Source organism: Pongo abelii, chromosome 18, assembly GCF_028885655.2.
Source record: "Pongo abelii isolate AG06213 chromosome 18, NHGRI_mPonAbe1-v2.0_pri, whole genome shotgun sequence".
Lineage (NCBI taxonomy): Eukaryota > Metazoa > Chordata > Mammalia > Primates > Hominidae > Pongo > Pongo abelii.
Genome location: NC_072003.2, coordinates 31,586,631 through 31,724,649, shown reverse-complemented (window position 1 = coordinate 31,724,649; position 138,019 = coordinate 31,586,631). Strand labels below are relative to the sequence as shown.

Below are 138,019 nucleotides of genomic sequence, written 5' to 3'. Positions count from 1 at the left end.
AAATATAAAATCTAGGCTGGGCATGGTGGCTCACACCTGTAATCCCAGCACGTTGAGGGGCTGAGTCAAGTGGATCATCTGAGATCCGGAGTTTGAGACCAGCCTGACCAACATGGTGAAACCTCATGTCTACTAAAGATACAAAAAATTAGCCAGGCAAGTGACGCACGCCTGTTATCCCAGCTGAGGCAGGAGAATCACTTAAACCAGGGAGGTGGAGGTTGCAGTAAGCCGAGATTGTGCCATTGCACTTCAGCCTGGGTGACAGGGCGAGACACTGTCTCAAAAATAAATAAATAAATAAAAAATTAGCCGGGTATGATGGCATGTGCATATCCCAGCTACTCTGGAGGCTGAGGCAGGAGAGTCACTTGAACCCAGGAGGCAGAGGTTGCAGTGAGCTGAGATTGCTCCATTGCACTCCAGCCTGGGCAACAAGAGGGAAATTCCATCTCAAAAAGAAAAAGAAGAAAAGAAATATAAAATCTAAATTAATCTATTATAAGTAAAGACTTTTTTTTTTTTTTTTTTTTTTTTTGAGATAGAGTCTTGCTGTGTCACCCAGGCTGGAGTGCAGTGGCACAATCTCCGCTCATGGCAACCTCCGCCTCCCGGGTTCAAGCGATTCTCATGCCTCAGCCTCCCAAGTAGCTGGGATTACAGGTGCATGCCACCAGGCTCAGCTCTTTTTTTGTATTTTAGTAGAGATGGGGTTTCACCATGTTGGCCAGGCTGGTCTTGAACTCCTGACCTCAGGTGATCTGCCTGCCTTGGCCTCCCAACGTGCTGGGATTACAGGTGTGAACCACCACACCCAGACGATTCTTTTGCGTATGGATATCCAGTTGTCCCACTGCTGTTGTCGAAAAGATTGTTCTTTCCCCATTAAGTGGTCTTAGAACCCTTGTCAAAAATTAATTTTCCATGTAGAAGAAGGTTTATTTCTGGGCTCTCTAATCTATTCCACTGGTCTAATATATGTGTCTATTTTTTTCTCTCTTTCTTTATTTTTGAGATGGAGTCACTCTGTTGCCCAAGCTGGAGTGTACTGGCATGATCTTGGCTCACTGCAACCTCTGCCTCCTAGGCTTGAGTGATCCTCCCACCTCAGCCTCCTCAGTAGCTGGGACTATAGGCGCAGGCCACCACGCCTAGCTAATTGCTGTATTTTTTGTAAAGACTGGGTTTTGCCATGTTGCCCAGGTTGATTTTGAACTCCTGGGCTCAAGCAGTCCACTCACCTCAGTCTCCCAAATTGTTGAGATTACAGGTGGCCTTGTATGTCTGTCTTTATGCCAGTACCACACTCTTTTGATTGTGGTAGCTTAGTAGTAAGTTTTGAAATCAGGAAATGAGAGTCCTCCTGGTTTCTTCTTTTTTTGCAGACCTTTTTTTCCCTCTTTTTTTGCGTTATTTAGGATGCCTTGTGATTCCACATAAATTTTAGGATGAGCTTTTGTATATCTGTAAAATATTAAAAATACCATTTGGATTTTGATACAAATTGCATTGAATCTGTAGATTGCTCTGGGTAGTACCGTCATCTTAACAATATTAAATCTTACATTCAGGCCAGGCGCAGTGGCTCACGCCTGTAATCCCAGCACTTTGGGAGGCTGAAGCGGGCAGATCACTTGAGATCAGGAGTTCGAGACCAGCCCTACCAACATGGTAAAATCCTGTCTCTACTAAAAATGCAAAAAAAAAATTAGCTGGGTGTGGTGGCACGTGCCTGTAGTTCCTGCCACTCAGGAGGCTGAGGCAGGAGAATCACTTGAACCCAGGAGGTAGAGGCTGCAGTGAGCCAAGACTGCATCACAGCACTCCAGCCTGGGCGATAGAGCGAGACTCTGTCTCAAAAAACAAAAAACAAACAATAAATTTTACATTCTATAAACATAGGATATCTTTTTATTTATGTCTCTTTAATTTTTTGTAGTTTTCAGTTACAAATATTTTGCCTCATTGGTTACATTTATTCCTAACTATTTGATTCCTTTTCATGGCTTTTTTTTTTTTTTTTTTTTTTTTGGAGACGGAATTTCGCTGTTTTTGCCCAGGCTAGATTGCAGTGGTGCGATCTCGGCTCACTGCAACCTCTGCCTTCTAGGTTCAAGTGATTCTCCTGCCTCAGCCCTTCTGCCTCAGCCTCCCAAGTAGCTGGGATTACAGGCACCCACCTCCACGCCCAGCTAATTTTTTGTTTTTGTTTTTGAGACGTAGTTTTGCTCTTATTGCCCAGGCTGGAGTACAATGGCGCGACCTCGGCTCACCGCAACCTCCGCCTCCCGGGTTCAAGCAATTCTCCTGCCTCAGCTTTCTGAGTAGCTGGGATTACAGGCATGCACCACCACGGCCAGCTAATTTTATTTGTATTTTTAGTAGAGACGGAGTTTCTCTGTGTTGGTCAGGCTGGTCTCGAACATCCGACCTCAGGTGATCCGCCCACCTTGGCCTCCCAAAGAGCTGGGATTATAGGCGTGAGCCACCGCACCCGGCTAGTTTTTTGTATTTTTAGTAGAGACTGCATTTTACCATGTTGGCCAGACTGGCCTTGAACTCCTGACCTCAGGTGATCCACCCACCTCAGCCTCCCAAAGTGCTGGGATTACAGGTATGAGCCATCGCACCCAGTCGCATGGTATTTTAAATAGAGTTGTTTTCTTAATTTCTCTTTGGGGTTATTCATCGTTAGTGTAAAGAAATGCAACTGATTTTTGTGTGTTGACTTTGTATACTGCAACTTTGTTTAATTCATTTATTAGCTCTAATAGTTGTGTATGTATGTAAGCTTTAGGGTTTTCCATGTATAAGATCATGTCATCTACAAGTACAGATAATTTTACTTTTTCCTTTCCAATTCAGGTACCTTTTACTTATTTTTCTTGCTTAATTTCTCTGGCTAGAAATTCCAATACTCTGGTAAATAGAAGTGGCCAAAGTGGTTGTTCTTGTTTTGTTCCTGATCTTACGGGGAAATTTTTCAGTCTTTCATCATTGAATATGATGTTAACTCTGTTTTTCATGTATGGCCTTTACCATGTTGAGGAAAATTCTTCTAGTTCTAGTTTTATTTTATTTTTTCCAGACAGGGTCTGGTTCTCTCACCCAGGCTGGAGTGCAGTGGCCTGATAATGGCTCCCTGCAACCTCCACCTCCTGGGTTCAAGCCATCCTCCCACCTCAGCCTCCCAAGTAGCTGGGACTACAGGCATGCACCACCATACCCAGCCTAATTTTTGTTTTTGGTAGAGACATGGTTTTGCCATGTTGCCAAGGCTGGTCTTGAACTCCTGAGCTCCAGCGATCCACCTGCCTCAGCCTCCCAAAGTACTAGGGTTACAGGCATGAGCCACCGTGCCCAGCTGAGTGTTTTTTTTTTAAATCTTGAAAGAGTATTGGATTTTGCTGAATACTTCTTCTGCATCAACTGAGACAATTATAAGATTTTTCCCTTTATTCTATTAATGCGGCATATGACATTGATTAATTTTCATATGTTAAAACATCTTTGCATTCCAGGAATAAATCCAACTTGTTCATGGATAAAATACTTTTTTTTTTTTTTTTCCTGAGACAGAGTCTTGCTCTGTCGTCCAGGCTGCAGTGCAGTGGCGCAACCTTGGCTCATTGCAACCCCCACCCCCCAGGTTCAAGCAATTCTCCTGCCTCAGTCTCCTGAGTAGCTGGGATTTACAGGCACATGCCACCACGCCTGGCTACTTTCTGTATTCTTAATAGAGATGGAGTTTCACCATGTTGGCCAGGCTGGTCTCAAACTCTTGACCTCATGATCCACCCACCTCGGCATCCCAAAGTGCTGGGATTACAGGTGTGTGCCACCACACCCAGCCCCATAAAATCCTTTTAATATGCTGCTGAAATTGGTCCCCTATTTTACACATATATATATATATATATATATATATATATATATTTTTTTTTTTTTTTTGAGATGGAGTCTCACTCTGTCACCAGGCTGGTGTGCAGTGGCACAATCTCAACTCACTGCAACCTCCGCCTTTTGGGTTCAGGCGATTCTCCTGCCTCAGCCTCCTGAGTAGCTGAGACTACAGGCACGCACCACCACACCCAGCTAATTTTTGTACTTTTAGTAGAGATGGGGTTTCACCATGTTGGCCAGAATGGTCTCGATCTCTTGACCTTGTGATCTGCCCGCCTCAGCCTCCCAAAGTGCTGGGATTACAGGCGAGAGCCACTGTGCCCGGCCATATATATATATATATATTTTTTTTTTTTTTTTTTTTTTTTTTGAAACAGAGTCTCACTTGTTAACCCAGGCTGGAGTGCAGTGGCGCAATCTTGGCTCACTGCAACCTCCACCTCCCAGATTCAAGCAATTTTGTATTTTCAGTAGAGATGGAGTTTCACCGTGTTGCCTAGGCTGGTCTCAAACTCCTGACCTCAAGTGATCCACCCGCCTCAGCCTCCCAAAGTGCTGGGGTTACATGTGTGAGCCACTGCGGATATGTTTTGGTCCCCAGCAGGATATGTTTTGGTCCAATTTATGGAGGAGGAGGAAGGAGGAGAGTGAGGAGGAGGAGGAGAAGGAGAGAGGTCCCAAGGAGGCCTCCCATCAAGTTCTGTTCCCAAGGCAATGCTTCCCTGCTGATGCTCAGCAAGCAGTGAAAGAATGCAGCACGCCCAGCCATAAACACGAATGAAATCATGTTCTTCGCTCCGACATGGATGTAGCTGGAGGTCATTATCCTAAGCAAATTAACCCAGGAACAGAAAACCAAGGATTATGTGTTCTCACTTATAAATGAGATCTAAACATTGAGTACACATTGTCCGGGTGCGGTGGCTCACACCTGTAATCCCAGAACTTTGGGAGGCTGAGGCAGGTGGATCATCTGAGGTCAGGAGTTCAAGATCAGCCTGGCCAACATGGCGAAACCCTGTCTCTACAAAAATACAAAAATTAGCCAGGCATGATGGCAGGCGCCTGTAATCCCAGCTACTCGAGAGGCTGAGGCAGGAGAATCGTTTGAACCCGGGAGGTGGAGGTTGCAGTGAGCCGACATCGCACGATTGCACTTCAGCCTGCACGACAGAGCGCAACTCCATCTCAAAACAAAACAAAACAAAAAACATTGAGTACACGCATGGATGTAAAGATGGGAACAATAGACACCGGGACCTCTTAGAGTGGGGAGGGACAGTGGAGAGTAAGAGTTGAGAAACTATTGGGTATTATGCTCACTACCTGGATGACAGGATCATTCATAGCCCGAACCTCAGCATCATGCAGTATACCCAGGTAACGAACCCACACACGCCTCCCTGAACCTAAAATAAAAGTTGGGAGACCAGGCTCGGTGGCTCACGTCTGTAATCCCAGCACTTTGGGAGGCCAAGATGGGAGGATGGCTTGAGCCAAGGAGTTTGAGGCCAGCCTTGGCAACATAGAGAGACCCCCACCTTTACAAAAAATTAGCAGGGTGTGGTGGAACGTGCTCTAGCACCAGTTACTCAGGAGGCTGAGGTGGGAGGATTGCTTGAGTCTGCGGGGGTGAGACTGCAGTGAGCTGTGATCAAGCTACTGCACTCCAGCCTGGGCAACAAAGCAACATCCCATCTCAAAAAATAATAATAATATGGCCGGGCACGGTGGGTGCCTCACGCCTGTAATTTCAGCACTTTGGGAGGCCGAGGCAGGCGAATCACCTGAGGTCAGGAGTTCAAGACCAGCCTGGCCAACACGGCGAAACCCCGTCTCTACTAAAAATACAAAAATTAGCCAGGCATGGCAGCAGGCGCCTGTAATCTTAGCTACTTGGGAGGCTGAGGCAGGAAAATCACTTGAACCTGGGAGGCAGAGGTTGCAGTGAGCCAAGATTGCACCACTGCACTCCAGCCTGAGCGACAGAGCAAGACTCCATCTCAAGAAAATAATAAAAGGTTGAAATTATTTTTAAAAAAAATTGCAGCATGGCCTGCAAAACGCAGAGCAGCACAGTACGACCCTCTTCTGGGTCACAGGTGAGATTTCCTCATGCACCTGTCATACCTCAGGTTTCTCTCATCACTTTTCCCAAGCGCCCCCACTGCCATTTTTTTTTTTTTTTTTTTTTTTGAGACTGAGTCTGGCTCTGTCACCCAGGCTGGAGTGCAGTGGCGTGATCTTGGCTCACTGCAGCCTCCGTCTCCCAGGTTCAAATGGTTGTCCTGCCTCAGCCTCCCTAGTAGCTTGGATTACAGGCGTGCATCACCAAAACCGGCTAATTTTTTTTTTTTTTTTTGAGATGGAGTTTTGCTCTTGTTGCCCCATTGGCGCAATCTCGGCTCACCACAACCTCCGCCTCCCAGGTTCAAGCTATTCTCCTGCCTCAGCCCCCCGAGTAGCTGGGATTACAGGCATGCGCCACCACGCCCGGCTAATTTTGTATTTTTAGTAGAGATGGGGTTTCTCCATGTTGGTCAGGCTGGTCTCTAACTCCCAACCTCAGGTGATCCGCCCGCCTTGGCCTCCCAAAGTGCTGGGATTACAGGCTTGAGCCACCGCGCCTGGCTCTAATTTTTGTATTTTTAGTAGAGATGATGTTTCACCATATTGGCCAGGCTGGTCTCGAACTCCTGACCTCAGGTGATTCTCCCACCTCTGCCTCCCAAAGTGCTGGGATTACAGGCATGAGCTACTTCGCTTGGCCTCCCTGAGCCTTTTAAAATAGAATCAAAGGCTCTATTTCTTCAACCCTCCTTTGTCCACAAGATGAGAGTTCTTGGGAATAACCACTCCCAAGCTTTTAGGTTATTCTCACCATTGCCCTCAACTTCCTTGTAACCCCAGCCTCTCCTAGAATTGCCTGCATATGAGATAGAAGGTCTCAGACAAATGGATGGAAGTGTTTATTTTATTTTATTTTTATTTTATTTTTTTTGAGACAGAGTCTCACTTTGTAGCCAGGCTGGAGTGCAGTGGCTCAATCTCGGCTCACTGCAACCTCCACCTCCCAGGTTCAAGCGATTCTCCTGCCTCAGCCTCCCAAGTAGCTGGGACTACAGGCGCATGCCACCACGCCCAGCTAATTTTTAGTAGAGACTGGTTTTCACCATGTTGGCCAGGATGGTTTCCATCTCTTGACCTCATGGTCCACCCGTCTCAGCCTCCCAGAGTGCTGGGATTACAGGCGTGAGCCACGATGCCTGGCCAGGAAGTGTCTATTAATAATTAATAGTCCATCTGGCTGGGAGCAGTAGCTCACGCCTGTAATCCCAGCACTCTGGGAGGCTGAGGCAGGTGAATCACCTGAGGTTGGGAGTTTGAGACTAGCCTAACATGGAGAAACCCCGTCTCTACTAAAAATACAAAATTAGCCGGGCATTGTGGCACATGCTTGTTGTAATCCCAGCTACTCAGGAGGGTGAGACAGGAGAATCACTTGAACCCGGGAGGCGGAGGTTGCAGTGAGCCGAGATCACGCCACTGCACTCAGCCGAGATCACGCCACTGCACTCCAGCCTGGGCAACAAGAGTGAAACTCCATCTCAAAAAACAAAAAAACATAAATAAAATAAAATAAAACACATTAAACTGGCTGGGCGCAGTGGCTCACTCCTGTAATCCCAGCACTTTGGGAGGCCGAAGTGAGTGGATCACTTGAGGCCAGGAGTTCAAGACCAGCCTGGCCAACATGGTGAAACCCTGTCTCTACTAAAAATACAAAAATTAGCCAGGCGTGGTGGTGGGCGCCTGTAATCCCAGCTACTCGGGAGGCTGAAGCAGGAGAATCACTTGAACCCAGGAGGCAGAGGTTGTGGTGAGCTGAGATAGAGCCACTGCACTCCAGCCTGGGCAACAGAGCAAGACTCTGTCTCAAAAAAAAAAAAAAAGGAGGCCGGGTGCGGTGGCTCACGCCTGTAATCCCAGGACTTTGGGAGGCCGAGGTGGGTGGATCACAAGGTCAGGAGATCGAGACCATCCTGGCTAACACGGTGAAACCCCATCTCTACTAAAAATACAAAAAATTAGCCAGGCATGGTGGCAGGTGCCTGTAGTCCAAGGTACTCAGGAGACTGAGGCAGGAGAATGACGTGAACCTGAGAGGTGGAGCTTGCAGTGAGCCGAGATCATGCCACTGCACTCCAGCCTGGGTGACAGAGTGAGACTCCATCTCAAAAATAATAATAATAATAATAATAATAATAATAATAATAATAATAATAATAAAGGAGAGGATAAAATCTTTAAGTAGTAGGCAGCCGCCAGGCTAATGAAAACAGATATTTTTGGTTTTTTTTAATTCTAATTTTCACTTAAAAAGTAGAATTTCGGCCAGGCTCAGTGGCTCACGCCTGTAATCCCAGCACTTTGGGAGGCCGAGGCGGGAAGATTACTTGAGGTCAGGAGTTGGAGACCAGCCTGGCCAAAATGGTGAAACCCCATCTCTACTAAAAATACAGAAATTAGCCAAGTGTGGTGGCACTCGCCTGTAATCTCAGCTATTTGGGAGGCTGAGGCAGGAGAATCACCCGACCCTTCTGGGAGATGGAGGTTGCAATGAGCCGAGATCTTGGCAATGAACCGAGATGGTGCCACTGCACTCCAGCCTGGGTGACAGAGTGAGGCTCCGTCTCAAAAAAAAAAAAAAAAAAAAAAATAGAATTTCATCATTGGTAGCACTGTCGGTTGTTTTTCTTGATGTGAACGACTCAGTTCATTTTTGAAACAATGTCTGCCAGCTACCCAAGTCTGAATAATAATAATTTGGCTGGGCGTAGTGGCTCACGCCTATAATCCCAGCACAACATGGTGAAACCCCATCTCTGCTAAAGGCACAAAAATTAGCCCAGTGTAGTGGTGTGCGCCTGTAATCCCAGCTACTCCGGATGCTGAGGCATGAAAATTGTTTGAATCCGGGAGGCAGAGGTTGCAGTGGGCCAAGATTGCGCCACTGCACTCTATCCTGGGCGACGGAGTGAGAATCCGTCTCAAAATAATAAAAAATTGTTCTTGGTTCTTCCATGTATAAATGGTGTTCCATAACAGGTGGTGGCTGGTTCATCCCACAACTCCATCTCTGAGAGCCTTTCCAGAGGTAACCATTGGATTTATGATTAATCTAAACACTTTATCCATTCTTCTCATTTTGACACGCAGAATATTAAGAAGAAATATATTCAACGGTTGAGATTTAATAAAATTGATCATTTTTACTGCTTCAACAAGGACATTCTGAAATGAAACTGCGGCCAGGTGTGGTGGCTCACACCTATAATCTCAACACTTTGAGAGACCAAGGTGGGAGGATCGCTTGAGCCCAGGAGTTTGAGACAAGCCACAGCAACATAGTGAGGACCTCATCTTTACAAAAAATAAATAAATAAATAAACATTAGCCGGGCATGGTGGTACACACCTGTAGTCCCAGCTACTTGGGAGGCTGAGGTGGGAGGGTTACTTGAGCCCGGGAGTTCGAGGCTGCAGTGAGCCCAGATTGTCACTGCACTCCAGCCTAGGCGACAGAGCAAGAACCTCTCTCAAAATAATAATAGAAAGAAAGAGAAAGCAAGCAAGCAAGCAAGAAGGAAAGAGAAACAAAATTTGCCTTTCCTTTTTTTTTTTTTTTTTACCATGAGCACATACTGATGCCAGTTTTCTATCTGTTGCCTGCCAGTTCCAAATCTATTCATTGCACCGCTTGCTACCAGATGTGGAACTGGCAAACATTTCTTCTTTGCCAGTAGAGGGCGCCGGAGGGACGCCACAGGAGGAAGGGGCTTGTCCTGGTTCCTCCTCTCTCCCACCCCCCGTGGCAGGCAGCCCTGCACCGGACACACAGTGGCATTCAACTTCCTGCCTGCCAGCCCCAGTGTGTGGATTCCCAGCCTGACAACCTTGGCACCCCAGGACCCCAGTGGGAGGGGTTTCTGTTTGTGGTCCCCTGGCCACCAGCCTCGGCCAGCTGGTTGTGGACCAGCTGTGACCTGGGGCAACCCCGCCAACCTCACCGTCCAATGGGCTGCAGCCACCTCTCTCAGACCTCGTTAAGGTCTGAGCCCCAGCCTTAACGAGGCTACCCCCTTCCAGGTTTGTTCTTTCTCTGGGCTCTCTCCCTCGCCCTTTGGGTGTTTTTTGGTGGTGGTTGTTGTTGTTTGTGTGTGTGTGTGTGTGTGTGTGTGTTTTTGAGACAGAGTCTCCCTCTGTCACCCAGGCTGGAGTGCAGTGGCATGATCTCGGCTCACTGCAACCTCTGCCTCCTGGGTTCAAGAGATTCTCCTGCCTCAGCCTCCCAGGTAGCTGAGACTACAGTTGCGTGCCACCACACCCAGCTAATTTTTATATTTTTAGGAGAGACGGAGTTTCACTATGTTGGCCAGGCTGGTCTCGAACTCCTGACCTCGTGATCTGCCTGCCTCAGCCTCCCAAAGTGCTGGGATTACAGGCGTGAGCCACCATGCCTGGCCGTATGGGTGTTTTTTAGAGTTCTCTTTGATTCACACTTAGTTGCAATCCCCTGTAAACAGTTCATTGTTCTTCTGTTAAAACTTCCCTGTTTAAATGACTCTGTGGTTTCCACCTTGTGACTGGATCCCGATCGACGTAGCATTATTACAAGAGGGGTGCCTGGAGATAGATCCACAAGGATAGCATTTGGGGACTGGTTTGTCCATGCCCTTGGGTTTGAGCTTTGTCTGAGCTCCAAGGGAATGGGAACCAATTCCCCTCCAAGGGAATTGGTAATCTGTGATGTGCTGTGGCATCGAGTTAATCAGACTGTTGCCTACAGCTTGTCTTTATAAAGTACCAACTCCAGCGCATGCCCCGGGAGCCCAAGTGGCTGCTGTACTTGACTGTGATGTCAATAACGATGACTGTAAGGGCTGTGGCGTGGGACGGATTCTTCTCAGTGCACTGCGTCACTTCCAGAAAGAAAACCACAAGCTTGGCTAGGCATGGTGGCTCACGCCTGTAATCCCAGCACTTTGGGAGGTGAAGGTGGGTGGATCACGAGGTCAGGAGAGTGAGACCATCCTGGCCAACATGGTGAAACCCCACCTCTACTAAAAAATTAGCTGGGCATGGTGGCGCACACCTGTAGTCCCAGCTACTCAGGAGACTGAGGCAGGAGAATTGCTTGAACCTGGGAGGCAGAGGTTGCTGTGAGCTGAGATCGTGCCATTGCACTCCAGCCTGGTGACAGAGCAAGACTCCGTCTCAAAAAAAAAAAAAAAAAAAAAAAAAAACCGACAAACTTGGGTTTAAACTCTCAGCGCATGTCACAATCTGGGAACCAGGAAGATTCTCAGGTAAGCCCTGAAAGTATCGATTATTTCTTGTAGCCAAAAGACTGATTTTGCTGCAAATGGAAAACAAAAACGTAATTGTATGGAGGAGTCCTGCTTCCAAGATGGAGAAACCGGGAGACAATTTCCCCTCCCAGGGAGAAGTAAAACTGTCTTTTTTCACCAAGGACACGATCATCTATGTGTAGAATATCCGATGGAAGCTACAAAAATGTTCCAAGAACTGATAAGTGATTTTAGAAAGGGAGTAGAATACAAATCAATGTACTGTTTCTAAAATGCATGTGGGCTAGGCTGGGCGCAGTGGCTCACGCCTGTAATCCCAGCATTTTGGGAGGCCAAGGTGGGCGGATCACTTGAGGTCAGGAGTTCGAGACCAGCCTGGCCAATATGGTGAAACTCAGTCTCTACTAAAAAAACAAAAATTAGCTGGGCGTGGTGGCAGGCACCTGTAATCCCAGTTACTCAGGAGGCTGAGGTGGGAGAATCACTTGAACCATGGAGGCAGAAGTTGCAGTGAGCTGAGATCATACCACTGCACTCCAGCTGGGGCAACACAGCGAAACTTCATCTTGGGGGAAAAAAAAAGGCACTTAATAGAATGAAAAGATAAGCCATAAATTGGGAGAGAGTCTTTGCAATAATAAGAGTAACAAAAACAATAATAATATCTGGGTCGGGCGGAGTGGCTCATGCCTGTAATCCCAGCACTTTGGGAGGCTGAGGCAGGCAGGTCACTGGAGCCCAGGAGTTCAAGACCAGCCCGGCCAACATGGTGAAACTGCGCCTCTACTAAAAATACAAAAAATTAGCCAGTCGTGGTGGCAGGCGCCTGTAATTCCAGCTACTCAGGAGGCTGAAGCAGAATTGCTTGAACCAGGTGGCAGAGGTTGCAGTGAGCCAAGATCTTGTCATTGCACTCCAGCCTGGGCGACAAGAGCAAAAGTCCATCTCAAAAAAAATAAATAGGCCGGGCGCGGTGGCTCACACCTGTAATCCCAGCACTTTGGGAGGCCGAGGCAGGTGGATCACGAGGTCAGGAGATCGAGACCATCCTGGCTAACACAGTGAAACCCCGTCTCTACTAACAATACAAAAAATTAGCCGGGCGCGGTGGCGGGCGCCTGTAGTCCCAGCTACTCGGGAGGCTGAGACAGAAGAATGGCGTGAACCCAGGAGGCGGAGCTTGCAGTGAGCTGAGATAGCGCCACTGCACTCCAGCCCAGGCAACAGAGTGAGACTCCGTCTCAAAAAATAAATAAATAAATAAATATAAATAAATTAATTAATTAATTAAAATAAAAGACCAGGCACGGTGGCTCACGCTTCTAATTCCAGCACTTTGGGAGGCCGAGGCAGGATGATTGCTTCAGGCCAAGAGTTCAAGACAAACCTGGCCAACATAGCAAGACCATATCTCAAAAAATAAATACAATTTTACAAATTAAATTAAAAAAATTCTTTTGGCCGGGCGCAGTGGCTCACACCTGTAATCCCAGCACTTTGGGAGGCTGAGGTGGGCAGAACACGAGGTCATGAGCTCGAGACCATCCTGGCTAACACGGTGAAACCCTGTCTCTACTAAAAATACAAAAAAATTAGCCGGGCGTGGTGGCAGGTGCCTGTAGTCCCAGCTACTCAGGAGGCTGAGGCAGGAGAATGGCGAGAACCTGGGAGGCGGAGCTTGCAGTGAGCCGAGATCGCGCTGCTGCACTCCAGCCTGGGCAACACAGCGAGACTCCATCTCAAAAAAGAAAAATGGTTGCGGGCGCCTGTAGTCCCAGCTACTCGGGAGGCTGAGGCAGGAGAATGGCATGAACCCAGGAGACAGAGCTTGCAGTGAGCCGAGATCATGCCACTGCACTCCAGCCTGGGCAACAGAGCAAGACTCTGTCTCAAAAAAAAAAAAAATATATATATATATATATATATAGAGAGAGAGAGAGAGAGAGAGAGAGCAGAAAAAGCCTTTGTTGGACAAATTTACAAAGCTTGTGCAAATGTAAGGTGTTTAAAGCCTATGGTTGCTGGGCACGGTGGCTCACGCCTAGTAATGCCAGCACTTTGGGAGGCTGAGGCGGGTAGATTGCCTGAGGTCAAGAGTTCAAGACCAGCCTGGCCAACATGATGAAACCCCATCTCTACTAAAAATACAAAATTTAGCCGGCCATGGTGGCACATGCCTGTAATCCCAGCTACTCAGGAGGCTGAGGCAGGAGAATCGCTTGTACCCAGGAGGCGGAGGTTGCAGTGAGTGGAGATCGCACCGCTGCCCTCCAGCCTGAGCAATAAGGGAGACTCCATCTCAAAAAAAAAAAAAAAAAAGGCCTATGGTTATTAACTGTATGATTCATCAGCAGGTACTTTGCAGACATTTTTGAATCTGTCATAAGATATTGAACCAGTACTGTCAATTGTGAACTTCATTTGCCTGTGTGGATTTAACTGTCAGTTCCATAAATTTTTGTTAGAAATACAAGCTGAATATCCTGACTTGCTATGCCATACAGCAGTTTGATGTCTTGGCAGTGCTAAATTTTATGGTTTTGTTTTGTTTTTTTTTTTTGAGACAGGGTCTCACTCTGTCACCCAGGTTGGAGTGCAGTGGTGTGATCTTGGCTCACTGCAACCTCTGCCTCTCATGCTCAGGCGACCCTTCCACCTAAGGTTACTTCCCTAAGTAACTGGGACTACACACATGTGCCACCACGCCTGGCTAGTTTTTGCATTTTTTGCAGATATAGGGTTTTGCCATGTTGCCCGGGCTGGTCTTGAATTCCTGGGCTCAAGTAATCTGCCTGTGTCAGCCTCCCAAAGTGCTGGGGTTATACGTATGAGCCACCACACACAGCCATATGGTTTTTAACTCCGGGCTGAGATTGAATTTTTTTTTTCTTTTCTTTTCTTTTTTTGTTTGAGACTGAGTCTCACTCTGTCGCCCAGGCTGGAGTGCATTGGTGCTATCTCAGCTCACTGCAATCTCTGCCTCCTGAGTTCAAGGGATTTTCCTGCCTCGGCCTCCCGAGTAGCTGGGATTACAGGTGCCCGCCACCACACCTGGCTAATCTTTTTTTTTGTATTTTTAGTAAAGACGGGGTTTCACTGTGTTGGCCAGGCTGGTCTCGAACTCCTGACCTCAGGTAATCCACCTGCTTTGGCCTCCCAGATTGCTGGTATTACAGGCGTGAGCCACTGCACCCGGCCTGAAATTTTTCTAAATAAGAACCAGGCTAGGTGCAGTGGCTCACGCCTGTGTTAACAGCACTTTGGGAGGCCGAGGTGGGCAGATCACTTGAGGACCATCCTCGCTAACATAGTGAAACCCTGTCTCTACTAAAAATACAAAAAATTAGCCAGGCTTGGTGGCAGGCATCTGTAGTCCCAGCTACTCCGGAGGCTGAGGCAGGAGAATCGCTTGAACCTGGGGAGGTGGAGGTTGCGGTGAGCCTAGATCATGCCACTGCACTCTAGCCTGGGCGACAGAGCGAGACTCCATCTCAAAAACAACAACAACAACAACAAAAAAGAAGAACCACACATAACCACTGCTATCAAACACTGAGAGGCTTTGTTAGCTAGCTTTTGAAGCAGTCTTGATAATATCTCTTAATAATTCAACCTAAAATTATAAGGCAAAACAGCACGTATATGTTTAACGTATGCTGCTGTAAAGTAACTTCGTTGATGGTATATTGTTTGAATCACAAGCGATGTCAAGCTGCCTTATACACAGCCCATAATATCAAAGTTAAAACAAGGAGCAAGATGTCCATTCCCATATAAATTTTTAGGAGCTACATTTCCAATCTCAAACTACAGTTCCAGTAGCATTTTTAGGACTTCAGTGAAATTGAGACACATCTCAAGTGATTAAACCACAATGTAGTGACAGGCTAAAAGGCAGATATCAGGAGAAACATCCAATTCAAATAGATTTTTTTTTTTTTTTGAGACAAGGTCTTGCTCTGGTGCCCAGGCCGGAGTGCAGTGGCACCATCTCAGCTCACTGCAACCTCTGCCTCCCAGGTTCAAATGATACTCGTGCGTCAAGTAGCTGGAATTACAGGCACACGCCACCATGCCTGGCTGATTTTTTTGTATTTTCAGTAGAGAGGGGGGTTTTGCCGTGTTGCCTAGGCTGGTCTGGGACTCCTGGCCTCGAGTGATCCACCTACCTCGGCCTCCCAAAGTGCTGGGATTAAGTGAGCCACCGCACCTGGCCAGAATCCAAATAGAATTCTATAAATGCCTTTCAAATGATGAATGTGCTCGTGACATCATATGCTTGTGGGTTGCTATCTGTATTTGGCAATACCTATCTTCAGGAAAAACTATTTTTGCCAAATCTCATTACAGATTAGAATTAACAGATAAACATTTGTCATAGATTTTGATGATAGGGAACACTAACTTTGTTCTTTTTTTTTTTTTTTCTGAGATAGAGTCTCGCTCTGTCACCCAGGTTGGAGTGCAGTGGTGTGATCTCGGCTCACTGCCACCTCTGCCTCCTGAGTTCAGGCAATTCGCGTGCCTGAGCCTCCCCAGTAGCTGGGATTACAGGTGTGCGCCACCATGTCTGGGTAATTTTTGTATTTTTAGTAGAGACTGGGTTTTGCCATGTTGGTCAGTCTGGTCTCAAACTCCTGGCCTCAAGTGATCTGCCTGCCTCGGCCTCCCAAAGTGCTGGGATTACAGGTGTAAGCCACCATGCCTGGCCTGGGAACACTAACTTTGAACTGCAATTAAGCAAAATGTACACACACAAAAAGAATTCCATTCTTCTCTTTAATAGACCTGTATTTTAAATATTATACTCAATTATTATACTTCTAATTTCAACAATTAAAAAATGTGTTTTCTCTCGTTATGGAAATTACCTACATAATATACTAATTTTTTTTTTTTTTTTTGAGATGATATCTCGCTCTGTCACCCAGGCTGCAGTACAATGGCATGATCTCAGCTCACTGCAACCTCCGCCTCCCGGATTCAAGTGATTCTCCTGCCTCAGCCTCCCGAGTAGCTGGGACTACAGGCGTCCACGACCACGCCCAGCTAATTTTTATATTTTTAATAGAGATTGAGTTTCACCATGTTGGCCAGGATGGTCTCAATCTCTTGACTTCATGATCCGCCTGCCTCGGCCTCCCAAAGTGCTGGGATTACAGGCGTGAGCCACTGCGCCCGGCCATAATATACTACTTTTTATCTGTTGTCCTACAACACCTAAAATATTTACTATTTGGCCCTTTACAAAAAACATTTGCCAACCCCTGCTCTAGAAAATGCAAATCAGGTCGGGCATAGTGGCTCACACCTATAATCCCAGCATTTTGGGAGTCTGAGGCAGGCAGATCACCTGAGCTGAGGAGTTCGAGACCAGCCTGGCCAACGTGGTGAAACCCTGTTTCTACTAAAAATACAAAAATTACCTGGGCATGGTAGCAGGTACCTGTAATCCCAGCTACTTGGGAGGCTGAGGCAGGAGAATTGCTTGAACCTAGGAGGCGGAGGTTGCAGTGAGCTGAGACTGCGCCATTGCACTCCAGCCTGGGTGACAAGAGCAAAACTCTGTCTCGAAAAGAAAAAAAAGAAAATGCAAATCAACCTATGGTGACAGAAAGCAGATCAGTGGTTTCTTGGGTATGAGGGGTCAGAGAGATGCAGGTGGGAGAGATTACAGTCACAAGGAGACTTCTGCGTGATGCATACGTTCACTATCATGATTGTGGTAATGACTTCACCGCTATAGATATAAAATATATGTCAAAACATCAAATTCTGGCTGGACACAGTGGCTTATGCCTGTAATCCCAGCACTTTGGGAGGCTGTGGCAGGAAGATTTGCTTGAGGCCAGGTGTCTGAGACTAGCTTGGGCGATATTGTGAGACCATGTCTCTACCAAAAAAAGGTTTTTTTTTTTTTTTTTTTTTTTTAATTAGCTGGGCATGGTTGTGCACACTTGTAGTCCCAGCTACTCTGAAGGCTGAGGCGGGAGGATGGCTTGAGCCCAGGAGTCCGAGGCTGCAGTTAGCTATAATTACACCAGCGCACTCCAGCCTGAACAACAGAGCAAGACCTTGTTAAAAAAATAAATAAATAAATAAGCTGGGTGCAGTGGCTCACACCTGTAATCCCAACACTTTGGGAGGCTGAGGCAGGTAGATCACCTGAGGTCAGGAGTTTCAGACCAGCCTGGCCAACATGGTGAAACCCCATCTCTACTAAAAATACAAAAATTAGCCAGGTGTGGTGGCATGCACCTGTAATCCCAGCTACTCGGGAGGCTGAGGGAGGAGAACTGCTTGAGCCCAGGAGGCGGCAGTTGCAGTGAGCCAAGATCACACCACTGTACTCCTGCCTGGTTGATAGAACGAGACTCCATCTCAAAAAAATAAACAAAAAACTTGCTCTAGTAGCCAAAAACCTAAGTTGAGTTGCCACAGTGAAGAGTCGCAGTCTCTCATCCAGATTTTAGACCTAAGTCAGCATAGATCCAGAGTCACTTAATTGGAGAGAAGTTTGGTTCTCCCTGAGAAAGGAACTATGCCTTGTTTACTAGAGTGTGCACCAGGGAGAAGAAAATACCCGACCTTTTGAGGATTCCTAGACATTGGCCCTGAATTAATGCCAATTCCTGAGGATCCAAAATGCCTCTGTGGCTTATCACTAAAAGTAGGGGCTTAAAGATAGATGGTCAGGTGCTAGATGGAGTCTTAGCTCAGCCCCAACTCACAGAGGGCTCAGTTGATCTATGGTCCCACCCTGTGGTTATTTCCAAATTCCTGATAGTATAATAGGAATAGCCATCTATGGCAACTGATAAATCTTCACACCGGCTCTCCCACCCATGGAGTGAGAGAATCATGGTGGAAAGGGCTAAGGGAAAGTCCCTGGAACTTCCACTTCCTGTCAAGACAGTTAACCAGAGGGCTGGGCACAGTGGCTCACGCTTTTAATCCCAGCATTTTGGGAGGCCAAGGTGGGCGGATCACGAGGTCAGAAGATTGAGACCATCCTGGCTAACACGGTGAAACCCCATCTCTACTACAAATACAAAAAATTAGCCGGGCGTGGTGGCAGGCGCCTGTAGTCTCAGCTACTCGGGAGGCTGAGGCAGGAGAATGGCGTGAACCCAGGAGGCAGAGGTTGCAGTGAGCCAAGATTATCCCACTGCACTCCAGCCTGGGCAACAGAGCGAGACTCCGTCTCAAAGAAAAAGAATTAAAAAAAGACAGTTAACCAGAAGCATTATCACATCCCTGGAGAGTTGCAGAGACTAGTGCCACCCTCAAAGACTTGAAAGGGGCCAGGTGGGGTTGCTCAGGCCTGTAATCCTAGCATTTTGGGAGGCCAAGGCGGATGGATCACCTGGGGTCAGGAGTTTGAGACCAGCCTGGGCAACATGGTGAAACCCTATCTCTACTAAAAGTACAAAAATTAGCCGAGTGTGGTGGCAGGTGCCTGTAATCCCTGCTACTCAGGATGCTGAGGCAGGAGAATCGCTTGAACCTGGGAGGCGGAGGCTTCGGTGAGCTGAGATCGTACCACTGTACTCCAGCCTAGGCAAAAGAGCGAAACTGTGTCTTTAAAAAAAAAAAAAAAAAAAAGACTTGAATGGGCAGGGGTTTGGCATATGCTGGTTGGATGGATCTTAGAGAATGACTGTGGACTACGGGAAACTCATTTAGACGGTGACTTCAATTGCAGCTGCTGCCTCACATGTAGTATCTTTAGACAGCAGAAGAAATCAACATGACCCCTAGTGTGGTGCAATGATGTATTAAAGACTCAGTTAAGGCTAGATGTGGTGGCTTACGCCTGTAATCCCAGCACTTTGGGAGGCCAAATCACTTGAGGTCAGGAGTTTGAGACCAGCCCGGCCAACATGTAAAACCTCATCTCCACTAAAAATACAAAAATTAGCCGGGCGTGGTGGTGCATGCCTGTAATACCAGTTACTCTGGAGGCTGAGGCAGGAGAATCACTTGAATCTGGGAGGTGAAGCTTGCAGTGAGCTGAGATCATGCCACTGCCCTCCAGCCTGGGCAACAGAGCAAGACTCCATCTCAAAAAAAAAAAGACTCAGTGAAGGCATCACTTGAGAGACCACACCCCAGAAAGAATGGTTTGGGTTTTTTACCCCTCCCAGAGGCTGGGATTCTTTTTTATAGCATGCACACTATTATCTTTTTTTTTTTTTTTGAGACAGAGTCTCACTCCTATTGCCCAGTCTAGAGCGCAATGGCGCGATCTCGGCCCACTGCAACCTCCACTTCCTTGGTTCAAGAAATACTGCTGTCTCAGCCCCCTGAGTAGCTAGGATTACAGGCATGGGCCACCACGCCTGGCTAATTTTGTATTTTAGTAGAGACAGGGTTTCTCCATGTTGGTCAGGCTGGTCTCGAACTCCTGATCTCGGGTGATGCGCCTGCCTTGGCCTCCCAAAGTGCTGGGATTACAGGCGTGAGCCACCTTGCCCAGCCAACACTGCTGTCTTAATGAGAGACCATTATTGTAGTGCTTTTTCTCTCATAGCCAGAATACAAGTCAGAATCAAAGAGAGATATTAGATCTCGTTCTTCTCGCTGTTTTTTTCTTTTCTTTTCTTTTCTTTTCTTTTTTTTTTTTGAGACAAAGTCTTGCTCTGTCGCCCAGGCTGGAGTGCAGTGGTGCGATCTCGGCTCACTGCAAGCTCCACCTCCCAGGTTCACGCCATTCTGCCTCAGCCTCCCAAGTAGCTGGGACTCCAGGCGCCCGCCACCACACCTGGCTAATTTTTTTGTGTTTTTAGTAGAGACGGGGTTTCACCGTGTTAGCCAGGATGGTCTTGATCTCCTGACCTCATGATCCGCCTGCCTTGGCCTCCCAAAGTGCTGGGATTACGGGCGTGAGCCACTGTGCCCGACCTTTTTTTTTTTTTGAGACAGACTCTCACTCTGTCGCCCAGGCTGGAGTGCCGTAGCTCACTGCAACCTCCGCCTTCTGGGTTCAAGCGATTCTTGTGCCTCAGCCTCCCAAGTAGCTGACCGCCACATCTGGCTAATTTTTTTTTTTTTTTTTTGATGGAGTCTCGCTCTGTCGCCAGGATGGAATGCAGTGGCGCCATCTTGGCTCATTGCAGTCTCTGCCTCCCGGGTTCAAGCGATTCTTGTGCCTCAGCCTCCCGAGTAGCTGGGTTTACAGGCACGCGCCACCACACCCAGCTAATTTTTTTTTTTTGTACTTTTAGTAGAGACGGGGTTTCACCAGGTTGGCCAGGATGGTCTTGACCTCCTGACCTTGTGATCTGCCCACCTCGGCCTCCCAAAGTGCTGGGATTACAGGCGTGAGCCACTGTGCCCGGCTGACGCCCGGCTAATTTTTTTTTTTTTTTTTTTTTTTGAGATGGAGTTTCACTCTTGTCCCCAGGGCTGGAGTGCAACGGCACTATCTTGGCTCACTGCAACCTCTGCCTCCTGGGTTCAAGTGATTCTCCTGCCTCAGCCTCCTGAGTAGCTGGGATTACAGGCATGCGCCACCACGCCCGGCTAATTTTTGTATTTTTAGTAGAGAGAGGATTTCACCATGTTGGTTAGGCTGGTCTCGAACCCCTGACCTCATGATCCAACCTCCTCAGCCTCCCAAAGTGTTGGGATTACAGGCGTGAGCCACCGCGTCTGGCCACCCAGCTAATTTTTGCATTTTTAGTAGAGATGGGGTTTCGCCATGTTGGCCAGGCTGGTCTCAAACTACTGGCTTCAAGTAATCTGACTGTCTTGACCTCCCATAGTGCTGGGATTACAGGTGTGAACCACCACACCTGACCAAAAAATTTTTTTTGTTAAAGACAAAGTCTCATTCTGTCACCCAACCTGGAGTACAGTGGTGCAATTATGGCTCACTGCAGCCTTGAACTTCTGGGCTTGAGCAATCCTCCTGCCTCAGCCTCCCAAGTAGCTAGGACTACAGATGCGTGCCACCACGCCTGGCTAATTTTTGTATTTCTTTTTTTTTGGTGGGGGCGTGGACAGGTTCTGGCCATGTTGCCCAGGCTGTTCTCAAACTCCTGCCCTCAAACCATCCTCCCATCTCAGCTTCCCAAAGTGTGGGGATTACAGGTGTGAACCACCTCGCCCAGTCTCACTATTCTACCAAATAACCCACTTGCAGATTTTTTGTTTCCTGTCTTGGTAAGTTTGAGCTCTGCTGACTTGGAAGCCTTAGTCCTCAAGGGAGGAATTCTTCCATCAGGGACACAACAATGATACCATTGAATTGGAAAATGAGACTGCCACCTGGTCGTGTTGGACTTTTTAGGCCACTGAACCAACCGCAGAAAATGGGGTTACTCTACTGGCTGGAGTTATTGATCCTTATGACCAGGAGGAAACTGGGTTGCTGCCATACCATGGGGGTAAGGATGATGTGTCTGAACCCCGGGTTTCTCTGGAGTGCCTCTTACTATTTCTATGCCCAATAATGCATGTTACTGAAAAACTGTGGTAACTAAAAGAAGGTAGGACAATGCGGACCCTTCAGGAATGAAGCTTTGCCTCATCCTACCAGGTAAAAAGCCCAATTACCGGGGCCCAAGGATTTTTGGATACTTAAAGAAGGAACCATAGTTACCAATTATGGGCTCATGACCAATTACAGAAATGAGGATCTTGGAAGCTTGTCATATTTCCTTTTTGCTTTTTTTTTTTTTTTGAGACGGAGTCTCACTCTGTCGCCCAGGCTGGAGTTCAGTGGCTCCATCTCGGCTCACTACAACCTCTGCCTCCTGGGTTCAAGCAATTCTCCTGCCTCAGCCTCCTGAGTAGCTGGGATTACAGGCATGTGCCACCATGCTTGGCTAATTTCTGTATTTTTTAGTAGAGACAGAGTTTCACCATGTTGGCCAGGCTAGTCTCAAACTCCTGACCTCAAGTGATCCGCCTGCCTTGGCCTCCCAAAGTCCTGAGATTACAGGCGTGAGCCACCGCACCTGGCCCCTTTTTGCATAATATAGTCATGTCTTTATTTGTACATGCTAGCCATCTTTTTTTTTTTTATTTGGTCCATAGGCATTTTATTTGTAAGTATGTATTACATCTCTAGAAAAAGAGTCCCAGGATTTCGCTTCCTGTGTGTTTTCGTCTTGCTTCTTCATGGTCCATGATGCCAGCTGAGGTTGTCAGTACAATGAAACCAAACTGGCGGGATGGAAGCAGATCATTCTGCCATTTTTCTAGATCTTTGCACATCACATCTGGGGCTGATCCCACGTTGAGCCTGCCTGTGAGGTTTACAATAATTTTCCCAGCTGTATGATCATCAGTGATTTCAAATTCGCCCATGTAACCATGCTTCATCATCACAGTTAGAAACCGGACAATGACTTTGGAGAACGGCCTAATAAGAACCTGGCATTTTGCCTCTCTTTTTGGCATTGTTGATGTTCTTTTTTTTTTTTTTTTTTTTTGAGACGGAGTCTCACTCTTTCTCCAGGCTAGAGTGCAGTGGTGCGATCTCGGCTCACTGCAACCTTTGCCTCCCGGGTTCAAGCGATTCTCCTGCCTCTGCCTCCCACGTAGCTAGGATTACAGGCGTGCGCCACCACGCCCAGGTAATTTTTGTATTTTTAGTAGAGACAGGGTTTCACCATGTTGGCCAGGAAGGTCTTGATCTCTTGACCTCATGATCTGCCTGCCTCAGCCTCCCAAAGTGCTGGGATTACAGGCGTGAGCCACCGCGCCCAGCCTGTCGATATTCTTGAGAGCATCAGCCAGGACAGTCATATGCACCATTTTGGTGGCAGGGGAAGATGGCGGAAAGAGCTTTCTGTTTTTTCTCTCCTCGTTTTTATTTTTTATACAAGTTATTGGAGGTTAGCTCTACAATTCGGCCTTTAGGTAGCAGAATATTCAAGACTATGACTTAATTTGAGGAGTAATTAAAATAGCCAGCAACTGGTGCAATGACCATTATGACAGCGAGTCTCATTTTGGGGAAACAGTGAGAACTTTCCTTGTATGAAGGATAACTATCTCTCTTTTTAGTTTTTTGTTTTTAATTTTTGTGGGAACATAGTAGGTGTGTATATTTACGAGGTACATGAGATGTTTTGATACAGGCACACAATGCATAATAATCACATCAGGGTAAATGTGGTATCCAGCACCTCCAGCATTTATCCTTCGTGTTACAAAGAATCAAATTAAACTCTTTTAGATTTTGTTTTTTGTTTTTTGTTTTGTTTTGTTTTTTGAGACAGAGTTTCACTCTTGTCACCCAGTCTGGGGTGCAATGGCGCGATCTCGGTTCACTGCAATCTCTGCCTCCGGGTTCAAGTGATTCTCCTGCGTCAGGCTCCCAAGTAGCTGGGATTACAGGCATGCACCACCACACCCAACTAATTTTGTATTTTTAGTAGAGATTTCTCCATGTTGGTTAGGCTGGTCTCAAACTCCCAACCTCAGGTGATGCGCCCACCTCAGCCTCCCAAAGTTCTGGGGTTACAGGCGTGAGCCACCATGACCAGCCTTTTTTTTTTTTTTTTTTTTTGAGATGGAGTCTCACTCTGTCACCCAGGCTGGAGTGCAGTGGTGAGATCCTGGCTCACGGCATCCTCTGTCTTCCAGGTTTTTTGTTTGTTTGTTTGTTTGTTTTGAGATAGTCTTGCTCTGTTGCCCAGCCTGGAGGGCAATGGCGCAATCTCGGCTCACTGCAACCTCCGCCTTGCATGTTCGAGCGATTCTCCTGCCTCAGCCTCCTGAGTAGCTGGGATTACAGGCATGCGCCACCCCGCCTGGCTAATTTTTGTATTTTAAGTAGAGACGGGGTTTCACCATGTTGGTCAGGCTGGTCTCGAACTCCTGACCTCGAATTCCTGCCTTGGCCTCCCAAAGTGCTGGAATTACAGGCGTTAGCCACCACACCCAGCCTCTGCCTTCCAGGTTTAAGCAATTCTCCTGTCTCAGCCTCCCGAGTAGCCGGGGGATTACAGGCACCCACCACCACACCTGGCTGATTTTTGTATTTTTAGTAGAGACGGGGTTTCACCATGTGGGTCAGGCTGGTCTCGAACTCCTGACCTCAAGTGATCCACCCACCTCGGCCTCCCAAAGTGCTGGGATGACAGGCGTGAGCCACCACGCCCGGCCCTGTTTTAGTTATTTTTAAATGTACAATAAATTATTGTTGACTGTAGTCACCCTGTTGTGCTATCAAGTAATTTTTTTTAATCTTTTGTTTTTTTTTTTTTGACAGGGTCTCTCTGTGTTACTCAGGCTGGAGTGCAGTGGCACGATCTCTGCTCACTGCAGCCTTGACCTCCCAGCAGGCTCAAGCAATCCTCCTGCCTCGTCCTCCCGAGTAAATGGGACTACAGGCGTGCGCCACCACACCCAGCTAAGATCTTTTTTAAAATGCTTAATCCAGAAGTCATTACAAACAAATACTAGATCTTATTTGTTCTATCTAAATATATTTCTGTACCCATTAACCATTCTGCCTTCCCCACCTCCATTACCCTTCCCAATCTCTGGTAACCATCCTTCTACTTTCTGTCTCCAGGAGTTCAACTGTTTTTCATTTTTGGCTCCCACAAATAAGTGAAAACTTTTGAAGCTTGTCTCTGTGCCCACCTTATTTCACTTAGCATCATGACCTCGAGTTCCATTCATGTTGTCACATATGACAGGATCTCATTCTTTTTTATGGCTGAATAGTACTCCATTACATATATGTACATTTTCTTTATCCACTCATCTGTTTCTTGGGGTTTTTTCTGTTTTTGTTTTGAGATGGAGTCTCCACCTGTCACACAGGCTGGAGCGCAGTGGCATGGTCTTGGCTCACTGCAACCTCTGTCCACCTCCCAGGCTCAAGCGATTCTCCTGCCTCAGCCTCCCGAGTAGCTGGGACTACAGGCGCCCGCCACCAGGCCTGGCTAATTTTCGTATTTTTAATAGAGATGGAGTTTCACCATGTTGGCCAGGCTGGTCTCGAACTCCTTACCTCAAGTGATCTGCCTGCCTCAGCCTCCCAAAGTGCTGGGATTACAAGCGTGAGCCACCATGCCCGGCCAATTTTTACTATTTTTATGTTTTATTTCCAAAAGCTTTGAACGAATTTTACTATTTATGTGCAAATTCTTTTTTTTTTTTTTTTTGAGACGGAATTTCACTCTTGTTGCCCAGGCTGGAGTGCAATGGCACAATCTCGGCTCATCGCAACCTCCGTCTCCCGGGTTCAAGCGATTCTCCTGCCTCAGACTCCCAAGTAGCTGAGATTACAGGCATGCACCACCATGCCAAGCTAATTTTGTATGTTTAGTAGAGATGGGGTTTCTCCATGTTGGTCAGGCTGGTCTTGAACTCCTGACCTCGGGTGATCCGCCCACCTCGGCCTCCCAAAGTGCTGGGATTACAGGTGTGAGCCACCGTGCCCGGGGTTCAAATTCTTTATTTTGAAACAATTTCAAATGTACAGAGATGTTAAAAGGCTAGTGTTTCCAGGAAAGTCTAGAACGTCAGGATAACATTTACCCAGATTCACCAGTTGTTAATATTTTGCCACATTTGCATTCTCTCTTTCTGTGTATATGATACACATATATATATATACTTTTTTGGAAACCTTGTGTGTATGTGTGACAGAGTCTCATTCTGTTGCCAGGCTGGAGTGCAGTGAGGAGATCTCGGCTCACTGCAATCTCCGCCTCCCGGGTTCAAGCGATTCCCCTGCCTCAGCCTCCTGAGTAGCTAGAACTACAGGCGCGCACCACTACGCCTTGCTAATTTTTTGTATTTTAGTAGAGACGGGGTTTTTCACCATGTTGGCCAGGCTGGTCTCGAGCTCCTGACCTCAAGTGATCCATCCCCCTCAGCCTCCCAAAGTGCTGGGATTACAGGCATGAGCCACCACACCTGGCCTTTTGGAAACATTTGAGAGTAGGTTGCATCTATCACACTCCCTTGCCCCATCATACTTCTTTGTATATTTACTAAGAATATACCCTGGGCTGGGCTTGGTGGCTCACGCCTGTAATCCCAGCACTTTGGGAGGCCAAGGTGGGCAGATCACTTGAGGTCAGGAGTTCAAGACCAGCCTGGCTAATGTGGTGAAACCCCGTATCTACTAAAAATACAAAAATTAGGCCAGGCGCAGTGGCTCATGCCTGTAATCCCAGCACTTTGGGAGGCTGAGGCAGGTGGATCACCTGAGGTCAGGAGTTCAAGACCAGCCTGACTAACATGGAGAAACCCCTTCTCTACTAAAAAATACAAAATTAGCCAGGCGTGGTGGCACATGCCTGTAATCTCAGCTACTCAGGAGGCTGAGGCAGGAGAATCACTTGAACCCAGGAGGCGGAGGTTGCAGTGAGCCGGGATCTCACCACTGCACTGCAGCCTGGGTGACAAGAGGGAGGGAGACTCTGTCTCAAAAAACAAAAAACAAAACAAAACAAAAAAACACCCTCACCAGGCATGGTGGCTCATACCTGTGATCCCAACACTTTGGGAGGCAGAGGCAGGTGGATAGCTTGAGGCCAGCAGTTCAAGACCAGCAGGGGCAACACAGCAAAACCCCATCTTTACCAAAAGAAAAAAAAAAAAAACAAGAAACAAAAAATTAGCTGGGCGTGGTGGTGCACACCTATAGTTCCAGCCACAACTACTTGGGAGACTGAGGTGGGAGGATCTCTTGAGTCTGGGAGGTGGAGGCTGCATTGAGCCAAGACCCCATTGTTGCACTCCAGCCTGGGTGACAAGAGTGAGACCCTGTCTCAACAACCACAAAAAAGAGTACATCCTTCCATATCTCCAGTAGAGTCATGACACATTCAGGAAATTTATTATGGATGCAATACTTTGTAGTCTATATTCCAAATTTATCAATTTTCCCCATACTGTCTGTTTTGTTTTTATTTTGAGATAGGGTCTCGCTCTGTCACTCAGGCTGGAGTGCAGTGGTGAGATCACGGCTCACTGCAGCCAGGACCTCCTGAGCTCAAGCTATCCTCATTTTCCCCCATCCCCCCATCACAGGTAACCAATTTGATGAGTTTCTGGTTTATGCTTTTTCTTGGCAAAAACCTGCAGATACATTTATGTCTTCATATTTCCCCTTCTTCCTTATACAAGAGGTAGCACAGTATACAAAAGGTAGCACAGTCTTTTGAAGTTTGCTTTTTCTTTTTTCTTTTTTTTTTTGAGATGGAGTCTGGCTCTGTCGTCCAGGCGGGAGCGCAGTGGCATGATCTCGGCTCACTGCAACCTCCACCTCCCAGGTTCAAGCGATTCTTCTGCCTCAGGCTCCCGATTAGCTGGGACTACAGGTGTGAGCCACCACACCCAGCTAATTTTTGTATTATTAGTAGAGACAGGGTTTCACCATATTGGCCAGGCTGGTCTCGAACTCCTCACCTCGCGATCCAACCATCTTGGCCTCCCAAAGTGCTGGGATTACAGGCGTGAGCCACTGAGCCCGGCCATAGTGATATAATTTTTAAATTGCATACGGTAAGACAACATTTCCGTTGTTACCCAACGACTTAGTGAGGGGGTGGGTGCCAGCCACTGAGCTAGGCATGAGGGATAGAGAAATGCCCTTTATGACCTCAAATTCCAAAAGAAAGGTGAGACAAATATAAACAAAAACAATACACTGCTCTGGGAGCCCAGAGGAGGGACTCAGTAATAGAGGATGTTCCAAAGAACTGATACTTAGGCTTGAAGAACGAGAAAGTAGAGAATTGTAAGAGAATTCTATGTGAACAGTGCTTGTATGGAAGAGTTGAATAAGGGTGTTACAGTAGGTAGCTAGTGAGACATGAGCTGGGTAGGAGTGCTGCCCCAACCCCACCACCAGGAATGTCAGGCAACCATCAGGTGATGGTCAGGTGGTTGTTAAACTTGTCTCTAAAATAGTAATTGGTTGCAGCCAGCACCAGGAAAAGGCAGTCTCCAAATAGATGGAAAACACTTGAAACTGATGATCAGCAGCTTCTCGATAAGATCTCAGAAGTTGGGTAAGTGGGCTCAAGCTTGTGCACCAAGAGGCAAAATGGCGGAGTTTAATGGTACATGCCCTTCCTCCAGGAATGCTAGACCTGTAAGGGAAGAACGCCTCAAGTGAGCATGTGCACTTCAGTATACTGAACACACTGTGCTTGCGGCCCCTCCAAGTGCTGGCAGACCACTGTGCATGTGGACAGCCCGTGCCAAGGTAGGAATCAGGGGAGAAGAGATGCAAACCGTAAACCCCTGGAAGCATGCCAATGTATGAAACCCCAAGTCAAAGGTCAAACCAGGGACTTGAATCTGTCAAGTCATTCACGCCTGGCCCTCTTCCAAGTGTACTTTACTTCCTTTCATTCCTGCTCTAAAACTTTTTAATAAACGTTCACTCCTGCTCTACTTGCCTGTCTCTCCCTCTGCCTTATGCCCCTTGGTGGAATTCTTTCTTCTGAGGAGGCAAGAATTGAGGTTGCTGTAGACCCCATGCAAATTAGCTGCCACTAGCAAGGGCAAGGCAAGCTATGGAGAAAGAAGTTTCATGGGGCTAAAACTCAGAATTTGAGTGTGGAGCAGGATGGGGTAGATGGAAGGGGGTTAGAGTGCTCAGTGCTCACAATCTGTCAATGAGGGTAGAGAGGTGGCATGGCACCAGGTGGTCCAGGTAATGCCAGGAAAAAGCTGGACTGTGTTAGGGAACCCAGGAGACGTGATGGCCTTTAAAACAGCATTTGGGCCGGGCGTGGTGGCTCATGCCTGTAATCCCAGCACTTTCGGAGGCCGAGGCGGGTGGATCACCTGAGGTCGGGAGTTCAAGATCAGCCTGACCAACATGGAGAAACCCTGTCTCCACTAAAAATACAAAATTAGCTGGGTGTGGTGGCGCATGACTGTAATCCCAGCTACTCAAGAGGCTGAGGTAGGAGAAACGCTTGAACCCGGGAGGCGGAGGTTGTGGTGAGCCGAGATCGCGCCATTGCACTCCAGCCTGGGCAATAAGAACGAAACTCCATCTCAAAAACAAACAAAAAAAATCATTTGATCTACTCACCTTACAGATATTTCATTGACTGCCTGCAGTGTGCTAGGGTACTGCAGAGCAAGAAATCAGTCAAGACCCTAATCCTTAGGGAGCTGACATTAGCAGGAAGACAGAATTAAAGGAGCCGTTAGAATACAGTGGGATAAATTGCTCGGCGAGCACACAGGAGGGGAAACTAGCACATCTGAAGGCAGGAGTGAGGCAGAGTGAAGGACTATTACCCAAAGAGTAAGGCAGTGTTGTAGCTAGGTGTGCATGTGTTTGGTGCGGAGGGGCTGGGAAGAGTTCCAATGCTAATATTTAGAGCCAAGAGATTGAGACATTGAGAGTTTCGCTGGGATTAAGACCACATGGACTTAACAGCTCCACTCCATTCTCCACGTTGCAAAGAGTAAACCTTTAAAAATGCAAATCTGACCTCTTTTCACTTGTTTTTTGTTTGTTTTGTGGGGAAGGAGTCTTGCTCTGTCACCCAGGCTGGAGTGCAGTGGTGCGATCTGGGCTCACGGCAACCTCTGCCTCCTTGGTTCAAGTGATTCTCCTGCCTCAGCCTCCTGAGTAGCTGGGATTACAGGCATGCACCACCACGCCTAGCTAATTTTTGCATTTTTAGTAAAGACAGGGTTTCACCATGTTGGCCAGGCTGGTCTCAAACTCCTGACCTCAAACCTCCCAAAGTACTGGGATTACAGACCATGCCCAGCCTCTTTTCACTTTCTTAAATAAGCTCCCCACTGCTTTGAGGATAATGTCCGGGTCCCTTACAAGACTTGGGAGCCTTTAAAACCTGATCCCAGGTTAGCTACCTCTTCCCCCCTTTAATTTTATGCTTAGGACAAGCTGAGTTTTTCTTAGTTTGTCATATCCTATTCCCCTGCCTAGAAACCCATCTCCCCCTGCCCTCTTATCAGTTTTTTTAATAATTTAAAATTTATTTTTTTGTAGAGACGAAGTCTCACTTTGTTGCCTAGGCTGGTCTCAAACTCCTGGCCTTAAACGATCCTTCTGCCTCGGACTCCCAAAATGTTAGTATTACAAGTGTGAGCCACTGCGCCCGGCCCTTCTGTCCATTATCTGGGTCTCCCAAAACTGGATTAAGATTAGGTGTCACTCCCATTTGCTCTTGTAGTGCTCTGTGCTTCACCTACTAGATCTCGTCAAATTCTCTGAATCCACCACTAGCATGAACTCCTCGAGAGCAGAAAGCAGTTTAATTATCCCTGTGTCCAAAACAACTGAATACCCCAATGCCCAACTCATTTTGAATGAATGAAGCTGCCTTCATTGCAGGGTCGGGTGGAGGGTTTTGAACTCCGAACTTTGGCCTTTAGTCTTTGTTATTAAAGATTCAGTTTAAAGATTCATTCTCGGGCATGGAGGAACAATTTAGGTCACAATCACAAAAATTTAAAATAATTTAGGACGAGGCGTAAATTTATCTGCAAAGATCAACACGCTCAAACGAATCACTTTAATGTTCATCAGTCTTTTACTTAAAGCAAACAAGGTGGAGGGTAGCTCCTTGCGAAACCTACCACCTGCCTAAAAGCGGGTGGTCCAGTCCCTGAGATTTTCTTGGCACTTAAGGCCCCGCCCACGGGCCCCCAAGTGGCGGAAGAGCCTCACGCACGACGCGCCGCCTCACACTCCCGCGGAGGCATCGCGACGCAGCGAAGGCGTGGGCGGAGAGGCCGGCCCTTCCTCTGGCGCCTTCGGCTCCTCCCCCAGCGCCTCACACGCTCATTGTGAAGCGACAGCGGTCGCCGGCTTCTAAGGCGGTGTGAGACCTTGAGACCCTAAATCCTTGGCGCGCGTGAGCGCCCGCGCTGCTCCTTACCCACTCCCAGGGCTAGGGGTGCGAGGTTCACCGACTTGATTCTCTCCCTCTTTCCCGCCGGGAGCTAACCGCGCCGGTGTGCGCGGCACCTCGCGCCACTGCTCGCTCCTGCCGCCCCTCCCCCCGGGAGCTCCCACCCTCGCGCTCCTCCCTCTCCGCGCCCCGGCGACGCGCACGCGCGCCAGCCCGGCTCGCGCCCTCTCGCTTTCCACCAGCCCGCGAGACCCCCTCCCCTTCCGCCTCGCGGCGCTTCCTCGCGCCGCGGTCTTCTCTCTCCACCCCCGACACCGCGGGGCTCCCCCCGCCCGCCAACGGCGGGCCCCGGCTGCCCGATCCCTCTCGCTTCCCGCGCTCTCCAGAGGGGCCCCAGCCCCGGCCCCCTCTCTCCCTCCCTTCCCTCTAATTCCCCTTCCGGACGCTGCCATCATGTTGAAGCCTCAGCCGCCACAACAGCCCTCCCAGCCCCAGCAGCCGCCCCCCACGCAACAGGCCGTGGCCCGTCGGCCCCCCGGGGGCACCAGCCCTCCCAACGGCGGCCTCCCGGGGCCGCTGGCCACCTCTGCGGCTCCTCCCGGGCCTCCAACGGCCGCCTCCCCCTGCCTGGGGCCTGTGGCCGCTGCCGGGAGCGGGCTCCGCCGGGGAGCCGAAGGCATCTTGGCGCCGCAGCCGCCGCCGCCGCAGCACCAGGAGAGGCCGGGGGCCGCAGCCATCGGCAGCGCCAGGTGAGAAGGGTGGGCTCCGGGCGAGGGAGCCGCGGCCACCCAGAGGCTGCGGCTCGGTTCTGGCGGGGCGGACCCCGACCCGGCACCGTGAGGGGCACCGGCTGGGTGGGGAGTCCCCGTGAAGCTGGGGGAGGGCCCCCTCAGGTCCGAACAGGTCGGACGGAAAGGGTCCCCGGGCGGCCACCGGAGCACTGAGGGGCCGCGTTCGGCTCTCGGGGCCTAGTCAGGGCTCGCAGCCCCGGCCTTCGGGGAGGCGGGGCGCATCCCGCCGGCGCCGTCGGAACGGGGAGTTGGGGGGGCAAGGAGCTGATCGGGGTCCCCGGTCCCATTACCACGAAGGGTCTCGCGGTCCCCGGCTTCAGCCAATGGGGAGTCTGCCGCGGGAAGGGGTCCCCGGCCGTAGCCAATGGAGGGGGGCGCGCGGCCCACAGTTTGGCCAATGGGGAGGGAGGGACTTGGGAGCGGGTTGCTGCCTCCCCCTTCCCGGTCTGGCCAGTAGGAGGGGAGCGAGGTGGGCGGGGGGACGGAAGGAGGGAGGACTGGGAGGACTGCGGGCCGGGAGCCTCTGGCGCGCGCGCCCCCTTCCCGTACGTGCGCGTGGATGCTCGGTCTCATGACCCGGGCATTCGCGCGCCCCGGGAACACCTAGGGCAGGGGCTAGTTCGTGGAGGGGCTCGTCTGGTGGCAGTGCATGAGTAGTGGAGGCCCTGCTCAGTTTTTCCTGTGCGCGTGTGTGTGTGTGTTAATGGAATTAAGAGTGGCGGCACACGCAGGCGCAGTGGGCTCTGATCGCGGGAGGGGGGGGTTCGAAAAGGCCCGTGGGCTTTAGTGCGCAGGCGCAGACCGGGCGAGGCCTCACGGTGGATGGCTTTTGCGGCTGCGCTGTCCCCCAGCCCCGCCAGCGGCCCCCTTTTCGCCCTCAACCGCCGGTTACATCAGCCAGCGACGAGCAGGGTTACCTGGAGATTGGTGATCCCCGCAGAGTGGGTAACGGGCTGAATGAGTCATGAGGTCGAGGGGATGGGGTGTGGAGGGGATACCCCTCCTCCCACAGTTTGAGGCGTCAGGCTGCTGAAAATGATTGTCTTTTCTGTTTGGGAGGTAATGTACCTGAGCTAGGTAGTTTTAAAGCTGCACTCCTGGAGCTTTTGCCCTCACAGCTGGCGTGGGTTTTTGGTTAATACTGTAGCATTGATCTGTTGGTAGCCTGCAGCCCTAGCCCCTTTCTCGTTGGTTCTTAGAGCAATTGACAACCATTGTTGATCGAGATGTTTTTTGCTGGCATTTGGAGGAAATGTGTTTGCTGGCTTATTAACGTCTATTTCTTTCTTCCTCTACAAGGTGAGAGTTTGAAAATTTTATTTATTGGCCGGGCGCAGTGGCTCACGCCTGTAATGCCAGCACTTTAGGAGGCAAAGGTGGGAGGATCCCTTGAGCCCAGGAGATCGAGACCAGCCTGGGCAACACAGATAGGAAATCCCATCTCTACTAAAAATTAAAAAAAAAAAAAAAAGCCAGGAGTGGTGGTTCGTACCTATAGTCTCAGCCACTCGGGAGGCTGAGGCAGGAAGATCGCTTGAGCCTTGGAGGTTGAGGCTGCAGTGAGCTGAGATCGCGCCACTGCACCCCAGCCTGGGCAACAGAGGGAGACCCTGTCTCAAAAAAAAAAATAGAAAAGAAAACTCTTACTGATTAACGATTTTGTAGTCTAAATCAGCATCATCAGGTGGTATATACTTCTAGGATTTAACATTAATTTCATAGTGGTCTAAGAGGGCTTGAACAAACTTAAGTAATTTGTTGTTTTCTTTTATAGGGGACAGAGCACAGGAAAGGGACCCCCACAGTCACCTGTGAGTGTCTTCTCCTACCCTCTTTAAGATACATAGACCTAAAACATGCATAATGTGGAAATATAGGGCACATTAGGTCTAGATAGAGTCTAAGGTACTCAGGAGGGCTGTGGGCCTAACACACACAAGGCAAAATGAGTAGAGTGCAGCGGGCATTTAGAAAAGAAAATGAGGTGTTGACTGATTACTCCTTTAATTCTCCCTCCTATGTTAACTGTCAGGTGTTTGAAGGCGTCTACAACAATTCCAGAATGCTGCATTTCCTTACAGCTGTTGTGGTAAGTTGGTACTTAACCCCCGGGTTGTTTAAGGAACGTAACGCATCTACTTTCTGGAGACACTCTTCTTATTTTTCCCACACTGCCAGGGCTCCACTTGTGATGTAAAGGTGAAAAATGGTACCACTTATGAGGGTATCTTCAAGACGCTAAGCTCAAAGGTCAGTGTACTCAAATTTAATTATTTTTGGAGTTGCAGAGTAGGAGGAGAATGAAATAGGCTCATTGAAGGTGTCAATTGGGTGGTGTCAGAGTATGCCTTTAGTTGTTTCTGTAGGCCTGTGCTGAATACTGCTGCAGGGAAAAAAGACAAATTTGAGGGCTGGGTACTTTAATGTTAAAATATTTAAGTTTAAATTTTTGTGAGACTTTTGCTAAGTCCTGTGGCCGATGTTGAGGAAACGATGCACTTGGTTCCAAGCGTATTGAGGATGTAGTGTTGTGAAAAGTTTGGGAAGGGTAAAAGAAATCCAGTTCTATTTAAGAGAAATCCAGTTCTATTTTTGCCTTCACCTTTTTTTGAAACTGGCCCGTGGGTGTGGGGAATGGGGTGTTTGTAGTTTGAACTAGCCGTGGATGCTGTGCACCGGAAAGCATCTGAGCCAGCAGGTGGCCCTCGTCGGGAAGACATTGTGGACACCATGGTGTTTAAGCCAAGTGATGTCATGCTTGTTCACTTCCGAAATGTTGACTTCAATTACGCTACTAAAGGTATTGTCCTAGGCTGTTACCTCAGACCTGCTCTGTGTGCATAGAGGACAGAGGGTAGTTTGTGTGCAAGTGGAACATGGTGCTGTGTTTGGTTTGTTTTTTGTTTTTGTTTGTTTGTTTTGCCTTAATGCCTTTTTTTTCTGAGCGAGGTGGGTGGATTTTTCTTCTTAAAAATATGTCTTGATGTCTAATATATAATGGGATGAATTCCTGTCTGTGTTGTGGTTCTTCATATTTTCTTTGCTTGGTTTTTAACTTCTTTTTTCTTTGGAATCATAATCTTGATAGACTTTTTATGCTCTTCTTCTCTTGCCTCCCCACCGCCTGGCCATCCTAACACACAGGCACATGTACTCTGGGCTTCTTAAACTTTGTTCCTGAACTACTTATGGAGAGTGGGGTTGGGGGATATTGGAAAGAAGTCTGTGAAATATAGCCTGACTCCTGATCTTCACCTCTGCCCCCACAGACAAGTTCACCGATTCAGCCATTGCCATGAACTCAAAAGTGAATGGGGAACACAAAGAGAAGGTGCTTCAGCGCTGGGAGGGGGGTGACAGCAACAGCGACGACTATGACCTCGAGTCTGACATGGTATAGCCTCCTTCCCTGAGAACTTGGGAGCTGGACAGACAGAATGGGTTGTTGACAGTGAGGTTCATTTGAAGGGGGAGGGAAATATTTATTGTTGCCCATTGATGGTGGTCAGATAACAAATAGAAAAGTATAGAGAATAGCAAAGTAAAAATATCTATTCTCAGTTGGGTGCAGTGGCTCATGCTTGTAATCACAGCACTTTGGGAGGCCAAGGCTGGTGGGTCACTTGAGGCAAGGAGTTCGAGACCAGCCTGGGCAACATGGTGTCTCAACAAGATGTATAAAAGCTAGCAAGGTTTGGTGGCATGTACCTGTGGTCCCAGCTACTTGGGAGGCTGAGGTGGAAGGATCACTTGAGCCCAGGGAGGTCGAGGCTACAGTGAGCTGTGATCATACCACTCCACTCCAGCCTGGGTGGACCCTGTCACACGCAACAAAACCAAAACATCAACTTACTCTCTTACTATCTATAGTTAACCACTCCTAGCATTTGCATCACGTTATTTTTCATCATAACAAAAAGTATAGATTACAGTGTAGGCCCATTTCTCTTCCCAAAATCAGCTAGTCTGAGGCATTTAAAATCTCTCATGAGGCTGAGCTCAGTGGCTTATGCCTGTAGTCCCAGCTACTTGGGAGGCCAAGGCAAGAGGATCACTTGAGCCCAGGAGTTTGAGGCTGCTGTAAGCTGAGATTGTGCCACTGGACTCCAGTCTGAGCGACAGTGAGGCTGTCTCAAAAAAATAAATAAAAACCGCTCATGAATAGAGCTGAGCGTGGTGGTCCCACACCTGTAGTCCCAGCTACTCAGGAGGCTGAGGTAGGAGAATCATTTGAGGCTTTGGTGCACTATGACTGAATTTGTGAATGGCCACTGTGCTCCAGCCTGGGCATCATAGCAAGACTATCTGTTGAGAAACAAATGTCTTGTGAATGAATATATTATTGTTTTGTTATGTTTAGTTTGTACAAGAATTTGCTTTTCTTGCCTTTTCTAACTTCTCATGGTGATACGTAGATCTAGTTCTTTGCTTCTATTGTTGTGTGCTGTTTTCAAATATCCACACAGACGTGTACACAGCAAATTGTATTTGTCCTTTTCCTTAATCATCTGCATTTGGTTGCCATTATTTTGCTACTAAAAATAGTACCTTGCTGGACTTTTAGAACATATATTACCCATGCACATGTGCCAGAATTTTTCTGGGATGTCTTGGAAATAGAATTGTTAGGTCTTATGACTTTTCAGGTTTACTAGTTATCGCTAATTTCTGCTGCAATTGTTAGTAATTATTAACAGTTGCAGGCCGGGCGTGGTGGCTCACACCAGTAATCCCAGCACTTTGGGAGGCCAAGGCGGGTGGATCACCTGAGGTTAGGAGTTTGAGACCAGCCTGACCAACGTGGAGAAACCCCATCTGTACTAAAAATACAAAATTAGCTGGGCGCGGTGGCACATGCCCGTAATCACAGCTACTCGTGAAGTTGAGGCAGGAGAATCGCTTGAACCCAAGGAGACGGAGGTTGCGGTGAGCCAAGATTGCACCATTGCACTCCAGCCTGGGCAACAAGAGTGAAACTCTGTCTCCAAAAAAAAAAAAAAAATTGCAGTTACTAATTACAATTATTAGTTGATTACTTTTGCCAGCCACATTCCTTTTTTTTTTTTCCACTTTTGTTTTGTCATTTATTTTTGAGACAAGCACTTGCTCTGTTGCCCGGGTTTTTGTTGTAGTTGTTTGTTTGTTTGTTTGTTTGTTTTGGAGACAGGGTCTCGCTCTGTCACTCAGGCTGGAGGCTGGAGTGCAGTGGCTCGATCTCAGCTCACTGCAACCTCTGCCTCCCAGGTTCAAGCGATTCTTCTGCCTCAGCCAGGACTGCAGGCATGCGCCACCACGGATGTCTAATTTTTTATTTTTAGTAGAGACAGGGTTTCACCATATTGGTCAGGTTCATCTCAAACTCCTGACCTCAGGTGATCCACCCACCTCCCAAAGTGCTGGGATTACAGGCATGAGCCACCACGCCCAGCCAGTCACCCAGGCCTGAGCGCAGTGGTGCCATAATAGTTCACTGCAGCCTCAAACTCCTGGGCTCAAGTGATCCTCTCTCCTCAATCTCCTGAGTAGCGAGTAGCTAGGACCCCAGGCATGCACCACCACACCCAGCTGTTTCATTATTTTTTCTAGAGATGGGCTCTTGCTGTGTTGCCCAGGCTGGCCTTAAACTCTTGGCCTCAGGAGAGCCTCCTGCCTCAGCTTCCCAAAGTACTGGGATTACAGGTTGCAGCCACTGTGCCCAGCCAATTTGTTCACATCTTGGGAGTTTTTAACCTGATGGAAGGGAAGTGACTTGTCATTGTTGCTTTTCTTGCTGGGTTTTAAAACCTCCTTCCTCCCTCCCCAGTCCAATGGATGGGACCCCAATGAAATGTTCAAGTTCAATGAGGAGAACTACGGTGTGAAGACTACCTATGATAGCAGTCTTTCTTCTTATACGTGAGTGTCTTGGTGCTTTCCAGGTGATGTGTTGGTGATATGGGGTCACTAAGTGAAGACAGGTTTCCAGGTAGAACATAGTTTTTGCTCATTTTTCTCTGGGTGTCTAGGGTTGCCGTCCCCGCTCCTACTCTGCCTTGTGGAATTCTTCCCTTAAAGGTTTTAAGCGTCTTAAGTGCTCCTCACATTCCCAGATAAGCCTTGGTGCTCTACCTGGGACGTAGTCGGTGCCCGTTACCCAGATGTTGAGTTGAAAGGATTAAATACTTACGTGCCTGAACTGGTGATTGGACTTTTTGAAATGTTTTTCCTTTTTTCCTCTTTTGTCCCCTGGCACTGGGATGGTGGTGGTCTGTGGGTGCTGTCTCAGGGTGCCCTTAGAAAAGGACAACTCAGAAGAGTTTCGTCAGCGAGAGCTGCGTGCGGCCCAGTTGGCTCGAGAGATTGAATCAAGCCCCCAGTACCGCCTGCGGATCGCCATGGAGAACGACGATGGGCGCACTGAAGAGGAGAAGCACAGTGCAGTCCAGCGGCAGGGCTCAGGGCGAGAGAGCCCCAGCTTGGCATCCAGGTGACTGTTGCAAACAGCCAGGACTACTTGGGGCTTCTGGGAATATCCTGGGGCCTGGGCCCAGAGTTGTTGTGTGCTGTGATTTAAGCCTTGTGACCATGTAAAATGTCATACACAGGTTTAGGAGATTGAAGTAAAGCGAGATTATATAATTTGCCTAAAGTAACAAAGCTGAAGCTTGTAGATCTAAAAAAAAAAAAAAATTCAAAATTTTTGGTTTACTTTCCCTTTTTCTCTGTATTCATTTTTATACATGTACTATTTTTTCTTGTAAACGTGAAATATAACTACATTATTTGTGTCTTATAAAAACTGTTCCTGGAACTACAGTGTGATCTACTTTTGTCATAGGTCAGGAGTTGTAGAATTGCGGAGCACTGGCCAGGTTGGTTGGCTCAGAGTTGATGTCACATGAGGTCATAAGTCTGTAGCCACAGAATGTTAAACTAGGGCAGATCTTCAAGTGGGATGGTGCTGGAGCCAGGCAGTGTGTGTATGTTTGGGGGCAGAAGGGGAAGACTTTAGAAGAAGAAATGGCTTTATCTTTCCAAAACGTGGGTTTTGTGGCTACCTGGCCTTATTTGAACTCTTTCCTCAGGGAGGGGAAGTATATCCCTCTGCCTCAACGAGTCCGGGAAGGTCCCCGGGGAGGAGTTCGATGCAGCAGCTCTCGGGGTGGTCGGCCTGGCCTTAGCTCTTTGCCACCTCGTGGCCCTCACCATCTGGACAATAACAGCCCTGGCCCAGGTTCTGAGGCCCGTGGTATCAATGGAGGTGAGTTATGAGGTGACTTTGAGGGGCAGGGCAGGGAAGGGGATGCCAAGGAGGTGTGGGGGTAATTGGAGGGGTTTGGGTGTGTTGGAATGACGCTGCATCGGTGGGAATGTAATAGGTCGTCTGCCTCCTCTGACATTTTCTTCTCAAAAAAAAAAACCAAACAGGTCCTTCCCGCATGTCCCCAAAGGCACAGCGGCCTCTGAGAGGTGCCAAGACTCTGTCTTCGCCCAGTAATAGGCCTTCTGGAGAAACTTCTGTTCCACCTCCTCCTGCAGGTAAAGCTTTAGTAGTGTTGGATGAAGAAACGGATGGAAATTTGTAAAGAGATGTAAATATGTCCATTTGTTACAGTGCTGGAATGGGAGATAATTTTAAGATAGATGTTTTGGGCGTTTGGGGTTTAGTCATATTGGGAAATAGTTCTTCGATTTCCCTAGTGCAGAAATCTTAACCTAGCAATCCATGGGTTGTGTCTGCTCGGCAGACATCTTTTGTTTAGATTTGAATCAGATGCTAAGTTTTTTGTTTTGTTTTTTTTTTTTTTTAAATGGAGTCTCGCACTGTTGCCTGGGCCAGAATACAGTGGCGCCGTCTCAGCTCACTGCAGCCTCCACCCCCCAGATTTAAGCGATTCTCCTGTCTCAGCCTCCCAAGTAGCTGGGATTACAGGCTCCCACCACCACGGCTGGCTAAATTTTTTTGTATTTTTAGTAGAAGCGGGGTTTTACTATGTTGGCCAGGCTGATCTTGAACTCCTGACCTCGTGATCCGCCCACCTTGGCCTCCCAAAGTGCTGGGATTACAGGCGTGAGCCAGCACACCCTGCCAGTTGCTAACTTTTTAAAACAGGCCGAGGTAGGCAGATTGCTTGAGCCCAGGAGTTTAAGACCAGCCTGGGCAACATGGCAAAACCCTTCTGCAAAAAATAAGAAGATTAGCTAGGCGTGATGGCGTGCCCCTGTACTCCCAGCAACTTGAGAGGCTGAGGTGGGGGGATTCGCTTTAGCCCAGGAGGCTGAGGTTGCAGTGAGATGGCATCACACCATTGCACTCCAGTCTGGGGAACAGAGCGATACCCTGTCTCTAAATAAATAAATCAATAGAAGCCGTAGAAAATTTTTAGTTTCTTTTGAATTACAGGAAGTTCTGTCAACTGAGCTTGCCTTGCTGCATAGCTTGAGTTGACTGGAACAGAATCCCAGCCACTACTTTAAGCATTCCAGTCGCCGATGATGCCCATGAGGCTATTTACCTGCTTGTGTTACCTGCCTTGACCTTCTAGACATTTAAGTTGGTGACTCTGGTTGTATAGTGTGTAAACTTTCTTGCTGTTTTGAGTAAGGCCCTTGTACTCACTGCTGTTGACCAGCAGTAACCATCCTACAGCTCCCCCTTTTCTTCCAGTGGGCCGGATGTATCCCCCGCGTTCTCCCAAGTCTGCTGCCCCTGCCCCAATCTCAGCTTCCTGTCCTGAGCCTCCCATCGGCTCGGCAGTGCCAACCTCTTCAGCCTCCATCCCTGTGACCTCATCAGTCTCAGATCCTGGAGTGGGCTCCATTTCCCCAGCTTCTCCAAAGATCTCCCTGGCCCCCACAGATGGTAAGAGCTAGGTGTTTGAGGGCTGTGAATGCATATTTAGTGTGATTTGTGGTTCTGGACAGAAGGACCTTTAGGCATTTCTCTCTACTTGCACAGTAAAAGAACTCTCTACCAAGGAACCTGGAAGAACTCTGGAGCCCCAGGAGCTGGCTCGGATAGCTGGGAAAGGTGAGGGTGGTTTTTTTTCTGCTGAAGATTAATGTTCCTTTGTCTGGGGGAGAGTATTTCAGTTAGGAAGTTTGTTGGAATTCAGAGGCAAACAAGTCTATCAGCCCTTGGATTATAATTTCACTTCTGTGATCCTGAAGAGTTTCTCTTTTTTCTTTGCTTTCTTGTCCTCTGTTCTATTGGCATTGTATAGCCACCTTAGAGAAAGAATGCTTTGTATTTTCTTCTTTTTGACTGTTTTCTCATAGTCCCCGGTCTTCAGAATGAACAGAAACGATTCCAACTGGAAGAACTGAGAAAGTTTGGGGCCCAGTTTAAGGTGAGAGAACTGTGGAAGTGAGCTGGGATATTAGCAGGGTAAAGGGGTTGGGAGTGGTTCGTAGATGAGGCAAAGGACTAGGTAGGGGTCAAAGAGATGAGATCAAGAAAGAATGAAAGAAAGCTGGGCCTAGGGTCTGGGTCAGACTGGACTGTGTGTATTTCTCTCTTCCAGCTTCAGCCCAGTAGCTCCCCTGAGAACAGCCTGGATCCTTTTCCTCCCCGGATCTTAAAGGAGGAGCCCAAAGGAAAGGAGAAGGAGGTTGATGTTCTGTTGACTTCAGAGCCCATGGGGTCTCCTGTCTCCTCCAAGACAGAGTCCGTATCGGATAAAGAGGACAAACCACCCCTGGCATCAGCAGGAGGCACTGAGGGGCCAGAGCAGCCCCCACCACCTTGCCCAAGCCAAACTGGCAGCCCCCCAGTGGGCCTCATCAAGGGAGAAGACAAAGATGAGGGCCCTGTTGCTGAGTGAGTGGAGCGGGGTGGGGCTCTGGGAGGATGGCAGGAGGGATGGGAGCAAGCCGTGAAGATTTACTGTACTTTCTCTCACAGACAAGTAAAGAAATCAACGTTGAACCCTAATGCTAAGGAGTTCAATCCTACAAAGCCTCTGCTGTCTGTGGTGAGCTGGGACGGGAGAATGTGGACTTTGGTTTCTGTAGGGAGACTTGGGCAGTGCTTATAGATGAATAGGGGGAGGAGCACTTCACTTCCAGGACCACTTGCCTGGCAGGCAGTGTGAGGAGATGTCATAAAAATGTAAGGATGGCACCTTTGGGGCTGGCTTGGGGAAAATGGACTCAGGTCTCCAGGTTTGGGTGATGAGGGATCCCAGTGAGTCTGATGAGGGGTTAACAGGCTTTTCTTTGGTTCTTGGCATTTGGCTGAGGGAGTACTGGAGTGGGGTAGTCAGGAACAGAGGCCAGCTGACTTGGCTTGAGCCCCTGTATTTGGAAGGTTTGTGATCTTGGACATCACTTACATTCTCTGCCTCACCTGTAACTTGAGAATACTCATCTCCTCATAGGGTTTAATATGAGGCTTTATCAAGATAAGTGCAGAATATGTGTGGCACCCAGCATTTCACAAATGTTAGCTATTACTGCTCTAGGCATGGCCAGGAGTAGAGGGGAAAATACAAAATAAAATTGTCCTCCCTTGTTTTTGCAGAATAAATCCACCAGTACCCCAACTTCTCCGGGGCCCCGGACTCATTCAACTCCCTCCATCCCGGTGCTGACAGCAGGCCAGAGTGGGCTATACAGCCCCCAGTACATCTCATACATACCTCAGATCCACATGGGACCAGCTGTGCAGGTATGCAGAGAGACTGGCCGGGCCCAGGGTTAGCGGGGTGGGATTTGGTTGTGCTGGTTGAGGGACCAGGTCAGGCCTGTTCTGGGCATTCGTGAGCGAGTCATTCAGCCTCATCTGTGTCCTCATCCCCAGGCACCTCAAATGTATCCATATCCTGTATCCAATTCAGTGCCTGGGCAGCAGGGCAAGTACCGGGGAGCAAAAGGTGAGCAGGGCTGGGAGGGGCAGGCGGCGAGGCTGCCAAGGGCCTACTGGCAGGTGGAGCTTGAGCTCTGCTCTCTTCCTCCTCTTCCAGGCTCCCTGCCTCCGCAGCGCTCGGACCAACACCAGCCAGCCTCAGCCCCGCCAATGATGCAGGCCGCCGCGGCTGCTGGCCCGCCTCTGGTGGCTGCCACGCCCTATTCTTCCTACATCCCCTACAACCCTCAGCAGTTCCCAGGCCAGCCGGCCATGATGCAGCCCATGGCCCACTACCCCTCACAGGTGACTGCGGCCCAGGAGGGCAGTGAGGATCCAGGGCCCCTGCTAGGGATCCCATCTTCTCAAGAGACTTGGGAGCTGGCTAGGGGCGGCAGGTGGCGTTGTGGGTGGGATCGGCCCTGTGTGGGATTGGCGGTGTCAGACTTGGGCTTGAGCCCTGGCTCTGGTGGGACCTGTAACAAGGCATTGGACATCTGTATCTGAAGCGTAGAGGAAATAGTGTCTGCTGGGTGGGATCGTTGTGAAGTTGAATCAATGGGGTGATTGTGAGGAGGCCCAAGCAGTGCTGCGCACACAGTGACTGGCAGGAGGACACCTTCCCAGCTGGCGGCTGTGCCAACCGCTCCTCTCTCTGTCCCACCAGCCGGTGTTTGCCCCCATGCTTCAGAGCAACCCACGCATGCTGACATCGGGCAGCCATCCCCAGGCCATTGTGTCATCCTCTACCCCTCAGTACCCTTCTGCAGAGCAGCCCACCCCCCAGGCCCTTTATGGTGAGTCCTGCGCCTGGTCCCTCTGCTCTGGGCTGTGTGCCAGCCCCCCTCTGGTGTGCTCAGCACTGGTTCTCCCTCTTTCCTGCTGCAGCCACTGTTCACCAGTCCTACCCACACCATGCCACGCAGCTCCATGCCCACCAGCCGCAGCCAGCTACCACACCTACTGGAAGCCAGCCGCAGTCCCAGCATGCGGCCCCCAGTCCTGTCCAGGTGCCTGCCGTGGGGGGTGCTGAGTGGTCCTGGTGCAGGAATGGGTGGCCGGAAGAGGGGATAGAGCTAGGGGTCATTTCTGTGTGGCGAGGACCGGGGGCCAGCGAGTTTCTGGCCTGGGTGGCACTCAACCTTCCCCTTCCCAACAGCATCAGGCGGGGCAGGCCCCACACTTGGGCAGTGGACAGCCACAGCAGAATCTGTACCACCCAGGGGCCCTGACAGGCACGCCGCCCTCTCTGCCACCGGGACCTTCTGCCCAGTCCCCTCAGAGCAGCTTCCCCCAGCCAGCCGCTGTGTATGCCATCCACCACCAGCAGCTGCCCCACGGCTTCACCAATATGGCCCATGTTACCCAGGTAAGAGCCTAGCTGTCCCACTTCGGGGTCTGTTTGCCAGGGCCCATCTGCCATGGGGACCATCCCATTCCCAAGTCCCTGGTGCCACCCTTGCCATAGTGCTCCCTAACTCTGGCTGTCAGAGTCTGTTTCAGGATTCTGTGGTCTTTCTGGCTACTTCTTTGTTCTCCACAGGCCCATGTCCAAACTGGAATCACAGCAGCCCCGCCCCCTCACCCTGGGGCTCCCCACCCGCCCCAGGTGATGCTGCTGCACCCACCCCAGAGTCATGGGGGGCCCCCCCAAGGCGCGGTGCCCCAGAGTGGGGTGCCTGCACTCTCAGCTTCCACACCCTCACCCTACCCCTACATCGGACACCCCCAAGGTGAGCAGCCTGGCCAGGCGCCTGGATTTCCAGGAGGAGCCGATGACAGGATTCGTGAGTTCTCATTAGCTGGGGGAATTTGGCATGGAAGAGCTGAGGGGCTGCAGGTGGGGCAGGATGCACGGGTTCTGGGTGGGGAGTGAGGGGTCTTGGAGGCAGGGCTGTCCCACAGGGCGCCCGCCGACCTGCACCTGTCTGTGAAGTATGTAGGGTGGGCAGAAGCCACAGTCGCCGCCGCCAGGGGCTTGCTCCTGGCTCTGTCCTTTGCTTCCCTCCGTCCTCGCTCAGTTGTGATCCAGCAGCCCCCCTCCCCACTGCCTCCCCAGCTCTCAGTGACCCCGACTGTCTCCTGACTTAGCCGAGGTAAGGTCAGTGCAGCAGACAGGGCCAGACTGGGGTGTGGGGGGCTGAGCTGGGCACATGAGTGAGGGCTCTGGCTTACTGGGAAACAGCGATTGACCTGTGCTTCTGACAGCCCCCGAGACACCTTGAGGAGGCCGCTCCTTCCCAGACACACCCCCACGCCCCCACTGGACGGCATTGGAGGAAGGGACAGCTGCTTGGGTTCTAATGCTCCTGCTCTCTTCTCTTTCCCCTCCAACCAGTTCAATCTCATCCCTCCCAGCAGCTCCCCTTCCACCCCCCGGGGAACTGAAGATTGTCCTGGCCGCGACCTGAGACCTCCATGAGTGGAGGGAAGAGTGATCTATGTCTCTTCCCCCAGCAGCTCGGACCACTCCCAGCCCCCTATCCCCCCATTCCCCAGGGGAGCTGGGGAATTCCTGCCAAGCACCTTGAATGGGAGGGGCCTCACAGAGGGCAGGGCCAGGGTCCAGCAGGGGTGGGGGGTTCCTGCTCTGCCCCTGCCTGTCGCCACCCAGTCTTGCCCTCCCATCCTCTCATCTATTCCCCCGCTGGAGACGAAAGATCTTTTATTTTCTATTATTTATAACTTCAGACTTGGGCCCCCTGTTCTTTCTTTCCCATTAACTTGAGTGACCTGTGTGAGAGACAGACAGATGCCCCACGAGGATGGCTGGACAAGGACTTTTACTTTTTATTACATAAAAATATTAAAAAATAAATAAAAAAAATAAAATTTTAAACTAACTTAACCTGTCTGGAGTTTCCTCCTTGGAGACTAGAGTGGGGTGACAGCTGTCAGTCTTTTGTGGCATTGGTAGGTGCTGCATTGTCACCTGTTCCTTCACCTCCATGTAAAAATCGTGTCCAGTGGCCAGCCATGGTGGCTCACGCCTGTAATCCCAGCACTTTGGGAGGCTGAGGCGGGCAGATCACCAGGTCAAGAGATCGAGACCATCCTGGCCAACTTGGTGAAACCATGTCTCTACTAAAAATACAAAAATTAGCCAGGTGTGATGGGACATGCCTGTAATCCCAGCTACTTGGGAGGCTGAGGCAGGAGAATCACTTGAACCCGGGTGAAACCCCGTCTCTACTAAAAATACAAAAATTAGCCTGGCGTGGTGGGACATGTCTGTAATCCCAGCTACCTGGGAGGCTGAGGCAGGAGAATCACTTGAACCCAGGAAGTGGAGGTTGCAGTGAGCTGAGATCACTCCATTGCACTCCAATGGTGGCGAGTTTTTGAAATCTAGGATGATGGGGAGCCAGATCAGGATCCTATGCCATTGATTTGAAGGTGAGTTCCAGACTTCATGTTGTGAAGTTGTGTAGTTGATGACTGAGGTTCTGGATGACCGGATGGCTAAAAGCACGTGAGATGGGAGTCCCCTTCCCAGGATAGGACAGACCAGTGGCACAGTTCCTGAGGATGCTGTCCCTGACTGGCTCCGGAACTGCTACATAGATAGCTCACCCAGCTGTCTAGTGACTATTTTCTCATCTTGAACTTGGCTTCATCTCAAGGTGTGATTCAAAGTTTCATTTCTAATATGAGTATCTCATGAATTACATACACCTCTTTATGTTGAAGGGTGAATGTTTATGGTCATTGGAATTAAAGTCCTGATGGATGTGCAGCTGACTGTGGATGAGAGCTGTAAAGGTGAAGCTGTTAGTGGGAGAAGAGGGGAGAGGATTGGTTGGGAACTGGGCTTACTGGGGAGCAGGAGCGAAATTAGGCATTATGGGTGGGACAAGAAGATTGAAGCATGGGATGTGAAATGACAGCAGGCTCCAGAGGAGGTAGTTTTTCAAGGAGGTTGAGAATTCTCTCGGAGACTTGACCTTGGTTTCCTTGTCTAAATGGACGCGATTTCACCTTTCCAGGATTTTAAGGAAGTGGCTGGTTCTCAGTGGTAGACGGGTGTTTCAGCTCTCACCAAAGCCAGAGAAAGCTGGCTGAGACCAGGACAGGAAGAGTGAAGGCTACAGTATTGGGGAAGAATCCCAGCGTATGCAGATTTGGAACTTGGTAATAGGTGCACATGGTGGGGTGGAGAGAAGGGATTATTAAAGAGGTTAAAAAAAAAAAAAAAAGGACTTTATGTGGTAGCCACTTGGATGCTAAAGATGGGCAGGGTTGGAGTCCCAAGAGCACTCAGCAGGTAGATGTGGGGTGGTGCAGGAGCTGCAAGGCTTCAGCTGAGCTCAGGATGTTTGAAGTGCAGATGGAGAGACAGGTATCTACTATGAAATATGACCAGTATTACTGAGTAATCTTTCAATTTTTTTTTTTTTTTTTAAGAGACGGAGTCCCATTATGTTTGCCAGGCTGGTCTTGAACTCCTAGGCTCAAGCAGTTCTCCTGCCTTGGCCTCCCAAAGTGCTGGGGATTACAGGTGTGAGCCACCACACCCAGCTGAGTAGTCATTTTGATGCTTTCTGGAAGGACTGCAGATTGTACAGCAGTCCGTCCGTATCGGGGGGGATGTGATCTGAGATCCCCAGTGGATGCCCATAGTACCAAACCTTATGTATACTATGTTTTTTCCTATAGCTATGGTGAGGTTTAGTTTCTAAATTAGGCACAATACTCTTGTGCTTCGGGGCCATCACTGAGTAAATAAGGGTTACTTGAACACAATCATTGGAGTGCTGTAACGGTCAATCTGATAACCAGCACGGCTACTAAAGTGACTAACAGGCAAAGGGATGGTTCATGTCCTGACAGGATGGATGGAGCAGGATGGCAAAAGATTTCATCATACTACTCAGAATGGTGCTCAACTTAAAATCTGAACTGTTAAATAGAAAATTCTGGGCCGGGCACGGTGGCTCACACCTGTAATCCTAGCACTTTGGGAGGCTGAGGTGGGTGGATCATGAGGTCAAGAGATCGAGACCATCCTGGCCAACATGGTGAAACCCTGTCTACTAAAAATAGAAAAATTAGCCGGGCATAGTGGCGCATCCCTGTCGTCCCAGCTACTTGGGAGGCTGAGACAGGAGAATGGCTTGAGCCTGGGAGGTGGAGGTTGCAGTGAACAGAGATCGTGCCACTGCACTCTGGCCTGGTGACAGAGCAAGACTCTGTCTCAGGAAAAAAAAAAAAAAGAAAAAATTACACCGCACTGGGTGCGGTGGTTAATGCCTGTAATCCCATACTTTGGGAGGCCGAGGAAGGTGGATTGAGGTCGGGAGTTCGAGATCAGCTTGACCAACATGGTGAGATGCCATCACGCCCGGCTAATTATTTTTAGTAGAGACGGGGTTCTACTAAAACCCCGCCCGGCTAATTATTTTTAGTAGAGACGGGGTTTCACCATCTTGGCCAGGGTGGTTTTGAACTCTGACCTCATGATCCACCCGCCTCGGCCTCCCAAAATGCTGGGATTACAGGCGTGAGCCACCGCGCCTGGCTATTTTTTCTTTTTTATATAGAAACAGAGTCTCCCTATGTTGCTCAGGCTGCTCTGGAACTCCTGGGCTCAAGGCATCCGCCTGCCTCGGCCTCCCAAAGTGCTGGGATTACAGGCATGAGCCACCACGACCGGCCTTTTTCTTTTCTTTTGAGACAGAGTCTCACTCTGTCGCCCAGGCTGGGGTGCAGTGGCGCAATCTCGGCTCACTGCATCCTCTGCCTCTCGGGTTCAAGTGATTCTTGTGCCTCAGCCTCCTGAGTAGCTGAGACTACAAGCGCAAGCCACCATGCCTGGCTAATTTTTTTTTTTTTTTTTTTGAGACAGAGTCTTACTCTGTTGCCCAGTCTAGAGTGCAATGGTGTGATCTTGGCTCACTGCAATCTCTGCCTCCCGGGTTCAAGCGATTCTCCTGCCTCAGCCTCCCAAGTAGCTGGAATTACAGGCGCCTGCCACTACGCCTGGCTAATTTTTGTATTTTTAGTAGAGACGGAGTTTCACCATAATGGCCAGGCTGGTCTCGAACTCCTGACCTCAGGTGATCTGCCTGCCTTGGCCTCCCAAAGTGCTGGGATTACAAGCGTGAGCCACCGTGCCTGGCCTGCCTGGCTAATTTTATTTTATTTTATTTTTTTATTTTATTTTATTTTTTTTTGAGACAGAGTCTCTCTGTGTCGCCCAGGCTAGAGTGCAGTGGCGTGATCTCGGCTTACTGCAAACTCCGCCTCCCGGGTTCACGCCATTCTCCTGCCTCAGCCTCCTGAGTAGCTGGGACTACAGGCGCCCACCACCGCACCCGGCTAAATTTTGTATTTTTTAGTAGAGACGGGGTTTCACCGTGGTCTCGATCTCCTGACCTCGTGATCTGCTCGCCTTGGCCTCCCAAAGTGCTGGGATTATAGGCGTGAACTACCGCGCCCGGCCCTGCCTGGCTAATTTTCATATTTTTAGTAGAATGGGGTTTCGCCATGTTGCCCAGGCTGGTCTCAAACTCCTGGCCTCAAGTGATCTGCCCGCTTTGGCCTCCCAAAATGCTGGGATTATAGGTGTGAGGCACAACACCCGGCCTCTTTTCTTAATTTTATTTTTTAATTTTTCTTTTTTGAGACAGAGTCTCACCTTGTTGCCAGGCTGGAGTGCAGTGGTGCGATCTCGGCTCACTGCAACCTCCACCTCCCCGTTTCAAGTGATTCTCCTGCTTCAGCCTCCGAGTAGCTGAGACTACAGGCACGCGCCACCACGCCCAGCTAATTTTTTTGTATTTTTAGTAGAGATGGGGTTTCACCATATTGCCCAGGATGGGCTTGATCTCCTGACCTCGTGATCCGCCCACCTCGGCCTCCTGGTCTAAAGTTTTTTTTTTTGAGACAAATCTTGCTCTGTCACCCAGGCTGGAGTGCAGTGGTGCAATCTCAGCTCAAGTATTTATTTATTTTTTTGAGATGGAGTTTTGCTCTTGTTACCCAGGCTAGAGTGCAATGGCACGATCTCAGCTCACTGCAACCTCCACCTCCCAGGTTCAAGCGATTCTCCTGCCTCAGCCTCCGGAATAGCTGCGATTACAGGCACCTGCCACCATGCCCGGCTCATTTTTTTGTATTTTTATTAGAGACAGGGTTTTACCACATTGGCCAGGCTGGTCTCAAACTCCTGATCTCATGTGATCTGCCTGCGTTGGCCTCCCAAAGTGCTGGGATTACAGGTGTGAGCCACCGTGCCCGGCCTCAACTCAAGTATAAATAAAGTTTTCTTAGACATTACACACTTAATAAACTATAGTGTACAGTTGACCCTTAAGCGATTGGGCTTCAAACTGCACAGATCCACTTACATGTGAATTTTTTCAAATACAAGTCACACCGAGTCTGCCTGTCTCCCCTTTGGCCTCCTCCTAAGAAACGTGAAGACAATGAGGGCCTTTATGATGATCCACTTCCACTTGATAGTGAATATATTTTCCTTAGGATTTTCCTAACACTTTCTCTAGTTTTCTTTCTTTTTCTTTTTTTTTTTTTTTTTTTTTTTGAGACGGAGTCTTGCTCTGTCACCCAGGCTGGAGTGCAGTGGCGCGATCTCAGCTCACTGCAACCTCCGCCTCCCGGATTCAAGCAATTCTGCCTCAGCCTCCCGAGTAGCTGGAATTACAGGCATGTGCCACCACACCCGGCTAATTTTTTTGTATTTTTAGTAGAGACAGGGTTTCACCATATTGGCCAGGCTGGTCTCGAACTCCTAACCTTCTGATCCACCCACCTCGATCTCCCAAAGTGCTGGGATTACAGGCGTGAGCCACTGTGCCTGGCCACTCTCTAGTTTTATTGTAAGAATACAGTACACAATACATATAACACACAAAGTATGTGTTTGCATGCTATCAGCGAGGCTTCTGGCCAGCAGCAGGTTACTAGTTACATTTTGGGGGAGTCAAGTTATATGTGAGGAGCCGGACATGGTAGCTTACACCTCTAATCCCAGCAGTTGGGGAGACCAAGGTTGAGCCCAGGAGTCCAAGGCTGCAGTGAGCTAGGATGGTGCCACCGCACACCCAGCCTGGGTGACAGTGAGACCCTGTATCTCTTTTTTTCCATTTGTTCAGCCTCCCCATAGAGACCGTCGAAAATTGCCAATGCTGATTATATTTCAAGTCATCATGGAGTCATTGGCTATGATACTGCCACTGCACAAAGCTGGCCCCATCTCAAAAACAAGTTGTATGTGGATTTGTGGCTGCATGGAGGGGGGCTGGCACACCTAACCCCTGCATTGTTCAAGGGTCAACTATAATGTACACATAACTTCACTGAGAAACCAAAAAATTTGTGACCTGCTTTATTGTGGTACTCTGGAAGCAAACTTAACAGCGTCTGAGGTATGCCTGTCCAGTCCGTTTCCACAGAATGTGAATGGATGCTAGACATTCACTTAGTATTCCAAGGAAACAAGGTGGGTTTGGCACCTGAGCTGAAGCCATGCTGGCTCCAGAGCGATAGAACATTCTTTCCCACTATCTCCCAGGAGGCTATTCAACGGCATCCTACTGTGTCTAGGCAATCACTAAGCTCACTGGACTTGATTTCTCCGTTAAAATTGCTCTGGGATCTCAAGCTCCCCATCTGTCTGGGGTTCAACACCCTTTTTGTCCTCCCCCATCCTCTCCAATTTGCACAAAGGACACAGGACACAGGTTGGCTTACTATTCAAAGTTTACTGACCTCCCCAGCCAGGCAGGCCAACCCTTCCGAGCAGGGGAAATGTCCATCTAGCTGCCCTCTGCTGGGTTGCAGCCTATGCCATGAGGGGGCACTGGAAGCAGGAGGGAGCCCTGGCTAGGGCAGGCCATAAACGCAAGGGAAGCTAAGCAGAGGTCTGCACACTCAACTCCACTTGATGTTCTTCTCCTCCTCAGTCATGGCCAGCGTGTCGGTGACTAGACCGGTGCCAATAGTCCGGCTGCCATCTCGCAGGGTGAAACGCTGGCCTTTCTCTAAGATCATTGGCTGCCGCAAGATTAGGTTGAATTTCAGGTCCTCCCCGGGCATGGCAAGCTCCTAGAGTAGGAAGAGAAGGATCATGTGTGGCCTCCAGGATGCCTTCATTCCTGAAGTCTTTTTTGGCTACCTCGGAGGTTGAGTCATGGGAGAATGCAGCAGGGGAATGGTTCTGCCTGGGGACAGCTTCATCCATCCCAGGCTGTCAGGCAGATGCAAACAGCATATTGAGACAGGAAAACATAAAAGAGACCAGTGATGAGTGTTCCTAAGGTATGTTCTTGAGAAAAAAATGTCTAGGAAGTTGTGGGTTATGCCGGTTTCTTGGTCACAGGACTTCTTAAGCCTTCATATATAGTGAAACTCTCAAAAAGAAGAGACCTTTTCTAGGAAATCTTTCTGTGGGTACATGCTGGCAGAGCTAAACTTTTAACCTGCTTCAGCTTAGGGCACACTGAATGAGGACTCCCGCCCCTAAGTCCATGGGCCATGCCCCTTCTGTTGGCTAGCAACGGCAAGCAGCCCCTTTCCACCTAAGGAAATAAAGCCACTCGGGTTGTCACAGTGTATCTTTGGAACTATGAGTGAAGCAAAGGTGACATAAAAAGTCCCCCCTCCACCCTACATTCCTCCCACCCACCGTACCTTCTCTGGGGGCAGGACAATCCGACAGACCATGTCCCAAGTCAGGGAGAACATGACAGGCATGAAGTGGGACACAAAGGGCTTGTGGCGGCCACCTTCCTCCTTGCTGAGGATGTAAACCTGGAGGAGAGTGAGCAATGACGGTGAGCTGGGCTCGGCTGGAGGCTGCGGAGAGCTTGGCTCAGCCCTGCCCACCATCACCTGGAGCCCTCACCTGAGCCTCCACCTTCTGGTGGGGCTTGATGGAACCCGGCTTGACCATGACCAGGCCCCGCCGCAAGTCCTCCCGCTTCAAGCCTCGGAGCAGGGCCCCAAGGTTATCTCCGGCCTCGGCCCTCTCCAGGCTCTTGTGGAACATCTCAATGCCTAGGACGGAAGGGGAAAAGGAGCAGGGAGAAGGAAGGCGAATGTGAGACAGAGGGAAGGCACAAGGGATCTGCCGGGGTAAGGCCACCCTTCAGCCAGCCCCTGGTCTCCAGGCTGGCTTCCCGTACCTGTCACCACAGTGCGGATGTTCTTGCTATGTCCTAGGAGCTCACACTCGTCTCCCTTCTTTAAAATGCCACGCTCTAGTGTACCTGTCACCACGGTGCCACGGCCTGGGAGGGAATAAGACAGGCTATCAGGGACCCCAAGCTAGGCTGCTGCTAGACGAGTGCGTGGGAACAGGCAGAGTCCTCACCAGGGACGGAGTACACCGCCTCTACAGGCAGCAGGAAAGGCTTCTCCAGGTCCCGGGCGGGCACTGGGATGTAAGTGTCCACAGCATCCAGTAGCTTCTGCACAGACTTCAGGCCTAACTCAGGGTCCCCACCCTGTTGAGGGGAAGTGCCAGGACTCTGAAATCCCCATTCTACTCCCCTTGATTATCAAGAGCCACTTCCCAGACACAAAGCAGAGCTGTGGGTGCCCATCTAGCCCCACCCTCTGCAGCAGCCGCCCTGTCTGACCCGGCCTTCACCTCAAGGGCACAGAGAGCAGAGCCTACGATGACTGGGGTCTCCTCCCCTTTATAACCAAACTCGGTGAGCAGCTCCCGGATCTCCAGTTCCACAAGCTCCACCATCTCAGAGTCCTGGACAGCGTCAGCCTTGTTCACATACACTACCACATGCTCCACTCCAACCTGTAAATGCCAGAGAGACAGGGACAATATCCAGAGGGGCCCAACTCCCCACTCTTCCCTTTTGCATCCTTACCCAGGCTCTGAGTACCTGTCTGGCCAGTAATAAGTGCTCTCGGGTCTGGGGCATGGGGCCGTCATTGGCTGCTACCACCAGGATGCAGCCGTCGAGGGGTGCAGTGCCTGTGATCATATTCTGGAGAAGAGAAGGAGAGGAAACAGGCAAGTTCAACGAGCTCTTCAGTTCACATCCATATAGCCAAGTGTAGCAGTTAGAAACCCAGGCCCACCTTTCTCTACCATCTCCTCACCACCCATTCTGAGTGGCCAAGGCCACAAACCTATCTCATACCCAAACACTGAATATCTTAATCTCCTCCCCACAAGCCTAACATTTATCCTGACAAGAGGCAGCTTCAGGCCCTGTCTCCAGTGTCCCAGCAACCCTCACCTTAACATAATCTGCATGACCGGGGCAGTCTGTATGGGCGTAGTGGCGGGCTGCAGTGCTATACTCCACATGAGCCGCATTGATGGTGATACCCCGAGCTCGCTCCTCCGGGGCATTGTCAATCTCCTCGTACTTCTTGAATTTAGCCCCACCTCCCTCGGCTAGAACTAAAGGAGGAAAAGAACACACCTCTCAGCTAAAGTTCCAGTGCTAGAGACAGCGCTCAGACCACGCCCCTGAACCCTCCCACCTAAATACACAACCTCCTCCAATCTCTAACTCTTCCAGCAAAGAGAACTGTGGGTCAGAAAGAAATGTTAGAGGGCCTTAAGGGTCTGCCCTGTGACTTCTTTAGGGTACAGCCTCTGCTTGCAGAGCATTCCCCACGACTTTGCGATCCCCAAGCCATTGGTGGATCACAAAGTTCTTCCTGTTCAGGAGAAATTTGTCTCTTGCATCTCCCAATCCACCTGCCGCACAAATTCGGGCTCTTGGGGCCACAGTAAACTCCTCCAGCAGACACTCTGCTGGCCTTGCCTCCCTGGCTCCAGGTCCCATCAGTAGATAGGGCGCTGCTGGACGCCTCAACCCCACTCACTCTTCGTAATGGCTGCAGTTAGCGTGGTCTTGCCGTGGTCCACATGGCCGATGGTACCCACATTCACATGTGGCTTGTCGCGCACGTAAGTTTTCTTGGCCTCCACGGCCAGGCCGCGGCACAAGAGAGGCAATGCCGGGGCTTTCAGCGGCCGCAACAGACCCTGCAGCAGGAAGGTCCGGCCGGCGGCGAGACCTGCCGGGACCGAAGCTTGGAGTCAAGCAGGGAAGGGGTCAGACCGAACCCAGCCACCTACCACTCCTCCAAAGTGTTCCTGGGCCGCCATCGCCCTCCCTGACCACTCACCGCTGAAGTGGGGCGTCGCGCGCAGCAGGGTGGCGGCCGCCATTGTGGTCATACTCGCGCCCCGGGAACCGGGGAACGAGGACCAGGAGCCCGAGCGCGCAGCAGAGGAAGGGCGCCTGCGGCTGGAAGGCACTTCCGGCGGAAGTTAGGGCTAGGAGGGCAAGTCTGCGCCCCTCTAGCCGCCAGTGTCTATGGCTGTCTCAGCCGACGTCGGTCGCGCGGCTGAAGACGTCATGGAGGGGGCTGGTGTTTCGAGGGCGGAGAATGATGGAGAGGGTTTCCACCACTCGCGCCTCACGGGCTGAGGGGCAACGTAATTCTCTCTGGAGGTCGCGGGGGGCACTGGGGAGCGTCCCCTAAAGCACCGGCGCCGCGAAGGCTCATGGGCGTAGTAGTTCTCAGGTCGGCGGGCTGTGGAGGTGATCAGAGTGGGAGTCAGGCGGGCTAGGCCGGGCCAGGAGGGAGGGGCTCGGGCTCCGGGAGGCAGCTGCGGCTCCGACTGCTCAGGAACCTCCTCCTGGGCCCGGCAGAGAGAGACCCCGAGTCCCCCGGAGTCCGACTCGCTACGCGGGTCTTGCGAGATATCTGGCCGCCTCTGCCGCAGCTGGAGGTAGGGGACCAGGTCCTGGACGCCTTTCGGGGATAGGGTGAAGTGTGACATCTCGCTCCGCTGAGACTTTGTTTTCTAATCTGTAAAATGGGAATAGTAGTATCCACTTCATAGGGAGAGCCTGACATCTACCCCTGAGAGGAGATGAACTGGGTAGGAGTCAGTGTTGGGCCCTGTGAGATCAGGCAGCTTGCGGGGACCCTGTACTGCTAGACCTCACAGGGCCAGAGCCCACAAGACAGACAGCTTCGCTGCCCACCCCTGTAGCCCCTCAGCAGCCTAAGGAGCAATTCCGTTGGGCATCGCCCCACCGATCTAATTTTGCAGATGAGGAGCCAAGGATGAGGAGCCAGCTAGGGGAGCCTTTAAGGGCAGCCTGAGTCTCCTTTATTCTGTCGGTGGCCCCAGCACCTAACAGGGTGGAGCATGCAGTGAATGTTGAATGAATGGCTGCAAGGGTAGTCAATGTCCCTTAACTTTCACATCCATCATCTCATGGCAGCTTCCACAGTGCACTTAAAAGTGTTAATTGTGGCTGCTTAACCCTGGCTAATGTTCCGGAACTCATCAGATCCTGAGACTCAGTGGACAGTGTTTGTTTCAAATAGATTCCCTAATTCCTCCCCTGGAGATTATGATTCCGTGGGGTCTATGCACAGACTGGGAAGCTATATAACAAACACTCTTCTAAAACTGAGAAGAGGCTGGGCACAGTGGCTACAGTCCCAGCCTATAGTCCCAGCAGTTTGGGAGGCTGAGGTGGGAGGACGGTTTGAAGCCAGGAGTTCAAGACCAGCCTGGGCAGATTAGGAGACCCTATCTCTACAAAAAAATTTTTTTAATTAGCCAGGCACAGTAGCATGCACCTATAGCCCCCTCCTACTCAGAAGGCCGAGGCAGGAGGATCGCCTGAGCTCAGGAGTTCAAGGCTGTGGTAAGGTATGATCATGACACTGCACCCCACCATGAGTGACAGAGAAAGACCCGATCTCTTTTTTTTTTTTGAGACAGAGTCTCACTCTGTCGCCCAGGCTGGAGTGCAATGGGGCGATCTCGGCTCACTGCAACCTCCACCTCCTGGGTTGAAGCAATTCTCCCACCTCAGCCTCCTGAGTAGCTGGGACTACAGGCATGTGCCACCACGCCTGGCTAATTTTAGGATTTTTAGTACAGACGGGGTTTCACCTCGTTGGCCAGACGGCTCTCGAACTCCAGACCTCAAGTGATCCGCCCATTGTGGCCTCCCAAAGTGCTGGGACTACAGGCGTGAGCTACCACGCCCGGCCAAGAAAGACCCCATCTCTATAAAAATTTTTTGGCCGGGCGTGGTGGCTCACACCTGTAATCCTAGCACTTTGGGAGGCCGAGGTGGGTGGATTGCCTGCGTTCAGGAGTTCGAGAACAGCGTGGGCAACACGGTGAAACTCCGTCTCTACTAAAATACAAAAAATTAGCTGGCTGTGGCTGTGTGCACCTGTAGTCCCAGCTACTCGGGAGGCTGAGGCAGGATAATTGTTTGCACCCGGGAGGCGGAGGTTGCAGTGAGTTGAGATCGTGCCACTGCACTCCACCCTGGGCAACACAGCGAGACTCCGTCTCCAAAAAAAAAAAAATTTTTTTTTTAATGAAAACTCAGAGGAGTTTGGGAAACTCTGAACTAGAGCTTTATGATGTTCAGGCATTCATATTGTTTCACAATCAGCGCTCCCAGGGCTACCCCGGGTAGTAGGAGCTATTATTTCCCCCATTTTGCAGGTATGAAAACTGATGGTCAGTGTGATTAAGGAATCCAACACCACTAAACCCCCAAAAGTGTGCACACTGCGCTGTACTTTAATTTTTTTTTTTTTTTTTTTGAGACAGAGTCTCACTCTGTTGCCCAGCTGGAGTGCAGTGGCACGATCTCGGCTCACTGCAACCTCCATCTCCTGGGTTCAAGCCATTCTCCTGCCTCAGCCTCCCGAGTACCTGGGATTACAGGTGCCTGCCACCACGCCCAGCTAATTTTTGTATTTTTAGTAGAGATGGGGTTTCGCCATATTGGCCAGGCTGGTCTTGAACTCCCGACCTCAAGTGATCCGCTCACCTTGGCCTCCCAAAATGCTGGGATTATAGGTGTGAGCCACCATGCCCAGCCAGACTGCACTATAATTTAACTCTCATTTTACTACTCAGATAAAGTGAGGAACTTGCTAAGACTTCTCTCTTCCTGGCCCTCCAATTAATCAGTTCTGCTTAGGAAAGGCTGGTATCATGTGTAGTATAAACGGGTTTTGTTTTTGTTTTTTTGACAGAGCCTTGCTGGGTCTCCTAGGCTGGAGCATAGTGGGGCAGTCACAGCTCAGTGCAGCTTCAGCCTCCCAGGCTCAATCTACCTCAGCCTCCCAAGTAGCTGGGATTACAAGCATACACCACCACGCCTGGCTAATTTTTGTATTTTTTGTAGAGATGGGGTTTCGCCATGTTGGCCAGGCTGGTCTCCCAATACCGGGGCCCAAGCAGTCCGCCCACCTTGGCCTCTCAAAGTGCTGGGATTACAGGCGTGAGCCACTGTGCCCAGCCTAAAAGTGTTTTCTTTGTTTCTACTCTGTACCTAAGTCACTGTACTCCTAGGAATTTATCCTAAGACACTATTGGCCACTAGCAAGTTGTGAGTTTTTGGGGGTGGTATTTGAATTAATGGTTTATATTTTTGTGGTGCTGTATTTATTTTAATGTGTATTAGCTTGAAAAAAACTGGCATAATAAGTTTAAAAAAAAACCAAATCAACTTAAAAGAACATTGTTTGGTAGATAATATTATGGATGCACTGGGCACAATGGCTCACACCTATAATCCCAGCATTTTGGGAGGTCGAGGCAGGCGGATCACTTGAGGCCAGGAGTTCGAGACCAGCCTGGTCAACATGGTGAAACCCCGTCTTTACTAAAAATACAAAATTAGCTGGGCATGGTGCACGCCTGTAGTCTCAGCTACTCAGGAGGCTGAGGCAGGAGAATCGCTTGAACCCAGGAGGTGGAGGTTGCAGTGAGCCGATATCACACCATTGCACTCCAGCCTGGGTGAGAGAGCGGGACTGTGTCTCAAAACTAAAATAAAAACTATAATGTGTGGTATGAATATATGGCAAATTTTTTGGAAGGTAGTGAACAAATGGCTAGAGTTTGAGAAACACGGTGTTCAGAAAAGAGCCCAGAGGGAGAAAATTTTTTCTAGAGCTGTTGACCATAGCATCCTCTGTATTAGTGAATGGCTCAGTCAGAAGTCTTGATTTACAGATAACAGATTTTACATTGGCTGGCTTAAGCAGAAGAGGGATTTGTTAAGGGTATTAGGCAGCTTACAGAATTGTGGGGCAAGCTGGAGAACTAATTCCAAGCCATAGAACTGATCTGACCTGATAAGAAAACTGCTGTTACTGTCACTACCATCAAATGCTACATGCCAGGATTTCAACTCGTCTGTTATAGCTACTGCCGGGGGCACTGAAACCACTTCTGCTATTGCTTGAGACCAGGAGTTCGAGACCAGCCTGGGCAAAATAGTGAGACCTTGTCTCTACAAACATAAAAATAAAAAAATTTGCCAGATATGGCAGCACATGCTTGTATAATCCCAGTTACTGGGGAGGCTGAGACAGGAAGATCACTTGAACCCAGGAGTTTGAGGCTGCAGTGAGTAATGATAGCACCACTGCACTCCAGCCTGTGTGACAGTGCCAGATCATGTCTCTAAAACAAAAAGGGCCAGGTGTGGTGGCTCACACCTGTAATCCCAGAACTTTGGGATGCTGAGGTGGGCGGATCACGAGGTCAGGAGATCGAGACCATCATGGCTAATATGGTAAAACCCCATCTCTACTAAAAATACAAAAAATTAGCCAGGAGTGGTGGCACGCGCCTGTAGTCCCAGCTACTTGGGAGGCTGAAACAAGAGAATTGCTTGAACCCAGGAGGCAGAGGTTGCAGTGAGCTGAGAGTGCGCCACTGCACTCCAGTCTGGGCGACAGAGTGAGCGAGACTCCATCTGAAAAAAAAAAAAAAAGAAATTAAAAAGGGCCAGACGTGGTGGCTCATGCCTGTAATCCCAGCACTTTGGGAGGCCAAGGCAGGTGGATCACGAGGTCAAGAGATTGAGACCATCCTGGCCAATACGGTGAAACCTGTCTCTACTAAAAAAATACAAAAATTAGCTGGGCATGGTGGTGCTTGCCTGTAGTCCCAGCTACTCAGGAGGCTGAGGCGGGAGACTCGCTCGAACCTGGGAGGTGGAGGTTGCAGTGTGCCGAGATCGCGCCACTGCACTCCAGCCTGCCGACAGAGCAAGACTCTGTCTCCAAAAAAACAAGACAAAACAAAACAAAACAACCTATCCAAAACAGGACTCTCCACTTCCTCCCATTCTCCTTATACATCTGAACGTGGGGCACCACTGTTCTCCCCTCCCCTCTCCCCACACCTACGCTCCTCCCCAGTTCTGATTCTCCAAACGGAATCCCTAGTGTGACCCCACGTCTCACTATCTCCTCTGTCAACACTGTGGTTCAATTGGGATCATTTCTCATCCGGGTTACCTCAGGAGCTCTCCAGTGGGTCTCCAGGCTTCTGTTCTCCTTCCCAACGCCTTTCTTTTTTTTTTTTTTCCAAGGTGGAGTCTTGCTCTGTCACCCAGGCTGGAGTGCAATGGCACGATCTTGGCTTACTGTAACCTCCGCCTCCCAGGTTAAAGCGATTCTCCTGCCTCAGCCTCCCGAGTAGCTGGGATTGCAGGTGCCTGCCACCACTCCCAGGTAATTTTTTCGTATCTTTAGTAGAGATGGAGTTTCACCATGTTGGCCAGGCTGGTCTCGAACTCCTGACCTCGTGATCCACCCGCCTTAGCCTCCCAAAATGCTGGGATTACAGGCATGAGCCACCGCACCTGGCCTTCTTCTTTTTTTAAAAAAAATACATATATTGGCCAGGCGTGGTGCCTCACGCCTATAATCCCAGCACTTTGGGAGGCTGAGGCAGGTGGATCACGAGGTCAGGAGCTCAAGACCAGTCTGACCAACATGGTGAAACTCCATCTCTACTAAAAATACAAAAAATAGTTGGGCATGGTGGTGCGCACCTGTGGTCCCAGCTACTCAGGAGGCTGAGGCAGAAGAATCACTTGAACCCAGGAGGCAGAGGTTGCAGTGAGCCGAGATTGTGCCACTGCACTCCAACCTGGGCGACAGACTGAGACTCTGTCTCAAAAAAAAGAAAAAAGAAATTAAAAAAAAAAAGAGTAAAGAAAAAGGCCACTACTCTAATATGCAGGGAATAAACTATGAGTGAATAAACTATGAGCAAGACTCCGTAGCCAAAAAAAAAATATATATATATACACACACATATATATACACACACATATATATACATATATATATACACATATATACACACATATATATACACATATATATACATACACATATATATACACACATATATACACATATATACACATATATACACACATATATATACATATATACATATATATACATATATACATATATATACATATATATACACATATATATATACACACACATATATATATATATACACATATATATATATATATAGGCTGGGCACTGCAACCTGCAACCTCTGCCTGCCGGGTTGAAGCAATTCTGCCGCAGCCTCACAAGTAGCTGGGATTACAGGCGTGCGCCACCATGCCCAGCTAATTTTTTGTAGTTTTAGTGGAGACAAGTTTTCACCATTCTGGCCAGGCTGGTCTCGAACTCCTGACCTCATGATCCGCCCACTTCAGCCTCCCAAAGTGCTGAGATTACAGGCATGAGCCACTACGCCCAGCGCCCACCGCCCCCAATTTTTCTTTTTCTTTTTTTTTTTTGTAGAGACGGGGTCTCCCTATGTTGCCCAGGCTAGTTTCAAATTTCTGGCTCAAGCAATCCTCCTACTTTAGCTTCCTAAAATGCTGGGATTTCAGGTGTGAACCATCACGCCCAGCCCCCAATACCTTTCACATCCATTCTCCATGCAGCAGCCAGATCAGTCTTTAAAATGTGCATCGAAGCCGGGTGCAGTGGCTCACGCCTGTAATCCCAGCACTTTGGGAGGCCAAGGCGGGAGGATCACAAGGTCAGGAGTTTGAGACCATCCTGGCTAACACGGTGAAACCCTGTCTCTACTAAGACACAAAAAAAATTAGCCGGGCGTAGGTGGTGCACACCTGTGGTCCCAGCTACTCAGGAGGCTGAGGCAGGAGAATGGCGTAAAACCCGGGAGGTGGAGCTTGCAGTGAGCCAAGATCGGGCCACTGCACTCCAGCCTGGGAGACAGAGCGAGACTCCGTCTCAAAAAAAAAAAAAAAAAAAAAAAAAATGTGCATCGTCTCAGAACTTTGTGAGGCCAAGGTAGGAAGAGAGCTTGAGCCCAGGAGTTTCAGGACTAGCCTGGGCAACGTAGTGAGACTCCATCTCTACAAAAAATTTGAAAAATTAGCAGGGCATGGTGGCAAGCACCTGTAGTTCCAGCTCTGTGGGAGGCTGGGGTGGGAGGTTCACTTGATCACTTGAGCCCAGGAGGTCAAGGCTGCAATGAGCCGTGATCACACCGCTGCATTTCAGCACGGGTGACAGAGCAAGACCCTGTCTTAACAAAAATAATAATATAAATAAAATATTGACCGTAAATGAATCCTCCCTAAATGACTCCTCACTGCACTTGGAATAAAATCCAAATTCCTACTTTAAATGGGCGATTTGTATCTCAATCATGGTAGGTGAATTATATCTCAATAAAGCTGTTATTAAAAAAATAATAAGGCCAAGTATGGTGGCTCATGCCTGTATGTAATCCCAGCACTTCAAGAGGCCGAGGAGGGTGGATTGCTTGAGCCCAAGAGTTTGAGACCAGCCTGGGCAACATGGCAAGACCCCATCTCTACAAGAAATAGAAAAATTAGCTGGGCATGGTAGTGCACCCCTGGAGTCCCAACTACTTGGAAGGTTGAGGCAGGAGGATCAATTCAGCCTGGGAGTTCAGGTTGCATTGAGCTGTGCTCAAGCCACTGCACTTTTGCCTGGGTAACAGAACGAGACCCTGTCTCAAAATAATAATGACAATAATAATAAAATTCTCCATGTGTCCCACAAGGCCTGCATAATCTGGCCAGCTCTTTGAACCCATGTAGTACGACTTTCATTTTCCTCACTCCCCTGGCCGCACTAGCTCTTCATTTTTGTTTTTGTTTTGAGACAGAGTCTCGTTCTGTCGCCCAGGCTGGAGTGCAGTGGCACAGTCTGGGCTCACTGCAACCTCCATCTGCTGGATTCAAGCAATTCTCCTGCCTCAGCCTCCCGAGTAGCTGGGATTACAGATGACCACTACCACACCCTGCTAATTTTTGTATTTTTAGTAGATGGGGCATCACCATGTTGGCCAAGCTGGTCTCCAACTCCTGACTTCAGGTGATCTGCCCACCTTGGCCTCTGAAGGTGCTGGGTGCCTTACAGGTGTGAGACACCATGCCTTGCCCACACTGGCCCCCCCTTTCGTTTTGCAAACATTCCATTATTGTTTCTTTTTTTTAATCGTTGAGACAGAGTCTCACTCTGTCACCCAGGCTGGAGTGCAATGGTGTGATCTTGGCTCATTGCAACCTCCACCTCCTGGGTTCAAGGAATACTCATGCCTCAACTTCCCAAGTAGCTGGGATTACAGGCAAGGGCCACCACACCCGACTAATTTTTTATTTTTAGTGAAGACGAGGGGTTTCACCATGTTGGCCAGGCTGGCCTCAAACTCCTGGCCTCGAGTGATCTGCCCGTCTCTGCCTCCCAAATTGCTGGGAGTACAGGCATGAGCCACCGCACCCGGCCCCCATGATTGTTTCTACCTTGATTTTCTTCATAGCAACTACATGCCCAAAATTATCTTACTAGTTTGCTTGTTTTCTTCCCATCTCACCAGCTCATGGCACTAAGAACTTATTTTTTTATTTTTTTATTTTTTTGAGACAGAATCTTATTCTGTCGCCCAGGCTAGAGTGCGGTGGCGCGATCTCGGCTCACTGCAAGCTCCGCCTTCTGGGTTCACGCCATTCTCCTGCCTCCGCCTCCGGAGTAGCTAGGACTACAGGCGCCCGCCAGCACGCCCGGCTAATTTTTTTTTTCTTTTTTTTGTATTTTTAGTAGAGATGGGGTTTCACTGTGTTAGCCAGGATGGTCTCGATCTCCTGACCTCGTTATCCGCCTGCCTCGGCCTCCCAAAGTGCTGGGATTACAGGTGTGAGCCACCACGCCCAGCCTTTTTTACTCTTAAGAACAATGCTGGCCAGGCGCGGTGGCTCACGCTTGTAATCCCAGCACTTTGGGAGACCAAGGTGGGTGAATCACGAGGTCAGGAGTTAAAGACCAGCCTGGCCAACCCCATCTGTACTAAAAATACAAAAAAAAAAAAATAGGTGGGGGTGGTGGTGGGTGCCTGTAATCCCAGCTACTAGGGAGGCTGAGGCAGGAGAATCACTTGAACCCGGAGGCGGAGATTGCAGTGAGCCCAGATCACGCCACTGCACTCCAGCCCAGGCGACAGTGCAAGACTCCATCTCAAAAAAACACACACACACAAAAAAAAAAACAAAAAAAAGTGCCTAATACTTAAGTGAATCAGTATTTGTTGGAGGATTTATTGAATCATTTCAATTGAGCATTTGCATTGGGCTTAGTAAGTTTTCTGAGGTTTTCAATGGAAAGCGAATTTTGTATCCACATTCATTTTTATAAATAAAGATGGATCACTGTACCTTCTTGGCCCTCAGCTTTATTATCTACAAATTGGGGGTGGAGGTTAAATCATATGATGATCTCTAAGATTTCTTGTAGCTCTAAAACTTCTAAGAGGAGGATGGGGTCTGGTGCAATGGAAATGAGTACTGGGCTAGCCAGGAACTTAGTGGCACATTAAGGACTAGGTCCCAGCACACTGTCCTTGGTGCCACTCAATAAATCCTTCCTCAGAGGAAGCTCAAGGGCATCCTTCACTCTTCACTCTTCCCACCAGCCAACTTGGCAGCACCTCCTGGGAAGTTTCTCTGGTTAAACCCCTTGGCACCAACCCCATTACATCGCCATAGCCAGGCCAGCATCAGCCCCCTTGTGGACCACTGCACCAGCTTCTGCTCTGCCTCCTGCCTCCCCAAGTCCCTGCATGCCAACCCTGAGTGTGCTTCCAAAACCAGGGCTCCCGTCACACCCATGTCACTCTGATGTGATGGGAGACATCACAACTGGAAGCACTTGGTGAATGTCACACAAAAGCTACTAAGTAAAAGGTACTTGAGGCCAGGCCCAGTGGCTCACACCTGTAATCCCATCACTTTGGGAGGCCGAGGTGGGTGGATCACTTGAGGTCAGGAGTTCGAGACCAGCCTGGCCAACGTGATGAAACCTCGTCTGTACTAAAAATACAAAAATTAGCTGGACGCGGTGATGCACACGTGTAATCCCAGCTACTTGGGAGGCTAAGGCAGGAGAATTGCTTGAACCCGGGAGATGGAGGTTGCAGTGAGCCAAGATTGCATCACTGCACTCCAACCTGGGCAACAGAGTGAGACTCTGTCTCAAAAAAAAAAAAGATAGTTGAGAGGTGGCCTAGGTGGACCAGCCATGCATGGCTTCCCAGAGGAGGCTACACTGTCCCCCATCAGGTTCAACAGTTCACAAGAATGGCTCATAATGGGGAGTGGGGGCGGGGGGGGGGTGAAAGGGCAAAACATAATATAAATGTATTTATTACCACTGAACTGTACACTTAAAAATGGTAAAGATGTAAATTATACATGTAAATTTTACTTAAATAAAAACAATGACTCATAGAATGCAGGAAAGCACTACACCTGGGATTACAGCTTTACAAAGAATACAAAGCAGGGGCAACCAATGAAGAGACACACAGGGAGAGCTGGGAGAGCAGGCCACCAAGCTCCTGTGCCCTCTCCCCTGTGGAAGCGGGGCACGTCACCTCCCAGCACATCAATGCATTTGCCGACCAGAACACCCACTGAGTTTCAGTGTCTGGAGTTCTTTTTTTTTTTTTTGAGATGGAGTCTCGCTCTGTTGCCCAGGCTGGAGTGCAGTGGCGCAATCTCGGCTCACTGCAAGCTCTGCGTCCTGGGTTCACGCCATTCTCCTGCCTCAGGCCTCCCGAGTAGCTGGCACTACAGGTGCCCGCCACCACGCCTGGCTAATTTTTGGTATTTTTAGTAGAGACGGGGTTTCACTGTGTTAGCCAGGATGGTCTCGATCTCCTGACCTCGTGATCCATCCGCCTCTGCCTCCCAAAGTGCTGGGATTACAGGCGTGAGCCACCGTGCCCGGCTGGAGTTCTTATTAGTAAATCACTGGCCATGTGATTGGTCTTACCTCCCTGGGGGTTGGGCTGGCTCAAAATCCCAACCCTCTAATCACAAGGTTGGTCTTTCTGGTGACTAGGCCCTATCCTGAAGCTACTGAGGGCCTGCCATGAGTCACCTCATTAGCAAAAACTCAGGTGTTGGCTGGGCACAGTGGCTCACGTCTGTAATCCCAGCATTTTGGGAGGTAGGGGTGGGTGGCTCACCTGAGGTCAGGAGTTCGAGAGCAGCCTGGCCAACGTGGTGAAACCCTGTCTCTACTAAAAATACAAAGATTAGCTGGGTGTGGTGGCCCATGCCTGCAATCCCAGCTACTTGGGAAGTTGAGGTGGGAGAATGGCTTGAACCCGGGAGGAGGTGGAGGTTGCAGTAAGCCAAGATGGCGCCACTGCACTCCAGCCTGGGAGACAGTGAGACTCTGTCTCAAACAAACAAACAACAAAACTCAGGTGTTACATAAGGAACTTCTGAGTAACAGACATTTCTATGACTCAGGAAATTCCAAGTGTTTTGGAAGCTCTATGCCAGGAACCTAGGACAAAGACCAGCCAAATTCTTTTTAAAATTTTATTTATTTGGCTGGGCATAGTGGCTCACACTTGTAATCCCAGCACTCTGGGAGGCCAAGTCGGGCAGATCACTTGAGGCTGGGAGTTCGGGACCAGCTTCGCTAACATGGTGAATCCCCATCTCTGCTAAAAATATAAAAATTAGCCAGTCCTGGTGGCGCACGCCTGTAATCTCAGCTATTCGGGAGGCTGAGGCATGAGAATCACTTGAACCCAGGAGGCAGAGTTTGCAGTGAGCTGAGATCATACCACTGCACTCTAGCCTGGGTGACACAGCGAGACTGTTTCTCAAAAAAAAAAAAAAAAAAAAAAAAAATCATTTATTTGGGTTTTTTTAGAGACAGGATTTTGCTGTGCATGATCTTGGCTCACTGCAACCTCTGCCTCCCTGGTTCAAGCCATTCTCATGCCTCAGCCTCCCGAGTAGCTGGGATTACAGGCATGGACCACCACACCTAGCTAATTTTTTTTTATTTGTTGTAGAGATGGGGTTTCACCATGTTGCCCAGGCTGGTCTTGAACTCCCAGCCTCGGGTGATTCGCCTGCCTCAGCCTCCTAAAGTGCTGGGATTACAGGCGTGAGCCACCACGCCCAGCCTATTTATTTAACTTTTATTTTAGGTTTGGGGGTACATGTGAAGGTTTATCACATAGATAGACACCTGTCATGGGGGTTTGTTGTACATGGGGGAGTGTTGTACATCACTCAGGTATTAAGCCCAGTACCCAACAGATAAATTCCTTATTAAATGACAGAAGATCACTGGGCGATGAAAGCTGAGCTGATGAGACAGCCCTGTTTTATTTGCTGGAGCTATTGGGAAAGCTATACTCTTTTTCTGCCAGGGTTGTTTAAGCTGGTAGAATGAGGCTTGGCTATTTTGCTACTTACGAGAAGACAACCTCCCTGAGAACGAAGACAGTCCAGGGAGCCAGGCGTGGGTCATGCCTGTGGTCCCAGCTACTGGGGAGGCTGAGGTGAGAGGATTGCCTCAGCCCAGGAGTTCGAAGCTGCAGTAAGCTATGATTGTACCACTGCACTCCAGCCCGGGTGACAGAGCAAGACCCTGTATCAGGAAAAAAAAAAGAGAAAAAGAAAGAAAGTCCGGGGAAAAGCAGAACTAAAAGAGACTGAGACCAAGTTAAAATCAACATTGAGCCTCTGGCTCCAGCCATGCCTGAAGTCATTCTATCTCTGATTTTTCAATTATTTAAACCAATAGACCCCCCGCTCTTTTCATGTTTAAGTTAGCTGGAATTAGGGTTTCTAGTAGTTATAGCGGAAAGCATCCCGAGTTTTACATCCCTGCTTATGAGGAAGAAGGGTTTCTCCCCTTCATATTAATGCCTTGACTTAACCTGGGTCCTGGATAATGTCCCCACCAACCTTTCCCGCAACCTTGCTCCTTCAGCGACCATCCTCTCTACTGATTCCTTTCCCCTTAATGTTTCCAACAAAATCAGATCTTCCTCAAGATAGAAACAAACAAGCAAACCTTTCTACCTTCTCACTTACAACCTGCCTTATCTCTGTCCTCCTCTTTTCAGCCAAACTGTGTAGAACATCTCTCCACATTTTTCCTCCCACTTGTTGAATTTTTTTTTTTTTTTTTTTTTTTTAAGATGGAGTCTTGCTCTGTCGCCCAGGCTGGAATGCAGTGGCACGATCTTGACTCACTGCGACCTCCACCTCCCAGGTTCAAGCGATTCTCCTGCCTCAGCCTCCCAAGTAGCTGGGATTACAGGTGCGTGCCACCACGCCTGGCTAATTTTAGTAGAGACAGGGTTTTGCCATGTTGGCCAGGCGGGTCTCAAACTCCTGTCCTCAGGTGATCCGCCTGCCTTGGCCTCCCAAAGTGCTGGAATTACAGGCATGAGCCACAGCGCCCGGCCTCCTCCTTCTTTACCTTCCACTCATTCCTCAAACCACTACCATTTGGCTTCTGCTGAAACTACTCTCACCAAGTCACACAGCAGTCTCTTACTTATCAATGCCTTCTAGAGGAGACGATGGCAGCGCACCCTGTGATCTCCCACAGATCCCTTTATATCATTTGTGTTTGTGTTTGCCCATTTCCCCTGACACACACACACATCCTATACTCACTCCCACACTCCCTGGTCTCTGGTATGTGATTTCTGTTCCAATAGTTAGGACTCCAGATTTATTTTTTTTAATTTCTGGAGATGGAGTCTCCCTCTGTTGCCCAGTCTGGAGTGCAGTGGCACGATCTCAGCTCACTGCAACCTCCACCTCCCAGGTTCAAGCGATTCTCGTGCCTCAGCCTCCCAAGCAGCTGGGATTACAGGCACGTGCCACCACATCTGGCTAATTTTTTATATTTTTGGTAGAGATGAGGTTTCGCTATGTTGGCTAGGCTGGTCTCAAACTCCTGACCTCAAGTGATCTGCCCACCATAGCCTCCCAAAGTGCTGGGATTGATTACAGTGGGATTGATTACAAGACTGAGCCACCATGCCCAGCACTTTTTTTTTTTTTTTTTTTTGAGATGGAGTCTCGCTCTGTTGCCCAGGCTGGAGTGCCGTGGGATGATTTTGGCTCACCACAGCCTCCGCCTCCCAGGTTCAAGTGATTCTCCTTCCTCAGCCTCCCGAGTAGCTGGGATTACAGGCATGTGCCACCATGTCCAGCTAATTTTTGTATTTTTAGTAGAGGTGGGGTTTCACTATGTCGGCCAGGATGGTCTTGAACTCCTGAACTCACGATGCCCCCGCCTCGGCCTCCCAGTGTTGGGATTACAGGCGTGAGCCACTGCGCCCGGCCATCTTAGAACATTTTTTTTTTGAGACGGAGTCTCGCTCTGTTACCCAGGCTGGAGTGCAGTGGTGCGATCTCAGCCCACTGCAAGCTCTGCCTCCAGGGTTCACGCCATTCTCCTGCCTCAGCCTCCCGAGTAGCTGGGACTACAGTTGCCCGCCACCACGCCCGGCTAATTTTTTTGTATTTTTAGCAGAGATGGGGTTTCACTGTGTTAGCCAGGATGGTCTTGATCTCCTGACCTCGTGATCCGCCTGTCTCGGCCTCCCAAAGTGCTGGGATTACAGGCGTGAGCCACTGCGCCCGGGCTTGAACATTCTTAGGTGAGTCAGGATATTTATCCGTCTTCCCCTCTTGGGTTATTTATTTGTCTTCGAGTTCCAGGATGGGCACTTGATCCAATCAGCTACTCAGTTCTGGAAATTTCATTGGGAATCTCAGAAAAGAGGCATGCTCCTTCTAGGAGAGTTGCTAAGCTATTAGGGTTTAAGCTTGGAGCTACAAAAAGCTATTTTGCCACTAAGAGAGGAGAGCCTGCCTGAGGGTGAAGCCAAATGCATGGGGAAGGCAGAACCAGAGATGGTGAGCCACAGGTTCCTGATATCTTCTGGCCCCTGTGTTCACCTGTCCTAATCTGTCCGCTCTGAACTTTTTGATTACTTGGGCCATAGCGTCCTTTACTGTTTAGGCCAGCTGGAGCCGGGTCAATCAGAGACTGGATGGGTGGAGGATCTCACTGTGCTGATGCTTTCGACTACCCTCCATACTTTAATTGTTCTCGATTTCTCTAACTGGCCTTGATGTCTCTTCTGAGCTCCAGACTATATGCCCACAGATGTCTCAAAAGCACGTCTGAAACTGACCTCATTATTATTATTATTATTTTTGAGATGGAGTCTCGCTCTTTTGCCCAGGCTGGATTGCAGTGGCACAGTCTTGGCTCACTGCAACTTCTGCCTCCCGGGTTCAAGTGATTCTTCTGCCTCAGCCTCCTCTCAAGTAGCTGGGAGTACAGGCGCCTGCCACCAAACCCGGCTAAATTTTTTGTATTTTTAGTGCAGATGGGGTTTCACCATGTTGGTCAGGCTGGTCTCAAACTCCTGACCTCAAGTGATCCGGCAGCCTCGGCCTCCCAAAGTGCTGGGATTACAGGCGTGAGCCACTGCGTCCGGCCTTGCCCTCATTAATTCTTTCTTTTTTTTGATAGGGAGTCTAGCTCTGTTGCCCGGGCTGGAGTGCCGTGGCGCCAACTCGGCTCACCGCAACCTCTGCCTCCCGGCTTCAAGCTATTCTCCTGCCTCGGTCTCCCAAGGGGCTGGGATTACAGGCGCCTGCCACCAGGCCCGGCTAAATTTTTTGTATTTTTAGTACAGACAGGGTTTCACCATGTTGGTCAGGCTGGTCTCAAACTCCTCACCTCAAGTCATCCGCCAGCCTCGGCCTCCCAAAGTGCTGGGATTACAGGCGTGAGCCAGCGCGCCCGGCCCTGACTTCACTTTTTTTTTTGTTTTGTTTTTTTTAAGTGGGGATTCTAGTTCTGTTGCCCGGGCTGGAGTGCTACGGCGCCATCTCGGCTCACCGCAATCTCTGCCTTCCGGATTCAAGCTATTCTCCTGCCTCTGCCTCCCGAGGGACTGGGACTACAGGCGCGCGCCACCATGCCCGGCTAATTTTTGTATTTTTAGTAGAGACGGGGTTTCACTATGTTGGCCAGGCTGTTCTCGAACTCCTGACCTCAGGTGATCCACCTGCCTCGCCCTTCCGAAGTGCTGGGATTACAGGCATGAGCCACTGCGCGGGGCCCTGACCTCATTATTTCTACCCACCCCCACCCCCCCACCCATCTTCATCTCCAGTCTCAGAGATGCAAACTCCTGGAACGCCTGCCCCTTTCCTCAGATAATCCAAGGTCGTAAGTTCAGGCTCCGCCTCCCCGCAGGGCCTCCCCAAGGTCACCCGCTTCCTTCCTCGCTCAGCTCATTGGGGGCGTTGTCCGCATGCCCCTCCGCAGCGGGGCCGGCGCTCTAGGCTGCAGCGGGCCGTTCACACAGCCTCATCATCTCGCTGGTTTCCGGTGCTCGGCGGCTACTCTAGCCCTCAGCCGGGCCCTGGGACTCTATCCCCTAAGGCGCTTCTCTATGGTCGACATTGCCCCTTTGTCCCGAATTTCCTCCGGGACGACGCTCTAGTGGGATCCAAGCCCTTCCCCCGCTGCGTCTGTGGTCGCTTTTAGGTGCAACTGGAGAAGGCACTGAAGCCCTACGAGATCCACACCGTCTTCGGTCTCCCGGGGTCGGCGCCGAGTGGAAGGATGGCGGAAGTAAGTATGAAGGTGCCCTTCCCTCCCGCCGCTGTTCTCTATGGTCGCTTCCCTCAGCGACGGGAAAGGGGGTCCTGGCGCCTGCGCGGAACCGGGCTGGGCGCTCGTCGCGCAGTGGGTGGGGGCGCAGGGAGCGGGAGCCGCCGCCGCCGCCGCCGGAGCTAACCGCGGGGACCGAGATGCAGGTGGGACCGGAACCGGAACCCCCCTCTTCAAGTGCCTTTTCCCTCTCCGCGACCCGGCCCTGGCGCCCGAGAGGATTCCTGTTGGGGGTGGGCGTGGAGGGCCGGGGGCTGGAGGGGCACTCGGCCCCGGAGAGTGCAGCAGACAGGGTTGGTCCCGAGGCGGATGCGGCCCCGGAAAATGGGCGGCTGGGGGGTGTCCAGGGAGTAGGGTCGGGTCGGAGTATATGGACCACCGGGCCCGGAGGGTCCGAGCCGAGAGCGGAGCCTGCACCCTCCACCACCCGCCCTTCGGGAAATATCAGAACTGAGCCAGGAGGCAGGTGCACCGGGAAAATGTGTCTGAGTCCTGCTTGGCAGAAGAGAAACTGAGTCACCAGCTTAGGAGTCGTAGGGTCAGCGGGCCTGAAGGGGGCTGGGTCTGTCTGCGGTGCAGAGGGTTGGGTGGGCCTGTGTGAGCCGAGGTGGCCGCTGGCTGGAGATTGGTCTGCACTTCTTGGCTGGGTTCCCCCGTGCTCCATGACTCTTCCATCTCCTGATTGTTTCTCGTTGGTTTGGAGTTGTCCCTGCGGTTGGAGCCATCTGAGCTTGTAGGGTCGAGGCCCAGGAGGAAGGGGAGGGTTCGCCGACTTACAGCCTGGCTGTAGGTTTGAACAGGAGTCTGAGGTCGCTGAGGGTTTGGGGAGACTTTCCTGAGCTGCTCTGGCCCCAGTCCTGGGGCTGTCACCTTCCAGTATTGCGTGGGGGGAGGAGCGCTAACAAAAGAGCCAAGGGTTGTAAATTCCACACCCAGCTCTGCCACTTTCTAGTTGTAAGACCTTGAGAGGGCTCCTCCTTTCTCTAATTTCTCTTTTAGAAAATTGGAACTATAATATTCTTCTCCCACATGAATATAGTAACAATGGCAGTCGTTTAGCGGATGCTTCCTTTGCGTTCAGCGCTGACATACCCCATTCCATGTAATTCTCTCAACATTTCGAGGGGGGAGGGATCATTAGCTCTGCTTAACAGATACAAAAACGGAGGCTCAGAGAGGACGTGGAATTTGTTCAAGATAACATCGCTCATAAGGTGGCTGGACTGGGTGCTTATAAGGTGGTTTGAGCCCTGGTCTGACTCCAAGTCCATGGCCTTAACCAGAAGGCTAACCTGCCTTTAGGGCATACTCCCCAGTGGGAGAATGGAAGGTGAAAAATCCTAGGGCCCCAGCTCTCCCTGTGATGTTTTGTTTACGTGAGGCCAGCAAAGACTTGACCTGACCCAACCCAGTTTCTCCTTTGGGGCCCCTGCGGCCTCTGGCCCCAGACTGAAGGGATACCAAAGAAGTGGGCTGCAGCTGTTTCAAATCTCTTTCACGCAGTGCGTGGGTGCTGGACTCTGGGGTCAGCTTTCAAGACAATTACTGTTTTGGTCCGTCATGCATCCATCCTCATTAATGAATCGGCCCCCTCCAAAGAGCTGGACCCTAAGATGAGTGAGGCAGGCTTTCTAAGGTCTAGAATCCCAGCTTCCCTCTAGCCCCCTGCGTGCTGGGGTGGTGAGGTGCTATGGCTGAGGCTGGCCCAGCCGGTCCCTGGGGACAGGGACTATGAAGTGGGGAAAATAGTAGACTTGGAGTTCTGAAACTTTTCTGAGCTTCGGTTTCCTCATCTGTTCGAGAGGTGTTTGAAACCTCTCAGGGAAAGGTAAGATAACCAAGTGGAGCCTCTAGAATGGCTCATGGGAAGTGTGACATGAATATTGGAGGATCTGATGGAGAGAAGGGGGGTGATCTGGAAAAGTTTTCTTTTTTAGGGGGAAGGTGCTCCAAAGCCCTCTACTGCTGGATCCAAAGCTAAGGAAAGTGGGGGCAAATGTGGCAGGCTCGGGGCAGGCTAGACGCTGGGGAGCCAGTTGGCTGGGGCCTGCAGGGTGCCAGAATCTGGGAGAGGGAAGGGAGGTGTTGGGCTCCCTTCCCCATTGCTCTCTGCGGAGTCTGAAGTAGGGTCTGACATCTCTGGCTGGGGGTGGGATGCAGCCTCCAGTGCGCCCTCAGCAGTGACCCTCGTGTGTGCCTCTCTCTTCCTTCCGCAGCTGCTGCCGCCCACCCCTCGTCTTCTGGCCGCCTCCCTCTTTGTGCCCCACAGGCTCCCCCTCTCCACCTCCTGGGGCCCATCATGAATGGTGCCCCTTCCCCAGAGGACGGGGCCTCCCCCTCGTCTCCCCCACTGCCCCCACCCCCGCCCCCTAGTTGGCGGGAGTTCTGTGAGTCCCACGCCCGGGCTGCGGCTCTGGACTTTGCCCGCCGTTTTCGCCTCTACCTGGCCTCCCACCCCCAATATGCGGGGCCTGGGGCTGAGGCTGCCTTCTCCCGCCGTTTTGCCGAGCTCTTCCTGCAGCACTTTGAAGCCGAGGTGGCCCGGGCCTCTGGCTCCCTGTCGCCACCCATCCTGGCTCCCCTGAGCCCTGGTGCGGAGATTTCGCCACATGACCTGTCCCTTGAGAGCTGCAGGGTGGGTGGGCCCCTGGCTGTGCTGGGCCCTTCTCGATCATCTGAGGACCTGGCCGGCCCCCTCCCTTCCTCAGTCTCTTCCTCCTCTACAACCTCCTCCAAGCCGAAGCTCAAGAAGCGCTTCTCCCTGCGCTCAGTGGGTCGCTCCGTCCGAGGCTCAGTCCGTGGCATCCTGCAGTGGCGGGGGACCGTTGACCCTCCCTCCTCCGCTGGGCCCCTGGAGACCTCGTCAGGCCCCCCAGTCTTAGGTGGAAACAGCAACTCCAACTCCTCTGGCGGGGCTGGGACCGTTGGTAGGGGACTGGTCAGTGATGGAACGTCCCCTGGGGAAAGATGGACTCACCGTTTTGAGAGGCTGAGACTCAGTCGGGGAGGGGGCGCCTTGAAGGATGGAGCAGGGATGGTGCAGAGGGAAGAGCTGCTGAGTTTCATGGGGGCTGAGGAGGCAGCCCCTGACCCAGCCGGAGTGGGCCGGGGAGGAGGGGTGGCTGGGCCTCCTTCAGGGGGAGGAGGGCAGCCTCAGTGGCAGAAGTGCCGCCTGCTGCTTCGAAGTGAAGGAGAAGGAGGAGGAGGAAGTCGCCTGGAGTTCTTTGTACCACCCAAGGTGAGGCCCCTTGAAGGGTGGGTGACTGAGAGCAAGTGAGAGAGTGCTCAGAGTGGTCACAGCCCTGCAGATAAGCTCTGGGGTTTACCAGCCCACGGCCCTGGTGTTGCTCACTTTTTGTTGGTAAAGCTGGCTCCTGGCTCTGTGTTAGCAGCTGCGGGCAGGACTGAGAAAGCAGTGTGACTGCCTTTTGTCTAACTTCCTGAGGATGTAGAAGGAAAGATGAATGTCTGGAGGGAAGGGAAGAGTGGTCTTTGGAAACCAAACACCCGGATCTGTTTCTTTCTCCTGACCTAGGCCTCTCGGCCCCGACTCAGCATCCCCTGCTCTTCTATCACAGACGTCCGGACAACCACAGCCCTGGAGATGCCTGACCGGGAGAACACGTTTGTGGTTAAGGTAGGAATTCAGCTTCCCACCCGCCGGCAGTGCTTGTGTTAAGGAGAAAGCCTTCAGCGCATTTAAGCAAGTGGCGTCGCCGAAAGGAGGTATATATATGTGTCCAGTGCCTTGAAAGTGTGTCCCTGGGGCTGCAGCTTTTCTGGGATAGGGGAAGACAGGGAAATGTTCTTACTCTCAAAAACAATGTCTCCACTTGAAAGAGAACTGTGGGGTTTTTGTTGTTGTGGTTGTTTTAGAGAGACAGGGTCTCCCTCTAAATCAGGAGTGCAGCAACCTGATCATAGCTCGCTGTAGCCTCGTGTAGCCTCGAACTCCTGGGCTCAAGTGATCTTCCTGCCTCAGCCCCCTAAGGAGCTGGGACTACAGGCATGTGACACCATGCCTGGCTAATTTTGTTATTTATTTACATTTGAGATAGAGCCTCGCTCTGCTGCCCAGGCTGGAGTGCAGCAGCACGATCTTGGCTCACTGCAACCTCTGCCTCCCGGGTTCAAGCGATTCTCGTGCCTCAGCCTCCTGAGTAGCTGGGATTACAGGCGTGCACCACTATGCCCAGCTAATTTTTTTGTATGTTTAGCAGAAATGGGTTTTGCCATGTTTGGCAGGCTGGTCTCAAACTGGCCTCAAGTTATCCACCCCCCTTGGCCTCCCAAAGTGTTGGGATCACAGGTGTGAGCCACTGTGCCTGGCCTTATTTTATTTTATTATTTATTTATTTTTTTTGAGACGGAGTCTCGCTCTGTTGCCCAGGCTGGAGTGCAGTGGTGCGATCTTGACTCACTGCAAGCTCCACCTCCTGGGTTCACGCCATTTTCCTGCCTCAGCCTCCCGAGTAGCTGGGACTACTGGCACCCGCCACCACGCCCGGATAATTTTTTTGTATTTTTAGTAGAGACGGGGTTTCACTGAGTTAGCCAGGATGGTCTCGATCTCCTGACCTCGTGATTCGCCCGCCTCGGCCTCCCAAAGTGCTGGGATTATAGGTGTGAGCCACTGCGCCCGGCCTATTTTATTTTATTTTATTTTTATTTTTTATTTTTTTGAGACGGCGTTTTACTCTATCTCCCAGGCTGGAGTTGAAGTGGCATGATCTTGGCTCACTGCAACCTCTGCCTCCCGGGTTCAAGCGATTCTCCTGTCTCAGCCTCCTGAGTAGCTGGGACTACAGGCGCCTGCCACCACGCCTGGCTAATTTTTGTATTTTTAGTAGAGACGGGGTTTCACCACATTGGTCAGGTTGGTCTCGAACTCTTGACCTTGTGATCCACCCTCCTTGGCCTCGCAAAGTGCTGGAATTACAGGTGTGAGCCATCGTACCCGGCCCGGCCTAATTTTATTTTTCAATTTTTTTAGAGACAGGTTCTCACTGTGTTGCCCAGACTGGTCGAACTCCTGGGCTCAAGTGATCCTCCAGAGGTGCTGGGATTACAGGTGTGAGCCGCTGTACCCGGCCTCCAGAGAGAATTCGAATGCATCTTGTTTTTAGACAGCCTACATACATTGTTCTCATTAGGCATGGATTAAGCCTCCTCCCTGCCCCTGCCCCAGCTGAGGCGTCGTCTCATCTCTGTAGGTGGAAGGTCCCTCCGAGTATATCCTGGAGACAGTGGATGCCCAGCATGTGAAGGCCTGGGTGTCTGACATCCAAGAATGCCTGAGCCCAGGGTGAGGAGCCTGACTTCTGTCGCTAAGGGACATAGGGTGGGGTTGGGGAGCAGCCTTGCGCCTCTCACCTGGTGACTTTCCTCCCAGCACCATCTTCCCTGTCTCTGCAGACCCTGCCCTGCTACCAGTCCCCGCCCCATGACCCTTCCTCTGGCCCCTGGGACCTCATTCCTTACAAGGGAGAACACAGACAGCCTGGAGCTGTCCTGCCTGAATCACTCGGAGAGTCTACCCAGCCAGGACCTGCTGCTTGGACCCAGCGAGAGCAATGACCGCCTGTCGCAGGGTAAGGGTGGAGCCTGAGAGAGCTCGGAGCCTCGGAACCTGCCATGCGGGGCCCCTGCTGTCAGGCACCATGCCCTCTCCAGACTCCACTGTGCCCCCATCCCTGTTTTCCAGATGCCCCACCCCAACCCCACCAAATGTTGGTCTTTTGTCCCTGAACACAGCCACAGTTTGCTGTTTAGAATAATCGTGACCCCACGCAAGCCCCAAGCAAACCTTAGCCAGCCTTCTGCGCCCAGCCTTGTCACTTTTTCAGTCATTGTCCTGCCAGCCACCACTCTGGCTGGAAATAATGGTTGTTTTCTCCAAGCTTCTGGAACACTTTGTAGAAATCTTTGTTTTGTTCTTACTCTGCATCTCTGTGTCTGTCAGGGGCAATCACATTTTCTCTTGACTCCGTACTTTTTGGTCTGACCAAACACACATACCCAACAAACACACAAAGATGTGTCACCCGGTCCCAACTCATATTTCTAGATTCGGCCTCCACTATAGCCTTTTCTCCTGACCCTCCGTTCTGAGTTCCAGCTGCACAGTGCCTAGCACACAGGCTGTATTCAGTGAATGAACACATGATTCATGGAATCTTAGATCTAAAGTGGACCTTGCATCTCATCAGATCTCAGTAGCTAAGACCAGGGAGAGGACACCTGAGGGTCACTGAGGAAGACAGGGGCTGCGCCACCCTGTTTCCCAAGCCATGCTGTCTGTGCACCACACGCCTGTCTTCTGAGCACTGCCTGCCTATGACATTTGTGTAGGCAGTGGCCTGCTGTTGGACAGACTTGGAGGATGGCCCTAGTGCATACCTGGCCCTGCTCTGTGTCCCGGGCCAGGATGGGGTAGCTAGGATGCCTGAGATGAGCTCCTTGTCCTCTAGAGGCTTTGAGCTGGGTTGACATCACTCCCTATAGAAAGCTTAGTGTCCCCTGATCAGCACAAGCAGGAAGCACGTTGGGAGCTCGGGGGAGGAAGAGAGCAGGGGAAGGTGGGAGAGACAGGGACTGCGACGCCGAGGAAAGGAGAGGACACGCCTGGGGACGCGAAGGGCAAGAGCAGAGACCTGCGGGGAGGGCCCAGGATATGGGGACAAATTGGATGGTATAATTGGGTTAAAGTGGAAGAGACGTGAATACAAGGTAAGGTAAAGCTCAAGTTGGTGTGGGTTGGGGGAGTAATAGAAGGAGCATCTTTGATTCCTCTTAGAGTTAGGGGCTTTGTCCTATAGTTCAACAAAGGACACCTTTTTTTTTTGTTTGTTTTTTAAATTTTTTTATTTTTAAAAAATTGTTTGTGTTTTTGTTTTTGAGATAGGGTCTTGCTATGTCTCCCAGGCTGGAGTGCAGTGGTGCAGTCACAGCTTCCTGCAGCCTTGACCTCCCTGGCTCAAGCCATCTTCCTGCCTCAGCCGCTCAAGTTGCTGGGACCACAGGCGTGTGCCACCACCACACCTAGCTAATTTTTTATTTTTTGTAAGAGATGGGGTCTCACCATGTTGCCCAAGCTGGTCTTGAACTCGTGGTCTCAAGTTATTCTCACACCTCGGCCTCCCAAAAGGCTGGGATTACAGGTGTGAGCCACTGTGTCCAGCAAGAATTCCGTGTGTGTGTGTGTGTGTGTGTGTGTGTTTTGAGACAGGCTTGCTCTGTCGCCCAGGCTGCAGTGCAGTGAAACAATCTCGGCTCACTGCAACCTCCGCCTCCCGGGTTCAAGCAATTCTTCTGCCTCAGCCTCCCAAGTAGCTAGGATTACAGGAGTGCACCACTACGTCCAGCTAATTTTTGTATTTTTAGTAGAGATGGTGTTTCACCATGTTGCCCAGGCTGCTCTCGAACTACTAACCTCAAGTGATCCTCCTGCCTCAACCTCCCGAAGTGCTGGGATTACAGGTGTGAGCCACCGTGCCCGGCCCAGAACTCCTTTTGAATGTCAAAATATTTGAGGCAGCTGGGCACGGTGGCTCACGCCTGTAATCCCAGAGCTAAGGTGGACAGATCACATGAGTCCAGGAACTCAGGGCCAACCTGGGTTGTTATATAGCGAGACCCCTTCTCTACAAAAACACATGTATATATATTTAAGGCATTCTATTCTCTGTTTCTGCAACAGTCTTTCAGCTGTTGATTCAGAAAAAGATGGAGACACATTGGGACTTTAGGACCTCCTTGCAATAACTTTGCAGTCCCTCAGCAGCGCAGGAAGCATCAGTTAGGAGCCATTGGTAAAAGCATCAGGGGTCACTACCCACAGAGCTGTTTGGCATCTTGGCCAGCGACTGCACACAGGGTAGACTACTGGTGAGGAAATGGGCCCAGGACAGTCCTTTAGAAGAGGAATTTCTTGGGTTCTCAGCTTTGCCCTTTTTTTTTCCAGGGGCATATGGGGGCCTCTCAGACCGCCCCTCGGCATCCATCTCCCCCAGCTCTGCCTCCATTGCCGCCTCCCATTTTGACTCGATGGAACTGCTTCCCCCAGAGTTGCCCCCCCGCATCCCCATTGAAGAGGGACCCCCAGCAGGGACAGTTCATCCCCTCTCAGCCCCCTACCCTCCCTTGGACACTCCGGAAACAGCCACAGGTACCGGAGGTGTGAGTGTGCACGTCTCCAGGCCTGGGTGCCTACTTTCCTGACCACCTCTCCTGGGATCCCGAGGGAGCTGGCCCAGGGGAGTTGGGGATGCATGCGGGGAGCAGGCGCCTTGAGGGGAAGGCAAGGCTTTTTTCTCCCAGGATGGGGGAGGCTGCCCTGACACCCCGGTTTCCCTCCCTCTCTCCTTCCTGAAGGGTCCTTCCTGTTCCAGGGGGAGCCAGAGGGTGGTGAGGGGGACCAGCCCCTCTCAGGGTATCCTTGGTTCCACGGGATGCTCTCTCGGCTCAAGGCTGCACAGTTGGTGCTGACTGGCGGCACTGGCTCCCACGGTGTCTTCCTGGTGCGCCAGAGTGAGACAAGGCGGGGTGAATACGTCCTCACCTTCAACTTCCAGGGCAAGGCCAAGGTGAGCCACCCTGTGGGAAAGGCTCTGTTCTGTGCATAGTTGGCAGTGGGGTCAGGGAGCGCTGCCGGGGGAGGGGGTTTGTACCTGGCAGGGCCTTTGCCTCCTACCTCACCTCCCCCATCCCGCCCTCAGCACCTGCGTTTGTCGCTGAACGAGGAGGGTCAGTGCCGGGTCCAGCACCTGTGGTTCCAGTCCATTTTCGATATGCTCGAGCACTTCCGGGTGCACCCCATCCCTTTGGAGTCGGGAGGCTCCAGTGATGTTGTCCTTGTCAGCTATGTCCCATCCTCCCAGCGACAGCAGGGTGAGCAGAGCAGGTCTGCAGGGGAGGAGGTGCCCGTGCACCCAAGAAGTGAGGTGTGTGTGCCAGAAAGATGGGGCAGGGGGGCTATGACAAGAAGCTTTGCTTGGGAGAGCAGGGTAGAGGAGGCTGCTGTGCCTCAGGGTTTGGAAGGGAAAGAAATGCGCTGATAGGACACAGGAAGGCAGAAGGCTCTTAGCCGGAGCCGGGGCAGCAGCTGAGAGGTGGGCGGGCGCATCCCCATTCCATCGGATCCTCTGTTCCATTGTCTGTCTGTCTCCTGGACCCATCCTGGCCTCGTCTTTGCCCTCCGTCGCAGCCTGGCCTTGGGCCTGCCCTTCCCGGGGATGCTCGGTCTGGTCCCCCTCCCTCCTCCCTCAATGTCTCATGTCCCTGTCTGATCTCTCCCTTTCCCTTGCCCCACCGTCCCATCTGTCCCCACGTTGCCCCTCCCCCCAGGCCGGGAGCAGGCTGGGAGCCATGCAGGGGTGTGCGAGGGAGATGGATGCCACCCCGATGCCTCCTGCACCCTCATGCCCTTCGGAGCGAGTGACTGTGTGTAAGTGTGGTCCTCCTCTCACCACCGCCCATGATCCATCTTCCATGGATGGGGGGTTGCTCAGGAGATGGGATGTGGGGAGACAGCCACGCTCCTGGGGGGCTGAGTGAAGGGGAGGCTGCGGCAGGAGCTCACCTGCCTCCGCAATCAGTCTGTTTTCTTACCATTCCTATCCAGAACCGAACATCTCCCATGACCCACCCCAGCCCCCTGAACCCCCTTCATGGACAGATCCCCCACAGCCTGGGGCAGAAGAGGCGTCGAGGGCGCCAGAAGTGGCGGCAGCAGCAGCCACAGCAGCCAAAGAGAGGCAAGAGAAAGAGAAAGCGGGCGGTGGAGGGGTCCCGGAAGAGCTGGTCCCCGTGGTTGAGCTGGTCCCCGTGGTTGAATTGGAAGAGGCCATAGCCCCAGGCTCAGAGGCCCGGGGTGCTGGGTCTGGTGGGGACGCGGGGGTGCCCCCAATGGTGCAGCTGCAGCAGTCACCACTAGGGGGTGATGGAGAGGAAGGGGGCCACCCCAGGGCCATTAACAACCAGTACTCCTTCGTGTGAGCCAACCCCACCCGCTCCACCCTTTTTAAGCCCCCCAGCCCTGCTCGTGAGATTGGGCTGGGTAGGGACAGAGGAGGCTGAAATCCCTCCCCCATGCTTCCTGACCCTTGTTGGCCAAGGGCATCTTCGATGGTACAAGCAGAGGCTCGGGAGAGGCTCCCGTCACACACTACAGGTCCCCTCCCCAGGGCAGGGGATTTGGGCTCCATGAGCTCCTTGAGGGGCTCTTCTGGTCAGCCCCACCCTGGGGGCCATTTCCCCAATAACCACCCCCAGCCCGAGGCAGGGTGAGGGGGAAGGGCTGTCAGTTACATTAAGGTGGTTGTTGTTGTTGTTTTAAACAAAATGGAGAAGCATAAATAAATAAAAAGGTTTATCTCGGTTCTGTCGTGATGGCTATGGCCAGTGTTTGCCGTGGGGACTGGGGACAGTTGGGTTGGGAAGGCAGCCCACTCAGTGCCCACAGGCCAGAGGGCTGGCCCAGGCCGAGTCGTTCTTCAGTGCTGTGCTTTCGGGGCCATGCCTGTCTCTGACAGCCTTGTTCATGGAGGACTAAATGATGCTCTTGGGGTCTCCTGTGAGTTTTTGTCATGGGATGGTGCTGTGAATGGCAGGCCTGGTGATCTCCAGCGGCCCTTCCTGAGTTATGGCTTCCTACCCTAGAGAGAGCTGGCAGCGAGAGATGGGAGGCACAGTGGCTGTGCTGGAAGAGATTGAACGTGGCAGTCACAGAGTAGCCACAGAGGGGCCCAATGGCCCCCTTCTCAAAGCCAGGCTGGAGGGTGGATGGCAGAGAGCACTAGCTTCTGTCCTGGCCTTGTCACTCACTGGCCTGGGCAAGGTGTAGCCACGCCGGGCCTGAGCATCCTCATCTGTGATATGGGAAGTTTCATCTTGAGTCAGAGCTGCTGACATGGTTTGCTTGGCCTGGACATGGTGTCCATTTGAGTTTCACATTAAAAACTCAGATCACAGGCCAGGTGTGGCGGCTCACGCCTATAATCCCAGCACTTTGGGAGGCCGATGTGGGTGGATCACCTGAGGTCAGGAGTTCGAGACTAGCCTGACCAACGTGGAGAAACCCCGTCTCTACTAAAAATACAAAAAATCAGCTGGGCGTGGTGGTGCACGCCTGTAATACCAGCTACTCAGGAGGCTGAGGTAGGAGAATTGCTTGAGCCCAGAAGGTGGAGGTTGCTGTGAGCCAAGATCGCACCATTGCACTCCAGCCTGGGCAACAGAGCAAAACTCTGTCTAAAAAAAAAAAAAAAAATCACTGGCTTCTCTTAAAAATCAGAAGATCCAGTGGTGCGGGTCCACCTCCACATCTGCCCCATCCCCACCAGCTCACTTTGCTCCCTGGGAGGGCCTGGCCCTGTGGGCATTTGAGTTTATAACACCACCCCCATTGTGGCACACCCCTCCACCCGGTTAAACACAGACTCTGCTCTTGGAATCAGTCTTCCTGATCTGCGGCTGTGCCCTCCAACAGAGGGCACCCCTGGGCTTCCCAGCTCTGGGGGCAGTGGGTGCCAACAAGGAGGGGCCTGGGGCTGAAGAATCCCACCCGCCGAGCTCGGCCCTCTCCCTTCCCCACTGTCCAGCTCCACCTTTCAGCATCTTGCCTCGCTCCCCACCCAGGCAGCAAGGAGCCCACACCCTCATGCCCCTCAGCCTCAGCCCCCACCTCCAGGAGGCCCTACCCACGCTCATGACCTTGCTATTCTGGGCCTTGTGTCCTGTCGGGAGATGGACAGGAGACAGCTGGGCTTCCAGGCCACCCAGGTGGGGGGCTAGCCGAGGGAAGCCTGCTGGCTCTCCTGCTTGCTCTAATTCCTGGGGCTCCCCAAACCTTGGCCTCAGGAGACTGGGGATAGGACCGGCCTTGAAAGGGGGGGAAGCTTTGGAGAGCCGGGTGCTGTGTTGTTAGTGAGATGGCCAGTGAAGGCTGTGGCGCCCCGGGGTAAGCAGGGCCTGATCCCCTCCTAATCTTCCAGCAGCAACTGGTGCTCTGAGGCTCCCCCTCCTCCAGCCCTGCCAGCCTTCAGGGACCTGCCTTCCAAAGATGGCAGAGGAGGGGGACGAGGACACCCACCCACTCCTCAGACCGGCATGTCTTGGCTGTTGGGGCCTGAGAGACTTTCCCTCTAAGCCTTTCTTTACAGATGGTTAAACCGAAGTTCTGCACTCATCAGGGACTGGCCAGGGTGTCTCCGTGTCCCATGCTTTTAGCTCCAGCCCTCAGGTGTGACTGGAGGATCACATTCCATCCCTGGGCGTGGAGACCCCTGTGGGAAGGGATCCCCGAGGGCGCCTCTGGCTCAGCCTCCCTCCATGGCAGTTCACACCCACAGCCTCCCTGAGAGCGGCCCTTCTGCAGCTCCTGGCGGGTGGCTTTCCCTCCCTGGCTTGTTTCCCCCTCTGGGAAGACGGGGGAGGTAGAAATGAATAACCTTAAAGGCCTGTTGGCAGGAATGTGCTGCCAAGCCTGCCCCCTGCCCTCTGTCTCAGGCTCTCGACTCCCTCGAAGCTGCCCATCTCTCCATCTGCCCCTCTCCATGTTTGGGCATTCCTACTGCTGTAAGACAGTAGCCCCTGTCACTCCTCCAGGTGCCGGTGGGGAGACGCCGGCCAGTGCCAAAAGCCTTGGCGGGTGTGAGCCTGAGTCCAGCGGAGACGGTGGGTGCTGGGCCGCGTGGAGGTGCCGGGGGCTGTGTCTCTTGGAAGAGAGGCTGCTAATTAATGCTCTCCTGCACCCCCAATTCAGCCCACTGTCCCCCACTCCCCTCAGGTCACAGCAGGACTCTGCTTCAGGGGAGGGGTTTGTTGGAACTGTGAAAAGGAGGCAGGAAGGAGCACCTTGTCCTCAACTCACCCAAGAGGCCGCGCCTCACCCAAGTCCAGGCAGAAGGGATGCATCTGGGAGGCTGAACCCTCAAGTTCCATCCACCCCTGCTGCCATCCCCCTCCCCAAAAGTGGGGGCCTCCCTTTTCTTTGCTCTGCTGTCTCCTATTCTGTCCTCTGCTTCGGAGTTTGAGCCCCACAATGGAAAGCAGCCTTAAGAAGCCACACTTAGGAAGTCCACACGCCTCTGCTCATTTCAGGAAACAGGCCTAGACGGAGGACGGACTTGAGCCCAGGACACCAGGCCCCTTCCCCTCATTGACCTTTCACCCTGACTCATCCAGCCTCTCTGCCTGCCTGTCCTCCCCCTCCTGCACCCCTGGTACCCTCCCTCGGCTCCTCCAGCAGCTGCCCTGGTGGTAACCAAGAGATGCCCCCATCCTGGAGCAGGGGTGGGGAGGGGCAGCTCAGAGCAGCTGCTTCTCTGAGGAAGCTGACACCAAGGCCAGCATTCAGCAACAACTTGTGGCTTTGCACCCAGCACCGGGGTCCCCGCCCACCTGGCTCCCTGCTGTCCCTCTTCCCCACTGCTCCTCGGACTTCCCTCTGACCCTGGTGGCTCTGTGTCTCTGCTCCCTTTCCCCCTAGTCTAGACATCTGTCCTTATTTCCCCCAGACCTGTCCCCAGAAGTCCACCCTTCCCCATTCCTTTGGTCTGGAGCCCCTGCTTGGTCCAGCTTCCCCAGGCCCCGACACCTTTCTGTGGGGCCTGCCTAGCTCCTGCGCGCACACAGCACGGGCCTGATCCTGTTTCCCTCGTGGACAGATGCAGCAGGGCAGAGTGCAGCACAGACCACAGGCCTCTGGGGCTGGCCACAGAAACCCCGTTGGTTAGAGCACAGTGTGGGATGAGGTGATCCTCAGTGCACGACTTGGGGTGACCCCTGCCCCCATCCTGAGACAGTTACCCCTCCCCTCTGCCATCAGCACATTCTGTAGCCTCTTGGGTTACTTGGCTGCCTTGGTGTCCCATTTTCTTGGGGGGGTGGGGATTCCCTATCCAGGATGGGGGGGCCCTGAGGGCTCTGTTCCCAGAGGCTGAGTTAGAGTGATGGGGAAGGGGGGGGCAGTTTTGGGGAGAGACAGGCAGTGCTGGCTTTGCTCACCAGGGCCTGGACACTAAATCCCTTGTTGATGGCTGTGGCAACCCCTCCCTAGGGTAGGGTTACCATCTTCGGCCCTGTCCCCTTGACTCTCTCCCCTCACTTCCCCTTGTCCCTCTAGGAGCCACTTCCTCTAGCCCCCAAAAGATGTTCTCCCTTCATCAGTCCCCCAAAGGCTTGGGGTATCTTTGCCACTGTTTCAGCAAACTGGGTGAGGAGGAAGGAGACTGCGGCAATGGAAACAGGCTCCGGGCAGATGAGGCAGGAAGAGGGGTGTGAGGAAAGGGACAGGTGAGGCCAGGGATGGAAGAGGGCTCAGGGAAGAATGGGGGATGAGTTTGGAATGGGAAATTCAATGCAGCTGGGGAAGTCGAGGCAATGGGGGGGCGGGGTCAGTAGCAGATGACAGAAAGTGAAGTCTCTCCCTACCCCACTTCCCTGGGGCTGGGGCTACCTTTGCGTCCCTCATGAGTGACATCTCAGGCTGCAGCCCCACTGTTCCTCCTCTGTCAGCAGAAATATCTCTCTTTTCTGACCCCTCCTGCTGGAGTCTCAGCCAGCCAATCCCTGATCTGGAGGAGGGGGGAGCCCGGCCTCCCCCTGCTCCCTCATAAGGACCAGCTGGGGGCCGGGGGGTGGCCGGCTGCTCAAGTGGGACGGGGGTCAGAGCTTTGTGGAGGGAAGCAAAACCTGGAGGGGGCAGGAGAGTAAAAAGAAGAAACCCAGGCAGACAGGCAGTTGGACACACTGAGGAAGACCCCCCACGAGTGGGAGCCCCCTGGAAGGAACACACCGGCCCCGGCCCCCAGGAAGGGAGCGCAATGGAGGCCGCTCATGCTAAAACCACGGAGGAATGTTTGGCCTATTTTGGGGTGAGTGAGACCACGGGCCTCACCCCGGACCAAGTTAAGCGGAATCTGGAGAAATACGGCCCCAATGGTAAGTGTCCCTTGGAAGAGAGGCTGGTAATTAATGCCCTCCTGCACCCCCAAAACACACGCACACGCATGCACGCGTTTCTCCCTTCAGGGTTTCTTAAGGAAGAGCTGGGCCGTTGTCCAATGCTCGCAGGGGGAAGAAGATACTGAGAAAACAGAGTCCCGAGATCCAGAGTTTTGGGAGGTTTTAATGGGATGACCTTGATGAACCTCAAGGTGGCCTGATTCTCTTACCTTAGCCACAAAGTCTTGGGGGGTGTGGGGGGCATGAGGCTGAACCCCAAATGAATCTGTCCTTTTCTTCTTTTTCCTGGGTAGAGCTCCCTGCTGAGGAAGGTAAGTTACTGAAATCCCTGAACTCTCATAAATGACCACCCCCCACCCCGCCCTGTCCCACTCCCTCCTCCCTGCCTCTTTAGATTCCTTGAGCAAATACCCCTTCCCAAAAGGCAAATCTCCCTCCCTAAAGGTTAGAGTCCTGTCCGGGGCAGAAGCCTCCCAGGCGCTTTCTCCTTGAAGCAGCCAACCCTTGAACTGCCCCCCACTTTGCCGAGTCTGTTTCTGGACTCCAGGCGAGCTTCTTAGCCCTTCTCTGGGCACCAAGCTGTCTGCCCACCACCCTAGAACCTCCCCACTGCAGGCCGGAGTCCAGGGCGCTCCATCCCAGACCTTCACCCACTAGACCTTAACCCGGGGCCCTCCCCTTGCCTCCTCCCCCAGGGAAGACCCTGTGGGAGCTGGTGATAGAGCAGTTTGAAGACCTCCTGGTGAGGATCCTCCTCCTGGCCGCATGCATTTCCTTCGTAAGTGTGGGAGGGTCTCTGGGGGCTGGCTGGGGGTGTGAGGCTGGGATCGGGCGAATACGGGGCTCGCAGTCACTGGATCCTCCCGTCCGAGTCCCGAGCATCCCATTGTACAGACGGGGCGAGCTGGGGGGCAGCAGCGGGTGTGATTCGCGTCCTCCTCTCTCCTCCCCCGCACCCCACAGGCAGGTTTTATTTTAAGCTTTAAGGGTGTTCTCAGCCAAAACACCGAAGCTAAGCCACCCTCGCGGCTTCAAGAGCTTGGAGCGCTCGGGTTACCCGCCCGAACTCCGGGCTCCGGGTCCCGCCGCGATGCCGGCTGCAGCTCGGGGGCCAGTGCCACTCCCGGCATGCCCCGGGCGTGCGGCCGCTCCACCAATCCCCGCGCCCGTCGGCGCCCCTGCCCCGCCCTCCCCAGCCGCCTGACGCTGATTGGTCGAGGGGAGGACTCGCTCCTAGTGGCGGGAAAGCGCGGCGGTGTGAGGATGACTCCAAGGAGCCCGGCGTCTGGTCAGGGAGGGCACTGGCATCCCTCGCCTCACCCGCCCAGCCTGGCCTTAGCCCTTCCCCGCGCTCCCTAGGCACCCCCACCCCCGCAGGGCATCTCCAGGGCTCTGCCTCCTCTCCCGCCCTGGGGGCTACCTCCCATCCCGAAGTCCATCTGCATGTCGCGGGTTCTTCCGCAGCATGTGTCTTGCTGGGGACTCTGGAGGCAACGAAAGCCTCCCTGTGCCTTGGTCTCCGAATGCAGGCCCCGTCGCGTTAAGCACAAGCTGGCAGGGCCTCTCCTCTCCCTTCTCAGATTTGCTCCTTGACATTTGCCTGCTGCCTGGCGGTGGCAACAGCTGGGGCGGGGCGCGCGCAGGAGGCCCGGTAACCCTATCCCCGCTCCGGCTCCCTCGTGAAACCGGAGCTTCCCTGCCTTGGCCGAGGGGGAGGGATGCGGGGGCCAGACCGCCTGCGAAGACCACAGGGTTTTTCCTCTCGGGTTTTGGCTCCCGTGGGATGGATGTGGCTGTGCGGGGAGTTGGCCTGAGCTTCGCTTCTAAGCCAGCAGCTTGGTCAGGGAAACCTGAAAGCATTCCCAGCTAATCCCCCAAGTGGTGCAAGTCTGTGCGTGCCCATCCCGCTGAGTAAGGCGGTGGCAGTGCCTGCAGTGGGTGGACAGACCCTCAGACGGATGTGGGGCCACAGCGCCCCCACGGTGCCCGGCCCTCCTGCTGGCTCCTGCACAGTTCGCCCCTCTGCAGTGGTCCCCTTCCTTTCTCCATCCCTTCTGGGGCCTCATTACCTGTCATTCTCCTTTCCCCTGCTCCCCAGGTGCTGGCCTGGTTTGAGGAAGGTGAAGAGACCATCACTGCCTTTGTTGAACCCTTTGTCATCCTCTTGATCCTCATTGCCAATGCCATCGTGGGGGTTTGGCAGGTTAGCTTTGACCCTTCCTTACCCCTTCATGTCCCAACACTGAAGGAGAGGCCAACCCTCCCTCCAGTCTCCTCCTCCTCCGTCACCTCCCCCATACTTGCCTCTTCCTCTGGTCCTATCCCCTGGTCTGGAATGGGATGGAGTGTGGGGAAGAGGTGGGAGACTGTGACCCACTGTCACTTCCTTGCTATGTGACCCTGAGTAAGTTCCTTCATCCCTCTGAGCCTCAGTTTCTTCATCCATAAAATGGGGCTAGCAATCCAGTGTGAAATCGACTAAGATGATGCATCATGTGCCTGGCACACAGTAGGAATTCAATAGACGCTAGCTTGATTTCCCTCTTCCTCTGACCTGACCACCCCCTATATGTCCTGTCCTCTGCTTCCTGGTTTTTTTGTTTTGTTTTGTTTTGTTTTTAGGTCGTTTCCAAAGTGAAAACCCAAATGCTACCTTGCTTTGGTTTTAAGAAATGTCAGGCTATAAGCCATTTTTTGGTGCTCACTGGTTTCTGAACACTGAGGATAGAAATAGCTACTTTCGTACTTTGGGAGGCCAAGGCGGGTGGATCAGTTGAGGTCAGGAGTTCAAGAGTAGCCTGGCCAACATGGTAAAACCCCATCTCTACTAAAAATACAAAAAAATTAGCTGGGCATGGTGGCAGGTGCCTGTAATCCCAGCTACTCAGGAGGCTGAGGCAGGAGAATCACTTGAATGGGGAGGCGGAGGTTGCAGTGAGCCAAGATTGCGCCATTGCACTCCAGCATGGGCAACAGAGTGAGACCCGGTCTCAACAAAAAAAAAAAGAGAAATAGCACTTTCTCTTTGCCCCAATGTTAGAGGCACAGCAGAGCTACCTGTGTCTGTGGTGCTGGCAGGTCCAGGACAGCATCTGCAGGGCAGCCTCTGATTTTCTTTGATTTTTTATTTAGATTTTTCTTTTTGAGACAGGGTCTCATTCTGTTGCCCAGGCTGGAGTGCAGTGGCGTAATCTCATCTCACTGCAATCTCTGCCTCCCAGGTTCTGGTGATTCTCATGCCTCAGCCTCCCAAGTAGCTGGGATTACGGGCGCGTGCCACTACGCCTGGCTTTTTTTGTTTGTTTTTTTGTTTTGTGTTTTGTTTTTGTACTTTTCGTAGAGATGGACGGGGTTTCACCGTGTTGTCCAGGCTGGTCTCGAACTCCTGACTTCAAGTGATCCGCCTGCCTCGGCCTCCCAGAGTGCTGGGATTACAGGCGTGACTCACCATGCCTGGCCTGATTTTCTTTGATTCTTCTTTGTTCTCTCCCCAAAACCCTCTCACCTGTTTTCAGCTGTAGGTGGCAGTTTCCTCAACATATATACACCCCTGCCTGTGTGGGGTTTTGTTGCCTCCCCTGTGCCAGGAGCCACAACTCCATAACTCTGCCTCCTGTGTATAACCCTGCCTCCTCCACCCTGTCTCCTCAGGAGCGGAACGCAGAGAACGCCATCGAGGCCCTGAAGGAGTATGAGCCAGAGATGGGGAAGGTCTACCGGGCTGACCGCAAGTCAGTGCAAAGGATCAAGGCTCGGGACATCGTCCCCGGGGACATCGTGGAGGTGGCTGGTGAGTGACAGGGACGGCTGGTCCAGGATGGGAGGCCTTGGGGCCGAGGCCTAGGAGATGCCGGGGGCTGGTCAGGCTCGGATCCGGGTGTCCAGGAGGATGACGGAGTCTGCTTCTCCTTCCGACTCCTCAGAAGGTCATCCCAGGCCACTCTGGCCACATCCCCCCCTCCCCAGCGGAGTCTCAGCAGGAACAGCCAGTCCTGTCCCTGAGGCTGCAGGCAGACCCCCTGCTCCCCATCCTCTCACCCTGCACTCACACTCGCAGGCAACAGGTGGAACCCGGTCCCTGCCAATGGCCCCGTCTCCACCCCCTCCCGGGGCCTGGCTTCCCCCTCCTTCCACCCACCCCAAGCTTGGTCAGCTTTCAGTCTTGACCTCTCTGTGCCCTTGAGGCCTCTCAAAGGGGAAGGAGCGAGGGCAGAAGGGAGGAGGGAGGCTGAAGGCTCGAGCCCCCGACCATGTAAGGGAAACTCAGGCCCGGCACGGAGCACGGGACTGGGGAGGAGGGAGCTCAAGGAGGGCCCCGCCCGTGGCAAGGGACACTTAATGCCTGGCCAGGGAGGGGTGGGGGCCGGGTGGCTAAGATTACTGGGATTCTGCCCCCTTCAGCGGTTTTTATATTTGCCCTGAGCAGGCCTTCCCGAAGCTCCAGGCCCCTGCCAGGGGGAATGGCTCTTCTGAGGCCTCCTTCCCTGTAGCAGACACCCGAGTCACCACCCCAGGGAGCCTGGGGAGAGGGAGTGAGGGCAGGCTGAAGACCCCGGCGCCCCATCACAGGGCAGCCTTGCTGCCGTGACAGCATGGAGTCAGTGCCATGAATGTCTATAAATATCACGCGGGCTTGGGTGACAGGGTGTCCCGCCCGACTCCATCCCGACCTCCCTCCTCCCTCCTCGGTCCATTTCCTCTGGCACAGGAGAGGGCCTTAGAAACAGAGGGAAAGGAAAGCGATTGGACCCTGTCCCCAGTACCATCCGTGGGACCAGTGCGGAATTAGGCAGCGGCCCTGGGAGGGTCTTAGCCTCCTCCTAAGGTCTCTGAGTCTGGCTGGGCATCCACCTCTCCAGCCACCCCACAAGGTGGTTTCCATGGTCTGCCAGCCCACCTGTGTCTCCCCCTGGCCTCACCTCCACCCATTCACTCTCCAGCCTGTGCTGCCTGCCCCACTCTTCCATACCTGTTTCCTGCCCAACCTCCGCTTCTCTCCTGTCCCATCCCGTCCTGTCTTGTCCATGTCCCTGGCTCCCCGCCTCCCGGCCTCCCTGAGATGCTCAGACCGGGCTGTCAGGTTCCTGATATGTGGTCCTCCCCATGACCACCCTGCACCCCCCGCTGCCTTGAGTCCTGCCCACTCATACCTTCCGCTCACTCCTCTACTGCCTTGCCCTCCACTGTTCCTCTTGGTTGCCTTCGATTTTCTCAGTTTCCATATTTTCCCATTTCTCCTTGCCTTCCCTGGCTGTCCACTTCATTCTCTTACCCCGACACCCCTTCTCTCTAATGCACCCTGTTTTCCCTGAGTTCTTTCCTTGCCTTTCCTCCTTGCCTTTCTCACTCCTGTCTCCCAATCTGAATTATAGCTTCTTGTCCTACAGCTGGACTGTCCCTAATTTCCCCTCCAGTCATTCAGTGGGCATTTATTGAGCACGTACTATGTGCTGAGCAGTACACCTGCCCATCCCTTCTCAGGGCTCACAGCCAGTGGGAAGAGATGTGGGAGTTCAAGACCAGCCTGAGCAACAGAGCGAGACTCCATCTCGCCATGGACATGGGGGCAGAAGGGATGGGTGTCACGATGAGGGGTTGCCAGCTTCAGGAGCTCATGCCGAGGGCCTGATGCAAGCCCTGGGAGCCTCCCTAAGACCTGAAGGATGGATGAGGAGAACGAGTCAGACACAGATTAGGTTTTTCTTAGGAAGGAAGAAAATTCCATTCCCAAGTGACCTCCCTCTTCCCTACTCTCTCCACAGTGGGGGACAAAGTCCCTGCAGACATCCGAATCCTCGCCATCAAATCCACCACGCTGCGGGTTGACCAGTCCATCCTGACAGGTCTGCTGGCCTGGGTGGGAAGATGCATGGGGGTGGGATGTGGGGAGGAAGAGGCAACAAGGGGGAGGTGAGTGGAAAGACAGAGAACCCTCACTGTCTGATCAACACAGAGAGACCCTGTCTCTACAAAAAATATTTAAAAACTAGCTGAGCATGTTGTTGAGTGCCTGTAGTCCTGACTACTCAGGATGCTGAGGCAGGAGGATCGCCTGGGTACTGGAGGTCAAGGCTGCAGTGAGCTGTGATCACACCACTGCACTCCATCCTGGGCCACCCTGTCTCTATCAAAATAAAAACAAAAGGCTGGACGAGGTGGCTCATGCCTGTAATTCCAGCACTTTAGGAGGCCGAGGTGGGTGGATCACCTGAGGTCAGGAGTTAGAGACCAGCCTGGCCAACATGGTGAAACCCCATCTCTACCAAAAAATACAAAAAACACAAAAATTAGCCAGGCGTGGTGGCAGGCACCTGTAGTCCCAGCTACTCAGGAGGCTGATACAGTAGAATTGCATGAACCCAGGAGGCTGAGGCTGCAGTGAGCCAAGATCATGTCACTGCACTCCAGCATGGGCAACAAGAGCAAGACCCCATCTAAAAAAAAAAAAAAAGACAAAACAAAACAAAACCCAGCACTGAGGCCTCCCCCTGGCTCGCTAGTAGTGGCTGTGGCAGTGGCAGCACTGTTTGACGTTTTCTTCTTTTTTTGAGACGGAGTCTTGCTCTGTCACCCAGGCTGGAATGCAGTGGCGCGATTTCAGCTCACTGCAACCTCTGCCTCTGGCTTCAAGCAATTCCCTGCCTCAGCCTCCAGAGTAGCTGAGATTACAGGTGTCTGCCATCACACCTGGCTAATTTTTGTATTTTTAGTAGAGACAGGGTTTTACCATCTTGGCCAGGCTGGTCTTGAACTCTTGACCTCGTGATCCACCCACCTCAGCCTCCCAAAGTGCTGGGATTACAGGTGTGAGCCACCCACTGCACCCGACCTGCTTGACGTTTCCATTCTGTCCCAAGCCTGAAACAGGACGGGTAGTGGGAGAAGGCTGGATGTTGTTGCCCACTCTCTAGATAGCCTCCAGCTCACCCCTTCCACATGGACATAGGGCCACAGACACCTCGAGAACTGTCCTGTCTCCTTCAGCCTCCTCAAAAATCCTCCAGGGAGGAGCCATGAGATTCTAGGACAAGATAGGGGGTTCAGATACACTGAAAACCATGGCTGCTAGGCTGGGCGTGGTGGCTTATACCTGTAATCCCAGTGCTTTGGGAGGCTGAGGCAGGAGAATTACTTGAGGTCAGGAGTTTCAGACCAGCCTCGGCAACACAGCGAGACCCCATCTCTATAAAAAAAATTTTTTTTTTAATTAGCTGGGTGTGGTGGTATACACCTGTAGTCCCAGCTACTTGGGAGGCTGAGGTGGGAGGATTGCCTGAGCCCAGAAGCTTGAGGCTACAGTGAGCTATGATTACCACAGCAGTCCAGCATGGACAACAGAGCAAGACCCCATCTCTATAAAATTTTTTTAAAAATTAGCTGGGCATTGTACTGCACACCTGTAGTCCCAGTTGTTTGGGAGGCTGAGGTGGGAGGATCACTTGAACCCAAGAGTTTGAGGCTGCAGTGAGCTATGATCACACCACTGCATTCCAGCCTGGGCAACAGAGCAAGACCCTGTCTCTATAAAACCACCATAGCTGCTTCTGTTTCTGCACTGGCAGGGAGAAGCGAAGAAGAGGCAGAAAACATTCCCCATGGTCCCAGGGGGCAAGGGCTAGGCTGGCCCAGGCTTGCTGCTGAGCCCCTGCTCTTAGGGTGAGGGAGGCATGGTCGTTAAGTGTAGGTCCCCCTTCCTCCCAGAAACATGCTTGACAGTTAAAAGTGTGGCTCCAAATATGTCCACTTATTTGATTTTCACCCAAGACATTGTTTTGCAGTGTACATGTCCTTGTCTCCATTTTACAGAGGGGCACATGGAAGTTAGGTGATCAAACACAGCTTGTTAGTGGTCAAGCTGGGGCTTGGGTTAAGGTCTTTTTAAGAGCAGTGGACTTCTGGCCGGGCACGGTGGCCTGTAATCCCAGCACTTTGGGAGGCTGAGGTGGGCGGATCACTTGAGGTCAGGAGTTTGAGACCAGCCTGGCCAACGTGGTAAGACCCCGTCTCTACTAAAAATACAAAAAAAAAAAAAAAAAAAAATTAGCCAGGTGTGACAGCATGTGCCTGTAATCCCAGCTACTTGGGAGGCTGAGGCAGGAGTATTGCCTGAACCCGGGAGATTGCAGTGAGCTGAGATCTTGACACTGCACTCTAGCCTGGGTGACAAGACCACAACTCTGTCTCAAAAAAAAAAAAAAAAAAAGGAGCAATGGATTTCCAGCTGCCTTCAGTGGCTTCTTCCAGAGTCCAGACATCCCCCAGGATGGCTACTTGGTCCTTACCAGGAGCTGTCCTGCTGAGCAGGGAGAGAGTTAGGCGCGGGAAGCCTGGGAGAAGGACATGATGTCATCCGAAAACCCCTTGGCCCCTTCTCCACAGGCGAGTCTGTATCTGTCATCAAACACACAGAGCCCGTTCCTGACCCCCGAGCTGTCAACCAGGACAAGAAGAACATGCTTTTCTCGGTGAGCAATCCGGGACCAGCTGTCACACACTCAGTCAAGCCAGGTGCCCGGGTTGGAGAGAAACATGGCGTGTGAGAAGAGATGGCGTGGGGAGATGCGGCATGAGGGTCACCTCTTGCCTGATTCCCTGCCTCCTCTTTCCCTTCCCAGGGCACCAACATTGCAGCCGGCAAGGCCTTGGGCATCGTGGCCACCACCGGTGTGGGCACCGAGATTGGGAAGATCCGAGACCAAATGGCTGCCACAGAACAGGACAAGACCCCCTTGCAGCAGAAGCTGGATGAGTTTGGGGAGCAGCTCTCCAAGGTCATCTCCCTCATCTGTGTGGCTGTCTGGCTTATCAACATTGGCCACTTCAACGACCCCGTCCATGGGGGCTCCTGGTTCCGTGGGGCCATCTACTACTTTAAGATTGCCGTGGCCTTGGCTGTGGCTGCCATCCCCGAAGGTATGAAAGCTTTTCTTTTCTCCTCCCATTTGCTAATCCCATCTGCAAAGACCCCTTTTCTTTTCTTTTCTTTCTTTTTTTTTTTCTTTTTTGTTTTTTGAGATGTAGTCTTGCTCTGTCACCCAGGCTGGAGTGCAGTGGCGTGATCTCGGCTCACTGCAAGCTCCGCCTCGTGGGTTCACACCATTCTTCTGCCTCAGCCTCCCTAGCAGCTGGGACTACAGGTGCACGCCGCCACGCCTGGCTGATTTTTTTGTATTTTTAGTAGATACGGGTTTTCACCGTGTTAGCCAGGATGGTCTCGATCTCTTGACCTCGTGATCTGCCCGCCTCGGCCTCCCAAAGTGCTGGGATTACAGGTGTGAGCCACCGCACCCGGCCTTGCTCAGTGCAGCCTCTGCCTCCTGGGTTCAAGTGATTCTCCTGCCTCTGCCTCCCAAGTAGCTGGGATTACAGGTGCACGCCACCATGCCTGGCTAATTTTTGTGTTTTCAGTAGAGATGGGGTTTCACCATGTTGGCCAGGCTGGTCTCGAACTCCTGGGCTCAAGCAATCCACCCGCCTCAGCCTTCCAAAGTGCTGGGGTTAACAGGCGTGAGCCACCACGCCTGGCCCAAAGACCCCTTTTCCAAGTAAGGTAACATTTACAGGCTCCAGGGATTAGGATCTGGTATCTTTACGGACCATTATTGTTTGTTTGTTTAATAGAGACAGGGTCTCACTCTTGTTGCCCAGGCTGGAGTGTGGTAGCACAATCATAACTCACTGTAATCTCGAACTCCTGGATTCAAACAATCCTCTTGTCCCAGCCTCCCAGCTAACTGGTACCACAGGCAATCACCACCATGCCCAGCTAATTTTTAAATATTTTCAGAGGAGTCTCACTGTGTTTTCCAGGCTGGTCTCAAACTCCTGGCCTCAAGTGATCCTCCCACCTCAGCCTCCCAAAGTGCTAGGATTACAGGTGTGCACCAACGTGCCCAGCTGGGGGCTACTATTTAGCAGACTACAGACCACACCCTCCATCCCCTTGCAGGTTCCCTCATGCCCTCCCTCCCTCCCCACAGGTCTTCCTGCAGTCATCACCACCTGCCTGGCCCTGGGTACCCGTCGGATGGCAAAGAAGAACGCCATTGTAAGGAGCTTGCCCTCCGTAGAGACCCTGGGCTGCACCTCTGTCATCTGTTCCGACAAGACAGGCACCCTCACCACCAACCAGATGTCTGTCTGCAAGGTCAGGAGCAGTGTGGGCAGCGCGCTCAGTCAGAAGGCTGCCTGTGGGGGTTAAATGGGCCCTCCAAAGCTAGAGGTCTCCCTTCATCACTGCTGGCTTCTCATCTGGGCCTGCAAAATGCTCAAAGGGCAGTAGAACACCACCCTGTCTGCCATGAACGGGATCAGAGAGGACCCTTGTGCCCCAGACAGCTCACTCTGACCACCATCCAGGCACCAGGCACTGCCACACATCGTCTCTCATCCCTCACAATAGCCCATTCAGAGGATGGTCTCATTATCTTCATTTTTTTAATTAAAAAAATTATTATTATTATTATTTTGAGACAGAGTCTCACTCTGTCGCCCAGGCTGGAGTGCAGTGGTGTGATCTTGGCTCACTGCAACCTCTGCCTCCCGGGTTCAAGCGATTCATCTGCCTCAGCCTCCCTAGTAGCTGGGACTACAGGTGCCTGCCACCACGCCTGGCTAATTTTTTTGCATTTTTAATAGAGACAGGGTTCGCCATGTTGGCCAGGCTGGTCTTGAACTCCTGGCCTCAAGTGATGTGCCCCCGTTCGCTTCCCAAAGTGCTGGGATTATAGGTGTGAGCCACAGCACCCAGCCTAACTTCCTTTTTTAGAGGAGGAAAAAGGCTCTGAGAGATTAAATGACTTCCCCCAAGATGCACAGTTAATAAATAACAGAGTTGAGCTTCAAACCCAAGTCTGTGTGGCCCCAGAGCTTCTGCCTGTGAAGTAGATGGCTCTCCAGAATGGTCACTCATGACAGGGCCCGGCCAGACTGCCAACACCGATGGTGAACAGCATTTCCTAAAGCAGGGCTCTTAATCTTTTCTGTGCCTCACACCCCTTTGCAGTTGAGCTCTTCTCAGGATAATATTTCAAATGTATATTAATAAAATAAAACAGGCCAGGTGCAATGGCTCACACCTGTAATCCCAACACTTTGGGAGGCCAAGGTAGGCAGATCACGAGGTCAGGAGTTCGAGATGAGCCTGGCCAACATGGTGAAACCCCATCTCTACTGAAAATACAAAAATTAGCCGGGCATGGTGGTACGTGCCGGTAATCCCAGCTACTGGGGAGGCTGAGGCAGGAAAATCACTTCAATCCGGGAGGCAGAGGTTGCAGTGAGCCGAGATCGCGCCATTGCACTCCAGCGTGGGCGACGGAGTAAGGCTCTGTCTTAAATAATAAAATGAAATGAAATGAAATGAAATAAAATAAAATAAGCCAGGGGTGGTAGCTCATGTCTGTAATCTCTTCAGGAGGCCAAGGTGGGAGGATCACTTGAGCCCAGGAGTTCGAGACCAGCCTAAGCAACATAGTGAGAGTCCATCTCTACCAAAAAAAAAAAAAAAAAAAAAAAAAATTAGCCTGATGTGGTGGTGCACACTTGTAGTCCCAGCTACTCAGGTGGCTGAGGCAGGAGAATCACTTGAACCCAGAGATTGCTTGAGCCAGGAAGTCAAAGCTACAATGAGCTGTGACCACACCACTGCACTCCAGCCTGCATGACAGAGCGAGACTCTGTCTCACGCACAAAAAAATAAAATAAAATAGGGCCAGGTACGGTGGCTCACGCCTGTAATCCTAGCACTTTGGGAGGCTGAGGTGGAAGGATCACTTGAGCCCAGGAGTTTTAGACTAGCCTGGGCAACACAGTGAGACCCCGTCTTTTAAAAAATAAAATAGAAAGTTAAAAAATAAATAAACAAAACAGGATTCTGTTTTTTTGTTTTTTGAGATGGAGTCTCACTCTGTTACCCAGGCTGGAGTGCAGTGGCCCAATCTCAGCTCACTACAACCTTCACCTCCCAGGTTCAAGTGATTCTCCTTCCTCAGCCTCCTGAGTAGCTGGGACTACAGGCACGCACCATCATGCCCAGCTAATTTTTGTATTTTTAGTACAGATGGGGTTTCGCCATGTTGACCAGGCTGGTCTCTTAACTCCTGACCTCAAGTGATCTGCCCACTTCGGCCTCCCAAAGTGCTGGGATTACAGGAGTGAGCCACTGCGCCCGGCCAGGATTCTGTTTTAAAAATACATAGGAAGCTGGGCACGGTGGCTCACGCCTGTAATCCCAGCACTTTGGGAGACCAAGGTGGGTGGATCACCTGAGGTCAGGATTTCGAGAATAGCTTGTCCAACATGTAGAAACCCTGTCTCTACTAAAAATACAAAAATTAGCTGGGCGTGTTGGCGGATGCCTGTAGTCCTAGCTACTAAGGAGGCTGAGGCAGGAGAATCACTTGAACCCAGGAGGTGGAGGTTGCAGTGAGCTGAGATCATGCCATTGCACCCCAGCCTAGGCGACAAAAGCAAAACTCCATCTCGAAAAAATATATAAAAGACCCGGCGCAGTGGCTCACGACTGTAATCCCAGCACTTTGGAAGGCCGAGGTGAGCGCATCACCTGAGGTCAGGAGTTCGAGACCAGCCTGACCAACATGGAGAAACCCTGTCTCTACTAAAATACAAAATTAGCTGGGCGTGGTGGCACATGCCTGTAGTCCCAGCTACTTGGGAGGCTGAGGCAGGAGAATCGCTTGAACCTGGAAGGCGGAGGCGGTGAGCCAAGATCGTGCCATTGCACTCCAGCCTGGGCAACAAGAGCGAAACTCCATCTCAAAAAAAAAAAAAAAGTAGCCAGATGAGGTGGCTCACACCTGTAATCCTAGCATTTTGGCAGGCCAAGGCGGACGGATTACCTGAGGTCAGCTTGGCCAACATGGTGAAAACCAGTCTCTACTAAAAATAAAAAAAATTAGCCAGGCGTGGTGGTGGGCACCTGTAATCCCAGCTACTTGGGAGGCTGAGGCAGGAGAATCGCTTGAACCTGGGAGGTGGAGGTTGCGGTGAGATTGCACCACTGCACTCCAGCCTGGGTGACAGAGTGAGACTTTGTCTCAAAAAATAATAATAATAAAATAAAATAAAAATTAAAAAGTAAAAAAAAAAACATAGGAAAGATACATAGGGTTACAGAGGAAACCAATGATTGTGAAATACAGTTCTATCAAAATATTTTAAAAACAACTTTGTAATTTGGCAACATACATGCTTCTTTATTAAGGCATTAATTAGGGAGTTCTCGCAGTGGGTCTAAGCACTATCATAATGTTGAAGCAGTGGTGAGCATAAATTATGCTATTTTGAGAGATCTGCAACAGTGGTAATGTGATAGGAGGAAAGTATCTGTGATTAAATTGGTGACAGTCACAGGTTTTGCTAATACTAATGTGGTCTGTTGACAACATGCATAACTGGAAGGAAATGTCAAATGTCAGCTTGAGAACAAGAAAAGCTGTCGTTTTTTTCTTGGCTATCTCAGTTCTTGGGCTCCTTGCGGGGTCTTCCACTGACTCAGGCCAAGAACCCCTGCCCTTTGCAGAGTTTTGTGGAAGACTACACCCATGAACTAGAAATTGCTGTTCTGAGAATCAAGAGCTGTGTGGTCAGATCAGGGTGAGAAAGGCTGTAACCTTGGCTCCTGGGCGAGACCCACAACGCCTGCTGGTATTTGAAAGCCTTAGAGGAGGCTGACTGTGTAAAGAAGACGGATTCTGCTTTGCCCCAGAAGTTCCCAAGTTTTTTTTTCTGACCACAGAACTTTTTTGTCTTGGAACCCATCTTAACCATCTCTCTTCTCGGGAATGAAAAGCCTAGTCTCTGTTGTGTTTGCCCAGGATTCAGGGTAGGCCACTCCTCCTGGGTACTGCATTCTCCACATCCCTCTAACGCACAGGCCACAAAGCCAGACCACAGGCTCGTGTGACATGGCTCCTGTCATGTTTCATAAAAATGAATTAATTCTCATGCCTGTAATCCCAGCACTTTGGGAGGCCAAGGTGAGTGGATCACCTGAGGTCAGGAGTTCGGGACCAACTTGGCCAACATGGCGAAATTCCGTCTCTACTAAAAATACAAAATTAGCTGGGTGTGGTGGCGCATGCCTGTACTCCCAGCTACTCTGGAGGCTGAGGCAGGAGAATCACTTGAACCCGGGAGGTGGAGGTTGCAGTTAGCCGAGATTGCACCAGCCTGGGCAACAAGAGTGAAACTGCATCTCCAAAAAAAAAAAAGAATTGCCCATATATTTGAAAGTCAAGAGGCTGGGCATGGTAGTTGCCTGTACTCCCAGCATCATGGTGGGTGCCTGTACTCCCAGCACTTTGGGAGGCCAAGGCAGGAAGATCACTTGAGCCCAGGAGTTCAAAACCAGCCTGGGCAACATAGTGAGACCCAATTTCTACCAAAAAAAAAAAAAAAAAAAAAAAAAGAGAGAGCAAGAGAGACAGGCATGGTGGCATGTGCCTGTGGCCCCAACTACTTGGGTAGGCTGAGGTGGGAGGATCACTTGAGCCCGGGAGGTCGAGGCTGCAATGAGCTATGATCACACCACTGTACTCCAGCCTGGGCAACAGAACAAGAACCTATCTTAAAAAAGAAAAAGAAAAAGTCAAGAGATTTCATAGGAAGATAACCTGAATTTCTAGCTCTTCCTGCAAAACTGGAAGATCTGGCCACATGCAGCTGGAGCTATAGATGGTCCAGGTGCCAATAGGTGGGCTGTTTGCCACAGTCCCCACCATACCTTATTGTGTTCCATCTTATTTTATTAACTGGTCTACAGAAGCTCCAGCACAGCCTGCAGTCACTCATTTGTGTTTTTTTGTTGTTGTTGTTGTTGTTTTTTGAGAGTTTGGCTCTTGTCACCCAGGCTGGAGTGTAATGGCACGATCCCGGCTCACTGCAACCTCTGCCTCCCAGGTTCAAGCAATTCTCCTGCCTCAGCCTCCGGAGTAGCTGGGATTACAGGCGCGCGCCACCACACCTGACTAATTTTTGTATTTTTAGTAGAGACAGGGTTTCACCATGTTGGCCAGGATGGTCTTGAACTCCTGACAGGTGATCCGCCCACCTCAGCCTCCTAAAGTGCTGGGATTACAGGTGTGAGCCACCTCGCCCAGCCTCAGTAACTATTGTTTTAAGGCTGTTGATAGAGAATGATTGCAACAGCTTGGTGGGAAGTGGGTAGGGTATATGGGGGAGGGGGGGGACAAGGAGGGGTGAGTAGGAGGGAAATGGTGGGAAGGTAGGTGTTGGCAGTGCGGGCCTCCCTTGATGCAGTTGCCCGCCTTGGGATGGGAAGAGGTGGACATCTGTGTGCCTGCCCTTCTCCCCTGCAGATGTTTATCATTGACAAGGTGGATGGGGACATCTGCCTCCTGAATGAGTTCTCCATCACCGGCTCCACTTATGCTCCAGAGGGAGAGGTGTAAGTCACCCAGGCATCTTCTCCCCAGCTCCTCACACCCCTTCCCACACCCCCTTTCTCCCTGGGGCCCTCCATGTGGTTTTGCTTTCCTTTCACTCTCCTCTTCCTCCCCGACCTTGTTCTCTCTCCTGATATCCAAGTTGGCTCTCCCCACTGTCCTTCCTGACCCTCTGCTGCCTGCTCTTCCTGTGCCCTCTCTGCATCTCATTCCCTGTTCTTCTCCACTGTCTCTGTCCCTTCCTCCCCTGACCCTGCTGCCAGCTTGAAGAATGATAAGCCAGTCCGGCCAGGGCAGTATGACGGGCTGGTGGAGCTGGCCACCATCTGTGCCCTCTGCAATGACTCCTCCTTGGACTTCAACGAGGTAACCTCTCCTGCCCCTTCCAGTTGGCTCACAGTCTCGGCCTCCTCCAAAGGCCAGGAGGAAAGGGTTGGAGGAAGGGGACCCAGTACACCCAGCCCTCTGCCAGAGTGCAAGGGAGGCAGTGGTTTGCTTCCTTCTTACGCTAGGTGGAAGGAGGGTGTGACAGGTAGGAGCCTGGGGCACCGACTTCCTCTTCCTCGTCTGCCCATCTCAGGCCAAAGGTGTCTATGAGAAGGTCGGCGAGGCCACTGAGACAGCACTCACCACCCTGGTGGAGAAGATGAATGTGTTCAACACGGATGTGAGAAGCCTCTCGAAGGTGGAGAGAGCCAACGCCTGCAACTCGGTGAGCCTGCGGAGCCCCTGCCACAGGGCCATCTCCACTCTATGCTGCATAGACTAGAGGAAGGCAGAGGCCCTGGTTGGGCAGAGCCTAGTGCCTGTGCTGGGACCCCACCCAGGCCTCGGACAGCCCCTGCAGCTTCTCCACAGGCTGATGTGGGTGGGACCCATTGTCCCTGGGGCTGCCTGGCGGCTATGCCCTTGATGGATCTATGATCACTTCTGCCCGCTGTGTTCTGAGTTGAAGTGGACAAAGCTGGACACGGAAGCCACAAGGGACCCATCCAGGAGCAGCCCCAACTTCATCTGTTATTCCTTTGTTTCTAGAAGCACACTTGTTTTCAGCAGATCATGAGTCCTGACTTAGGATTTGGGAAATGTAGCTACTGCACCTATAGGGAAAGCCTTTCCTTGCCCAGATGAACCCGGCCACTTCTAGGACTGTCACTCCCAGTTATTGCTATTGATACTTGCTGAACGTCTCCATTAAGCACCTCTCTCTGGGGAATTATATTCCCCACATTTCTCTCTTTCTCGTTTTTTGTATATGCAAAATGCTCATTGCTACTTTATTTAATATAACAAAAAAGCAGGCCAGACACAGAGACTCACGCCTATGGTCCCAGCATTCTGGGAGGCTGAGGTGGGAGGATCACTTGAGCCCAGGAGTTTAAGACTGGCCTGGGCAACATAGTGAGACCCCCATCTCTACAAACAAAAACAAAAACAAAGAAAGAAAGAAAGAAAAAGAAAGAAAGAAATTAGTTGGGTGTGGTGGTGCAAAACTGTACTCTAGCTACTAGGAAGGCTAAGGTGTGAGGACTGCTTGAGCCCAGGAGGTCAAGGCTGCAGTGAGCAGTGATTGCACCACTGCACTCCAGCCTGGGCAACAGAGGGAGACCCTGTCTCCAAAATAAACAAACAAACTGAAAGCAACTTAAATACCCGTCAATGGAGGATTAATTTTTAAAATTTATAAGTGATAATGCAAACATAAATTTTTATTTATTTATTTTTGAGATGGGGTCTTGGCCTGTCGCCCAGGCTAGAGTGCAATGGCTATTCATAGGTGTGATCACAGCACACTGCAGCCTTGAACTCCTGGGCTCAAGTGATCCTCCTGCCTCAGCCTTTCAAGTAAAGGAAGCTACAGGCATGCACCACTTTTCCTGGCTACTGATTTTTTGTTCTTTTTATTTTTGTTTTATTTTTTTGGAGAAGTATCCATGATACATTTGGTGAAAAAGGCTTTCATTCTTTTTGTTTGTTTGTTTGTTTCTCTGTTTTGAGAGTCTTGCTCTGTCACCCATTCTGGAGTACTGTGGCACAATCTCAGCTCACCACAACCCCCGCCTCCTGGGTTCAAGCAATTCTTCTGCCTCAGCCTCCCTAGTAGCTGGGATTACAGATGCAAGCCACAATGCCCAGCTAACTTTTTATATTTTTAGTAGAGACGAGTTTTTTTTTTTTTTTTTTTGAGACGGAGTCTCTCTCCTTTGCCCAGGCTGAAGTGCAGTGGGGCCATCTCGGCTCACTGCAACCTCCGCCTCCTGGGTTCAAGCAATTCTCTTGCCTCAGCCTCCTGAATAGCTGGGATTATAGGCATGCGCCACAACGCCCAACTAATTTTTGTATTTTTAGTAGAGATGGGGTTTCCCCATGTTGGTCAGGCTGGTCTTGAACTCTTAACCTCGTGATCCGCCTGCCTTGGCCTCCCAAAGTGCTGGGATTACAAGTGTGAGCCACTGCGCCTGGCCTTCATTTTTTTTTTTTTTTTTGAGACAGAGTTTCGCTGTTGTTGCCCAGGCTGGAGTGCAATGGTGTGATCCCGGGTTCAAGTGATTGTCCTGCCTCAGCCTCCCGAGTAGCTGGAATTACAGGCATGCACCACCACGCCCGGCTAATTTTGTATTTTTAGTAGAGACGGGGTTTCTCCATGTTGGTTAGGCTGGTCTACTACTAAAAAATACAAAAATTCGCTGGATATGGTGGCGTGTGCCTGTAATCCCAGCTACTCGAGGGGCTGAGACAGGAGAATGGCTTGAACCTGGGAGGCAGAGGTTGTAGTGAGTCAAGACTGCGCCACTGCACTCCAGCCTGAGCAACAGAGCAAGACTCCATCTCAATATAAATAAATAAAAATTAATTCAAATTAAATAATATACAGAGCACCTCCAATGCTCCACAGCAATTGCTCAGTTGCACCAATTGTACAGTGCAGATCACGTAACATTTCTATCATTACTAAAAGTTATAGGGCCAGGTGTGGTGGTTCATGCCTGTAATCCCAATGCTTTAGGAGGCCAAGGCAAGAGGATTGCTTGAGGCCACGAGTGAGACCAGGCTGGACAACATAAGGAGACTCTATCTCTAAAACATTTTTTTTAAATTAGCCTGGAGTGGTGGCATACACCTGTGGTCCCAGCTACTCAGCTGGCTGGGAGGCTGAGGCAGGAGGATTGCTAGAGCCAAGGCTACAGTGGGCTATGATCACGTCACTGTATTTCAGCCTAGGTGACAGTGCAAGACTCTGTCTCTAAAGAAAAAAATAAGTAAATAAAAATAAATAAACAAACAATGAAAGTTTTTTTTTTCTTTTTTCTGAGACGGAGTCTCACTTTGTCGCCCAGGCTGGAGTGCAATGGTGCGATCTTGGCTCACTGCAATCTCTGCCCGGCTAATTTTTGTATTTTTAGTAGAGACGGGGTTTCACCATGTTGGCCAGGCTGGTCTCGAACTCCTGACCTCAAGTGATTCACCCGCCTCAGCCTCCTGAAGTGCTGGGATTACAGGCATGAGCCACCACGCCTGGCCAATAATGAAAGTTCTATGGGACAGTGCCACAATAGGCCATCCTGTTTCTTCTGTGCTTTAACCTAGGACCCTGAAGCACCGTGGCAACACTAGCCTTGGGATTTTCTCCTTTTGTGCTATAGGGACCAGACTTAGCATTCGTCTCAGCCTTAGCTTGGGGTCTGCTCTGACCTCCAGATTCTTTTTGACCATTTTAAGAGGACTGGTCTCCCCTCCCTGTCTCCTCTCCAGGTGATCCGCCAGCTAATGAAAAAGGAATTCACCCTGGAGTTCTCCCGAGACAGAAAGTCCATGTCTGTCTATTGCTCCCCAGCCAAATCTTCCCGGGCTGCTGTGGGCAACAAGATGTTTGTCAAGGTCAGAAATCGGAATGTGCCTCAGCCCCCTCTTCTTCCTACTCCTGGCCCCCTGTCACTGCCCTGGAAGGAAAGTGGTGGTCTCTGAATGCTGTTCTGGTCTCCTAGGGTGCCCCTGAGGGCGTCATCGACCGCTGTAACTATGTGCGAGTTGGCACCACCCGGGTGCCACTGACGGGGTCGGTGAAGGAGAAGATCATGGCGGTGATCAAGGAGTGGGGCACTGGCCGGGACACCCTGCGCTGCTTGGCCCTGGCCACCCGGGACACCCCCCCGAAGCGAGAGGAAATGGTCCTGGATGACTCTGCCAGGTTCCTGGAGTATGAGGTAAGCAGCTGGGAGCCTCCCACTGTCGTGGAGCTGGTGAAGGGCTGGGTCCCAGCCATCCACTCACAGCTCCACCACCCGGATCATTTCCTACCTCGTCAGTCAAGCTGATGGCTCCTTGGTACAGGCCATGGAATCACAGGACACTAGAGTTTCAAAGAACCTTGGGAGGCCGGGTGCAATGACTCACGCCTGTAATCTCAGCACTTTGGGAAGCTGAGGTGGGAAGAGCGCTTGAGCCCAGGAGTTCAAGTCCAACCTGGGCAATGAAGTGAGACCCCATCTGTGTAAAAAAAATTTTTTTTTTAATTACCTGGTTAAATTCATGGGGGTCTGGGTAAAAAGTAAAATACATTTTTAAAAATTTTAAAAGAAAAGAGATGAACTGGACATGGTGACACACACCTGTAGTCCCAGCTACTGGGGAGCCTGAAGTGGGAGGATCACTTGAGCCCAGGAGTTGGAGGCTGCAGTGAGCCATGATCACACCACTGCACTCCAGCCTGCATGACAAGCAAGGCCCTGTCTCTAAAAACAAAAAACAAAAAAACACACACACACAAAAGAGAGAAAGAATGAACCTTGGGAATCATCTAGCAAATGTGATTTGTGGTTGGTAACAAGGTGAGCCACTTGAACCAGAACAGGAGCCAATGCCACTCAGCACATAGCAGGGTTCAGCTGTTGTGTTTTCTGTAGCGAGACTGTCTCGAGACAGTTGATCTGTGTTCTGGCAAAGACTCCTTACTTGTACTGGACCAGCACCGGAACGGCACCACAGTCCCTCCTTTCATTTTGTACAGGGGATTTCTTCTAAGTTGTGGGTCATGTAGTGACACTGCCAAAAGCAGAAAGCAGTACCTCACTTCCAGTTCACGTTCTTTCTATGAAAGACACATTTTGGCCAGGCATGGTGGCTCCCGTCTGTAATCCCAGCATTTTGGGAGGCCAAGGCAGGCAGATCACAAGGTCAGGAGTTTCAGACCAGCCTGGTCAATATGGTGAAACTCCATCTCTACTAAAAATACAAAAATTAGCCGGGTGTGGTGGTGGGCACCTGTAATCCCAGCTACTCTGGAGGCCGAGGCAGGAGAATCGCTTGAACCTGGGAGGCGGAGGTTGCAGTGAGCAGAGATGGCGCCACTGCACTCCAGCCTGGGCAACAGAGCGAGACTCCATCCCCCGCCCCCCCCCAAAAAAAAAGACACAATTTGGGGCCACGTGTCAGGGCTCACACCTATAATGCCAGCATTTTGGGAGGCCAAGGCTGGCAGATCACTTGAGGTCAGGAGTTTGAGACCAACCTGGCCAACATGGTAAAACCAAGTCTCTACTAAAATAAAAAAATTAGCCAGGCGTGGTGGTGCACCCTTGTAATCCCAGCTACTCAGGAGGCTGAGGCGGAGAATCGCTTCAACTCGGGAGGTGGAGGTTGCAGTGAGCTGAGATCATGCCATTGCCACTGCACTCCAGCATGGGTGACACAGCAAGAGTCCACCTCAAAAAACAAAAAAAAAAAAAAGGAAAGACACGATTTGGGCTGGGCGTGGTAGCTTACGCCTGTAATCCCAGCACATTGGGAGGCCGAGGCTGGAGGATCTGTTGAGCCCAGGAGTTTGAGACCAGCCTGGGCAACATAGCGAGATCCTTTCTCTACTAAAAATTAAAAAAAAAAATTAGCTGGACATGTTGGTGCATGCTTGTAGTCCCAGCTACTTGGGAGGGTGAGGTAGGAGGATTGCTTGAGCCTGGTAGATTGAGGCTGCAGTGAGCTATGATCACACCGTTGCACCACTGCACTCCAGCCTGGGTGACAGAGCAACACCCTGTCTCAAAAAAAAAAAGATACGATCTGGACCCATGATGGGCCTGGCACCATCGGCACCTGCAGGTGCTTAGATGAATGAGACATTTCCTGCCTCTGAGCTTCCAAGGCCCCACTGAGGTCTGACACCAGGCCCTGAGGCTGCAAGCCCAGGGTTCAGGCTTCCCACCACCCGCCACCACTTCCTGACCTTTCACCCCATCCCCACCCCCCACCAGCTTCCTCCAGGGGAGTTTTCCAGATCTCCACCTGACCTGTGGCTCTCTGCTGTATCTCCCCAGACGGACCTGACATTCGTGGGTGTAGTGGGCATGCTGGACCCTCCGCGCAAGGAGGTCACGGGCTCCATCCAGCTGTGCCGTGACGCCGGGATCCGGGTGATCATGATCACTGGGGACAACAAGGGCACAGCCATTGCCATCTGCCAGCGAATTGGCATCTTTGGGGAGAACGAGGAGGTGGCCGATCGCGCCTACACGGGCCGAGAGTTTGACGACCTGCCCCTGGCTGAACAGCGGGAAGCCTGCCGACGTGCCTGCTGCTTCGCCCGCGTGGAGCCCTCGCACAAGTCCAAGATTGTGGAGTACCTGCAGTCCTACGATGAGATCACAGCCATGGTGAGAGGCCCCAGGTGGCTGCGGCCTTAGTGTCCACGGAGATGACCAGATGACTGTGCTGGGGAGAGTGGGGCCCAGGGCAGGAGGGCCCTGGTAAGATGGAAGAAGGGTGGGGATTGAGACCCCGAAGGAAGAGTCTGGAGGATTTGTGGGCTGGGCCTGGCACTTTGGGAGGCTGAGGTGGGCGGATCACTTGAGCAGGAGTTTGAGACCAGCCTGGGCAACATAGCAAGACCTCATCTCTACTAAAACAAAACTTTAAAAAAATAAATTTAGCCTCACAGTGGCACATATTTGTGGTCCTAGCTACTTGGGAGCCTGAGGTGGGAGGATCACTTGAGCACAGTTTGAGGGTGCAGTGAGTTATGACTGCACCACTGCACTTCAGCCTGGGCAATAGAGTGAGACCCTGTCTCAAAAAAACGAAAAAAAAAAAAAAGCTGGGCGCAGTGGCTCATGCCTGTAATCCCAGAACTTAAGGAGACTGAGGCAGGCAGATCATCTAAGGTCAAGAGTTTGAGACCAGCCTGGACAACATGGCAAGACCCCATCTCTGCCAAAAAATACAAAAATTGGCCGTGCGTGGTGGCACATGCCTGTAGTCCCAGTTACTCAGGAGGCTGAGACAAAAGAACTGCTTGAACCTGGGAGGCGGAGGTTGCAGTGAGCCGAGATTGCACCACTGCATTCCAGCCTGGGCGACAGAGTGAGACTCCGTCTCAAAAAACAAAGTGTGCCGATCTTTGTTCTAAACTGAGCTTTTGGCCAAGTGTGGTGGCTCATGCCTGTAATCCTAACACTTTGGAAGGTTGAGGCAGAAGGATTGCTTGAGCCCAGGAGTTCAAGATCAGCCTGGGCAACACAGTGAGACCTCATCCCTAAAATAAAAACTTTTTTAAAAAGGAGGGATGTGTGAAGGTGCCCTAAGCCCACCTCCTCCTCCTCCCTCAGACAGGTGATGGTGTCAATGATGCCCCTGCCCTGAAGAAGGCCGAGATTGGCATTGCCATGGGATCCGGCACCGCCGTGGCCAAGACTGCCTCCGAGATGGTGCTGGCCGACGACAACTTCTCCACCATCGTAGCTGCTGTGGAGGAGGGCCGCGCCATCTACAACAACATGAAGCAGTTCATCCGCTACCTCATTTCCTCCAATGTGGGCGAGGTGGTCTGGTGAGCAGCTGGGTGGGCGTCCAGGAGGAAGCCGGGGTCAGGGTGGGGTGGCTGCAGGTCTGGGAGGCAGGACAGAGATGTGACCACCTCCTTCCCGCAGCATCTTCCTGACTGCTGCCCTGGGGCTGCCTGAGGCCCTGATCCCGGTGCAGCTGCTGTGGGTGAACTTGGTGACCGACGGGCTCCCAGCCACAGCCCTGGGCTTCAACCCACCAGACCTGGACATCATGGACCGCCCCCCCCGGAGCCCCAAGGAGCCCCTCATCAGTGGCTGGCTCTTCTTCCGCTACATGGCAATCGGGGGTGAGCTGGAGGGGTTCCTCGATCCTCCTCAACCCTTGGGACTAACCCCCTCTCTGGGACACCAGCTCCCCCACGCAGGCGCTGAGAGGGTCTTCTTCCTTGGCCAGCCTGTCCATGGCCACTTGAGGCCCTCAACCCTCGATGCCCCCTATCTCCCCAGCCCTGACCCCCGACTCCCCTCTCTCCACCACAGGCTATGTGGGTGCAGCCACCGTGGGAGCAGCTGCCTGGTGGTTCCTGTACGCTGAGGATGGGCCTCATGTCAACTACAGCCAGCTGGTAGGAGGAGGCCACAGAGGAGGGGACCAGGAGGGTGCGGGGATGCAGGAGGGTACCAGGAGGGTGGCATGGAGGTGGCCCTGGACCTCAGTCTCCCGTACCTTCCCTGCAGACTCACTTCATGCAGTGCACCGAGGACAACACCCACTTTGAGGGCATAGACTGTGAGGTCTTCGAGGCCCCCGAGCCCATGACCATGGCCCTGTCCGTGCTGGTGACCATCGAGATGTGCAATGCACTGAACAGGTGGGGGCCCCCCAGCTACGCCCACCACCCTCCCCTGAGGCCACTGCCCACGTCCTCCACTGTGCCGCCTGCCTCCTTCCTCCTCACTGTGCCTTCTCCCTCCCCTTCCCCTCTGCAGCCTGTCCGAGAACCAGTCCCTGCTGCGGATGCCACCCTGGGTGAACATCTGGCTGCTGGGCTCCATCTGTCTCTCCATGTCCCTGCACTTCCTCATCCTCTATGTTGACCCCCTGCCGGTGAGGTTTCTTCCGCCCAGGGCCACCCACCCCAGCACTGGGGAGCCCACGGCGGGCCCATGACCACTCCCACCAGGGGCGCCGATGCGGGAGACTGGTGGGAGTGGGCTGGGCAGTGCTGGTCTCTGGCTCCCTCCCCACCCCCTCCTGAGAGGGCGCTTGTCCCCTGCCCCAGATGATCTTCAAGCTCCGGGCCCTGGACCTCACCCAGTGGCTCATGGTCCTCAAAATCTCACTGCCAGTCATTGGGCTCGACGAAATCCTCAAGTTTGTTGCTCGGAACTACCTAGAGGGTAAGGAGTGCCCTCTCCGTCCCCAAGCCCTGGCCCCACCACAGCCCCTTCCCCATGACACTGCCCCCGCCCCGCCCCCTACTTTGCAGGTGGTAAGTTTCTCAGCCCTGGCAGGACCCCGTGTCTGCCCTGTTCCCCCTGCGCCTGCAGGGGCCACATCTCCAGGGCAGCCCCACTGCCTCCTCAGCCCCCACAGCCCCTACAGCCCCCATGCCGCCTCCCCGCCTTGATAACGGTGCCTCTTGTCCTCTCTGGCCATAGGATAACTGTTCCCCCTCCTCCATCTCTTTGAGCCCGTGTCACAGGTATCACCCCCTTCTTGCCCTCAGCCCAGCTGCTGTGCCCCTGCCACCCGCGCCCCCTCAGCCCCTTGCGCATCGCATACAAGGTCACTCGCGCTCGCAGCTCCACCTGGAGCCATTGCCACTGCTGCTGCTGCGCTTCCAGTCAGGGTGGGCCACTGGCCTCCCACTGGGCGTCAGTTCGGCTCCCAGGCCCTGGGCAGTGCCAGCCTCTGGGCCCATCTGCTGCGCTGCGTTGCGCTGGCTGTGTGCTGGGCTGTCTTTGCTGTGGGGGGGCGGGGTGTCTGGGGACGCAGGTGAGTAGGGGAGGAACTGGTAGGGTGGTAAGCTTCTGAGCCTCCAGGTAAGTGCGTGCCTGGGAGATGCACCTGCGAGGGACCTCGCTGTCCTCCCGCCGCCTGCCTCATCCTTTCTCTTTCCCCTTCCAGATCCAGAAGATGAAAGAAGGAAGTGAACATCCTTTTGCTCTGTCCTCCCCACCCCGATAGTGACGCATCTTCAGGCAGAGCTGTGGCACAGACCCCTGTCCCGTCCCCCACACCCCTGTCATGTGTCTGTTTATAAACACGTCCCCTTCCCTTTCCTTCCCCCTCGGCCACCCGCCTCCCTCTCAACCTTGTAAATTCCCCTTCCCAACCCCGAGGGGCTTGCAGGGACAAGGCGACCGACTGCGCTGAGCTGCTTATTTATTGAAAATAAATGACGGAAAAGTCTTGCCTTGCCTCTGTGCAAGCTTGGAGGCCTGGGTCGCCGCTGTGGACAAGCGTCTTAGTGTCATGCAGACCAGAAGGCAGCTGCCTGTCCCAGGGCCGGGGCCCACCTCACTACCTCTGATGGGGACTCCCAGCCCCCATGGCTCGGCTGTGCCCTGGGCAAGGGACAGGCTGGGGGCAGGGGAGGGCTGAAGCCCAGGAGGCAGCACAGCAGCCAGAAAGCCGCAGGCCTGAGCCTGCACCTTTGGTTCCGGGAGGGGCTTGGGCCCCTCACCCAGGTGTGATCCCTGAGAACAGGAGGCCCAGCCACCCTGGGAGGAGGCGCTGGAGGGCGGGGCAGTGGTGGCCCCCGTCAGTCCCCTCAACCCCAGGCTCAGGGACGGTGGAGAAGCCATCCAAGACCCCAGAGCCAGGCCTCATGGTTCTGGAGTGGGGAAAGGCGTCTTTCCCAGGGTGGGGGTGGGGACATCCTGACCCCTCAGGTATCCTTGATGTCCCTGACGTCTGTGAGTGGCGCCTCATCCATGATGCTGTGCACTTGCTCCAGGGTCTCAGCCTGGCGGATCCGCTCTAGGCGCACCTGCCGGGTCGGATGAGGGGAGCAGAGTGCACTTGGTGGGGAAACGCAGCCCCTACCCCACCTGCCAGCCCCCAAGGGCAGGGCCTGGGACCAGCGGACCCAGGGGCCACCTCTGTGGGGCTGACACCACAAATGCCCTGAGCGTCCACCATGCCCTGTACTGAGGGCTTCAGGTGACCAAGGCTCACACGAGAGTTTCAGGGTTTTTTGAGTAATAGCTCAGGACAGGACCATGCCAGCCCCAGGAGGAAGAAAGGACTCCCCTAACCAGGGAACTGTCCTTGCAAGACCCAGGAGAGGTCACCTGGAGTGGAGCCAGTCAGCCTGGCGGGGCTGGGACAGGCCATACCTGCAGGGCCTGGGACAGTCGCACGAAATCCCTCTGCACCTGCTCACTGGTCTCCAGCTCTGCCTGCAGCCGCAGCACCTTGGCCCTCTGTTCTGAGAGGAGGTCTGGGAGCTGGGGCTGCGGGGACAGACACCACACTGAGCTGGGCCTGGCTCGGCCTGGACCAGATGGGAGGGTGCATGGCCAGCAGTTGCCCCAGGGCTTCCTCCCACCTGGCCTGAGGGAGACACAGAGGGCGGGAGGGGTGGGGGAGGGTCTTTTCCACAGCTGGGTCCCTCTCCTCCCAGTCCCCCTGCCCTCCCCCTCACCTTGCTCTGTTCCTGCTGCACCCGCTCCATCTCCGTCCTCAGGCTGCACAGGGAGGCTGGGAAGTCAGGGCAGGGGGAGACGTCAGGGCCATGCCCTCTCCCTTTCCCCACCTAGCCCAGCCAGGGTGGGCGATCCCCAAGATCACCTCCAGCACACACTCACCCTCCAGCACCTCTGTGGGAAGGAAAGAAAGAGAGGTCAAGGCCAGCCTCTCTCCCCTCCCCACTGCTGCCCATGCCTGGGCCCCGGTGGCTCCCTGCAGGGCCGACAGGGGCCCTGGGCTCGGGGCTGGGGGCTCGTGCCCCTCCCCTCACCTGTCTCCTCCCGCTGCACCCTCAGCTGCCCCTCCAGGCTGGCCCTGGCCGCTGTCTCCTCCTCCAGAGCCTCCCGCAGCGTCACGATCTCGATCCGCAGGCGCTCGGCCCCGTGCTCCTGGGCCTGCAGCTGGGCCCTCGCCTCCTGCCGCGTGCGGCACAGCAGCTGCTGCAGCTCCTGGAAGGGACGGAGGAGTCACCTGCTGGACCGGGGCAGGAGGGCAGGAGGGCAGGGGCCACCAGCCAGACGGGGATTGTGGGGAGGAACGGGGAAGGGAGGATGGAAGCAAACGGCTAAAGCCGGGAAGAGGCCAAAATGCCCATTGTCTGGGAGGAGGACAGGTGCGCTCCAGCCCAGCGGAGGAAGCTCAGGACACACGACCATGCCCCACACCATGGAGGGCGCTCAGGAAGAGTTCCAACCATAAAGTTCAGCAGATTACCTACAGCAAGAGCCCCTTGCCAGGCGCAGTGGCTCACGGCTGTAATCTCAGTACTTTGGGAGGCTGAGGTGGGCGGATCACGTAAGGTCAGGAGTTCGAGACCAGCCTGGCCAATATGGTGAAACTCCGTTTCTACTAAAAATACAGAAAATAGCCGGGCGTGGTGGTGCGCGCCTGTAGTCCCAGCTACTCGGGAGGCTGAGGCAGAAGAATCGCTTGAACCCAGGAGGCGGAGGTTGCAGTGAGCCGAGATCGTGCCACTGCACTCCAGCCTGGGCGACAGAACAAGACTCCATCTCAAACAGAAACAAAAACAAAAACAAACAACAACAACAACAACAAATTAGCCAGTTGGCGGCCTGCGTCTGTAATCCCAGCTACTCAGGAGGCTGAGGCAGGAGAATTGCTTGACCCAAGGAGGTGGAGGTTACAGTGAGTCGAGATGGTGCCACTGCACTCCAGCTGGGGCGACAGAGCAAGACTCTGTCTCAAAAAATAAAAATAAAATAAAATAAACTCTTTTGTAAAGCTCAAGAACAATGAAAGTTAAGCACTGCACTGTGCATGTGATGAAAACACCAAAGACAGCAAGGGCAAAGCAGAGTCAAGGAATGGGGAGGAGGTGCCCGGAAGTGGACAGATCTCAGGGTGGGGAAGGCACCCCACGGATCTTTTTTTGTTTTTTGCCTTTTTTTTTTTTTTTTTTTTTTTTTTGAGACAGGGTCTCACTCTGTGGCCCAGGATGGAATGTAGTGGCATGATCACAGCTCACTGTAGCCTCAACCTCCCAGGCTCAAGCGTCCCGCCTCAGACACTTGAGTTGCTGGGACTGCAGGTGGAGGCCACCACACCCGGCTAATTTTTGTATTTTTTGTAGAGGCAGGGTCTCAACTATGTTGCCCAGGCTGATCTTGAACTCCTGGACTTGAGTGATCCTCCTGCCTCAGGCTCCTAAGTAGCTGGGACTATAGGCGCAAGCCACCAAGCCCAGCTAATATTTTTCTTCTTATTTTTTGTAGAGACAGGGTCTTGCTTTGTTGCCCAGGCTGGTCTTGAACTCGTGGGCTCAAATGATCCTCCTGCCTCTGCCTTCCAAACTGCTGTGATTACAAGCGTGAGCCACTGCGCCCAGCCACCAAGTGATCTATTTCTAATCAATTTATTAATAAGCCATATTATTATTATTGAGATGGAGCCTTGCTCTCTCGCCAAGGCTAGAGTGCAGTGGCGCGATCTTGGCTCACTGCAACTTCCGGCTCCCAGGCCAAGTGATTCTTCTGCCTTAGCCTCCCGAGTAGCTGGGATCATAGGCACGAGCCACCACGCCCAACTAAAGTTCTTTTTTTTTTGAGACAGAGTTTCACTCTTGTTGACCAGGCTGGAGTGCAATGGCGCGATTTCGGCTCACTGCAACCTCCGCCTCCTGGGTTCAATCAATTCTCCAGCCTCAGCCTCCCGAGTAGCTGGGATTACAGGTGCCTGCCAACACACCAGGCTAATTTTTGTATTTTTAGTAGAGATGGGGTTTTGCCATGTTGGGCAGGCTGGTCTCGAACTCCTGACCTCAGGTGATCCACCCACCTTGGCCTCCCAAAGTGCTGGGATTACAGGCGTAAGCCACTGCGCCCAGCCCCAACTAATTTTTTTGTATTTTTAGTAGAGACGGGGTTTTACCATGTTGGCCAGGCTGGTCTCAAATTCCTGACCTCAAGTGATCCGCCCGCCTCAGCTTCTCAAAGTGCTAGGATTACAGGTTTGAGCCATCACGCCTGGCTAATAAGCCATATTATTAAGAAATTAAGTTGACAAAGGCCAGGCATAGATCCATGATGGCAGCTTGCTACAAACCAAAGATTATGATAAATTCAATCTTGTGGCTCGCGTGTCACTTAAAAATAGCAAACCAACCAAATGACTGCTTCCTTCCTGCCAAGCATTCTGTTAATTCATTTTCTTTTGATGCCAATGCTGGAAAGCGTGTATGGTTCCATTTCTCAGATGAGGAAACTGAGCCTTAGAGAAGGCAAATGAGTTGGCCAAGCAAATACACCGCACCCTGGCTGGTCCTGACCAATGCTCTGCCTGCCTGGGGAGGAGGGGCCCTCACGGTGGCTCCAGGCTCTCAGTGCCCACACTCAGCTTACTGGCACAGAGCTGGGCAGTGATTCCTCCTCTCCCTGCTCCTGCTGCGGGCCCTGGGGGGCTGAGGATGGCAGCTGCTCGGCCCGGAGCCCTTGGTTTTCCTCATTCAACCGCTTTACCTCGTGGTGCAGGCACTTGTGGGTGGTGACCAGCTCCGCCTGTGGATGGACAGTTAGTACAAGGCAATGAAAAGGACACGGCGTCTCTAGTCCCTAGGAGGCCAAACCTCCTTGAACCCTCCTCCCAGACTGACAGCAAGAGAGCCCATACCCTCTCTGCTCCTAAGCAAGGAAGGAGCACTTTTTGCTACCAAGCTCTTCAGACACCCCTGTCCCTGCTAACACGCAGATTACAGGCTGCTGCCAGGGCCCAAACCAGGTATTTTACTTGGTATATATACATATATATATATATATATGTATATATATATTTATATATTTTATATATTTTTATATATACACACAAATATTTAAATATATATAAATTTATAATATTTACAGTATTATATATAAATTATATATATAATATATGTAATATATAAATATACAAATTTAAAAAATATATATTTTTTTGAGACAGTCTCCTTCTGTCACCCAGGCTGGAGTGCAATGGAGTGATCTCGGCTCACTGCAACCTCCACCTCCCGGGTTCAAGCAATTCTCCTGCCTCAGCCTCCCAAGTAGCTGGAATTACAGGCGCCCACCATCACGCCTGGCTAATATTTGTACTTTTAGTAGAGACAGGGTTTCACCATGTTGGTCAGGTTGGTTTCAAACTCTTGACCTCAGATGATCCACCTGCCTTGGCCTCCCAAAGTGCTGGGATTACAGGCGTGAGCCACCGTGCCCGGCCCATATATATTTTTAAAACCTTAAAGTAGTTGCCAACTCTAAAAATTAAGAGACAAGCCAGGCGTGGTGCCACACACATATAATCCTGGCCATCGGGGAGGCCAAGGTGGGAGGGTCACTTGAGGCCAGGAGTTTGAGACCAGCCTGGGCAACATAGTGAGACCCCGACTCTACAAAAAAATTTACAAATTAGCTGGGCATGGTGGTGTGAGCCTGTAGTCCCAGCCACTCAGGAGGCTGAGGCTGCAGGATTGCTTGAGCCCAGAAAGTTGAGGCTTCAGTGAGCTATGATTGCACCACTGCACTCCAGCCTGGCCAGCCTGGGCGACAGAGCAACACACCATTTCTTAAAAAAAAAAACAGGAGGCCGGGCTCGGTGGCTCACACCTGTAATCCCAGCACTTTGGGAGGCCGAGACAGGTGGATCACGAGGTCAGGAGATCGAGACCATCCTGGTTAACACGGTGAAACCCCGTCTCTACTAAAAATACAAAAAAAAAAAATTAGCCAGGTGTGGTGGTGGGCGCCTGTAGTCTCAGCTACTCAGGAGGCTGAGGCAGGAGAATGGCGTGAACCTGGAAGGCAGAGCTTGCAGTGAGCCGAGATCGCACCACTGCACTCCAGCCTGGGTGAAAGAGAGAGATTCCGTCTCAAAAAAAAAAAAAAAAAAAAAAAAAAAAAAAAAAAAAACGCAAATATTCATATTTTTGGTTCTCTTGAAAAATCAGAAAATCTGACAGCAGGAAACCTGTGTTCCTAGGTGGCCACAGTCAGCAGAGCCCAGAGGCAGGAGCCCCTTGCAGGGGCCTCTGGTTCCAGGCCGCCTACTGCCCTCCTAACCTCCTGCCCTACACCTGGCCCTGTTCAATCACGTATATCTCCTCCCCAGTCTTTGTCGGTATGTGATTTGCTTTTTTTTTTTCTTTGAGACAGTTTTGCTTTCACCCAGGCTGAAGTGCGATGGCATGATCTCGGCTCACTACAACCTCTGTCCCCCGGGTTCAAGCGATTATCCTGCCCAGCCAAGTAGCTGGGATTATAGGAGCCCACCACCATGCCCAGCTAATTTTTGTATTCTTAGTAGAGATGGGATTTCCCTGTGTTGGCCAGGCTCAAACTCCTGACCTCAGGTGATCCAACCGCCTAGGCCTCCCAAAGTGCTAGGATTACAGGTATGAGTCACCTTGCCCAGTCAGATTTGATTTTAATCCTCATGACTCTGCAAACTAGGCCCCATTATGTCAGTTTTATAGATGGTGAGGCAGAGGCTGGGAGTCTGGGATTAGCTCAAGATCAAACAGCTCTGTGTGGCTGCAGGGGCCCTGTTTTGGCCACGGCACCAGCTGCCCCAAAACCCTCTTACCTACCTGGCACCGGTTGCAGGGTGTGGCCTGAGCAGCTGGGGACAGGACAGGTTCCTTGACTTCCCACGTGCCCCCTTCCACCACATGCAACTGATTCCTGCTGGACTCCTCGCCCTCCTGCCCCGGGGCCCCCAGGTACTCACCATCTGCAGCTGCACCCGCTCCTGGGCCTGGCTCACGGTCCCTTGCAGGGTCCGCAGCAGCTGCTCTGCGTTCTGGACCTGGGCCAGGAGCACCTGCATCTGGGTTGGAGGGAGGGCGAAAGTGAGAGCAAGGGCATGTCAGGGGGCGGCAGGTAGCCAGAGGCCGGCTGGGGCTGCAGCGGCGGCAGGGACCCACCTGCTTCGCACAGTCCTCGTTGCTCCGTCTCAGGCCCTCTTGGAGCTCGTCCCGCTCGCGACTGACGCTCTCCAGGTCCTTCTGCAGCTGTCGGCCCTGCCACAGACCCTGCCTTCAGCCTGCATCTCCCGGGAACTTGGCCCCCCTCACCACACTTCTCGTGGCCCACCTCTGCAGGGAGGTGCCCTCATCCACACAGCCTGTCGAGTTACAGGCCCAGCCATCCATTCTCTTCCCTTCACTCCCCACCCATCAGCAGGCCCTGCCAGGTCCACCTCCAAAGTGGATTCCACAGGACCGGGTGCAGTGGCTCACGCCTGTAATCCCAGCACTTTGGGAGGCCGAGGTAGGTGGATCATTTGAGGTCAGGAGTTCAAAACCAGCCTGGCCAACATGGTGAAACCCCCGTCTCTACTAAAAATACAAAAAATTAGCCGGGCGTGGTGGCGGGACACCTGTAATCTCAGCTACTCGGGAAACTGAGGCAGGAGAATCACTTAAACCCAGGAAGCAGAGAGGTTGCAGTGAGCCGAGGTTGTGCCACTGCACTCCAGCCTGGGTGACAGAGTGAGACTCCATCTCAAAAAAAAAAAAAAAAAAAAAAAAAACAGGGCCAGGCATGGTGGCTCATATAATCCCACCACTTTGGGAGGCTGAGGTGGGCAGATCACCTGAGGTCAGGAGTTCAAGACCAGCCTGACCAATATGGTGAAACCTTGTCTCTACTAAAAATACAAAAAAAGTAGTTGGACATGGTGGCAGGCCCCTGTAATCCCAGCTACTGGGGAGCCTGAAGCAGGAGAATCGCTTGAACCTGAAAGACAGAGGTTGCAGTGAGCCAAGATCAGGCCACTGCACTCCAGCCTGGGTGACAGGACAGGACTCCATCTTAAAAAAAGTGGATTCCAGCCCGGCATGGTGGCTCATGCCTGTAATCCCAGCACTTTGGGAGGCCGAGGTGGGTGGATCACAAGGTCGGGAGATCGAGACCATCCTGGCTAACACGGTGAAACCCAGTCTCTACTATAAACACAATTAGTCAGGAGTGGTGGTGGGCGCCTGTAGTCCCAGCTACTCGGGAGGCTGAGGCAGGAGTATGGTGTGAACCCGGGAGGCGGAGCTTGCAGTGAGCCGAGATCACACCACTGCACTCCAGCCTGGGTGACACAGCGAGACTCCATCTCAAAAAAAAAAGTGGATTCCATATCCACCCATTTTTTCCTGTCTCTGCGGCCATCCCCTGGTCCAAGGTACCACCTTCCTGTGCACCAGTCCCAGCCTCTCAGCTTCTCCTGTGGCCCCGACCCCAACACAGGCCCAAGTAAGCTTTCTTTTTTTTTTTGAGATGGGATCTCACTCTGTGACCCAGGCTGGAGTGCAGTGGCACACAATCTCGGCTCACTGCAGCCTCGACCTCCTGGGCTCAAGCAACCCTCTCATCTCAGCCTCCCGAAGTAGGCTGGATCATAGGCGTGTGCCACTGTGCCCAGCTACTTTTTTGTATTTTTTTGTAAGACAGGGTTTCATCATGTTGCCCAGGCTGGTCTCAAACTCCTGGGCTCCAGCATTCTGCCCGCCTCAGTGTCCCAAAGTGCTGAGATTACACGCGTGAGCCACTGCACCTGGCCCCAAGTAAGCTTTTGAAAGCCTGGAGCCGGGAGGCTTCTCCCTTGCTTAACCCTGCAGGTGCTTCCCACGTCTCCTAAGATGCACAATGCACAACAGGCCCCCAAGGTCGGACTCATGTGGCCCTGCCTTTCTTTCTGTTCTCCTCTTCTCTCCTCCCCGGTGGCCTTCCTGTTCCTCAGACACACTGTGGTCTCTCCATCCTCAGGGCCTTTGAACTCACAGTTCCTTGTGCCCCGGTTTTTTTTTTCTTTTTTTGAGACAGAGTTTCTCTCTGCTTCTCTTGTTGCCCAGGCTGGAGTGCAATGGCGTGATCTCGGCTTACCACAACTTCTGCCTCCTGGGTTCAAGCGATTCTCCTGCCTCAGCCTCCCAAGTAGCTGGGATTACAGGCATGTGCCACCATGCTTGTCTCCATGTTGGTCAGGCTGGTCTTGAACTCTCAACCTCAGGTGATCTGCCTACCTCGGCCTCCCAAAGTGCTGGGATTACAGGAGTGAGCCACCGCGCCTGGCCTGCCCCGGTCTTTAAGAGCACTTCCTCCCACCATCTGGGTCTCAGTTCCAGCCTGAACCCGGGTCAGTCTCCCTCACTGCCAGTCTCTATCCTATAACCCCAGTTTTTTTCCTCTGGGCATCTCCCTGGTGACAATATCTTCCCCATGCATCCATGTGCATTTTTTTTTAAAGCACCTTTATTGAGTTATAATTTCTTTACCATATAATTTACCCATGTGAAATGTACAACTCATTTTTTGTATCACATTATTATTATTATTACTATTTTGAGACAGAGTTTCACTCTCGTTGCCCAGGATGGAGTGCAATGGCGCGATCTCGGCTCACTGCAACCTCCGCCTCCCCTGTTCAAGCGATTCTCCTGCCTCAGCCTCCTGAGTAGCTGGGATTACGGGCATGCGCCACCATGCCCAGCTAATTTTTGTATTTTTAGTACAGATGGGGGGGTTTCACCATGTTGTCCAGGCTGGTCTCAAACTCCTGACCTCAGGTGATCCACCCACCTCGGCCTCCCAAAGTGCTGGGATTACAGGCATGAGCCACCGCACCCGGACTTTTTTTTTTTTTTTTTTGAGACAGGTTCTCACTCTGTGACCCAGGCTGGAGTGGGTGGCACGATCTCGGTTCACTACAACCTCGATCTCCCGGGCTCAAGAGATCCTCCTGCCTCAGCCTCCCAAGTAGCTGGGACTACAGGTGTATATTTGGCTTTTTTTTTTTTTTTTTTTTAACTTTTATAAAGAGACAGGGTCTCACTATGTTGCCCAGACTGGCCTTGAACTCCTAGCTGCAAACAATCTTCCCACCCAGCTTCCGAGTGGCTGGGATGGCAGGTGTGAGCCACCACACCTGGCCCCTATGCATGTTTACATCTGCCTGCCTTCACTAGGAGGCGGGCCTCTCTTCTCCCTGTGGAAGCTCTGGCTCTAGCTCTGGGTCTGAACACAGGTGGTGCGGGGGAAGCATCCAGCAGAGAGGGGGATGGTACACCCCACCACCCTGCCCACAACACTCACCTCCATCTGCAGCTGCTCCCACTGAGTGTCTGGGACGAGCTGGTAGCCAGGAGGGGGCAGGTAGATGCCCTCGGGAACCAGGGTGCCCGTAGACACCAGCGAGGCCGTCTCTTCCTGTTCAGGGCTCAGGCCCTGGCGGCTTCGGGGCAGGGAGGAGCTGCTGCCGACCCCACCGCCAAGGGAGAAGGAGGAGATGGAGGCGCTGTCATCGCAGTTGTGAGCGAAGGCCTCAGCTGCTGGACCCCCATCTCCACTCAGCTCCTCCAGAGGCTCCAGCGGGGGCGATGGGTCCCGGGACAGGGGCAGCAACTCCGTGGAGCCGTGCAGGGAAGGGACATGCTGGGGACGTCTCTAGGGAAGGGGGCAGGGAAGAGGCTGGGGGGCCAGGGTCCTCTGGCACCCCTCCTTCCCCAGCGCCCCCCAGCCGCGCCCTCACCTGGATCTCCTGAATCAGCTCCTCAGCCCTCAGCAGCTTTGCTTTCAGCTCCTCGATCTCCTTCTCCATGGGCAGTACGATCTCCCGCAGCTTCTCCGAGTCCTCGTGGGCCTGGAGGGAGTGGGGTATGGCAGCAATAGCTCCCCCTCCCGAGTGCTGAAGCCCCGGGTCTGTTCAGAGCTTCCTCTCCAAGCACATCAGCTCTCCTAATCCTCCCTAGAAGGTGCTGTCCACCCTCATTCCAGAGGTAAGAACACAGAGGCTCTAGAAGCTTCCACGACTTGCCCCAGGACATAAGGGCGAGGATGAAGGTCACGACTTCTTCCTGTGGCCCTGTCACTCACCATATCTTCCTTCTCCAACATCCATTTTTTTCTTTTGTCATAGAACTTTACCTTTTTTTTTTTTTTTTGAGATGGAGTCTTGCTCTGTCACCCAGGCTGGAATGCAATGGCACGATCTCGGCTCACTGCTACCTCCGCCTCCTGGGTTCAAGCCATTCTCCTGCCTCAGCCTCCCCAGTAGCTGGGATTACAGGCACGCACCACCATGCCCAGCTAATTTTTGTATTTTTAGTAGAGATGGGGGTTTCACCACGTTGCCCAGGCTGGTCTCGAACTCCTGACCTCGTGATCCGCCTGCCTTGGCCTCCCAAAGTGCTGGGATTACGGGCTTGAGCCACCATGCCTGGCTTTTTTTTTTTTTTTTAAGAGATGAGGTCGGCTGGGCGCGGTGGCTCACACCTGTAATCCCAGCACTTTGGGAGGCCAAGGCAGGCGGATCACAAGGTCAAGAGATCGAGACCATCCTGGCCAACATGGTGAAACCCTGTCTCTATTAAAAGTATAAAAATTAGCTGGGCTTGGTGGCAGGCGCCTGTAGTCCCAGCTACTCGGGAGGCTGAGGCAGGAGAATCGCTTGAACCCGGGAGGCAGGGGTTGCAGTGAGCCGAGATCACGCCATTGCACTCCAGCCTGAGCGACAGAGTGAGATGCCGTCTCAAAAAAAAAAAAAAAAAAAAAAAAAATGAGGTCTCATTCCGTTGCCCAGGCTGGAGTGCAGTGGTGCAATTGCATCTCACTGTAGCCTTCATCTCCAGGACTCGAGCCATCCTCCTGCCTCAGCCTCCTGATTAGCTGGGACTACAGGCATGTGCACCAATGAGCTAATTTTTGTATTTTTTATGGAGACAGGATCTTGCTATGTTGCCCAGACTGGTTTTGAACTCCTGGCCTCAAGTGATCCTCCCACCTCAGCCTCCCAAGGTGCTGGCATTACAAGTATAATTCCCAGTATCTGGGTTGGGATTACACCAATACCCAGCACACTTCACATTGTTAGTTGGGCATGTGGCCTAAATCCTAAAATACCATCCACATTTCTGAGCTTCCTTGCAACTAAACAGATCATCTGGCTAAGTTCCAGCTACTGAGATGGAAACAGATAAGCCAAGGGGACCTTCCAGGACAACTCTTTATTTTATTTGTATTATTATTACATTTTTTTGAGATGGAGTCTCACTCTGTTGCCCAGACTAGAGTGGAGTGGCATGATCTCGGCTCACTGCAACTTCTGCCTCCCGGGTTCAAGCGATTCTCCTGCCTCAGCCTCATGAGTAGCTGAGATTACAGGCACTCACCACCACACCCGGCTAATTTTTGTATTTTTAGTAGAGACGGGGTTTCACCATTTTGGCCAGGCTGGTCTCGAACTCCTGAGACCACCCACCTCGGCCTCCCAAAGTGCTGGGATTACAGGTGTGAGCCACCGTGCCTGGCCCAGGACAACTTTTTTTCTTTTAATAAGAAGTTTCATTCTTGTTGCCCAAGCTGGAGTGCAATGGCACTATCTCTGCTCACTGCTACCTCTGCCTCCCAGATTCAAGTGATTCTCCTGCCTCAGCCTCCCAAGTAGCTAGAATTACAGACGCACGCCACCACGCCCAGCTTATTTTTTTGTATTTTTAGTAGAAGGGGGTTTAACCATGTTGGCCAGGCTGGTCTCGAACTCCTGAGACCACCCACCTTGGCCTCAAATGATCCGCTCGCCTCGGCCTCCCAAAGTGCTAGGATTACAGGTGTGAGCCACCGTGCCTGGCCTAGGACAACTCTTCAAAGGAAGAGGGTGTGCCTTTCTTTATTCCTCCTTCTCCTTCTTTTTGCTGGCTGGAATGTGGACATGATTGCTGGCACTCAAGCAGTCATCTTGGACCATGAGGCAATGTGCTACCTATGGCAAAACAGCAATATAGGAGGAGCCTGCTTGACAACTTGTCGAGCTGCTATACCAGTCCTGAAACGTCTACCTCTGGACTTGAAAAAAATAAATTTCTGGGCCGGGTGCAGTGGCTCATGCCTGTAATCCCAGCACTTTGGGAGGCCAAGGTGGGCAGATCACCTGAGGTCAGGAGTTCGAAACCAGCCTGGCCAACATGGCAAAACCCTGTGTGTACTAAAAATACAAAATTAGCCGGGCGTGGCAGTGGGCACCTGTAATCCCAGCTACTCAGGGAGGCTGAGGCATGAGAAGCACTTGAACCCGGGAGGTGGAGGTTGCAGTGAGCCAAGATCGCATCACTGCACTCCAGCCTGGGCGACAGAGTGAGACTCTGTCTCCAAAAAAAAAAAAAAAAAAAATTTCTGGCCAAGTGTGGTGGCTCACACCTGTAATCTCAGCACTTTGGGAGGCCAAGGCGGGCCGATCACAAGGTCAGGAGTTCAAGACCAGCCTGGCCAACATGGTGAAAGCCCGTCTCTACTAAAAATACAAAAATTAGCTGGATGTGGTGGTGCGTGCCTGTAATCCCAGCTACTTGGGAGGCTGAGGCAGGAGAATCGCTTGAACCAGGACCCGGGTGCGGAGGTTGCAATGAGCCGAGATGGCGCCACTGCACTCCAGCCTGGGGACAGAGCAAGACTCCATCTCAAAAAAAAAAAAAAAAAAATTATGTCACATTTAAGCCACTGTTAATTTGGGTTTTCAATCACATGCAGCCAAATCTCATCCTGATCGATTTGTTCTCCCACACTCCCATCACCACCATAGAGCTGACCAGATTTTCCCACCTCTTTTCAAGCTTCAGATCCTGCTGATGTTGAGCAACCAACAGCCTCTACATATCTCCACTTATATGTCCCACAGGCTCCTCTAACCGTAGACACCCAAAACAAACCACTCAGGGACGCTGTTCTTCCTGCCACAAACACTCGGTCAGTGAAAACGGCCCTGCTGGCCACAAGTTGTTCAAGGCAGAAATCTGCCAGTCATCCCTGTCCACATCACTCCCTACTTCTAGTTCACACCCTTTTCACTTCTTGAATCACTTGAAATCTTCTCAAGTAAGCTGTTTAATCCTCCAAATCTCTTTTTCTTTTTTGAGATGGAATCTTGCTCTGTTGCCCAGGCTGGAGTGCAGTGGTATGATCTCGGCTCACTGCAACCTCCGTCTCCTGGGTTCAAGAGATTTTCCTGCCTCAGTCTCCCGAGTAGCTGGGATTACAGGTGCCCACCACCATGCCTGGCTAATTTCTGTACTTTTCTGGTAGAGACAGGGTTTCCCCATGTTGGCCAGGCTGGTCTCAAACTCCTGACCTCAAGTGATCTGCCCACCTCAACCGCCCAAAGGGCTAGGATTACAGGCGTGGGCCACCACACCCAGCCCTGATGCTCCCTTCACTGTGTTGGGCAGCTTTCATTGAGCGGGGCCCTTTCCTTTACCAACCTGCGGAGGTGCTCCCTGGGGAACACTCCGGATGCACGGGGCAGCCCGGATGCTGGGAAGATGTGGCTTGAAGGTCTTTGTTTCATGGGCTCCTGTCTTCATCTTTGTCTTTCTAACTAGGTAACTGACACCATCCCTGAGCCTCAGTTTCCTTATGCATGAAATAAGAATATTAATTGAAGTATCTATCTCACAGGTCTGCTGTAGGATCAAATGAAGTAACAATGCAAATTTGCTTTGAAAGATGAAGCGTTTGATAATAAATATGTGCTTCCCATAATTGTTAATAACAGCAATAATAAAGGAGGTGACATATCATAGAGATTAAGAACACTTTCGAACCAGCCTGGGCCGGATGCGGTGGTTCACGCCTGCAATCCCAGCATTTTGGGAGGCGGAAGCGGGCCGATCACTGGAGGTCAGGAGTTCAAGACCAGCCTGGCCAACACGGCGAAACCCCGTCGCTACTAAAAATACAAAAAAATTAGCTGGGCATGGTGGCAGGTGCCTGTAATTCCAGCTATTCGGGAGGCTGAGGCAGGAGAATCACTTGAACCCAGGAGGCAGAGGTGGCAGTGAGTCGATATTGCACCACTGTACTCCAGCCTGGGTGACAGAGCAAGACTCTGTCTCAATAATAAATAAATAAATAAATAAATAAATAAATAAAACCAGTCTGCCTAGACTTTTTTTTTTAAAGAGACAGGGTCTTACTCTGTCACCCAAGCTAGAGTGCAGTGATGCGATCATAGCTCACTACAGGCTTGATTTCTGGCTCAAGTGATCCTCCCATGTCAGCCTCTTGAGTAGCTGGGACTACAGGTGTGCACCACCATGCCCAGCTAATTTAACAAAAAAATTTTTTAGAGATGGGATCTTGCTATGGTGCCCAGGCTGGAGTGCAGTAGTGAGATCATAGCTCACTGCAGCTTCAAGCTCCTGGCCTCAAGCGATCCTCCTGCCTTGGCTTCCCAAAGTGCTGGGATTATAAGCATGAGTTAGTCCTCTGCTTAGATTTTAAAATCTCAACTCCACTCCCTTTTATGTGCGTAAACAGGGGAAGTACTGAATTTCCCTGAGCCTTATCGTACTCATCTGATAAATGGATCTAACAGATCTCCCTTACAGGGAATGGACTGGGGAGGCTGACTCTGTCAAGCACTAAGCACAGTGCCTAAAGCATCAGAGGCATCCTTTTTTAAGACAAAGTCTCACTCTGTTGCCCAGGCTGGAGTGCAGTGGCACGATCTTAGCTCACAGCAGCCTCTGCCTCCTGGGTTCAAGTGATCCTCCTGCCTCAACCTCCTGAGTAGCTGGGATTACAGGTGTGCGCCGCAGGCTAATTTTTGTATTCTGAGTAGAGACACGGTTTCACCATGTTGGCCAGGCTGGTCTTGAACTCCTGACCTCAAGTACTCCACCTGCCTTGGCCTCCCAAAGTGTTGGGATTACAGGCGTGAGCCACTGCACCAAGCCAAGAGGTAACAATATATTACCAAGAGGTAATGTACACCAGGAACAGTCAATATTTAATAACAGTAAGATTTTTTTTTGTTACCCTTAAGTGTAAGTTCCCTTCCCTCTACACAACTTAATTTTGGAGCTGAGCGAACTTGGTCACCCACTAATAAGGGGCAAGCCAGGACCCTACGGAGCACAGAGCCAAGCTCTCAACAACACCTGGTAACTCTGTGCTATTCCTAGAATCACTGCTGGGTGCCCTGCACCCCATGACCGGGGAATGGGACATCTACAATCCTCAACATCCTTCCAAATCCCAGGGCAGCGGGGAAAACAACCCAACCCCAACCTTTTCCATCTGCTTCTCCAGGGAGTCCAGGGGGTGGGCCCGGGACAGCAGCTGCTTCAGGCGGCCCAGTTCCCGCTCCTTCTCCTCACAGTCCTGCTGCTGCTGCTGTCGCTCCTGCTTCAAGGCAGTGATCTGGGCTTCATAGCTGCTGATGGAGTCTGGTGGGGGAGAGGGAGGGTGGGAGAGAGGGAGGGTCAATGAGCCGGCCCTGCCTGTGGGTGAGCAGGGGACTCTTGATGCACTGACTCTTTCTGTAAGACAATCTACCATAGCAGTTGCCATGGCAGGCTTTGCAGAAATTGACCTGGGCAATCACAGCCTCTCTGTGCATCAGTGTCCTTAGGTGCAAAATGGGGACACTACTGATCATCCTTCTGGTGGCTACAGATTAAATGAGATGACATATCTAAGATAAATAGTGTACAAAAAAATAAAATAAAAATTAAAAATAGATGAGATGATATAGGCAAGGTGTCCAGCCCTTTCTCAGGCACACAGAAGATATGACACTGTTCCTACTAATATATACCAGGAACAGTCAATATTTAAGAACAGTAAGAATTTTTTTGGTTGTTATTATTATTATTATTATTTTGAGACAGAGTCTCACTCTGTCACCCAGGCTGGAGTGCAGTGGCGCAATCTTGGCTCACTGCAACCTCTGCCTCCTGGGTTCAAGTGATTCTCGTGCCTCAGCCTCCTGTGTAGCTGGGATTACAGGCGCCCACCACCACCCCTGGCTAATTTTTCTATTTTTAGTAGAGACAGGGTTTTGCCATGTTGGCCAGGCTGGTCTTGAACTCCTCACCTCAAGCGATCCGCCCACCTTGGCCTCCCAAAGTGCTGGGATTATAGGCGTGAGCCACTGCTCCCAGCCCTTTTTTTTTTTTTTTTTTAATTTTACTTTAAGTTCTAGGGTACATGTGCACAACATGCAGGTTTGTTACATACGTATACATGTGCCATGTTGGTGAGCTGCACCCATGAACTCGTCATTTAGTCATTTACATCAGGTACATCTCCTAATGCTGTCCCTCCCCCCTCCCCCCACCCCACCACAGGCCCCTGTTTTTTTAATTTTTGAGAAAGGGTCTCACTCTGTTGCCCAGGTTGAAGTGCAGTGTCACAATCATGACTCACTGCAACCTCAGCCTCTTGGGCTCAAGCAGTCCTCCCACCTCAGTGTCCCGCGTAGCTGGGACTGCAGGCGCACACTAGCACGCCTGGCTAATTTTTGTATTTTTTGTAGAGACGGGGTCTCGCCATGTTGCCCAGGCTGGTCTTGAACTCCTGAGCTCAAGCAATCCTCCCGTCTCAGCCTCCCAAAGTGCTGGGATTACAGGCATGAGCCACCACACCCGGCCCTTAATCGTAGTAATAAATATTTACACTGGATCAGACTCTGAGCTGGGCTCTGGAAATACAGAAATTAATCAAACACAAAGCCTGCCACCGGGAGCTCACAGTCCAATGAAGAGGGCGGCTGTGGCAATAGTTAGGATGCAGTATGGGAAGAGGTACAGGAGAGGACCCTTCCTGGGCTTGGATATCGCAGAGGAAGGAGCCCTCACTCTGCCTGCCTGCCCAGGCAGGAGAGGACAGTGGTAGACAGTGAAGGAGAGAAAGATGCATAAGTTAACAGGATCAGTGTGAGCAGCAGAAGAGCAGCTGGCATGGCTGTGGCATGGTGGGATATGTTGGAGGGACTGGAACAGCGAAGGCGCCCAAGGAGAGACACTGGAAAGGAGGCAGTGGGTGGCTCCCAGGGCCTTGAATGTGATGCCAAGAGGTTTGGAACTTATCCTACAGGTCAGCAGGAGATGGAGGTGATGTTGGATAGAACATAGACTTTTTTTTTTTTTAGGAAGTCAGGGCCAGGTGCCGTGGCTCACACCTGTAATCCCAGCACTTTGGGAGGCGGAGGTGGGCAGATCACCTGAGGTCAGGAGTTCGAGACCAGCCTGGCCAACATGGTGAAACCCCGTCTCTACTGAAAACACAAAATTTAACCAGGCGTGGTGGTGGGTGCCTGTAATCCCAGCTACTTGGGAGGCTGAGGCAGGAGAATTGTTTGAACCCAGGAGGCGGAGGTTGCAGTGAGCCGAGATTGTGCCACTGCACTTCAGCCTGGGTGACTGAGCGGGACTCCGTCTCAAAAAACAAAAAAAAAACAAAAAAAAGAGAGTCAGGGTCTCCCTCTGTCACCCAGGCTGGAATGCAGTGGTACAATCATAGTTCACTGCAGCCTTAAACTCTTGGGCTCAAGTGAACCTCCCACCTCACCCTCCCAAGTAGCAGGGACCACAGGCACTTGCCACCATACCCAGCTAAGGGTCTCACTTTGGTGCCCAGGCTGGTCTCAAACTCCTGACCTCACCTGAGTAACATGGACTTGTTTGATTTTTGGTAGAACGTGGTAATTTTTTGTATGTATAGATATTGACCTATTATTAATAGTGCACTAACAGTAGAAGTAAAGGTTCAGCTGGGCTGGACGTGGTGGCTCACGCCTCTAATTCCAGCACTTTGGGAGGCCGAGGTGGGCGGATCACAAGGTCAGGAGATCGAGACTATCCTGACTAACACGGTGAAACCCCATCTCTACTAAAAATACAAAAAATGGGGCCGGGCGTGGTGGGTCACGCCTGTAATCCCAGCACTCTGGGAGGTGGAGGCAGGCAGATCACGAGGTCAGGAGATTGAGACCATCCTGGCTAACACAGTGAAACCCCATCTCTACTAAAAATTAAAAAAAAAAATTAGCCAGGCGTGGTGGTGAGCACTTGTAGTCCCAGCTGGTTGGGAGGCTGAGGCAGGAGAATGGCGTGAACCCGGGAGGTGGAGCTTGCAGTAAGCCAAGATCACACCACTGTACTCCAGCCTGGGTGACAGAGCAAGACTCCATCTCAAAAAAAAGAAAAAAAAAAATTAGCCAGGTGTGGTGGCACACACCTGTAGTCCCAGCTACTTGGGAGGCTGAGGAAGGAGAATCGCTTGAACCCGGGAGGTGGAGTGAGCTGAGACTGCACCACTGAACTCCAGTCTGGGTAACAGAGTGAGACACTGTCTCAAAAAAAAAAAAAAAAAAAAATGGTTCAGCTGTTAGGCTGCTTGGTTTCCAATCTTTGGCTGTTTTCCAGCTATATGACCTTGGGCAAGTTATTTAACCTCTCCGGGCCTCAGAGCTTCCTCTGTAAAATGGAGATGGATAATAGTTCCTGCCTCACAGAGTTTGTTATGAAGATTAGTTACTCATAAAGCATTTAGCTCAGTGCCTGGCACATAGTGAGTGCTCAAAACATGCTACCTGGCCAGGCGCAGTGGCTCACACCTGTAATCCCAGCACTTTGGGAGGCCAAGGCAGGCAGATCGTTTGAGCTCAGGAGTTCAAGACCTGTCTGGGTAACATAGAGAGACCCTGTTTCTACAAAAAAATACTAAAAATTAGCCAGGCATGGTGGCTTGCACCTGTAGTCCTGGCTACTTGGGAGGCTGAGGTAGGAGGATCTGCTTGAGCCCAGGAGGTGGAGGTTGCGGTGAGCTGAGATCACACCAGTGTGCTGTGACGCACTCCAGCTTGGGCGACAGAGTGAAACTCTCATTGACTCAAGAAAAAAAAAAAGCTAGCTATTGTTATTATTTAGGACACACCTGGCTTTTCTTATACAGTAGAGATAACAAGTTTCCCTTAATAAATATATGTAAACTTTTTAAATGTGGATCTATTTAAAGAACAAATATTAAGTAAACAGCAGAGTAAGTTGTACAAGGATGTGTCTACATTGCACAGGCACGTGGATCCTGAAATGTGGGAAATACAGCCCCAGAGAAGTCTCCAGCCAGCAGCAGCTGTTAGAAAGGGAAATCGCCTGTTGGGAAGGGAATTTTAGGAAGTTTACTCTGGAAGCCAATGTCAAGGCCAGACTATAGAGGGAGATCTATGAGAAGGTTGGGACAAAAGTCCAGGAGAGAGTTGACAAAAGCCCCACCGCAGCAGGGGCATAGCAGTGGGGGCAGCTCTGACATCTGTTTCAGAGTCTCTGGCTTCTGCTAGAGGAAGGAGAGTAGAAAACAGGATCAGCAGCTGGGGCATCTGGGGCCAGAGGAGCAAGTACAAAGAACGTGGGGCGGAGGTGGGGAAGCTGGTGCATGTCGTGGGGTGGAGGGGGGAGTGTCTGGGGAAGGCTAGAGAGCAGAGCATTAGACTCACAGAGACTGGGCCAGGGCTGATTCTACTTCCCAGAAGTCCAGACTAAAATGGGGTTGGTTTGGGGAACTGAGAAGTTTCTCGCCCATCTTCAGGGTTGATCAATCATCAGTGAGGGACAAGAAATGACATGGGACAAGGCAACAGATAGAAGCTGGGAGCTAAACTTAGCTGTAACTGACAGAGCTGCTGCTATCACATGGAGGGAGGGCCTCTATGCAAATTTTAAAAGGGCGGCCCTTCCTCTGGCCCATAGGCATGCCCTGTGCCAGGCAGCGCTGCTAACCTATCCCATAGCTTATCTGTGCCCCCAATCCCTTTCTCGTCATGCACTCCCCAGTATGGGGCTGATGGGGAGTCTAGGTGAGTCCCTCGTCTTACCTTTCAGGATGGCCTGCAGCGAAGCCACCTCCTCTTGGCACTGCCGCTGCACCGCAGCCACAGCCTCGGCCTTCGTGCTCTCGCTCACCTCTGCCACAGCCTTCATGGTTTCCATTTCCGCCAGGGCGCCTGCCAGCTCAGCCCGAAGCCGGCTGAGCTCACCTAACTCGGCCTCACCATTTGCCCCTTCCTGGGGCCAGGAGTCCTCCAGTGCTGTAGGGGACAGGGATCAGCGTCTCTTCCCATCTCTTAACACCCCAGGCCACCTACCGGCTTAGCAAGTCCTGCAACCTAGTACTGTTGCCTTCACCTGGGGCCTCCTTCACCTGGGCCCGCCCGGCTCACCTGGCCCCGCCCATGCCCCACCCCCTTCCCACTCGCTCCGCCGGGTGCTGCCCACACTCCATCTCTTCGCGGTGGCCAGTTTCACTCAATCCTCTCTTCGGTCCCACTCGGCCCCGCCCTCCTAATGGCCGCGCCCCTTCCTCACCAGCCCCCACCTCGCACCTGTCACTGGCCCTACCCCTTGAATGGCCGGGCCACGCCCCCCTCTGCCGGTGGCTCTAGGCCCCGCCCCTTTCTCCACCACCCTTCTCCACCCCCCATCCGCAGGTGGCTGGCTCAGCCCCGCCCCCAGCTTCACCGTCCCCCGCGTGCACGGACGCCCCCTCACGTACCAGCCCCCGGCCGCCGCCGCCGCTCATCGTCGTCCGCGGCCACCGGCGCAGCTGCCGCCATTGCCTCAGCGCAAACGGCGGATTCCCGCACTCCCTGGTGACGGAGCGCACCGCTTCCGGGTCCTCTCGGCTGTTTCCGGATCCGCTCGGCTGTTTCCGGATCGGCCCCGGGCTGGAGGCCCCGGACGGAGGATGGGGGGATTGCCGAGCCTCGGCCGAAGATTCCCGAGTCGGCCCCCGGCCCCGGCCCCGCCCCGGCTCTTCTTGGCTAGGTCGCGCGGTTCGGGAGGACGCCTGCCTTTCAAGCCCGGAAGAGGATCCTTAAGAGGTGTTGCCCGGCGTCTCTCCGTGACCTTGGAAGCCCTGCTCCAATTATGCCTCCTCCGGGACACCGGCCTGCGGAGCGCTCCCCCTCGCTCCCTCGCTGCCCCTGCCCGGAGCCAGCCTTTGATCCGCTCCGGCCACTCTTCCGCCCGAACCTGGCTTGCGTTACCGCGAATTGTGGCGGGGCCCTCCCTGCACCTCCGCCCTCTTGGAGCGTCCCTCGGGGCAGGGCCGGGTCGGCTTCATTTTTCTGAGCGCCTCGGAGTCCCCGCGTAGTTAGTCGGAGTCTGCAACTTGCACGTCCCCACCCCCATTTTGTTACTCAGCCAGTCACCGCTTCCTGCTGGCCCCCTTTCCCCCTCCTAACGCCCTCAAATCCCTCCTCTCCTCTCCGCCTGTGTCTAGATCAGGCTCTTTATCTGTGACCTCCACCCGGACGGTGACAGGCAATTCGGATTTATGTCCAGAGCCTTGGTTCCGCTTCCCCCAAACCTTTTTTCCCTCTGTAAAGGACACGCCAGGAAACTGGAAGTCCTTGATTCTACGTGTCCTCCTGCAAGTCCCGTAAACTCTACTCCAATGTGCTGACTATTCCAGAATGTGCCCCTTTTTCTCCATCTCCAGCGCTAACACTCCGTCCCAGCTCCCATCACCTCTCCTGAACTTCCACAGTGTCTACTCGGCCCTTTAATTAATTAATTCTCCGTAAAGCACCTGGAGTGATTTTTGCAAAACACTGCATTATCTGAGCCGAGGTCTCGGCTCAAATGTTACCTCCTCAGTGAGGCCTTCCCTGATCACCCTAACTAAAATAACCACCTCTGGCTGAGTGTGGTGGCTTATGCCTATAATGCTAGCACTTTAGGAGGCCGATGGCAGGAGGATCACTTGAGCCTAGGAGTTCGAGACCAGCCTGGACAACATAGTGAGACCTCATCTCTACAAAAAATTAAAAAATTAGCTGGGCATGGCCGGACGCGGTGGCTCACGCCTGTAATCCCAGTACTTTGGGAGGCTGAGGAGAGCGGATCACGAGGTTAGGAGATCAAGACCATCCTGGCTAACATGGTGAAACCCTGTCTCTACTAAAAATACAAAAAAATTAGCCGGGTGTGGTGGCACGCGCCTATAGTCCCAGCTACTTGGGAGGCTGAGGCAGGAGAATTGCTTGAACCCGGGAGGAAGAGGTTGCAGTGAGCTGAGAGCATGCCATTACACTCCAGCCTGGGCAACAGAGCAAGACTCTGTCTCAAAAAAAAAAAATTAGCTGGGCATGGTGATGTGCATCTGTAGTCCAAGCTACTCAGGAGGCTGAGGCGGGAAGATCTACTTGAGCCCTGGAGGCTGAGGCTGCAGTGAGCATGATTGTGCTACTGCACTCCAGTCTGAGGGAGAGCAAGACCCTGTCTAAAAAAAAAAAAAAAAAAATTAAATCCAGACTCCTTGTGCATGCAGCAGGGTTTCTGGGGAAGGGGCTGAAATGATGACTAGAAATCAGTCTCCAGTCAGTTTGGGGAGGGACTTCCTGACAGCTCTCAGGTTTGAGTTTATCCTGCAGGCCCTGGGAGCCACTGAAGGCCATTGAGCAGGGGAAGCACATGACTAACATCAAAGAAGTTCTCTTGACATGCGGAGTATAGATGGGAACCAAAAGATACAGGGGACAGGGAGCCCAGGAGAGAGGCTGTTGAATTGCTTCTGATTGTGAAGGAAGGATTCAGAGGGGAAAATTGATTCTATCAATATTTAGGATATAAAATGGACTAGCCTTGATGATAGAGTGCATGTGGGGGAAGAGAAAAGAAAATTTCGGCCAGATGTGGTGGCTCATGCCTGTAATCCCAGCACTTTGGGAGGCTGAGGTGGGTGGATCACCTGAGGTCAGGAGTTCAAGACCAGCCTGGCCAACATGGTGAAACCTTGTCTCTACTAAAAATAGAAAAATTAGCTGGGCGTGGTGGTGTGTACCTGTAATCCCAGCTACTCAGGTGGCTGAGGCAGGAGAATCACTTGAACCTGGGAGGCAGATGTTGCAGTGAGCCGAGATCGCATTATTGTACTCCAGCCTGGGCAACAAGAGTGAGACTCTGTCTCAAAAAAAAAGAAAATAAAATTTTCTTTCAGCTAGGTACGGTGGCTCATGCCTGTAATCCCAGCACTTTGGGAGGCTGAGGCAGGAGGATCACCTGGGCCCAGGAGTTCAAGACCAGCCTGGGCAATATAGTGAGAAAGGAGAATAAAAGGAGTTTTCCTCGCCTCTACAAAAAAAGGGAGAGAGTTTTCTTCCTAACTTCTTTTCCTTTTTTTTTTTTTGAAATGGAGTTTTGCTCTTGTCTCCCAGGCTGGAGTGCAATGGCGCGATTTTCGCTCACTGCAACCTCTGCCTTTCAAGTTCAAGCGATTCTCCTGCTTCAGCCTCCCAAGTAGCTGGGATTACAAGCGCACACCACCACACCAAGCTAATTTTTGTATTTTAGTAGAGACGAGGTTCCACCATGTTGGCCAGGCTGGCCTTGAACTCCTGACCTCAAATGATCCGCCCCCGCTCAGCCTCTCAAAGTGCTGGGATTACATGAGCTACCTTGCCTGGCCCCTAACTTCTTTTCTTTCCTTTATCCAGCAAATACCTATTGAGTGTCTACTAGATGCCTGTGCACATCTAGGGATGGTAAAGATTTCTGTTCTCAAAGAACATTCTGGTGCAGGAGGCAGATGAGAAGACTAGCAAATACACATGCATAACTTGAGATTGGGGCAAGTGCTGGGAATGAAATAGGGGCATGTGATCAAAAAAGCATGTGAGTAAAGGGAATTTGAGGAGGTTTTCTTTTTCTTTTTTCTTTTCTTTTCTTTTCTTTTTTTTTTTTTTTTTGAGACAAGAGTCTCACTCTGTCATCCAGGCTGGAGTGCAATGATGCAATCTCGGCTCACTGCAACCTCCGCCTCCCAGGTTCAAGCAATTCTCCTGCCTCAGCCTCCCGAGTAGCTGGGATTATAGGCATCAGTTAATTTTTTGTATTTTTAGTAGATACTGGGTTTCACCATGTTGGCCAGGCTGGTCTCATTCTCCTGACCTCAAGTAATCCACCCGCCTCAGCCTCCCAAAGTGCTGAGATTACAGGCATGAACCACTGTGTCCAGTCTTTTTTAGTATTTTTTGTAGAGATGGGGTTTCACCATGTTGCCCAGGCTAGACTTGAACTCCTGGGCTCAAGTCATCCTCCCACCTCAGCCTCCTGAGTAGCTGAGACTACAGGTATACGCCATCATGCCCAGATACATTTTCTTGGTATTTTTAGTAAAGACAGATTTCTCCATTTTGCCCAGGCTGGTCTTGAACTCCTGGGCTCAAGTGATCTGCCCACCTGGGCCTCCCAAAGTGCTGGGATTACAAGCGTGAGCCACCGCACCCAGCCGAGATATATATATAGAGAGAGAGAGAGAGACAGGCTCTTGTTGCCCAGGCTGGAGTGCAGCAGTGCCATCTCGGCTCACTGCAACCTCCATCCCCCTGATCCTCCCGCCTCAGCCTCCCAAGTAGCTGGGACCACAGGCATGTGCCACCACACCCAGCTAATATTTTGTATTTTTGGTAGAGATGGGTTTTGCCATATTGCCCAGGCTGGTCTCCAACTCCTGAGCACAAGCAATCTGCCTCCCTTGGCCCCACAAAGTGCTGGGAGGTGTGAGTCACCTTGCGTGGCCTGAGATATATTTTTTTAAATAATAATATATAGATTTTTGAAGCACCGGGGGGCACAGGGAAGGCCTCTTTGAAGAAATACCATTTGAACTGAGACCTGAGTGATGAAAAGAACCAGTCCAGCAAAGAACCAGAGCCCCCAGCAGAGATCCAGGAAAAAGGGCTGCAAGTGCAAGGGCCCTGAGGCAGGGAAGCACTTGGCAAGGAGAGTGGTGGAGGCACGAGGTGGAAAATGTAGGTAGGTCAGCAACACTCGGCCTACTAGGCCTTGGGTTGGAGTTTTTATTTTAGGTAGATGAAAAGCAACTGACATTTTTTGTTTTTTAAAAAATTTCTATAGAGATGGGTTCTCGATGTGTTGCACAGGCTGGTCTCAAATTCCTGTCCTCAAAGGATCCTCTCGCCTCAGCCTCCTAAAGTATTGGGACTACAGGCGTGAGCCTCTGTGCCTGGCTATAACTGACATGTTTTAAGCAGGGGAATGACATGCTCTAGTGAAAGCCAGTCTGGGCAGCTGGGTAGCTAATGAGGGGATTAGAGAGATTTTGTTGAATGAAAGGCAGATCGAGTCCTGCTACTCGCCCCCTTCATTCCCCAGTGCCTCACTCTTCCGCCTCCCAGCCCCCTCAACTGGCCAAAGGGAAGTGGAGGCCCTGCCACCTGTAGGGAGGGTCCCCTGGGGCTTGCCCACAGCAAACAGGAAGTCACAGCCTGGTGAGATGGGCCTGGGAATCAGCCACTGA

At 51.8% G+C, this 138,019-nt stretch overlaps 5 protein-coding genes and 1 long non-coding RNA gene across 60 annotated transcripts; 3 read left to right on the top strand and 3 right to left on the bottom strand.

Annotated features, from left to right (window-relative positions):
- Positions 1–30,740: 30,740 nt before the first annotated feature.
- On the top strand, positions 30,741–45,571 carry ATXN2L (ataxin 2 like). 41 transcript variants are annotated; one of them, XM_054533739.1, is made up of 24 exons: positions 30,741–31,856; positions 33,673–33,709; positions 33,931–33,987; positions 34,077–34,148; positions 34,548–34,698; positions 35,168–35,292; positions 37,702–37,793; positions 38,164–38,364; positions 38,963–39,138; positions 39,306–39,416; positions 40,546–40,740; positions 40,837–40,908; positions 41,157–41,227; positions 41,402–41,697; positions 41,782–41,851; positions 42,400–42,546; positions 42,679–42,751; positions 42,842–43,029; positions 43,391–43,520; positions 43,612–43,733; positions 43,883–44,092; positions 44,267–44,456; positions 44,783–44,819; positions 44,932–45,571. In XM_054533739.1, exons 1-23 carry the CDS (start codon positions 31,561–31,563, stop codon positions 44,812–44,814), a joined length of 3,114 nt encoding a protein of 1,037 aa, XP_054389714.1. In that variant the 5' UTR covers positions 30,741–31,560; the 3' UTR covers positions 44,815–44,819; positions 44,932–45,571. The 41 variants fall into 41 exon arrangements, with proteins under 41 accessions (XP_054389714.1, XP_063573303.1, XP_063573302.1 ...); XM_063717233.1 differs by having other exon boundaries at positions 44,660–44,819; XM_063717232.1 differs by having other exon boundaries at positions 44,267–44,510; positions 44,660–44,819.
- A 5,855-nt stretch (positions 45,572–51,426) lies between these two features.
- TUFM (Tu translation elongation factor, mitochondrial) lies at positions 51,427–55,080 on the bottom strand. The gene is made up of 10 exons (XM_002826278.4): positions 54,853–55,080; positions 54,547–54,741; positions 53,949–54,115; positions 53,589–53,693; positions 53,336–53,500; positions 53,057–53,189; positions 52,869–52,973; positions 52,589–52,740; positions 52,375–52,494; positions 51,427–51,789 (listed from the first exon to the last, which is right to left on the bottom strand). The coding sequence occupies exons 1-10, from the start codon at positions 54,902–54,904 to the stop codon at positions 51,616–51,618; spliced, it is 1,368 nt and encodes a 455-aa protein (XP_002826324.1). The 5' UTR covers positions 54,905–55,080; the 3' UTR covers positions 51,427–51,615.
- A 171-nt stretch (positions 55,081–55,251) lies between these two features.
- Positions 55,252–81,958, top strand: SH2B1 (SH2B adaptor protein 1). Of its 11 annotated transcripts, XM_063717248.1 has the most exons (12): positions 55,252–55,462; positions 68,066–68,187; positions 71,455–71,541; positions 73,797–74,818; positions 75,116–75,217; positions 76,794–76,885; positions 76,996–77,171; positions 79,544–79,747; positions 79,954–80,165; positions 80,298–80,469; positions 80,926–81,025; positions 81,203–81,958. In XM_063717248.1, exons 4-12 carry the CDS (start codon positions 73,880–73,882, stop codon positions 81,219–81,221), a joined length of 2,016 nt encoding a protein of 671 aa, XP_063573318.1. In that variant the 5' UTR covers positions 55,252–55,462; positions 68,066–68,187; positions 71,455–71,541; positions 73,797–73,879; the 3' UTR covers positions 81,222–81,958. The 11 variants fall into 11 exon arrangements, with proteins under 11 accessions (XP_063573318.1, XP_063573319.1, XP_063573317.1 ...); XM_063717249.1 differs by lacking the exon at positions 68,066–68,187 and having other exon boundaries at positions 55,351–55,462; XM_063717247.1 differs by lacking the exon at positions 68,066–68,187 and having other exon boundaries at positions 55,351–55,462; positions 80,298–80,522.
- A 4,281-nt stretch (positions 81,959–86,239) lies between these two features.
- On the top strand, positions 86,240–112,166 carry ATP2A1 (ATPase sarcoplasmic/endoplasmic reticulum Ca2+ transporting 1). Of its 2 annotated transcripts, XM_002826273.5 has the most exons (22): positions 86,240–86,523; positions 86,841–86,858; positions 87,243–87,325; positions 88,646–88,750; positions 90,199–90,337; positions 92,310–92,390; positions 94,927–95,012; positions 95,163–95,460; positions 96,528–96,694; positions 101,889–101,977; positions 102,239–102,341; positions 102,556–102,687; positions 105,729–105,854; positions 105,962–106,180; positions 108,287–108,622; positions 109,574–109,794; positions 109,895–110,097; positions 110,291–110,376; positions 110,489–110,622; positions 110,741–110,858; positions 111,034–111,151; positions 111,882–112,166. In XM_002826273.5, exons 1-22 carry the CDS (start codon positions 86,406–86,408, stop codon positions 111,905–111,907), a joined length of 3,006 nt encoding a protein of 1,001 aa, XP_002826319.1. In that variant the 5' UTR covers positions 86,240–86,405; the 3' UTR covers positions 111,908–112,166. The 2 variants fall into 2 exon arrangements, with proteins under 2 accessions (XP_002826319.1, XP_054389718.1); XM_054533743.1 differs by lacking the exons at positions 86,240–86,523; positions 86,841–86,858; positions 87,243–87,325 and adding an exon at positions 87,777–88,014.
- On the bottom strand, positions 106,135–109,914 carry LOC129050738 (uncharacterized). Its single transcript, XR_008514463.1, has 4 exons — positions 109,556–109,914; positions 108,293–108,600; positions 106,586–106,708; positions 106,135–106,463 (listed from the first exon to the last, which is right to left on the bottom strand). It is a non-coding gene; the product is annotated as an uncharacterized LOC129050738 (long non-coding RNA).
- On the bottom strand, positions 112,123–134,976 carry RABEP2 (rabaptin, RAB GTPase binding effector protein 2). Of its 4 annotated transcripts, NM_001133816.1 has the most exon segments (13): positions 112,123–112,746; positions 113,096–113,212; positions 113,404–113,459; positions 113,567–113,578; positions 113,719–113,896; positions 116,306–116,461; positions 118,662–118,760; positions 118,858–118,953; positions 122,018–122,368; positions 122,454–122,564; positions 127,985–128,142; positions 132,573–132,785; positions 133,250–133,371. In NM_001133816.1, coding segments are annotated over 13 exon segments (1,710 nt in total). In that variant the 5' UTR covers positions 133,311–133,371; the 3' UTR covers positions 112,123–112,644.
- Between the last annotated feature and the right edge of the window lie 3,043 nt (positions 134,977–138,019).

Bases quoted from the DNA above. Each gene is read 5' to 3' on its own strand.
- SH2B1 (XM_054533747.2), top strand. From the start codon at position 73,880: ATGAATGGTGCCCCTTCCCCAGAGGACGGGGCCTCCCCCTCGTCTCCC. The intron at 74,819-75,115 runs GTGAGGCCCCTT...CTCCTGACCTAG, and splicing joins AGTTCTTTGTACCACCCAAG to GCCTCTCGGCCCCGACTCAG. The intron at 77,172-79,543 runs GTAAGGGTGGAG...TTTTTTTTCCAG, and splicing joins CAATGACCGCCTGTCGCAGG to GGGCATATGGGGGCCTCTCA.
- RABEP2 (XM_054533187.1), bottom strand. From the start codon at position 133,310: ATGGCGGCAGCTGCGCCGGTGGCCGCGGACGACGATGAGCGGCGGCGG. The intron at 118,954-122,017 runs GTGAGTGTTGTG...GGTCTGTGGCAG, and splicing joins GGGAGCAGCTGCAGATGGAG to GGCCGACAGCTGCAGAAGGA. The intron at 116,462-118,661 runs GTGAGTACCTGG...GTCCATCCACAG, and splicing joins AGCGGGTGCAGCTGCAGATG to GCGGAGCTGGTCACCACCCA.
- ATXN2L (XM_054533715.1), top strand. From the start codon at position 31,561: ATGTTGAAGCCTCAGCCGCCACAACAGCCCTCCCAGCCCCAGCAGCCG. The intron at 39,417-40,527 runs GTAAAGCTTTAG...ACCATCCTACAG, and splicing joins TGTTCCACCTCCTCCTGCAG to CTCCCCCTTTTCTTCCAGTG. The intron at 44,093-44,266 runs GTAAGAGCCTAG...TGTTCTCCACAG, and splicing joins ATATGGCCCATGTTACCCAG to GCCCATGTCCAAACTGGAAT.
- ATP2A1 (XM_002826273.5), top strand. From the start codon at position 86,406: ATGGAGGCCGCTCATGCTAAAACCACGGAGGAATGTTTGGCCTATTTT. The intron at 88,751-90,198 runs GTTAGCTTTGAC...CTGTCTCCTCAG, and splicing joins CCATCGTGGGGGTTTGGCAG to GAGCGGAACGCAGAGAACGC. The intron at 101,978-102,238 runs GTAAGTCACCCA...CCCTGCTGCCAG, and splicing joins TATGCTCCAGAGGGAGAGGT to CTTGAAGAATGATAAGCCAG.
- TUFM (XM_002826278.4), bottom strand. From the start codon at position 54,904: ATGACCACAATGGCGGCCGCCACCCTGCTGCGCGCGACGCCCCACTTC. The intron at 53,694-53,948 runs GTGAGGGTTGCT...TCTCTTCTCCAG, and splicing joins GTCATGCAGATTATGTTAAG to AATATGATCACAGGCACTGC. The intron at 53,501-53,588 runs GTACTCAGAGCC...TGGCATTTACAG, and splicing joins ACTTATTACTGGCCAGACAG to GTTGGAGTGGAGCATGTGGT.